This window comes from Salarias fasciatus, chromosome 13, assembly GCF_902148845.1.
Source record: "Salarias fasciatus chromosome 13, fSalaFa1.1, whole genome shotgun sequence".
NCBI classification, from domain to species: domain Eukaryota; kingdom Metazoa; phylum Chordata; class Actinopteri; order Blenniiformes; family Blenniidae; genus Salarias; species Salarias fasciatus.
In genome coordinates this window covers 24,462,507-24,583,531 of record NC_043757.1, presented here as the reverse complement: position 1 = coordinate 24,583,531, position 121,025 = coordinate 24,462,507, and the positions used below count along the sequence as shown (strand labels likewise).

Genomic DNA, 121,025 nt, shown 5'->3' with positions numbered 1-121,025 from the left:
AGCGGTGATGAGTGAAGGTGTAGTCTGCGAGGAAGAGTTTCTGCCTCCCATTAATGTTGTCTGTCAGTCATTCGCCACACCTCGGCCTCGTCTTGACAGGCGGAGCTGAGCAGCGTCTTGAACGGCGTATAAAGTTAATTATTTCAGCAGGTTTGGGAAGGATAACAAATCTGAGAAACTCTCCACCAAGAACTAATTTCCAGAGCCTGACCCTCGTTTACTCCTGACTCCTATCGTGAACACTTCTCTTCTTCTACAGTTAAAAGTCTCCAGGAGATCGCTCTAATATCTGAGGTGAGATGATGTGAGAAGATTCCACTGACAGTTTTTCGGCAGTGTGTGATTTCTGTATCATTTGTCTAAATATTGTCACATGACCAGTTTCCAGGTTTTCAAAAGTTTACATTCAGTTTGATTTTGGACATTTTCTTCATATTTAAGAGAGATTTGGATCACATTACCGTGTCTTGGCACGGCACAAACTGGGTCGAATTCCCTAAAGAATAAAGTGTCTTTTAACGTGTTTGGCATCATTTTCTCTCCAGAAAAATGGAATAATCTGCTTGGTCCCGTCCTCAGATGGGATTAGCTCCAGTTAACATGACATGGAGTCAGACAGACGGACGTGAAGCTGCCAGCTAACGTGTGGTCTAGTGTCAGTAACGTTTATTGAATGAACGATTGTTCCTGACATAAGAGCAGATGTTGTATCTTAAAAGAAAATGTGGTCTTTAGTACTCCCAGCTACAAACTTGCTTCTTGAATCCAGAGGCCGGGGGATTCAATCAGGACTCTGAGGCCAGCAGTGGCTCGACAGTGTCTCTGGAGTGGCTCCTGAGCAGGGACGCTGGTATAAACGGGCTAGCAGGGCTGAGCCCTCCCAGCACAAAAAGACAGCCAATACAAAAAAGATGAGAAAATTATTTTTTAAAATAACTTACAACAGATTGTTTTAAGTTTAGATAAAACCAAAGGCAGCAACAGCACCAATCAGCCAAAAGGAAAACAGATTATCTCTAAATGGGCTGATTTTTTTTACAGCCCCAGCAGATACATTCATTTCGTTCTTGTAAGTGATTGACAGGTGTCATGTCCCGCCCCCGTAAATGTGTGTGTGTGACAGAGAGAGAGAGAGAGAGAGAGAGAGAGAGAGAGAAAGAGAGAGAGAGAGAGAGAGAGAGTTGATGTAGAGCACTAAAAAGTACAGTGTACCTGTAATTAATGTAACTGTGTATCATAGCTGATGTTGCTTTTGCAGCTCTGTTAACTATTTAATCTGTATTATCCAAGCATTTGTTAGCCCCCACCCCCAACAAATTTCACCACCAGCCGCCACTCCTCCGAAGTACTTATTAAATACCAAAAATCCTAATTTATTCTTCATAAACAAACGATATGCGACTGTGGAACCAAGGCCGGAGCTCACTGTGTGCCGCCACACACTCCGGCTCGCTGTTAATGAGTGTATCAGTCAGACTTTATTAATGGTTAGCATGTAGCATGTAGCATGTAGCGTGTAGCGTGTAGCGTGGCTCAGAGTGAGCAGATAAACTCATGAGCGACATCGTCCTGACTCTGCTGGTCCACATGTCTGCTGATTCAGCTGCTGGTGTCGGACCAACCATCTCCCTCCTCCTCTTGACATTTTGTCAGAAAGTAATTTACAGTATCGTCTCTTGCTTTTTTCATCCTTATAGATTAATATTAATGAATTTAAACCCATGGACATCGCCTGTAGCTACAGGTGATGCTGCTGATGCACTACGTCACGTAATTCTGGGTCATATCACAAAATGAAAAAAAACAACCAAAATGTGTCAGAGAATTGACACTGCCATAATGACTATACTTTTTAAATAACTGAAACTGCCCAAAATGCTATTTTGCAAAAAAAAAAAAAAGATTTAAAAAAAAATACAAGTCAGCTTAAATGGCAAATATAAATAAAATGGCTTAAACAGTGAAAACATATAAAACATCTGAATGCACTCAAAATTGCAAAAAAGACTTAAAACTGCTGAAACAGCTGGAACTGAAATTTAATTGAAGTTATCTAACATCATAACGGCATTTATTGGATACATAGCAAAATTTCAAACTCCATATTTTTATATATAAACAGTAGATACTGCAGATTGATGGAAACTTCATACCTTCATTATAATAAATCCATTCATTGCTCCTCTAAAGTTTGTTTACTACAGAAAGGAGCACAGTGCCAATAAATACTTGCTTTTCACTTCTGTCCTTTGGAGTCTTCAGATTTATTTCTTAAAGTTTTTTAAACCCAGGCTCTTTGTGTGTGTTTAGTGTGGTGGCACAATTTGTGGCAGCAGAAACGTCTCCAAACAAAACATCCCTTCACTCTTTGTGCATATATAAAATATCCTTTATTGATTTTTTTTCCTCATTTTTTTTGCAAGCTTTTCAACTCAGGAGAATTTCTTAGTCGTTTTATGAGTCAAAGGGCCGTCAGGTATAAAACAAAAAACAAAAAAATCCAGGCCAACGTCTTTCTCTGATATAACACTAAAAATAGCTTCCAGCAGCAGTCATGGATCACGTCATACACATTTAGTACAGTCAGATATTAAAAAAAACAGAACATAAAAACCAAAGAGATGCAGCCTTTTCTACTCTAGAGGACAAACATCGATCACTGTAATAAATACAAAAACAGACAGGCGTGTAAATGTCTCATAAATACTATGCATGTCATTACAAACACAGGAGCAGGTTGTCAGGAGTGTCTGGGGTTAATATCTACATCGATTGTTACATTACTGATTGTATTTAATACAATAATACAATGTTACAACGGGCTTATTTTCAAACTCTAGAGAAAAGTTGTTGTTCATAAACAAAAGGACACGGTGGCACATTCGATGAAAAATGGCGACTTTTGAGCATCAGAACGTAGGATGGATGGCGCTTTAGTAGTTGTATACATTTATCTGTGGCCAACAAACATGCATGCCTTGTATAAAAACACAACAGACATCTACAGTGTATTTTACATTGTGTGAGTGTGTGAGTGTGTGTGTGTGTGTGTGTGTGTGTGTGTGTGTGTGTGTGTGGCGTCGGTCCCACCCTGCTGGCGTGCTTCTCAGTAGCGGTGCTCGCCCCGCGTTATGTGGGAGGAGAACTCGTAGCGGTCCTGGCTGCGGTAGCCGCACAGGTTGCACTCGAAGGGGTCCCTGAAGCCGTGGCAGCCCATGTGGATGGTGTACATGACGTGGTCCAGGAAGAGGATGCGGCAGTGCTCGCAGCGGTACGCCCTCACCTGCTCGCCGTCCGCCGCCACCACCTTGAAGCCCTCCGAGGCCATCTCCATGGCGCGGATGGCGTCGTACTGCCTCTGCTGCTCCTCCTTGACCAGCGGCAGCACGCCGTTCCGCACCCCGGACGTGATGTGGTTGGTCAGGTAGATGAGGCCCGGCACCGCCGCGCCGGACCGGTCCTCGTTGTTGCTCTCCGTGTCCGTGGAGTCCTGGCCGCTGTGGCTGGGCGAGCCGTCCTTCTCGCTGGAGGCCGACTTGGAGTTGGAGAGCAGCAGCAGGTTCTCGGCGGCGCTGTCTTTGGCCGACATGCCCGTCCCGGCGTGGCCGTCCGCCGCCGGCTTGTGCAGGGGGAACATGGAGCCCAGCGCCACGTCGGAGGAGGAGGCCGGGGACGTCTGCACCAGGGGCCGCAGCGACTCGGCCCCCAGGTAGCTGATGGCGCTGTTGATGGCCTGGTCCATGACGTGGGGCTGGATCATCTCGCCGGCGCCGCCGTCGTACGGGAGGTCAGACAGGCGTTTGTCTCCTGAGGGGCCAGACAGACACAGAGGGGCCGTGTGACGCTCGCTCGCAGCCTTCACCCACCGGGAGCTGGAGGCCACAATCAGCACTAGCAGACACTTCAAAAAACTTTTCAATCATGTCCTATTTTCTTCAGACGCACCCGTACATCCTGTCACTTTTACACACACACATGCACGCGCACACACACACACACACACACACACTCACACACACACTCACACAGTCCCTGCTCAGCATTGTGCAGAACCAGAACCTGATGAACACACCAGATTAATCACAGCTCCACCTGTGCAGCAGTCGTATGTGTAGCAGTCACACTCAAAAGCACACAAAGGAAGCAGATTTCAGCCCTTACCCACAAACTTCTGTGGCATAGTGCTCTTACGCTTAGCTACATTATTCGCTAGTCTGTCTAGCACCAAGGCTCTGTCAGATCCCGTCTGGCTTAAGTCTTCCCTCTGCTCATTCTGGTTGCTTTCTTCCTTTACTACTGGAAAGCAAGACAGAGAAGTAGAATTCAGAGTCAGGGTCACAGGGGAGTTTGTCCTCGTTCACACATGTTTGGTGGCAGCGAGCGCGCTTCTAGAAATACGGCACGTTCTCCACGCTCGCCGACGACAGGAGGGCGTGTTTCTCTGACAAATACACAATCTCACATGTGAGGACACGTGGAATGATCTACTGGTATTGCATCTAGATGTCAGTATGGCAGTAACTGAAGCGGGTTTCCACTGCTGTGTGTGCGTCTCCAGCCCTGCTCTCCAGGGTAAAGTAGGCCATCAGATTTGAGGCGGAAGCCAAGCGTGCGTCTGGTGAGGCACTGACCTGCGTAGATGCTGTTCTGCAGCCCCATGCACTGGAGGTAGTTGTGGCACCGCTCCTTGTGCTCCTCCAGAGAGCTGCGCTGCTTGTAGCTCCGCCCACAGTAAGCGCACTTGTGGGGTTTTCCAACTGCAAGAGACGCACGCAACACACGGCGGCGTGAAGCGAGCGGCGACATTTTGACATCCAGGAGAAGACGGTTCGGATGGCGGGCGTCTTCGCTGTCAGTAACAGTCCACACAGTCCTCGCATCAGAGTCACCCTGCACTACGCTGTCATTATATGTAGACGACACTGGATGTTACAGTAAAGAACACACATACTACATTTTCAATCAAGTGAACATTTAAATGTGTTTCTTGAAAACTTTAATGTCTTCATTTCCACAGTAGAACAGACCTAAAATGAGGCTCACAAAACAAATAAATGAGGCTTTATTTTCTGCCTGCACAGAGCATCGCGATAACCTGCTAACTGCAATCAGATTATCTGTTATATTTTTAACATCAGCAAAATATAGAAAAATTATTTATTTCCTGAAATCGTGTCAAAGTACAGAGTTCAAACTGTCGAATGAAAATAAAGAAAATGACAATTTCTCAGTGTAATTGTTACTAATTTTAAAAGCATTATCAAATATTTGGTCAGTTTAAGCAAAGTTTTTCAATTATTTTTTTTTTAATTCATGTTTAATTTACCAAATTAAATGAATTAAAGTAAAATAAAACAAATGTAAAATTAAACTCTAATATCTAAAATTATATTTGCTATATACTTTGTATATTTATATATAATGTTTTAATATTGGTGATTTCTATTGGTTTTGTGGTCAGAGTGAAGAGAAGCTCACAGGCCTGAGGGTCGACGTTCGTCTCACTTCTTAGAAGCCTGTCGACCCTGAAGACGTCATTTGGAGCCTTTTTTAGGAAGTTTACAGTAAAATTCTGATCATGGGGGCTGACTTTCTTTGAATTGTGCTCACTAACATTAAAAAAAGAAGAAAATTTAAGTTGTACAACACAGAAGGTTTGATCTTCCCTTCACCAGATTAAACATTAGATTAAAAATTAAACAGGTGAATTATATTTATTAGGTATTTAATATAAATATATGTACATAACACAAATTTATGAGTTTTTACAAAGAAAAAAAATTAAAGAAAGCATTTATTGAGGATTATCCTAAGATTAAATATGAAAAATGTGAATTTGATCCTTCTGATTACCACTAGTACTGAGAGACATGTTGAGACATGCTTGAGTTTTTTTGTTCAGTTTTTTTTTTTTTTTTTTTTCTGTGATCCTTCATTTAAAGGTAAAACTGGCCCTGAGGAGTCTTGCAGTTAATCCACTCGCTGTTCTGTTCTGCAACCGTCCTGTTTACACCCAGATTTCACTAACACAAACTTCTGCAAAGCCTTTGCAAAAAAAAAAAAAAAAAAAAAAGAAGAGAAAAAAAAACAAAACAAAACAAAAGTGACACCATATCTACACCCTGTCAACTTCCCCTCACATGGCCCTGAGGTCTGCCTCCGTGCACCGCGGCAGCCGGCTGTGCAGCGGCTTCCACGGCGCAGCGAGGAGGCCCCGTGCGCGGCCGGCGCTCACCCGAGTGCGTGCGGAGATGGCCGGTGAGGGCGTCCCTCCGCCGGCAGGCGTAGCTGCACAGGTGACATTTGAAGGGCTTCTCCCCCGAGTGCAGCTTGATGTGGCGCAGCAGGTTGCCCTTCTGGGTGAAGGAGGCGCCGCACTGGCTGCACTGGAACGGCCGCTCTCCTGAGAACACACACACAGAGGAGAGGCATCACTGCAACCGGTGCGTGCACACACACTTACATACACACACACGCACACACACACACGCAAAGAAGTGAGCATGTAGTAGCCGGTTTGTTATGCATCTGATCAGGAAGTTTGACATATCTTGAGGTTTTTCTTCACTTAAGCTGACTGCGTTTGGTCCCTGCACTGACAACAATCACACAGAGTGAGTGTGTGTGTGTGTGTGTGTGTGTGTGTGAGTGTGAGTGTGTGTGAGTGTGTGTGCACTCTGTGGAGGAGCGGGGTCACTGCACTACAAGCGCGCCGAGCGCCAATACAAGCCGGATGATGGAGCGTCTCCGGGGCAGAGAGCCATCCAGCAGGCGGTGGGAGGGTTTCACGGCAGAGTGACACTCCATCTCTCCACGCACCCCCACCCTCCACCCCCCCCCCCCCCCCACCGCCCCCCCACCGCTCCATCTCACCCCCCCTGCCCCACAGACTTCTGGCGCTCTGATCGAACAAGAGCCTTTCAGACTCAGCCTGCCAGTTCCGTAATGCACCATTGCCTAGGTCAATTTGATCTGAAAATCTCATTTTTTCCTCTTCTTCGTCTCTAAAATAAGAGCGGCACATCACAATGCAAATTCAGCCTCATTTGAATAAAGCGAAGGAAACACTTTGTGTTGAGAGCCAGTCTTCCTGATCAGCGCTTCTGGAATAAACCAATATCCAGCCTCTCCGAGTGTTGTGGCATTCTGTGAGAACGTTTTAATATGGCTTTTTTTTCTCTCTCTCTCTCTCTCTCCCTCTCTCTCTCTCTCTCTCTCTCTTTCTCAAAGGCCCCCCATAAAATAAGAGTCACCAGTGAAGCAGCAAAAATATATAAAAAGGGAAATTCATTAAAAATGCATTTCAGGAGCAAAGACTCACCACAGAGTATTTTCTATTTAAATAGGAGGCACTTCATTATATCTTTTATTGTACTTTCTCTTGCATTTACATTAGTGCAGTGTTCCTTTCTTCCATTTTGAGTTTCATTAGTTTCTAAAGCTCGACAGTTAAGTGCCTTTTTCACAAATGTTCCCCACCACTGGTTTGGCTCCATTACAATAGAATATCAATTTTGAATTTTGAAAAACTTTTAATGGCCAGATAATTGTTACTTGCCAGGAGATTCCATTTAATTGCAGCAGATGTCCTGTTTCTCAGCTAAAGCTGTGTTTTCTGTTTCCTCCTGTCTCACGTTTGTGTGTGGGTTTGTCTCCAACTGCTTTAACACCTCAGTCAGCTCCTGGGGGTCGTTCTGATGCACAGGGGTTTGGATAAACAATAAGGAATGTTAATTTTCACACACGGTTTTGGATCTGCACCTGATCGGCCTGCAAGAGTTCAGCTAATCAATAATTCAACGAGAATCTGAGTTTTTTTGCTTGTTTTCTCGGTGTATTGCAGCTCCTAACCTTCGCCCATCATCAGTGTGACGAAACATGCAAAGAAATACAAGAATCTGACAGGAGCGGAGCTGCAACAGCAGCAGAACCGTGTTACATGCTGATCTTTACAGAGAAACCAGCAGAATTGAGTAGAAGCGGTGCCTCGGCTTCTCGTGTGAGGGACCCCACCCCCCCAGTCTGTACACACACACACACACACACACACACACACACACACACGCACACACACACACAGCCAAGCGCAGGCCGGCCACCAACTGCAGACGTGAGACGTTTGTGTTATCACCAGTGCACAGAAGTACCTCTACTGCTTGTGTTCATGTAAATAAAAAAAAAAAAATTGGAACAGAGCTTAGCAAAATAAAAAAAAAAAAAAAAAAAAAAACAAGAGCAGGAGCCAGAGCAGACACCTATCTGTCCCTCGTCCGTCCTCTCATGCTGACAGTGAACATGGGTGCAGAAGGAAGGGCAAGAAGCACGGCAGACGTCTTACCGGTGTGGCTGCGCTTGTGCACCATCAGCACATTGGGGCCAATGCAAACTATCCCGCAGATATCGCACTTGAGCTTCCCGTTGGGCAGCCGGATACCGCCGGCCGAGGAGAAGGCCTTGGCTTCGGGGCTCGGCTGTGAGCCGTTCGCCTTGGCCCCCGAGGCATCGACCACGCGCAAGTCTTCCGCGCACTCCTCCTCCTCCTCCTCCTCCGCGCCATTCATGTCACAGGCCAGCCCATTGTCCTCATCACTGCGAGCCTCAACTTTAATGTTGCAGGCTGGAAAAGAGGGCAGGGAGGGTGTGGGGGGGCCACGGTTTAGAACACCAGCAGGCTTCTGTCATGATGGCAAAAGATGGGCAGCTGATAACATGAGAGCAGAGCAGAGCTGTCAGCGACCCGCCGCCGGCTTCACGCCGCTCCGACTGTTCAGTGCTGTAATTCAGACAGTTTACCCAGTGAATCCCGTCCCCTCGTCCCCCTGCTACACGCTGCACTTTTACACTTTTATAGGTTACATGCTAACCTGTGATTCCTGACAGTAACATAACACATGGAAATGTATGTTAGTATTCATCCGATCTTCGATCACAGCGCAGCGTGTTCTAGTTAAAAAAAAAAATAACTGTTGTGTAAAGATCACAAGTAAAAGCAGTCGTTAAAAAAGCAGCCCTGTTTAAAACTTTTTTTTCTCACTGTATTTTTACTTATATCTCAGGACACAACATCACTTCAGCTGCAAATTCCATGTAAGTCAAACATTTATCTGTTCTGCCTGTGATTTGATTCTACAGCAGTACATTTCATTTTCATCTGTTAGTACATGTAATTGTTTATTTCCAGGTGTTTTGATTAAAATAGACGCTGTGAGCAACAAATGTAAAAAATTACAAGTAATTATATCTGGAAAATACCTACAATTCTATGTTTATTCATAATTAAAGAAATAAAAAAAGAATTTTGAGGTAAACAAATTGAGAGAATTAAATTGTTGAAAATTATCAGAAGAGTTTTTTTCAAATAATTTTAGAGCAGATTTTAGTTGGATGTTATGAATATTTCAAATTTTTTAAATGTTCATTAAATGTCAGTGGTTTAAATCATGTTTTCCTCAACTGCATTAAAGCGTTTCTGTTTATGGTTGTTGCTGTTTTGTTTTGTTTTTTTCCTCTTTCTGTTCACCCAGACTCGAGTTTCTCCCTCGCAGGCTCACGAGGACGCGCAGGTGGAAGGGGCCTGCCTGCCTGCTGTTTTCTGAGGACGTCGGCCATGAGACGGAGGAACACACACATCATCTCACACCATCGCACGCCGGTGACACAAATGACGGCAAGACAAACAGGAAGCAGAGAGACAGGAAGCGGCGTGAAACTGGGGACGAGCGACAGAGAGCCACACACACACACACACACACACACACACACACACACACACACACACACACTCAATTGAATGCTCCCTTTTTACAGACTAATTAACTGATTATCGGCGTTTCCATCATTTTAAAGTGAGAAATTGCTGTTCAGCCGTGAACGAAGGTTATTCTTTAAGAGAGAAAAGCTAAACGCTGTCCTGACGCATTATTCCCGACCTGACCAGAAAAGAGAAGCGTCCCGCCGAGCGAGGCGGCCGCTCCTTCTTTTCCCACCAGAGAACTCGAGCGGCGTCGGTTTCGGAGAAGTGCCAGATACAGAAGTGTGGTTTGCATGTCACAGTGGCAGCTCGATTTCCCCATGCCTTTACCTCTGTTTGTACAGCCGAAGAGGAAGAAGTGGAAATCATGAAACATAGGAATCTATGGAAAAGGGGAAGCTCCGAGACACGGCCCGTCTAACTGAAATACCAAGAATTATGGAGAAGTGACAGAAAGGGAAGCACGGGAAAGGAATTGTAAAACAGCCCGTAACTGAAACTGTCTCCTTTTTTTTTTTTTAATTTTATTTTCAGCAGGAGTTTTCACTGAGGAAGCAAAACCTTTCTTAAAGCATGTTTCCCATCAAAAGCAGGACTGAGCTCCGATATCAGGCTCATCATCTATTACAATGAATTCACTTGCTTTGATCGTCCGTCTGCACACATTGTTTTATTTTTGTTTGGTCTAAAAAACAACACGTCCGGCCAACCGCTGGATTTTTTTTTGTTGAGATTTGGGATAAAGAAGAGAGAGAGAGAGAGAGAGAGTGAAGTGGTGCAGGCAAAGCTTTTCTGTTCAGTTTAACAAACGTCCACAAGCTCATTTTAGGCTCCAGAGGTCAACAGGTCATGTGCTTAGAGGCGATTCTCTGTGTGACGATGAATCTGGGAGTTTCGCAGCTTCAAAACACAGAGTTTTCATTATTATAGTGACATTTAATCAAAAAAATTACACTAAATCTCAACCATTTCTTCATCGCTTTTGTTTCAGATGTTCAGTTTACAAGTTTAACTCCTCATCCACCATCTGCAAGTAAAGTTATAACTAGTTTATTCTATTTACTGTTTAATTATGTGTTACTTCAGGGGAACTCTACCTCATTTACAGGCGCAGCAGACATTTGTTCTTTCTGTTCAGTCATCTGTTTCACATGCGGCGGATTAGGTTCGGTCTGCTCTCACTGAGGTTTGCTCGGATGAGTCACTGAAGGTTTTGATGGAGTCAAACTGTAAAGTCGGATTCGCACTGTTTTTGTATCAAACACAACGACAGAGGCCGATCAGAGCCAAGTTTACTGCAGATTAGTCACGAACACACAGACTGGGACGTACGTGTCAATGCAAATTCCAGGGAAGGGGTTTCTTCAGGGCCACTGATGAAGTGTTTTACGTTTGCATATCACAGAGCTCGAAAGTAAAACTCGAAAAGCGCCTGCTCCACTTTAATCCCGCTCATTTAACCCTTCATCAGCCAGAATTCAGCGGCTTCTGCACCGCTTCCTGAGGCTTTCACACTGATACCTGCAGACCGATGACCGTCTCATCGTCCTTTATTTAACTGTTATCATCATTTCTCTGCACACGGAAATGCAGAAACTGATCCAGAAGTGAAGTGAGTTGAAGATGGAGGCTGCAGAACGCGTTCAGGAAACCGAAAAGCCGTAAACGGAGCGGCTGTGGTCAGGTTAGCGCTCGAGCGGCGAGGCGCCGGGGGAGCAGTCAGAGGGGAACCATGCACGCTGCACTTCTCATGGATATGGGGAAGTTGTGACTAAATCGGGAGTAGGAAGAAGGCTTTTACTTTATCATGTTTGTCATGATCACACATCCTGATTTTTTTGGGAAGCAGGTGTCGCACAGAGCAGACAAACAACACGGCGCTCGGCCGAATTCAGACACGCGCTGCAGGCGGCGCGGCGGGCCGGAGCGAGGCTGCAGACGAGGAGGCCGCCGGCAGATAGGAAGCAGCAGACGCGTTAGCCGCTCGGCGTGGAGCCGCCAGGAGCCCGGCGGAGGTTCCTGTTACTGCCTCGCTCTGGCTGCTCTCACTGCCTGAAAATAACTCGGTGTTCAGGGTAGTGGAACCGCATGTGTTAAACCGCACCAGCGACGCGCCGAACGCCACTTGCAGGAACAACAGAATCAGCCTCGACTTTCCCCTCGCTAACAGCTTTTTTTTTTTTTTTTTTTTTTTTGTCGTCTCTAGAAACTTGCCTCCATGTTTTCGGGAACTGGCTACCTCCCTCTCATAGCAGACGCTCCTTCTGAATCACTGAAAGTGAAATGGAAATCGGGGGGCTGGGATGTCATGAAGGTCAACATGTGACTCCGATCTCACCTTCATGCTTCGCTTTCCTTTAAACCATCAAACAAACTGAAATTATGATTATTGTTTTTTTGGTGGAAAGCAGAGCTGACTTTGACACGCAGGCTCAGGATCAGGCTGTGGGAACACACTCGCACTGACAAACATCCTGTGTTTTGTGGTTCTGACAAACCAAACGTCCCACATTTAGTCCCCCTTATTTTTTTTCTAATTCTTTTTTTTTTTCTTTCTTTCTTTCACGAAAGAGAACTGAGCAGCACATGATCCTGCCTGATAATTATAACTCTTTCGGGCTGTTATCACTGAAGCAGCGATGCATAGATGTACCAGATACTTGCACTTCCCTTCTTTCTCTCTGTCCCTATATAGACACACACACACACACACACACACACACACACACACACACACACACACACACACACACACACACACACAGACACACACACACGAGAGATCATGCAAGAGGAATGAACCAGAAACTCACATGCAGTCCAGAAAGTCAGACATCCCCACTGCAACCGGCGCCCTATTTAAAGACTTCACCTACTGCCAGTCAGAGATAAACATCTGAATAATCAGCTTTTCTCGCTGCTTCTCTTTTACTTTTCTCTCTTTTCTCCTTACTGTCGTGTTCTCGGCGGCACGGCGCGCCGCTCTACGGGTGTTTTAATTGTTTCGCGTTCAGGAGGTCCCTGCATGTCAGGCTGGACACACACACACACACACACACACACACACACACACACACACACACACACACACACACACAGTCACACACAGACAGCCAGAAGCGGGGACGCATGTGTGTGTGTGTGTGTGTGTGTGCAGGTGTGTGACCTATGCGGTAGTGATGTGCCGATCTCTCGGAGCTTGACACGGTTCCTGAACTCTTTATCTCCAGGAGTGTTGAAACTGCCTGATGGCAAGTTCTTCTTAGGAAACTCTTACACATCCTATTTCTGTTTCCTCTCACATCTTATTTTTCAGCTGCGTGCTGCTGATCTTTGGCCTTATCTGATCTGAAGAAATGGAGAATCACCGGCAGGATTATCAAATTTGAGCCATCGAGCAGTTTTAGTTTTCTTCATTTTCTTTAGTCATGATAAAAAGATTTTTTTTTTTTAATTCTTAAACCCATTTTTAAGGAATTTCCCTCTGGGATCAATAAAGTAATTATACTTTTGTTTTTTCCACTCTAATTCCACCTTTTGTAATGTGTAATAGTGTGTTTAAACATTTAAAGACACGCATTAACAGTAATTACTCCACTTTTATCATTTAATAACTCTTTCTCGGTTGTTTCTGAATCAATACGTGTGAAAAAGCCGAAACTGCAGCCGTTTACCAATCCATCAGTTTCATTAAACAGATAAAAACTCCTCTTTTATGTTGGATGTGAGTGTTTTTTTTTTTTTTTAAGCTGTCATTAATCAACCTTTAAACACTCGCTGAGCTGAAAGTGTTAAAGAGCTGCGCTGTGGCTGACCTTTGAACTCCTGCTGTATGAGACCAGCCTCTCTCTCTCTCTCTCTCCCCCTCTCTCTCTCTCGCTCTCGGCTGCCCTGCGGCCCCCTCGGCGGCTCCATCCGTGTTTTTCACGGCGATATTCCCTGGCTCGATGTTCACAAACTCGAATCAAGGCCACATTAGCTATTCCTTAAGATTGGGCTTATTAATGACATGCCATGGATCAAAGGGATTCTTTCTAACCTTTCCTGCCAATGACCTACATGTGTCTCTGCGCAGCTTTAAACTCATTTTTCCAAGGGATTCGGATCGGCAAATGTCTCCCACTGGATGAGGACAGGATTCAGTTCTAGAAACGCTGTTTTCTGCGTGTGATCCTGACATGACTCTCGTTTAGTGGTCTGGGTCTGATCTGGACGCTCCGGGGGGGGACGCCGTCCTGTTTGGGGGGACACGTTCTGCTCGCTGCTTCACGGGACGGGGCGGTCGCACGCCGGCGCGTTAGCGTGTGCTTGTCGGCGGCTGCGGGCGCGCTCGGCGAGACGCGGCCTCGTACCTTTGTCCCCTCGGCTGTTCTGCTGGTGGGCGGAGCCGGCTGACAGGTCCTCGGGGACCGCCATGGGCTCCTCGGCCTCCTCGGATGCTTCGTTGGCGGGGGGGCTGTCCCTGCCTGCGGGGGTCACACACACACACACACACACACACCCGTCAGTCACCACCATGACTCGCTCAGCGGAGGCGTAATTACCTCCAGCCCGCTGGGGCCGACTATTGTATCTACTTTGTGAAGTGTGCGGCTCAATCACGCGCCGGCGAGCGTTTACCTGGCATCTGGGCCATTTCCTGGGCCTCCTCCGTCTCCATGCGGTGCAGGTACTCTAAGGGAGGGGGGGCAGATGGGAGACAGACAGTTGTGTTTGGGTTTAATCAAGTGCAGGCCGAGGAAACAACATTATCAAAACCCAGAGGAGCAGGGGGGGGGGGGGGGTAAATCTCAGCCGGACTCCTTCACCCCGGGGGGGCCGGGTCTCGGCGAGCCCCGCCGCTACAGGGACTCACAGACGTTTTCATTACGGGTCTGACAGAGGAGCCGAAGTTGGGGAGCGGCGAAGGCTCCAGCTGATGAGGCCCGGCGCGGCGGCGGCGGCGGCGGCGGGAGCGGGGCTTTCACACCACATTTGTTATTTATTGTTAATTTCCTGCCACGTAATCATCCAAAAATGCAAACTGACTGCCGCAAAATTAAGCAGAAAATTAACTGGCCCCAGGTCAGCGGGGATGCGGGCGCTCGTCGTGCCCAGCTGATCGGCGCTCGTGTTCTCTCTAATTTACTGAGCATGCATCGCTGAGCCCGCGGACCGGGCGCAGACACAATCAGAAACAAAGAGAGGGGGGAGAAGAAGAAGAAGAAGACGAGAGAGAAAGTGTGTGAGACTGGGAGGCTGAGAAGTCGATTGCCACAAGAGGGCAAGAAGTCAGAGGAGCGAATGCAACAGGAAGGGCTGAGAAAAAGAAAAGGAAGAGTAAAGCAGGCCGACGGACGCAGAACTTCTCTTTACTTATTTATTTATTTTAGGCAAGAGGCGGCGGCGGCGTCCAGAAGCGATCCTCCGGCCAGGGCTGAATATCTGAGGAGTCACCAATGCTCGTGGCCCCATTAATAATGGATGGCCCTCCAGCCTGCGGCAGATGGGCCCGGCAGCCTCGGCCCCGGCGCCGCCACTTCAAGGAGCCCCCGGCGGGGCGGCTGCCCAGTCCAAGCAGCCGCACGGGGAGAAGTGAAGCTCCCGAAAATAGCGAAACGAGCCCAAGGGAGAAGGGGAACCTAGGCCTTCCTGTTTCACTGACAGATGGCTCCACACACTTGGAACAAATAGTGGGAAGCGGCCGGGCCGCTCTGTCGCAACGCGCCGCGTTCTGCGGAGTCGAGTCAGGAGCTCGGCGGCGGCGGCAGACGCCCAGGACGCCACCGCGAGAGGAGGAAGAGGAGGAGGGGGGGGGGGGGCAAAGGTCACTGGTGCAGATGATTTGTTCAGCGCAACACAAGGGCGTAGCGTGTTTCTGCGACACAGGCCGTGTTCAGCATGTGGCGCTGGGCGGAGGGGGTGTTCTCATGGTGGGAGGGGGGAACACGGATGTTGTTGGCGGGGGGCTTCGGCACGAAACTAAAAAAAAAACAAAAAAAAAGACATAAAAGAAGAGTTCCTACGTTCAACCACAAGCCACTTGCGTAGGCATGTGGAAAGTGAGGTGCAGAGAGAATATTGAGGAAGTTCGCTTCACAAACTGCTGCTATTTGCATGCTTCTTTTTTTTTTTCCAGCACGTTACACACATCACTTTAATGTTTTTTTGTTTTCTGTTTGACTTATTTTCCTCAGGTAGTCTAAATACAGATATTAACTGCCAGATATCCTGCACTGGAAGTTTTCCGCCGCTAAACTCAGAGCAGGAAAATCACATTTCCAATCATTTTTGGACGACTCTCTTATAAATCCTTAAAAATGATGCTGAAGACTTGACTACAGTAATTCTACCTGTGAAGAGCATAATTTAAAATCCATTACAAGCACACAAACTTTCAGTTTTGTTTAAAGTTAGGAAGTTCCTTCAAATTGCAGACTGAAAGTGAGATTTTCAGTCCCACCTGCTGACCTGTGAGGGTGGAAAACAGTTTTTTGTCAAACACAATACAACCAGAAACTTTTTTCTTTCCCCTCGACGAGTCATCAGAACAATATATGCTAAAGATGTGATCAAACAGAGCAGGCTGGGGGTGTGTGTCGGTGGAGTGACTGTCTATGGGTATGAGTGCTCAGACTGTGGGCAGGTGTGATCTTTCAGCCAGTAAAATTGAAGCTGACTTCTGACACACGGCGTGCGAGAAGTGAGCGCCTGGAACGGCGCGTCGAGTGAGGAGAGGCAGGAAGAGGCTTTGTGGGTTGACAGAATTCACGGGCCTTCCTCCTGTTTGTGTGTGTGTGTGTGTGTGTGTGTGTGTGTGTGTGTGTGTGTGTGTGTGTGTGTGTGTGTGTGTGTGTGTGTGTGTGTGTGGGTGTTGCTGTTGGGGTGTGGGGAGTGTGTGAGGCGCCTAGTAGTAGCTTTTGGTGCAGAGTTACACCAGGGAGCAGGGTGGAGATGAGAAACCGTTAACAGATACTGAGGACCACACCAGCAAAGTCTGGATACCCAGGAGAGAGAGAGAGAGAGAGAGAGAGAGAGAGAGTGTGTGTGTGTGTGTAATGCACATTTAAGACTGGAAATATCCAAATATCTGACACAAATCTTAAGAGAATACTGAGAGAAAGGAAATTAAAACTGTTTTTTTCCATCAAACAAACAAATTCTAAACATTAAAATTTTAGATGAATCTTGCTATATCTATTATTGGCCAGTAAAACAATAAAAACCTACAGATCCCCTCACATGATACAGGTGTAAATCTCACTAATGCCGTCCTCTCTCTAATTTAAAGATCTTTTCTGCTCACACTCCGCCGCTGGAAGTTTGTGCAGCGGAGACACTTCATGGAAATATCCTAATTCTTCACTCCGGCCTGCTTGACAAGAAGCACTGAGGCTCTTCTCCCAACAATTAGGGCTGAAAAGGAGATTCCGGCGAGGTGCACGGTCACCTTTCTGTTGGCAGATCCTCATCAGTGATTCATGAAATGTAAGGGCGGCAGCGGGTCGGAGGTGTAAGCAGATGTGTTTCTGGGCGAGGGGGGGAGAGCAAAAGGTGCACCGAGGAGAAGTTTCCTTCATTTGCATCTGACACACTTCACTTCTCTGCTATTCAGACAGTACAATCATTTTAATAACTGTCTGTCTTTCTCCGCTCCCCTCCTCCTCCTCCTCCTCCTCCTCCTCCTTCATCCTCCTGTTTCTACTGACAAGAGAGATGAGGTATCTGCAGACAGATTTGCAGCATTTCTTTTACCAACTCAGCTATGAAAAAGTCCTATTTGAGCAGGCACCAGGGTTCATCTATAGAATTTACCGCCTGAAATCGAACTGATGTCTTCTGCTATTTTAAAGCCAGGTGTTGGATTTAGTGTGATCTGAGTGAATCTGCATTAATAATAAAGGTAACTGCCTTTACTTGAATGATTCAAGAAAACATTTTTAACTTAAAATGCATTTTTAAGCTTTAATTCAGATTTTTGTAACAAGAGATAGATGTCATTAAATGCATATGGTGTGTTAAAAAAAAAGATTTTGTGAAATAACAGAGTGGCATCTCATTCATTTTGCGGAAATTCAGGTTTTCAAGCAGGAACTTTGAGTTTTGTTCTGTGTTTAAACCAGAAGGAGAGAACGACACAAAAACACTTTGGTTAACCAATTTTACAATATGTTTTTCTTTCTTTTTAATCTGGGCGTTCCTGAAAAAACTTTCTGCTTCACAGTCAGCGGCGTAAAAAAAAAAAAAAAAAAAGTTTGATCGGTTTAGCCTTCAATGGACGACATCTGAGAAGGTTTCTAAACAGGTGGAACAAAACACTTAGGAGGGGAAAAAAATCTGATTCATCGATTATTGATTTATGTGAAGAAAAATAAAGAGTTGCGTCGCAGTGAAGTGCTGGTTTCCTGTTGAAGCTGCGGTAAAAACTGTTTCACAATTCACACCGAAAAAAAAAACTCCCCAGAATAAATTTATACCTCGTTGAAAAAGTTAGATTTCTGTCTTTAAAATCTTTATTTTACTCTTTTCTGAGAGTGCGCACAGCGAGGAGCGCGCATCTGTCGCAACAGGTGCTCCAGCTGCGTAAAAACCGTTAAACGGGCAGGAAAACCTGCAGCGCCCGATCACCGGGAAACGAGGAAAAACTCTGAATTCAGTGTCTGGAAAAATGAAATAAGTGGGAATAAATTTGTCAGGATGATCCCAAAAGAAACAAAAAGTGCTCATGGAAAATGGGGAAGAGTCTGACAACTTCCTTTAAATTACTGGCTGACAAAGTAGGAACCAAAAAAAAAAAAAAAAAAAAGCTGTAGGAAAAAAAAAAGTGTGTTTATTTCTGTTTTTATTTAATGCTAAAATAGTCCAAAGTGACTTTTCCTATTTGCAGAAGCAGAAAGTTGCGCCCGGGACGGGATCGGATGCTGCAGGCGCACCTGCACCGAAACCGTTTTCCCGTCAGGTGCAGCGCGTTCCCTAAAGAGAGAGAGAGAGCGACGCTCGCGCGCCGGACGGCTCTCGGACCCGGGCCCTCGTGCCTGTGCTCGGTCTGTAGAGTGCGGCGGAGCTGCGAAGCGCGCGGTGGGAGTCACTGTACCTGCTATTCCTTGAGTTTGCAGTATGAAGTTCTTCCAACTGTCCCCGGCTCCATGTGCAGAAGGTCGCAGCGCCGCGGCTGCAGCCCCATGGAGCTGCGCCCTCAGTCCCTCCCCTCTCCACTGCACTTCCTCGTTCCAGCCCAACATGACTATGCCTCTGAGCTCGGCTGAGGCATTTTGCTTGCTTTTATCCACGGCGCGCGGCGTGGGGAGTCGAGCCGCCGGAGCCCTGGCACTTGCTTTGTGCCGTGCCAATAAAAGCTGACACCCAGTAGACCATCACTGGCAGCCATGCATGAGATGGGATGAGGCGAGGGAGGAGAGTGGACCGTTCATTGTTTATTTATTTCATTCACACCGAGGTGGCTGCTGCCTGGTGCTGCTGGTGATGGAGGGGGGGTCCTCCTCACGTGCGCAGCGGACAGCTCCCCTTCTGTCACCTGTCCTGCAGCTCAAGCTCTCTGGAATTAACACCAGTGTCTTCCTTCTCGTACACTGTGTGTTTTAACCCCCCTTTTTTCATCTTTTCTCTCCCTTTTTTTCTTTTGTCTTCGTAATAAAACAGACCCCCTCCTCATCGTAAACATTTCTGTAACATCTGGTCTCCCCTTTATTTTGAAGATCCATCCCAGGAGCATCATGCAGATCAGAAATAAATTCATCAAACACGGTTTTGAGCACAAACCAGACTGAAGCTCTGTTATTTTAAGGTGGCTTTTCCTTTTCCTTCTCCTTTTACTGCACACAGCACTGGAGCAAAGCATCAACTATGTAAATCAAAAACAAATTATTTGAAATTGATGTACTATTTATTTAAGGGATATTATACTCAGTCTATGATCAGGGTTGTCAAACACATTTCAGTTCAGGGGTCACATTTTCATTACGAGTGGGCCGGACTGGTGAAAAAGTGCCGGAAAAACGTCTAAATTTAAACTTTAAAGTTTTAATTCAAACTTCAAAACAGAGTATAAAAGATAATAATGTAAATATCTTCAAAAAAATCAAACAATCAGTTTTGATTAAACCTTCTGGGGTAAAATGCAGTGAAATGTCCATAGAAACATCTGCTGCTGCTGCTGCTGCATTATGGTTTCAGTTTGACAGCAACGAGGGAGCCTTCATGGCAGAAACCCCCATAAGCCCCCCATATTCCAGCTCTGCGTCCACTATACTCTCAACAAATTTGTTCAAAACTTGTTTTTTTTTCACCAAAATATTCACAATTTGCTCAATGTAATTGGCTGGACCAGATTGGAGCCTCTTGCTGGCCAGCTTTGGTCCACAGGCCTCATGTTTGACACCCCCGATCTAAAACAATAGCATGCACTCAAGTGCAGCCATTTATCACTCACACATGAAGTGATAACTCCATTACAGTGTGTGTGTGTGTGTGTGTGTGTGTGTAAAATTCAATCTCTAGAGTGACTGTGTAGTTAAATCCAGAGTGATTCTCGCCCATATGTAGCCAGGATTTATTAAAACAGTTATAAATTGTGGATTAATATTGATGAGATGTGTAAATAAATGATGAGTTTTTCGCCCGGTTTTACTAAAACATCATTTTCACACACATTCCGTCATTACGATCTCATATGAATATCCAGCGGAGCCGCTTCTCTTCTGCTGCCGTTTCTTTAATTAACCGTGTTCAGCGTGGAGTTTTTGACACGCATTCACAGCTGATCGAACCGCAGGAGTCGTCAGATTAAAAGCAGCTGCTGTTTTCTCTGTTTGCGACGGTTTTTTTTTTCCAGGCATCCCGCTGTCCCCGGGCCCCGAGCCGCTGCTCTTATCTCAGGAGAGGCCGTCTGGGCCGGATCGCTGAGTCACCTTTGGCGGGAGGCTGCGCCCTTATCTCCCGAGAAGCACAGCGTTCAGGCAGTTGGTTGCAAAAGGAGGAACTCCGGCCAGGAGCGCCGCGGCCCGCCGCGTCCTCGCAGCAATAGTATGGATTGCAGCAACGCTCGGCCCAACTTCCTCAAAGCCCCGCGGGCCGCGAGCCGCTCCGCCGAGTGTCTTCTGATAGAGGAGCTCGGAGGCCGCACGGAGGGAATGCTGGGAGTGGAGCTGTGACTCAGCGTTACAGACTGGAGGGGGGGGTTCTTCTGTAACCCGGAGGTCTACCGTCCCATCCAGTGACACAGCAGCTTCAACTTCCACTCACTGTGGCAAAAAACACCATGAGGACCATGAGTCTGACAACTTTTAAAGAGAAGTGCTGCAGAAGTGGGGGGGGTGGGGGTGGGGTGGGGGGGTGGGGGGTCCCGAAACACCAACAAACGCCAACAAACGTAAAGGTTTTTAAGAGGTTATTATGATTCTGCACCATTTCAAACCACGGAGTCTCATCCTCAAACCACCAGCGGCCATGTTTCTGTAATTAATATCATTACCTTGCAAGTCTCAAAACATCATCAGGTAACGCAGCCGGCTGAGCGGCGAACAAAGCGCCACGGCTGGTTCTTATTTCATGGATCTTTAAGCAGTATTCACTGTTTCACATCTGGAAGCCCGAGCAGCATGTAACCCTTAATTGGTTTCAACACCTTAATAAGTCAAAGACGTTCAACACTGATAATCACATTAAATAGTCCAATTTATCTAAAAAGTCAATTGCAAACTGAAAAACTCCCTTTCTTTAGGAATGCATTATGCTGTGAGGATGTCAGAGTAAATTAAATTCCCCTCTGCACACTAAAGCATCAATTTCCTTATGGTAATTATCTGCTGGAATAGACGTGTCACTAGAAGGAGTCAGGCATGCTTGACATTTAGCCTTTTTATGGAGAGGCGATGAGTAAAAATTAAGATGAGGAAAAGGAAATTAATCTCCGGCCCAGGCAGGCATTGAGAGATCCAGGAGGATAGTGGCTGAATCAATCATGATGTTTGTGAGCCTGTTTTGAAAAGAAGCCGGTGATGAGATTCAGACCACAGGCTGGAAAATCCGAGGAGGAGGAGGAGGGGGGGGGGGGGGGCGCATTTTTAGCAAATAGAGTTATGATTGCTATGAGGAGGGTTACTGGGTTTGATTGGGCTTAAACACAGCAGCAAACACGGCACCTTGGGCTGCGTGCCGGGTTTCCTGCAGCGCTTATTCACAGCCAGATGACAAGACCGATTCCGCCCGCCAACCTCCTCACTAAACACGCTTCAACAGCCGAGAGATGTTCAGCATAACTTAGAATAAATACCTGAAACAGTGACCAGTTAGTTAATACTGCCGTCACCATTGTTCTTCTGGCTTTTGAGGGTTTTTTATTTATTTTATTTTTTTTTTTGGTGAACCTTTAGCTAAAAGGAGCCACGTGAAATCCTTTCTTCCTCCATATTAACATGATTTCGGTCCAGTTTGTGCAGAACAGTGATTGCTGGTTGCGAGACGTGAGCCATCAGCAGAGCTTCTACCCCGTCTCAAGCCAAAGACACTGAATTCACGGCGAGGAAGGGTTAAATGTGAGCCTGTCCGCTGTGCACACTGAGTATTGATGAAGCACATTAACGGCCGCGGTGCTGATGAGTGCAGCGATGTGATCAGTCTGAGCTAAACCAGGTTACAATCTGATATCCAGTAATTAAACTGCTGTTTCTAACGACGTAACAAACCGCTGTAATAAGTTCAGACGCATGTGAGCGCGGCATTAAGGGCGAGTGAGATGAAGATTAATAGTAAAACCTGATCCTGTTAAATCATGTATTTAGTCTCAGTCAGCAGTCGTATTGCTCACTAAAAGGGACTGCTGACGTCCGTCTTCATCCTCACCTGTTCACCTCACTGGCGTGTTTCTGGACCGAGGGAGAGAACATGCAAACTCCACACAGACCGCTAACCATCATGCACCTGGAGGCGGGGTTTACAGCAATTCAAGGCAGGAGCAACAGGACTTGAGAATGCTCGTCAGCAAGAGTGGAAGTTAGTTTTCCAGGCGGCCTCGAACGCCTCCTGAGATCCCTTCATCCCGGTGGGGTTTTGGGTCAGACTGCCGCAGCGAGGCTTCTCAGAGGCGGTGTTTCCAGAACACACAGCGACTCACTGGTTACAGAGCGGCGCTGTGTGTTTATTCTGTTCGGCAAATGTCTTGCAGAAAGCTGCTTCAATCCCGCCGTTCCACAGAGCAACTGTGTGCTCTAAATAATAAACCAGGAGGCAGTTCTGCAGAAAAAGAAACCTGAGCAAACCCAGCATTCCTCATAAAACACGCTCAGGATTATGGGTAAATGATGCTCTACCGGTCTGCGCTGACAAACCTCCTGTGTTTGTAGCAAATGTATATTTTATTGTTTTCCTAAAGGTCTGTTGTTTTCGTTAAGGTCTGATTTCCGCTGCTCATAAGGAGGAAACTTTCTTAAACTGCTCAGAATAAATGTTGGAGATGCTGCTGCTGTTCATGGACAGCAAGGAGAACTTTCTCCTCATGAGTCCCGGTGCAGATTCTCCTGGACTTGGCAGTTTTTTGGTTGAATTTCACCTATTTAAAGCAATCCAACCTGGTTGCCTGTCAACACAAATATCTCCGTGCATCTGCATTGTTAATGTTTGTAGCATATTGTTCTCTAAACACCCACAAATAACAAATAATCTCATTTGTTATTTTTAGGTGTAAAACTGAAGTATGGAAAAATTAAGACAGACCGACGCTTTGTGTGAAGCAGTGACTAGAAATAGCTTATTTGCGTGCGTGTGTGTGTGTGTGTGTGTGTGTGTGTGAGTGGACTTCACCGATGTGAGACTCTGGTTGCAGATGCTGGCAGTTGTGGTTACTGGTATATTTAGATTTACGTGGGACTGGTCCAACCGTTCTGCCGTTAAATCCAGCCGTCCTACGGTTCAATAGCACAAAATCTCCATATGAGACTTTCAGTGTTATAAGTTTTGATCTTTATCATTTTATTTAATTCAAATTAAGTCAACAACGCCAATGCAAAACATCATTCATATATGTAGGTATATGTGTGTGTGTGTGGACCTTTTAACCGTGCCTCTCAGAGAGGTATGAAGTCTGTATTGAAGAAGAAATCCTTTTGAAACATAACAACCAAATATAAATGAAGAGTAACAGGAAAACCAGCTCATCCCTATTTCCTGTCGAGGCGTGAAGCTGCACAAACCACAGCCGTGAAGCCAGAGCTGCCAGGCGCTTCACAATAATGTCGATTTGCATTACAGTCACATCAACGGGAACCGAGCACCTCCGAATGGACGGCGCTTCACACCAGAGGGCCGAACGTGTCCCTCTTTAGTTTTCAGCCTGTTAAAAAAGTAGCGCGGCAGAAAATCCAGACTTCCTTTACTATCTTTTCTCCTTTTGTCCCTTTCTTTCTGCCCTTCACGGCAGAAACAGAGTGTGGGCTGAAATACACCCTCACACAGCGAGCGAGCGAGTCGGGGAGAGAGAGCAAATGTTTAAGAGGACAATGCGAGAGCTCACTACCCGGAGTTAGAAAACCACTCATCTAAATCAGGGAAATTATGATAATGGGGCATCTCATTATCCTCCAGCTCGCCGTGAATCAGTCCCTGACATCACATCATTATAGACGTATTCACATAAACAGATTGGATGGCATAAATAGGGAACCTGACACCTCCGAAAACTTTCTCATCTGCCGACTCTCGCCGCTCTGCGGATGCCGGCGCGCGAGGCAGGCAGCGCCGGCCTGAGGAAGGGGTTGCAGGGGGTCGTGGGGGTCAGCAGGCGGGACAGCGGCGCCGCACGGCCGAAGACGCCGGATTCTCTCAGAGCTCTGCGAAAATATAACATTGTGGCATTAATATTTGAAATGGAAACTCAAGAAGCAGAATGCAGCCTTTAAAGTGAAACGCTGAGCTGCCAAGACTTCTGCAGCTTAATAAAGCAAAACTAAACTAAAAAAAATCCAAAATACCCAAAGGAACCTCTTGGTTATTGAGTGAGATTTTGGCGAGCGGAAAATCCCGGGGACGTCTGACCGTTACTGCAGACAGTTAATCAATCCAAGCGCTTGTCTTTTTCTCTGTTTTGGGGGGAAAAAATATGGGAGGCCAGCCTAATCAGCAGAGGAAACAGATCTCGGGGGGCGTCGGGCACCAGGAAAATGGATCTGGGTTGTGAAAAACCACCATTACCACGAGCTGCTCTGGATCCAGCCATCTGGAGATGCCTGCTCCAAAAGCCGGTAAAGTTCGCTCAACTGGGGGCCAACTAGGAAACAGGTTTCCACCTCCTCAACAGACAGCCAGCGACGCCTGAGCGACACCCCCGAGATATGATAAAGAACTCCTGCTCCTCTCGCTCTCAACCGACACTTTCACAGGTTCACTGGCTGCTCCCCTTTGTCCTGAAATGAGTCGTCTTATCTGTCTGCAGCTTTCCAATAGCTGGGTTTCCTGTCCTTCTATTTCCAGGAATGTTTCATTTCTTTCTCTTCTTCTAATTACTCTCACTGCAGCCTCTGCCAGCTGGTTATTATGCTGCATCTCACCAGTTCAGTCATAAAAGAAAAAGGTATTCTGAGCTACAAAGGCACTCGGATACACACAAGAACACAAAACTTTGGATCATTAACAGTTCTCACAACTAAATTAGATTTAAAAAACAGATGCTGAATTTATCTCTACCTTTATGTGACTTTTTTCTATTCAAATAAAGACCTTGATATTTTTTTTTTTTTTTTCAAGTAAACAGTTTAATTGACAGACCTCAGTAGTTTCAGTAAAGATTCAAAAATGGTTTCAGGCTCAAACCACAAATAAAATAATAATGATAATTAGCAGGATTATTATTCATTTTTCCTAATAAGTACAGACATATTAAAGGTGAGAAAAGAACATTTACCTCACCTCTACTTTAAAACTGAGTGCACTGGCTTTATTAATCCCCCTGAGCCTCACTTCATCCACAGAGGAGTCAGAGCAGCACAGCTGTGAGCTGGTGGAGTGCATTAGACTGCCCTCCAGTGGACACATGTGGGAACTGCTGTCAGGACACGTGCTGGTGGAGACATGATGCTCCAGGAGATGGAGCCTGTTAAAGACTTTCCTATGATGAATCTGATATTACTGGAAACTGATTTTAACTCACAGTGGCTTCACAGGGTGATTTATTATTATTATTACTGCATAAATAATAGAATAGAACAAAAATGTGCTATAAATGTAATCTTTACATTAAAACACTGATTTTATTTTTATTTTTATTTTAATTCACATTTATTTTTCAAGCTAGGCCAGTTGAGAAGCAGTTCTCATTTACAGTGACGACCTGGATAAAAGGCACAAAACACAGAAACAACATCCAGACACTAAAACAGCGTCACACCGTCTTTAAAGAAAGAAGCTAGTATTTACAGAGTTTACACTGACATACTTTAAGAAACAGGCTGATCAAAGCTAAAAGTGAGAGCAGTGATCCTTCATTAGTGGTTGTATGTTTGTGAGAGAGGAGGGTTTTCAGGTCTGCTGCAGATGATTAAAGTAATTTGCAGCAGAAATGAGGAGCGACCAAAGGAGGAACGACTGATGAATCTACAAGAGCGCAGACTCTGATCTGTGTCGTAAAGATTAGGAACGGACTGCAGGCATTGAGGAGTCCTCCTAAACGAGGCGAAGCCACTGAGTTTGTCTCTGTCCGGTTTATCAGGGAATCCAGGCAGCAGGGGTGGATTTGTCTCAAGCCACGTCCAGAGACACTGGTAGCTTTCGCTGTAATCCATCTCAGAGCGATCAAAGGAAGTTTTACAACCTGATCATATTCAGATTTGTTTGAAGTTAATTGGGAGTTTGAATATATAAGAATATATCAGAAATCTGTCTTCAACAGATGTGGTTTGATGTTAGAAATACTGTTTAATTTAAATGTAGTCCAGCTCAGAACAACCTCTAAAATAAACATGCAGCTTAAATCCTCCCTGATGATTTCAGTTTTCATTTACTGGCTGAATAAAAGTTATATATATGAACAAAACAACTGATGATGTTGAGGCTGTTGATGAGAGAAAATAAATATCATTATATTCTTCTTTTGTTGTGCTGTTTGGATCTTTCTTCTGTTTCTTTTTTCTTTTGTTTGGAAATTGTACATATTCTAGTTTCTTCATAGAACTTACAGGATTCAGTGTATGGCTGTATTTCGCTGGTGTTTCTGTTTCATATGAGTTGAACTATGACCATAATAAGCAAATAAATGAACAAACACACTTCCCAGGTTTGCAGTTGACTCACAGCAGTGAGGGTTCCGGCCGGGCGGCGGGCGGCGCAGCAGCAGCTCGGCGAGTCCCGGACGCTCTGCCTGTGTAGCCGGGGATGGCGGCTCGGCTGGGAGGGAGAGAGAAGAGGAGAGAATACGGTATATCAAAACCTGTCAGAGGTGGCTGAGGATCACCGTGTGAGGGGAATCTCAAAGATAACCTCGCTTTCAGGGTTTTTTTTTTTTTACTACCATGGGAGTAATAAAAATTATTTAAAGCCCAAAATAAATTCTGTGTTAATAAAAGAGCTGTGTGTGTGTGTGTGTGTGTGTGTGTGTGTGTGTGTGTGTGTGTGTGTGTGTGTGTGTGTCTCACTGGGCTGTCGGGGTGTACGGAGGAACGACGCTCCTCTTCAGGGTCAGAGGGTGAAAGTCCTCCTCCATGTTGTCGACGTTGTCCATGTTCTCCGAACCAATCGTCCCGCTGCAGGAGCAGCAGAGGTCAGAGGTCACACACGAAGGTGACCCCAGACCGACTCCGACAATTCAATTCAGGAGCTTCAGCGCGAACGGAAGGAATCTCTTCCACATTTCTATTTTCCTCCGCAGTCAGAGCTTTGTTGTCGTGCGCTGGAGGTTTCTCTCGCTCTGGTTTCCTCTCACAGTACAGAGACGTGTTTCTAATTCCCAGGAGTCTCTCTGTCCTGCCGCTGCCCGGCGGCCCTGCCTGCACCGCCGCCTGCGGAGCTCATGTCCATACCATTTCACCCTCATCTCCAGCTTCATCTCAGAACCGCTCAAGCCGAACTGCCGGTCTGATCGGCTCGTTTTAATTCCCGGGGTTTGCCGTCTGCAGCTCAGGCCGGTCTCCAGTCTGCTCATCACAGCAGGCCTCACTGCCGCCTTCTGAACAGTCCCCCATTCCTCCACCCCCTCCATCCTGCCTGCATCCTTCATGACGGACTGATTGATACCACTTCCAATCAGTTGTCAACAATTAAAAAGCCCATCTGAGAATTCCTGGGACGGCTCAGAAATGTTTGCACAGCGCTGGCCAGCCTCTCCAGCAGGACGTACTCACGTGTACAGAGGGATTTGTCCCACCCTTGGGGACCGACTGCAGCTGGAAATCACAAGGAAGTGAAGCTGCGTTAAACCTGAATATAAAAATGGCGCCTCGGTATCCGCCGACAGCCAGACTCTTACAATGAGACGGGCTTGGTGGCGTCGCTCCGCAGTCGAAGCTGCTGTCTGCTCCATTCTGCTCCGACGGACTAGAAGAGAGGACGATCAGGTCAGGTCAAACCTCGCTCCTGGATCACGTGTTACACACAGTGCTCGGTCTGCCCCGTGAGTGTGTGAGTTGGTTGTGTTTGCCCTGTGATGGAGCGTGGGAACTTCTACCACCGTCAACAAAAGACAAATGGATGCCAGAAGATGTTAAGACACATGATGTGCAGGACATGAACAGGAAAGTGAAACTGACTCAGAGTTAAGTTCGGTGGCGCAGTAGTGAAGAAGGTGTGACTGTCTGGTGTGTCTGGCCATCAGCGAGACTCTCTGGTACAGGAGGAGGAAGCCACGAGAGCGACCAGCAGGAAGTGTCTGCGTGGAACAAGCTCAATCGATGCAGGACCCGACGAACAGAGACAAACACGGCGTCCGCTGCAGCTGCTGGAGGGGCGCATCGGCTCGGCGAGGGACCGACCGTCCCGAATCTTCCAACGTCACTTTGAACAACCACCCTCTGAGCCGTGGGAAAATCCCGTCTGAGTTTAAAAAAAAAGACCACAACTCACTAGAATGAAAACTGCTATGAAGAGACATTTGCAGATGAGCTAAATGAAACAGTGCGATCAGCAGCAGTCAGAGAGCACATCAGATAGAGCCGAGTCCAGCCTCCAGCTGCAGCAGCAAGAACGAGGCCGCGAGGACAAAATCATGCAAATTCAGTTAACAGAGTAGAGTTATTCAGCTAATTTGGTTTGGGCTTTTTAATGGATGAGCTTTATCTTCCCCCGTTACTCTGTCGGCTGCATTGTGAACTGGGGCCAAAAAAACAAACTGAACACCGAATGTGAGGCACTGTTTCCAGGGAAAAGAGAATCTGGTGGAGGGGAACCAGGTTACAGCAGCCCGGCCTGCTTCTTTACAACACTGAGAGATGTATTTTCTGAGACAGTGAAACGGAGTCTTCAGGCTCCCTCACCACGGGGCAGAGCAGACTCCTGTGTGCGATATGAATACTGCAGCATCCTGTCTGGTCTTTACGTCTGAATCAGAAATGTAAAGAGCTGGGTACCACATCGACTTTACCACGACGTAACTTACATTAAATGAAATAGTTTACCTCCATTTGAACCGAACACACTGAGGATGAGTTAACACCGTGGAGATCTGGGTATTTTCATAAATCTGGCGTTCTGCTGTTAATCTGCACGCCTGCTGCTTATTTAAGAGCAGTCTGAATGGCTTGTTCCCATTCGTCGCTGCGTGTTTTTGACAGCACTGAAAGCTCATGAAACCTGGAGCAGCGTTGTCACAGCTATGCTTCTGATGTTGGGTTAAAGCTCTATTTCTATATCTGCATGTAAATGCTGCCAACAGTAAAAGGATTACTCCACTTTAATGAGCGCCTGCGTCTCTAAGAGGCTCTTTTTATTGCCACTCATGTTAGAGACCTGCTGCTAACCACAACAGTTGTTGGTAAGATCCTCCTCCCCTTGATTTTTGTTAGAAACCAGTTTTCTGTTCCTCGCAACATTTACAATTTGCTGCTATCAAAATGGAAAAGATGTAATATTTGTAAAATGTATTACTGTCAACACGTTGGAGCTCCTGCTGAGTAAAAATTTGTCAATGGCTCCAATATTACTAGATATGATGCACTTTATTGTGTTTTGTAAAAAAAATTACAATTTAGCTTTAAAACTGATACATTGCTGCTAACTCCTGGAAAGGACAGTTCTAAATGACATCAGCATATTATTTACATAACTGCCCATTTGCATATTTAAGTCAAATAAGATGATGATGTCATTTAAAATCGATACATTGTTGCAACTCCTTCGTCAGTAAAGTTCTAAATGACGTCATCATCTAGTCTGAATAGCTGCTCATTTGCATATCTACGTCCAATTGAGATTTGTCATAAAGACCATCAATGGGAGTAACTTTAAAGAAAACGGTGTTGCCAACAGTGTTACTATTTATAGTGACAAGTAATCTAACTAACTGCATTTTCCAACATTCCAACGTTACCGTTACTGACAATAATATGAGGCGCGGTTCCAATCAAATCACAGCTGCTATCAAATCACATTTGATTTGATTGGATTGATATTCTGAAGAAGTAACTAGTAACTATAACTAATTACTTTTTTTATATTTTCATTAACAGAACATAGACCTCATTCATAATACAAAAAAAAAGGGGGGGGGGGGGTAAAAAAAAAACAACAACACAGTTTTCGTAATCTTAATCTATGTTAAATGATATACAACATTGTTACAAAAATCCACTGGTTCAAAGCTGTCTGTTATCATTAAATGCCAACACTGAACCACGGGGATCACAAGCCTACCACAACCCCACCCTCTCCCACTAGATAAGATTAACGTATTTCTCCCTTTAGCATAATACAGGTCTGACCGATGTGCTATTCTGTTCGTCAACTCTTCATAAGCTGCCACTACACTTAAACTGAGGACAAGATTTAATGATTTCCACTCTCTAACAAGAAGCTTTTAGCCTCGCATCATACTGTGTTGATCCACCTCATCAGTGGCTTGGGGATGTCTTTTAATAAGGGAGAGGGGTCACACAATATATATAGGCTAGGTAAAAAGGGGATAATCTTACCAACATTCAAACCAGTGTTATCATGAATCTCTGACCACCATCTACATTATAACAAGACCAAAGGATAGTGTGTCCTGCAGCAGATCGTAAAACTTTGAAGCTTCCTTCCCAAAGATGCTCAGTGTTCCCACACTTTCCAATAGAAGGGTTTCTTAGCTGTCTGGAGTTTTGGATTAAGCCACAACCCTGCTGAGAGGGAAAGATGAGCATCCGATTTGTAGGCTGCAGACACTTTTTTTATGATTCTTGCAGTGAAAAATAATAGGCTGTGACTTAGCGTCATGAGGGAGCTGCGCAAAAATCAGCAATGCGGGAGGTAAAGTGTCAAGAGGTCTCGACTGAAAACCAGGGTGGTGCCCTCTCTGGAGGGAGTGGCCAGTGGGCCTGGTGCTGAAGGCTGGAAGCATAGAGGTATAGCAATAGGTCTGAGAAGCCCAAGCCCCCTCCGTCCGCTGGCCTTTGCAGCTTTTACAAATTTAATCAGGGTTATCCCATAAGATTTTTGTGCATAATTGATCAAATTGTTAAAATACTGTATGTCTGTGGAATATCTAATAGGAGCGGCTGTAGCAAATGCTGGAATTCAGGAATCCTGATCATTTTGATGACATTCACCTTCCCCCACAAAGACAGATAGAGGGGCGTCCATCTGTCAATATCTGCCTTAAACTGGCTCAGACAGGGTTCGAAGTTAGCTTTGACTAAGGAGCAGAGACCAGAAGGGAAGAGTAAGCCCAAATATGTAATACCTTTAATATACGACTGGAAGTTTCCAAGCTGGAAGACATTTTTAGGGCAGTGGGCTGTAAACTAATTACTTTTTAAAGAAGTCACTTTTCATAAAGAGAATATGCAATCTTCAGTGAAATATCTTGAGAGTTGGAGCTCTACAGTAATAATTATGCCTTTTTAATTGTAATTAGTCTTGGTAAGTCGTGGAAATGGGCCTCGGTCTCCATAACCTCACAGCTGGAGCTCAGACGCAGCCCAGCTCCTGGCAGCGTCTGTGTTTGCTTTGTTCTCCGTGGCTCACCTGCCACAGCTGCGGCCGGCTGTCGTAGCGCCTCGTCCAGGGACGCTCACACACCAGCTTCTCCAGCTTCTCCAGGGTTTTGTCTGCTGCGTTCAGGCGCCCCGGTAACTTTGTGTTCCACCAAACTTCCTCACAGCTCCTGCAAACGAAATCGCTGAAATTTTCTGGCTATTAAGCACAAGAACAAAGTGCCTTGAGTGCAATTGATTAGCTGGATTCCCCAAAGTTATTTGCTTTAATTCCAATCCTAAAACGTCCCTATTCATTGCACAAAGTACATTAGACAGCTTATTAACAGGGGAGCCGATTCCTCCCCGAAGGCTTTAAGCAAGGCCACAGTTCATCTGCATGATTTCAATGTGCAGCAATTAACAGGAGCAGAGCACAAACTGTTCCCTGGTGACGTCCCAGGAGCATAAATCAAACCCGTCCACTACCAACAGCCCTCCGGGCGGCCTGGCGTTCGGCCATCTTTATTGTTTTTGAAAGGGAACAGTGGCAGGAGACTGCACTCTGACCTCTGCGGTGCTGAAGTGGATCTGAAGCGCAGGACTGGTGGAGAGTCGTCCGTCCACAGCCTCACACCTGAGGCAGGAACGTCCTTAAAGAAAACAACACGCTTTCACTGATAAAAAAAGATGCTGAAAGTGTTTAATTTACATAGATTTCTCTCTTTTTCCTATCAAATATACAAACATACATACATCAGTGATACATGTTAAACAGAAACAAAACAGAATACGATCAAAAACAAAAAGCCACATATCATTTCTCACTTAAACCCTCAAACGGTTAAGTCCACCGCAGCAGTGATTAGTAGTCTAAACAGACTAATGCGTCTTGCACCGTCCTGATTATTGTACAAATTACCCCTGACACTGGCAGACCTGCGACGTCGCCACATCTGACACACATTCTCCTCACTTAAAATTCATAAAGCACATGTAAATGGATAATGAGGGAGACCGAGGGCGTGATCGCAGCTCTGTGAGACGGCGCTCTGGCGCACAAACGCTTTGAGAATGACAAATAAAGAGATCTGAGCAGATGGATGACAAATTAAAAGAAAAAAGCCTGATGTGTGCTTTATGCCCGCTGACGTGTTCTGGGCCTCTGAGGAGGAGGGTCACCATTGTCTGTCTGTGTGCTGCAGCCGCCGTTCATCCATTCATCTTTAGTTTCTAGCTGCTTTACCGTCGGGGAAGTCAGGACAGGACGCCACACACAGACACACAATCACGGGTCCTCACATCTTTACCGCTTCAGCGTGATCACGCACAAAGATTGTGGTTTCACTTCTTTTGGCGCTTTACCTAAAAATGACGCGAGCTCTGAAATAGGGCTTTCACCTGCATTCGAGGTGTTTACGCGGGAACGGTGCGCTGCAGGCGGACTGTTTCACTTCCTCCTTCACGGGCTTGTGGTCAGCAGCAGCGCGAAAACGGGAAGTTTGAGGTGTAGGTGGAGGAAGTGATTGTAAATATGAAAAGCAGAAAATGGAAAAAGAAAGAAAAGAAGGGGTTGGATATGAGAGATGATTGGTCAAAAAGTCAATTGTCAGCTTGTTCAACCCGTTGATCTTTAGTCAAGTTAAGTTTTTCTTGTTGACCTCCTTTCCTTCTATTTACGTCCATCGACCCCCTGAAGTGACCATAACTGAACCTACCTCAGTGCAGCACGGGGGATTGTTTCCAGCAGCCTCTTCAAATGTTTGTGATTTATTCTTCTCTTACAGCGGAAGAGTTCAACGATTCTTTGTAATGTAGCATCACACAGTCCCCCAGACAGCAAGAGGAGGTCAGAACAATGCCTGACCTCTTTAAATGAGTCTGTCTGGCGGCTCCAGTATGCTGTTGGGGATCTTTTGCCCGCATGTTTTTTGGGCCCTTTTTATTCCCTTTAATGGTGGCAGGTCACTGCAAATCAATACAAAAGTAGTTTTTTTCTGCGACGAAGCGCCTGATGGAAGCGATCTCTTCCTGGACGGCGCTGCCTGCCGAGGTCCGCCACAAAATACAATGGGAACGAGATGCTATGAGCTTTTGCAATCTAATGTGTGTGTTTGTGTGTGTGTGTTTGTTGTGACTGGCAAAGTGTGAATTGTGAAACCAGACTTAACACATAGTCATCTGGGATCATCTATCCAAACTTACACCAGACTGACAAAAACAGAATGGAGGAAGGACAAGCGGCTGTCGTCACACCAACACCCAGGAACCCAGAGCGGTTTCCAAGAATCATTCTGAAGGAACGTTTACCACCTGAGGACGGCCATGTACGGCCGAGTTTAACAACACGACATGAAGTTTACAGTGTGAAGATGAAACCATGAAAACTAAAGCTGAATCACACCCGACATGATTACTGAGGAATAAAACACCATGAGCGTGTTCCATCACCCGTTCACCAAAGAGAAACTAGTGAAACATGAATGGAGCCCTGGTCCTCCTGGTGTTTAGGTGTTTGGAGAAAAATCCCCAGAGCAGGAGAAGGAGAAGAATATGGTAAGAAAATGAAAGAGGGGACAACTTGAGTTGTCAATTTTTGGAAAAGAGCTTGAAGTAAGCAGCAGTGAGGCACTGCTCAATACGCCGTTTCATACTGCATTTCTATTGGTTATTGAGTCGACGTAGCAGCAGCTTGAACATCTGACACTGTCACAGTTTTATCTCAGGTTGTCTTCGGTCACGAGACCACGACAACGATTCAGTCTGACAGTCTGATTTACAGCCAGGACCAAAAATATCACCACCACTCTCCCACGACTGCTATCTTTCATCTGCAGAAGCCTTTTAGCATTAAACACCGGTATACACCATGGTACCAAAAGGTTCCGCTCACCTGCCTTCACACACAAATCAACTTCACTGATACCCTAATCTCATGGGGATTTTTGACCATTAGTGGGAGGAGAAGGCCTGGTTCTCAGGAGTCTGCGGCCTCCAGTGGCGGCCTGCAGGTGCTGCTTGGATGCAACTGTTGGCATATGGAAGATTTGGAGAGCTGAGCAAATACTTTTGGCAATAAAGTGTATTAGATAAATAGTGCGGAAGATCCTGAAAGTGAGGGCATGGTCGAAATCAGCTAAATTCATATTATGCTGTAATGCTGCCAATGAAAACTCAAGAGATCATCACAGTTCACAGTGACGAAGACAAGAGTGTCTGAAATATTGCAGCAACCCGTCCAGCCAGACTTCCAGCCAGCTCCGACAGCGCCGATGCGTCTCAAGTTAAAAATCGAAGGATTATGTCAGAGTGAGAAATGCAGGATGGGGACGGGGATGGAAATGCAGGTAGACGATCTTCTGCCGGTCGGAGAGTCAATCAAACAGCTGCCGTTTTTTGCACAATCAGCAGGCAGCGCCCCTCCCTCGCCTCCCACTGCCTACACACAGGCATCAATCAAGCCTCTGCTCCCACCAGCCGTCATCTTCCCATCAGCCATAATGCTCCATAACAAGGAAATAATGATGAACAATTAGCACGTCCAGAAACAGAACCGTAAAGTAAGATCATATCGCCAGTATGAACATCTGTCCACATGATCGTGGGCTGATCTGAGCCTTTAACGTGTGTTTATGCCCAAATAGAGCCGTGTGTGTGTGTGTGTGTGTGTGTGTCGATGCATTGTTATGACAGATTTAATACAGACTTGTATTATGGCTGGGAACGGATTAATTTGCCAGTGAGGTGATAAAAAGCAATAATAAGTACTTTGAGTGGAAACGGAGCCAGCAGCATTAGTTCTGCTGGCTGGAAGATTGAGTGTGTAAATCACCGCCTGTTTGTGCGCTCGGAGAATTAAGCAGGAAAAACGAATGAATTGTTAATGTGTGAAATGTTCAATTTCTCAGTCGGACAAAAGGAGCAAATTGGAGACAAGACGGCGCGCTTGATCGTCCTCCCGCCGCCGTCACCCACCTGCTGCAGCCGGGCGGGTTTCGCAGGTCGTCCACGGGGCGGCGGGGCGCCGCCGGGGGGGTTTTCAGCACCGCTCCTCCAACCTTTAACGTGACACAGAAAACACTAAAGTCTGTTTGGGGAACAGAGCATAACTATGCGCAGGAGTGTTCGCTATGAAGGTCAATTAATCTGCGCGGAGGCCGCGGGGCAGAAACACACTCCGGGCTCCGGCTGTGTGTTTCAGTCCTGCGGTGGTTGAGTAGCCATCAGGTACACAACACAAAGGGACTGCAAATTACAGCTCGATTATAAAACACTTTGTCCAGAGATGCAGATAATGACTCCTTCATGCTGGGGTTTTGATTAGCAGCTGCCCGGGGCGAGGTGGGTTTCAGATAAATTCATGAGGAAGACGTTTATGCAGCAGAATTGAGCTGAGAGTTATGGCTGCAGCGCTAGTGCTAATCTAACAATGTTCCATGGAGTTTCTCTCATATTTAGCATAGAAAAATGTTCCAAAAGTTAAAAGTTACATACAGAAGTCAAACTCAATAATAAAGAGGCATTTTGAGTATAAAAAAAACACTAAAAGAAAGAATTGTGAGCAGTAGTCTGACTCAAAATGAACAAACGGCACACCAAGTTAGCTATTAGCCAAACAGTTAGCATCATTAGCAGCTAACATGCTAAGAAACAGTTTAAGATGGGGAACAAATACCTTTTAATATCAGATATTTGATATGAATACTTTGATTTAACAATACAAATTACTATATTTGAGAATATATAATGATTCCAGTGGTGTCTGTTCCCTACATGCAAACAATCAAGACATTAAGGATTTCTTTATTTCAAAGTTAGAAATGTATTTTTAAAAATGAACTTGGTTAAAGAAGCAGATCTTTCATTCATGTAGAAACATGGAAAAATAAAACACTGATGTTATTCAGCAGCACTCAGTTTGTGGTTCAGCTTCGGCGTAGAAGACAAACAAATAAAAAAGCAATTCTAGATTTTATTTTCACTTCTGTCACAGGCCTGTAAATAACTTCCAAGAAGAAATAAGACGGGAGTGGGAAGGATGCTGCTATACTGGATGTCATTACCACAGAAGTTCCTGGTGTTTGTTTCTTTTTCAGTGCTTTTTTTTCTGTTTTGTTTTAACTTAACCTGTTTAGAAAGTGTGTGTAACTACCTGACCCACAGCCTGCAGCAGCCTCATCCTGATGTGACCACAAACGCCTCAGGATCTGATTGATCTGCTTCAATAATCACATCTGACAGTGACTCACAGACGATGCTGCTACAGTTTGATGATAAAGTGTTTCCACAATAATTAAAAATCTCTATTCTCCTGGTGGACTGTGAAGGTTGGGGGTCACATGATAGCATTTTCGCTAACCCCCAGGCAGGCGCTGTTCTCCCTCCTCTGCAGATCAATAGTAACTGCCTTTCTTTAGCCCAGGTTCTTCTTCCTTCGTCGTGAAGTGTTCGCGAGCTTTTATCTGTTTATTCTGCGTTCACTGACACGCAGCACATCTCCCACTATGGACTTAATTTATTCATCTGCTGATGACTTTCTTAAATAATCAATTAGCTGCTGTGTCAGTGGAGGAACAAAAGCAACACCATCTGAAGTCTGGGATGATTTACTCCTCTTGATTTAACCCTTCATATTTCAGGAGCTGGTGCGTTCGCTTGGAAAATAGTTAATTGATTATTGATTATTGAGTGAATCCGTGGATTCACTCAATAATTACTTGGTGATCGCTGTCGGGGAAACTCAGGCAGCAATCCAGCCGTGACAGTTCTAAGCTGCGTAAATTATTCCGCTGCGTTTTCCCGGGCTGCGCTGCATTAGGATGTAAATATAAAATGATATTTCCACCGCTGGAGCTCCGGGGCTTCTCCCCGCTCACGTCTCCACAGATCCCCGAGGGCCCGGCTCGTCTGAGGCCTCCGCCTCAGACCCGCAGGGACACACAGACCACAGGGAACACGATGGAGATCAATAAAACGCCATTGACCTTTGACCCCCAGGTGGGCCAGGGCTCCAGCGCTCAGCAGACCGCAGCAGGGGTCCAGCAGGGGGACGTCGTCTCGTGAGGGAGCCAGCGGAGGAGGAGGAGGAGGAGGAGGATGATGATGGCGAGGAGAGCCAGCACGCCCGGCGCTGCCGTCCCGCCGCAGACTGGAGTTCAGCCGCCTGATGACCTGCAGCTCCGCAGGGAACGGCCTGAGAGGATCCGCAGCCGCCGCCATGACTGCCTGAGCAGGAGCGTCGCACGGCGACGGTCTGTTTGCTCCTCGGATCAAATTCCACACAGGAGCTGCAGCACCGCGTATTATCTCTTTATCCAGGTCGCAGGGGGCAAAGACCGTAAGACATCCCCTCTTCCTGCTCCTGATTCACTGCATCAGTTCTGGAGTGTTTTCCCAACTTAGAGCTAATTCATCACATCGACCACAAACAAGCGTTGTTCCAGGCGTCAAGGTTTCTGGAAAATGACTCCGCAGAAACGTGTTTCGCTGGGAAATAATGAAGAGAATTCTGGACTCCGCCTCAGGGTTTCATGAACTGACCCTCCTCTGAGAGAGCAACATTAGTTATACTGTGAAGGGTTAGAAATTGTTTTCCACTTTGAAATCCTCTGAATCTCGGTGAAGTGGCCACTAGATGGCGAGACAGAGCCGGAGTCAGACTCCAGCCTGCTGTTTGATCCCTCAGGGATTCAAAGGACAGTCCAGCAAACCACATCAGGAAATAAGAAGTCCCAGTTGTGAGGTTGTGCATGTGTGAATACTATTATAGATCAACAAGGTGACCATAAACCCAGTCCTGTGCTACTGAGGTGTGAAAAGACAATAATAAAGTGATTTTTCTCTGTGCGTGCAGCTAAACAAGCTGTTTTCCCAGTGCCTGGAGTGCTGCTGGTCGCCAGAGAAACTTCAAATGTAAGCCGTGTTTTTAAAGTTGACAGTAAACTAAATGAAAATTATGTAAATCACAAGGAGGCAAAAAGTGTTTTTACAAAGGCTGTAATCTGGTGACTGTGCAGGCTTGAAAGAGCTGTCTTGTATTCACTGGAGCAAATAAAAAAAACACTGAAATGCTGCGTGCCTGGATGCTTATTAATTAGCCTGCTTGGATTGTTTGAAATGTATTGTGAAAATGCAAATAAAGCAGGAGAAAAGAACGTAAAGGCAGAGGCTGCAGACACGGGAAGGGGCCCGGCTCTTCCTTGGGAGGGGATTCATGTTGGTGTGGCGGCGGCGGCGGCGGCGGCGGTGATGCTGATGCTTGCTGATAGATGATTTCTACTCGGGCTGTCATTAGCAAACGTAAACACCCCAGAGCTGTTGAAAAGGATGTGTTAAAAATAGCCTAATTAGACTTATTCTGATAAGTGAGCGGCGAATGCGCCTGACTCTCACACAAGGGGAGAGCCGCAGATGACACTTGTGAGATCCGACGGGCTCCGGTTTGGAATCGCTCTGTGCCATTTGTTGCATCAGGCCGTATCTCATGCGGGCCGTAAATTCATACATTTCTAATGAGGAGACTTATTCGGATCCAGAGGTCCAAATGATTTATTTCACTCAGAGTCCATTAATTATTCTCATATCAGAAATTTCTCATACTTCACGTCTTATCCCCCCCTAATGCTTCCAATCCCAATTATTTCCATTTCTCCAGCGTTGCAGAAGTTTAAATACCAACCTCAGCTCCTCAGACTGTGCTTTATTGCAGGGAATCAGATATTTCTGGAGTGAGGAGTCATTACCATCAGAGCAGCCCTTGTTACTGAACCCTGTGTTATTAGTCAGCTTGTCTGCCATTCTCCAGACTCCTCCACAGTCTCAGAAATTATTTAAATCACACATCTTGCCCATGGTGCCGGGCCCGGCGTAGGAGCCACTAATTTGGGCTGCACTCATGTGAGAGAGGAGTGTTGGTGTGGATCAAGAGGCGATGCCCCGGTTTCAGTTCCTGCCGCCGCTGCAGCTGCTGCAGAGGGTCATCAAAGCAAAGTCACGGCTGTATTTCTGGCCGTCTGAAGACAATGCGGGCCGATGCCGCTCTGGGCAGGGCATTATTTCTGTTAATCAGACAGCAGGGGCTGAGGGTGACCCGAGCTGGCACCTTAGGATCAGGCAGGCGGGCTGTGTGTGTGTGTGTGTGTGTGTGTGTGCGTGGATCATCCTGGAGTGGAGAGGACGCTCCAGAATAGTAGACAGACAGCCTCCTTCATCACTGCGAGAACGAGCTGCCAGAAAATTAAACCGACAAATGGGAGCGGATGACTGACAGATATTAACGCTCGTATTATTTCTGCACACAGCTTTGAAGCGCTGCGCGCTGGGAGATACCTGCGGGGCCGTACGTCTCGTGAACGCCCCACCTTCATCTACGCCACGCGGCTTTTTGTATGCATGATATGCAGGGGAATTCACACCGTACACTGAGCCTCAGTGACGTCTGGCGCTGAGAGCGCCCACACCCTGGGAATTTGTCCGTATGTCTGGTAAACTGATGAAAATGCATGATGGGTATTTATAGCATCCGGCCCCTAAGTCATAGCTCACGGGTCAAATTCATCACACTGTAAAGGCAGTGAATTGATTACTGCCCGTTGACCATGCACGCATTAGATTAGAGGGCGGATCGGCCGGAGCCGGCGCCGCGCCCTCGCCCGTTTGGAAAAATCCAGAGCGTCAGGACGAAGCTCCCATGAGCAGCGGGGGTAGCCATGTCCTCAGAGAGAGGCCCCGGGCTCCATTGTGGCTCCGCTCGCCTGCCCTCAGTGGCTGCAGCCCTCCGCTTGTCACACTCGGTTAGCTCAGCGGAGTAATGAATACGCCGCTGTACATTTTTCATGAGGGCAGCGGGAGGGGGGAAATCTGCCCCTCATAATGCTTCTAATATGGAAGTTTTCACACACGCTCTTCCCCCGCAAAACACTCCTCGGGCGCTCATGATGCCGCATGAGCACGATGTTTAATGTTGGCGTCCCCCGGGGGAGAGTCAGCAGAATGCAATGTCACTTTCAGTGACGGCCGGCGCAGACGTACAGGCAGCCGGGAAACCGGGAGGAACTCGGGATCGCAGCGTTGACAGGAAGTGCGCCGCGCTCGGCAGGAAAGGACGGAAGAAAAAAAACAAAAAACAAAAACAAACTCATTCAGTCACTTCTTACAGTAATGAATAAGGTTATCAGGAAGCACACCCAGGAGGCCGATTCGGTGTGGAAGAGAAACAACGCAACGATCCCAGAGACGAATGAACACACAGAATCATCAAGGACTGAATCATTAGCCATGATTCATATCTGGAGCATTTATTTATGTGTTTATTTATTTTTGGTCGATCATTTAACATGCACAAGGATAAAGAAAAACATTGAAGAGTCAATCCCAGCTCACTTTGCAGACATAATGAAGTTAGAGATCTAATCTAACGCAGAAAGAACCCGGGGAGGGTCCACTGATGCTCAGGGAGAACATGCAAACCAACAGACCGTCCCTGAATGAGTCTCACAGAGAAAAATAATTTAAATTGTTGTGTTAAGAGTAAAATCGAGGTTAAGTTCAAACGGTTGGGATAGAAATCTCAAGAACTTACATTTTTTTTCTCAGAATCTCCTCTGCATTCTTCATCATTTCATCTTTTCTTCTGAACACAGCTATTTGTCACCTGTGGAGCCCAGGATGGACGTCTGAAACAAAACTTCAAAATTGGAGCTGAAATTATTATTTCATGACAGCAAATTTCTGTTTAATGACCACAAAGGACTATTTTGCGGTCACAAATTTGTATTTTATGGCCTCAAAATAACATTTCGTGGCTACAAATTACTATTTTGTGGCCTCAGATTACTGTTTCATGGTCTCAAATGACTTTGGGTGGGCAAAAATCTGTATTTCATGGCCATGAAAAGTATTCCAAGGCCACAAATTACTAATTTGTGGCCTCAAATTATTATTTCATGGCCTGAAATTACTATTTTGTGAGCACATTTCAGTATTTCATGACTATATTCGTGTGCTGAAATGACCTTTTTTACCAAAAATTACTAATTTGTGGCAACAATTTAACATTTTCCTTCAGCTGTCATGTCTCAGGCTGGACTGTCTCAAACTCTGGACTTCACTCAGAAAGTTTCTGAATGATTCTAAGATTTTAAGGATGAATATTTTGAACTTGTTTCGAAGGTGAAAATAGCGAAAAAACTTCCTCGCCTTCATTTGATTTATGTCCTGACTGCTAACACCATCTTAGATAATAGTAAAAAATAACTGGATGTCATAAATCAATCGCCACAGTCTTTGTCTCGCAGCGTTCTCCCGTCCAGAGGTCAGAGGAGCCGCTCGCCCGTTTCATCTGCACTAGGTAAATCAGAAATTCAACAGCTTCCTCTGCTTCGATTTAATATAAACGCTTCTGCCTTCGAATTCCTGTGATTGTCAGAGTTTGGCTTCACTGTGACTGTTTGTCAAATCAAAACTCAAAGAAAGGGTTGATCGTTTGGTCTGGACCTTTGGAGGTGGATGTGAAAGAACCGTCTCATTTGATAATATCCACTTTGTTTCACTGACAGTGAAATATTGACGGGACAGTTGGCGCAGAAGAAAAGTATTTTGGGTTTTCTGAGGGTCTGCTGCCAGGCAGAAGCTTGTTTCATGCGTTCTCTGCTTTCAGGGGCATTTCCTGCTCGGCTTCAAGGTGTCTGAAGGAGGCACACAGGACACCACTCCACATCCCTGCTTTTGATCTGAGCCGTAATAACACATCTCCCATTTTCAATTACAAGGGAAGACGCCGCATTAGGCAAAGACACACCGCAGGTAATGGACTTCCTCTGTTACTCCGAAAGATGGACTCGTCCCCGGAGAGCCGACTTTCCATTATTAAACCTTGAGCACGGCCACCCTGGCTGCCTGCGTTTCCTCGGACCAAGGTGAAACGATCAGATTTTGAAAGTTAAGACGGTTTGAGCCCGGCTCCCCTCGCCGTTCGCTCCGGCTCTTTGTGTTCTTTAGGAAGGGTTGCACTGTGTGGCTGTACACCAGTTTCCATATACAAAAACATCCCAGGGGGATGCGGGAGCGGCGTGCGAGCCGGCGCCTCATAACGCTGGCCGGGCACTTTGGCGGTACGTATCAACACCCACATGATGAATTACCGCGCCACGTCCACAGAAAATAGGAGAGAACACCCGAGGACGAATGCTGCGCTGCAAATACAAACACTTAGTATTCCGCAGGGCCGAGACAAAAAGCTGCTTCCTTTATGATAACCTAACCGTCCACAATACTATCTCCCGTCTGACAGCAACTTATGCAGATGTGTGCGTCTCGGCGCCGCTCCGCCGGATTGAACCCCCCCCCCCCCCACCCCCGCCTCTCTGGGAAGGCGCTCAGCAGGCAGGTCACATTGGCTGCCTGCTGTGGATGAAATGCTGAAACACCTTCGTCTTCCCGGACGCTCAACCCCGGCCCGTAACAGCCTGTGACTGATGGCGCCCGATCGAGCCGCCGCCGCCGGCCGCCGCGCCACTCGTGTCGTTCCTAGAAAATGAGAGATTTGCTCGCTCCCACATTAAGATTACTTCTTAACTCTAAAACAAATCCGCGGCGGGCTTCGGCGTGGCGTGAAATGTTTTTACAAGGCCCGACCGTGGTTAATGCGAACGTGCCTGTCGGCGAGCGGGGAAGACCGTTCGGCGCCGCGATGAGTGTCACTCTCATCTGGAGGCGGAGAGGTGAGGCTGAAAGAGTGACGATCCGGCTAATGGCAGAGGAGGAGAGCGGCAGATATAATACCGAATCCATAAAGGACAATTTGGGGCCTCAGACTCTGGAGACTCGGGCGCTCAATCATGAAATGATTCACTCAGATTGATCAAGGAGCGTCGTAATCACATGGGAACGTTCCACGTGGCTGCGAGGAGGACTCGCCGAGGTGTCAAGAGATTCAAAGCTGGATTTAATGGATTTGAGGTGATGTGCTTGGAAATCGTTTCGGGAGGTGGAAATAGAATCATCAAAGCATTTCGCCAGCATTTAGCAGCTGTCCAGAGAAATTAATGTTGGGGACAGTGGAATCCGGAGGAGGAAATTCACCATCTGAGAAACAGAGGGCTGGAATTTACTGGGTATTCTCACAGCAGAGATTCAAAGCGCCCGGCTCGCTTCCGAAAGAAGAATCAGGAATCTGCTAATGAAGCCCGCAGTTGATAACAGCCCCATATTAAGCGGAAAGCCTAAATGCACTTGCAGATAACAAGCCTTCTTTTATTTAAAGTGATTCCGGTTAAAAGCTCAGCGCTCCCTCTGAAATTGAAATAAATGCCGCAAATGTGACATTAAATATTCATAACCTTCAGCTGTCATCCAGCTCTTCCTGTTTCAAGACGAATGCGCGACCAAAAAAAAATCCTGCGTCCTGCGCAATTATTCTCCTCTAACCAGCGAGAAGCTGGTGAAGGCGGATCACAGCGGCGTTAAGAGCGAGAGAAGCCTCCGTGTCGCTGATATCCAGACCGGCGACGACTGCTCTCTGCTGATATTACTTATCAAACTCCACAGCACCGCCTTATAAAGATGCAGGCAGGAAACCCGAATATCCCCTTATTTTTCTGTCTTATGGGCTCATAGAACAATTTCACCTCTCTCAAGTCATTGTCGCGCAAAATACAGCGAGTGATAAGACGGCAGACGGATAGGGCCGCTGACTCCGACCTGCACTCGTGTAAAAGAAATCGTGAAAGCAAACCCCGTCGCCATCAAAACTTTAGATTGAATCGGTCGCTGGAGTGGTTTGATCTCAAGCTTCAATCATCAGCGTCTGTGTTCTGTAATTTTAAAAAGCGCGGATCCACAAAACAGTCTTGTTTCAGAGAGCTGGTTATTATCGCCTCACTCTGTCTGGATCAGTTCTCACATTTTTAAATGCTTCATTACTTCTCTTTGGATCTTCACACCGACCTCCCGGTTCAACCTCAGTCCCGAATATTTAACCTTTAACACCACTCCCACTCAAGAAGTTCCATGACCGACAGACAGCATGAACTGCATGTAATTTGACACCAGCCTCTCTGATGAATCTGTGATAGAATCAAGTCATTTTGTAAAAACCTGTTGCCATTTTATAGTAGTTTGAGCAAAATAAACATATAATTTGTGGAATAATTTGACAGAATGATGAAGCCTTATAAATGTAACAGGAATAAAGAGAAAAAGAAGAAGAATTTTCTACAGTGTGGCGACAAGACACACGTTTACTCCTCAAGCTGCAGCCCAAAGCAGCAAACATGATTCAGCTCTACATATTAATTGAAGTAAAAGAGGGTGCAGTTTGAATCCTCTTCCACTCCCCTTCATCCTGTCCAGGCCCGTCCAGCTGGAGCCAATCAGGGACGATTCTGGACGGGACAACCACACAGAGACGGATAACCACGCAAACTTACACTTACAGGCAAATCAGGGGCATAAATTAACCTCTCATGCATGTTTTTGGACAGTGGGAGGAAATCCAGGCACAGACAGGGAGAACATGCAAACTCCACACACGGAGGCCCAGTCGGCATTTCAGTTTGTAGAAACAAAATTATTCTACATTTTATTCTCAAATACCAAAAAAAAAAAAAAAAAGTAAAGCTTCACTTCAGTCACTCCAGTCTTGTAAATGTGGGTCGAAGCCATAAAATCACTCCAGTTTGCTATTCTGCGTTTTCTCTCTGTTTTGTCTCAATAAGCAAACTTTGTGACTCTCCTTCTACAAAGAGAAAAGAGCGCTGTTAAAGGTGCTGTAGGCAGAATTCAGCGTCTCCGCCATCTTGCTTAGGTTTACCTAAGTAAGATGGCGATTTGACCCATCTAAGATGGCCATTTGAAACCCAGCACAGCCAATCCTGTCCTGTTTTCTCTGACATCACGCCCTTACGCAAGTTAAGCCCCTCCCACAAGAACGTGTGACGAACGCCCCTCGACCAATCACGGTTAGAGCCTCAGGGACTCTTCTGATTGGTCAAAGATACCTGGAGCTGTTGAGATTCCTTTTCAGTTCAGAACAGAGACAGATGGAAACGCTTCGCCCTCGCGGTAGTGCAATTATGCTGCACTCCTAAAGGATTATCAATGAATACTCTAACATTTAATCCAAAGAAAACACAGAAAAATTAGCATTGACTAGTAAAATCCTGCCTACAGCACCTTTAACTCACATTAACAGACGTTATCGCCACCTACTGTCTGGAGTGTGGTCAAACAACGACACATTGATTTTTATCTCAATCCCCCTCCAGGCAAACACCATCGAACCTCTGAAAACACGCCGCCCCGGCAGTTCAGCCGCGTTTAAGTATTTATATGTTGATCTAATCACGCTGTGTTTTTCAGCTTTGCCTTGCAATATGATTAAAAAAATAATAATAATCCAATGAAACAATAAGAGGCTTCTGTTCAATGCAGAAATGACTAAAAGGCTTTCCAGAGCACACTCAGCAGATTAGGGGGTTGCAGCAATCAGCTTTAGAATAACTTTGAAATATTCATTTCGCTGCCTCCCACAAGTGAATGTGGTAAACTAATTACATGGTTTTCAATTAATGATTGGCTGAGAAATATATCATTGAAATCCAAGAGGGAGGAGTGTGACAGAAATCCAATATGCTATAAGATGATAAAATTAGTCACAGAAAAAAGAAAAAAAAAAAGAAAAAAGAAGTCACTCATCATCTCAGTTACTCAGCTCTTGTTCTTTTATGGATGCGGTGAGTCCTAAATCCTTAAATGCATCATCGTTTAACAAACACAGACCCACTCCAGCTGAATTATAAGGAGTTTAGAAGCCTTTAACAGAGCAGTCTTCGCAATAAGCAACATTTTTGCTGTTGTTTAGGAGCTTACACGTCCCTGATATAAATTATTCAGCGCAGCGACAAATAAACAGGAAGTGGCACTGAGTTATAGGAAAATCTCTACAAGTGTCCTCTGCTTTCCTGTTTTTAAATCACCCGACTGGCTCAAAACCACATGCAAATACACGTCCACGTTTCGGGACATGTTGACAGAAGCTGTTTCTTCCTCACATCAGTCTGATTTAGAACACAGGAAACACAATATAAAGGTATAAAACAAGCCTGATATTCATACAAAAGGAGTTTGGATCCCGGCGTTTGCAGGAAAACGTTGAAGTTAAACTGGTTTAAAGGATCCTGTTTGGACTGCATGTGGGTAATTTTTCCCCTCCTCTATTATAATCTCAGCTGCAACCCACTATTTTATGAAGAACTCGCAGCTCCTCCTGTAAATTGCTTCCAGTCCGCAGCGACAATCTTACATTTCAGAAAGAGATGCTTTAGGTTATTTCCATTGGACACAGACCCCTTTTTTTTTTTTTTTTTTTAACTCAAATCAGCTCAGTGTGAAATTTGTTTGGGAAAAGAGAAAGTTAAAAATGTTTATTTAAGTGACTGACAGAGAACTGTGCTTCCTGCACCACCAGAGCCAGAGCAGCCCGGTGGGGATTCATCCTTCCACCAGGAGCAGATAGTATTGATATTTTAACACACAAATAATAAAGAAATGATGTGATTTATTGCATTCCAGTGTCTAGGAATGAAAGTTGTCATTGTGCTTTTCAGCAAATCATAACCGTGATTATCTACTGACTGCTCCTACTTAATTTCCTGGAGGGAGACCGCAGTAATTATGGCGAGAATAGAAACGGCCGACGGAACCAGGAGGTTTTCTGCACGTTGCCCGTGGATGGTTTGATGCAGACATGTAACGTCGGATCAATATTTAGAAGAGTGTTGTTTGCATTTCAAGCAGGCAGCCTCATGGAATGTTCTGACACGCTGCACCTGTTTTAGCCCCTGACCGGCGTCCCTTCCTGAACCCCATCCAGACTCACGTTTGGAGATCAGGTCTGTGCGGCTCAGTGTTCCACTGAGAGGAGGGTTTTCCTAACAGACGCTGATGCACCAGGGCTCCTGCCCTCAGCGATCAGACCTCGTTCCCCGGCCCCTCGTCAGGAGCCGATCACCTGCTCCGGTGGACGGCTGATCTTCAGCCTTACTTGTGTGCACTGCTGCGGCGCTTGGTGTAACTCTGACCCAGCTTCTTTACTGTCTTTTGTTGACCAGAATTTCCTGTTTCTCTGGGAAAAAAAAAAAAGTCTGACACCTTAATTTCCAATGACGGGCGCCGTCCGATTGCCATGAATGAATAATGAATTTCATCACCTCCTGTTATGCGAGCTCATTTTATCTGGCTGCAGCGGTGCACATTGTCCAGAGCAGGGCAGAGGCCTAATTACATGCTCACAGCTTTGGGGAGAGCAGACTTAATCTCCTATGGGTTCTTTCAACAGATGTGTCCAATTAATGGCCTGTTTTTAGTTTGGATGCGTACTTCTCTGGGAATTTCATTTCAAAGTGAAGACGCTGGCCTCCTTTCTGATGAGGAGACTCCGTATCCAGTCTTAATCACAGCCTTCTTCTGGCCTATCATAGACAAATCCTGTCTTGAATAACCGCAGGAATATGAAGGGATGTGAGGCCGGCGGTGAATGTTAATGGCCTGGGCAGAGCAGACAGACAGCACCCCCGGTAGGAGCCATCACTTCACGGGCTGAAACACAGCAGGTGAGCTGCCGGGGAAAACCAGACATTAAGGGAGCATTATCTCACAAAACGAAGGAATATATAGAGATGACGAGGCAGCAGTTCTTCCAAATGGAGGAAAAGAGTGTGTGTGGATGTGTTTAAAAGGATCAGAGGATCGGAGAGAGAAATCCCTCGATCATTTACCACTTCTATGCATGAGCACAAGTCCGCACTGTCTCCAGTGAGTGAGTTTGTCTTGAGAGCGTCCTCGCAGTCACGGGAACAGAGGCGTCCAGGCCGCTCCCCCGCCGCCCCGACAGGAGCCCGTCACGTAGCATGTACATGCATTTAGGCTGATTTACCTCGATCCTGCTGGCCGTCCGAGAGGCACGTCTCACCGCTGGAGATGCAGCATCGTTGTCTGGCAACCTCCAGTGTTGTTTTTTTTTTTTTTTTTTTTTTTTTTACAGGGCGGCCGTGCACTCGTGCAGGGTGACGCTGCTGATGGAGACACACAACCAGAGGCACAACATCTGGAGCATTTATCGCAGCCTGCTCATGAACCGCACATGGCGCCGTCCTCCTCTCAAACTGAAAACATGGGCAAGAAAAGCAACAAGCAGCAGGTCAGATCACCTTTCAGTCTCTACATCGCTCCGTCACTGAGCCTGGACGGTCCAGTCTGGCTTCCAGACCCATGAGGACGTCTCTCTTCTTCCCTTCAGATTCTCTCGTTGATTCCGAGATGCTGGAAATGAAAGCGCTGCATTGCTAAGTGAGCTAATATCCCCTTGACAACTTATTAAATATTAACCCGCAGCTTTCGCAGAAGCTGATAACATCCAAGAAGTTGAAAACTTGAAAAATGTTTATCTCCAGAGTGGATTTGCGGCGGTCCGTCACACTCAAAGGTTACCGGTGGTTATCTGAAATGCCAGATCGTTTATCCTGAAGTCCGGGTCTTTCGCTTCATCTCAGGATCATTTGATGATTCAATTGAAACTTCCAACATTTTTATTCATTTGTGAGTCTGTCAATGCAGAAGAAAGGAAAAAAAAACCATCACTGACACGGTTTACAGCTAAAAAAGGAACTATTTGGGCATTTACAGAGCACAGGTTGGCATTTATTTGAAACATGAACGCACAGTACCAAGAGAAATACAAAAAAGCACTTTCAAATCAAAGCACATCTGAACATCCAAAAGAGATAAAAGGAATCAGGAAACAGTCGAGTCCTCTTGAATATCCGTCTGCCTTCCCACTGCCGTTTTCAGCTCGCCGCCCGGCGGTCCGACGCGGCGGATCTCCGGGAGGAGGATCGCAACGTGGCTTGCTCTGCACTTGGGTGGTGGTTGGAGGGACGGGCGCCGCGATTCCTGGGACGACACCACTTCTCACGGAGACGCTGAGGTTTGCACCTTCAAAGTGTGTGTGTGTGTGTGTGTGTTCTATACATTCTGTTGTTTAGTTGACCTCTGGTCCAATACATTGCTTAATAAAATACAGAGGCTATAAAAAATATTTTTTTTTTTCCTAGTTCAGCATCATCGACCTCTATATTTTCTTTTTATATATATATTCATAAATAATTAAATACATAGATAAATAGATAATCTGTGTGTGGATTATAAACTTTCATAAAAGCCTTTTTTTTTTTTTGTTGTTGTTGTTGTTTTTCTTTTCCAGTAATACAGGAGTGACTACAGTATAAATGCTGAAATGCCGGAGGGCTGCAGTCCGACCCTGACGTCCGGTGGACTGGGTGAAAGGCTGACAGCGTACATGTGGACCGGCGCTGGTGTTGCGTGCCGACGTCTCCCCGCCTCGCCTCGCCTCGCCTCGCCTCGCCAGCAGTCTCTAGCTCCGCTGGCACTCGTTCTTACTGCAGGTGGCCTGACGCTCGATCTGCCATGTGCCTTCCTCGTACGTGCAGTAGCAGATCGTGCACTCGTCAATCTTCACCTCGCGGCCGGCCGGGATCACTGCCGTGTCCGCGTAGCAATTCGGCCCTGCGGGTGGGACAGGAAAAAACACAGATGCTAGTGCAATCCACACGGAACGCAGTGGAATCTCAAATCGGCCGTATGCATTTTTAATACGTTTCTTTTGTGTTTGTGGCGCAGCGTCACGTTATCAAGGTCAGGCTGGAGCTGTGGACTGGCCTGGTCTGTTCTCGCTCCTGCGCTCTGACTGGCTCTGGGTTCTGAGCTCTGACCACACTCGCTCCTCATGACGGGTCCGTTATTGTTCCGCCGCTAACATGCACGTAGGGAAACCAGAAAAACATCCGTGTGCGGCGTCACTTCTAAGCAAAAGCAGACAAGAAGAAGATAAAAAAAGGCAGAAAAAAAAAAAAAAAACCCTGTGCGATGGAGGTCACACCACGGCTGTGTTTTCTGCACCTGGACAACCAAGGATACCGAGAGCGGAAAGAAATACGGTTTAAGGACTGAACGCACGGTTCAAAGTCACTTTGCTTTGTGCTGCCCGAAGGATCCAGATCACTTTGAAATTCCACAAATTCACCCTTGTCGGTCTGGATGAAGCTGAATTATGAAACGCAACCTGTAAATTCTGCCGCCAGTGGAAGGAGAATCTCTCCGTTATCCCTCCCGTCTCATCTGCTGAGTGACATTTAATATCAGATGAAGCAGCCTTTGAATAACCAATCTGGAAACAATCCGAGCGGTTCCAGGTAGAGATAACGCCCGAAGACAGACAGCCACTCACATTTACAACTGTTAGGAATAAAAACCGCAAACCTGGAACTCAGCACAGTCTTACAGGACCAGTCTGTAAAGTACAGCAGCGTCTACTCGCACAAACGAGATGAAGTATTTAAATTGTACTGTCTTCAGTGTAAAACCGCCCAAAACTGCATCACAGAGCGGTTTCTTCAGCCACTACAGAGACAGTGGCTGCTCCGCTATGCAGCTCACTAAGCTGCCTCATCATGTTTCTGCAGAAGCCCTGAATGTGAAAACCAAACAGCGGCTCTGCAGAAGATTTCAGCGCCACAGTCACTTCTCTGCTGGTTGCAATCTGCAGCCGGAATACTCCGGACTCCGGACACTGCACTGTGTGCTGCAGCTGCTCGTTAACATGGGAACAGCTTGGTGAAACCTTTTTTTAGCGATTCACTTTAAAATACATGCATTAGATTAATTAAGAAACCGCATTTCTTATTAAAGAGTCCAATTTCCAATACAATTATTGACTAGCGTGCCCATGAAGTGCTGTGAAATGCCATCTAAAAAAAGTTAAAAAGTCTTATTTTAAAACATGTTCAGCATGAACCTCTCAGACGATCCTGACCTGCTATCAGTGACAGCATCGATCTGGATTCACAGCATTCTGCTTGACAAGTTACACGACTGTGACGTGATGCATTAATGCAATCTTTCATTTCTGCAGTATGAAAACATAAGTTTTAAAAACAATTTAGAATCAATACTTTGCTGGAAGTGCCACTGCCTTTAATGATTTAAGATTTTCTTATCTCAACTGGTTTATGAGTTAGTTAGCTGTATTTTAAAGCATGGTGATCTCTAAATCACTCTAAATCCACTCTGTCTCATCTGATGGTTTCTTATAGGCTAAAAGAAGCTAAAGTGAATCAGATGGAGGTTAATGCTATAAGTGAAGTTCAAATTTGCACAGGCTCTGCAGATACTCACACGGATAAATGAGCAGATAGCAGATACATGTCCTCACATGCATCACAACGTATTTCAGCTTTTCACAGAGACTGACGGCAGGAAACCGTCTATGGAAAAAAATACACATTGTGGGGGAAAAAAAAAGAAAGAAGAAGCCAAAGGGACACGAGCTAGTTGGAAAGTAGGACATATCTTTTTGTTTTCATGCTACTTTTAGATTCCACATCTGTTGCAATGACCAGATTTTCATGCGGAGTTGGGCGCCGTTCGCAGCTCATCTTGTTCCTTCAAGAGACTCTCATGACATCCCAGTGAACTCCAACGCAGGCAGTCAGGGAAGAAAATGAGCGCAGGAGACCGAATGTGCTGCCCTTCATTTCATTTCTCTCAGTGGAAAATGGGCTCTTATATCGGGTCTTTCATTGATTGTTTCCCAAAATAGTGCTCTGGTTTATGGGAACACAAGAGCTAAAGAAGAAAGCGACGCACAGCTTGTCGGCGGGCCTTCGCTGACAGGAGTGTCTTTGGATCATAAAGCCTTGCTGATTATCTTTCACAGGGTAAATTTAAGGTTTCACGTGGAGGAAGCTGTAATCGAAATGTGCGTGAGTTCAGTGGTGCAGGAGGCGACCGACCACTTCAACGGGCCGGACTTGGAACGCGCTGCAATCCGTCACCTAGCGACAAGCGAGCGTATCCCATGGATCCCAGCAGGCGCGGGGCCGACGTCACGTCTTAAACGCTGTTTTGCGGCGTCCTCCGTGCGGCCGCGCGCCCCACTGGGAGCGTTTAGTCCTCCTGACCGAGCTGACTCACTGGTTCACTCACTTCCTCTTGGTCTTTTCTGCTTCTACTACGGCGTGGTCATATTTCATTCAGATCTACACAGAATTATTTGTAAACGCAATTACGCTTGACTCATTACAATCAGGGTGAAACAGGTCAGCTAATACATTTAGATCGAGATTCACTGATAATACAGCACCGTCCGTGGTTTGGAGATTCGGTTTTATATTCTAATGTTCAGGAAGAGAACCATCATGTGTATTAAAACCACTTTAAATTCCTCGCAATGAGAATGCACTGCGAAGCAGAGCTTTCATGCGTGCCTGTACTACAGCAACCTGAGGAAGTGACACAGAATCTCTGTCATTCCAATGAAATAAATACCGTATTCAAGGTCAAACACTTAAACACACCTATTGCTCCGCAAAACACAAGCGCTGCTTCCATCCTTCACTCACCAGATAAACCACAGAATTACCTCGGTATGAGAAACTGAACTGGAAAATTCCATTCAAAACACTTTTAGTTCATGATTACTACTGAATATACACTCACCGGCCACTTTATTAGGTCGGTACGCCTTGCTAGTACCGGGTAGGAAACCCTTTTGCCTTCAGAACGGCTTTAATCCTTTATGCTGTAGCGGAGCCAGAGTGGGGTCAAGGGGGCGGTCGCCCCAGGGCCCACAAGGTCATAGGGCCCCGTTTCATGTGATGTGTTCACATTTACTCGTAAATAAATTCTTATAATAAAATGTGCAGTGTGTGCGAGAAGGTATACACATATGATTGTGGGCTCAAATTTGCCAATTCTTACATTACGACTGTCCATGAATGCATCAGAGCTGTAAGCCAGCGCTGATTGGCTGTGCGGCATGAACCAGTTTTTTCTTTTGCACTTGATCTGAACTCTTTGGAGGGAAGTTAAACAGTATGCTAAACACTATGCTAGCCGCTAGTGGTACTACCCGAAACCTAACATCGGAGCCACTGGTGAGTCAGTGAAACCTTCAAAAATATCATCTTTATCAGAATGCTGTGGTCTTAAACACCTGCCTATTTGAATGTGCCTTGTGTTGCTCTCAACTATAAGAGACCACCGAGTCTATTTTTTTCTAATATACGTGAATTCCAAAATATATAGATCGCTGTGTCTATATCTATCTGAATAGATTGTGTAATTTTAGACCAGCTGTGTTCATTTTATATTTAAGCTGTATCAAAGATGGTACAGATTTAGCCCGTGACTTTTTATGAGCTTTCAGCACCATGGACAGCGGACGCTCTGAGCGACAGCTGTCAGGCTGCAGTTGTGTGCGTGTGCGTGCATATGTGTATTTGTTCTTCAGAATAACTTTGTGAACTAGTTTGTGACTTTATTCTGCTTTCTGAGGCATGTAGGTTTGCTTGGCTCAATGAAAGTGAGCATTAGTGTGTTTTTTGATGGTAGCATGAGGGATTGTTTGAATGGTAAAATTACTATCATAAGGGCCCGTCGAGAATGCTCCGCCCCCTCTGTACTGAGACCCACGCTCCGCCTCTGCCTTTATGGCATAGATTCAACAAGGTACTGGAAACATTCTTCAGAGAGTCCATATTGACATGATGGCATCATGCACACACTTTAAAATGCATGTAATTGCGCTTTAAAATGCATGTATTTACGCTCTAATGCGCATTTAACTGCACTCTAAAATACATAATTAAACTGTAACGCGCATGTAATTACACTTTAAAACGCATGTCGTTACGCTGTAACATGCATAAAATTACACTTAAATTACACATAAAATTACACAAAGCATAATTACATGCATTTTAAAGCGTAATGACATGCGTGTTACAGCGTAATGACATGCATTTTTAATTGTAATTACATGCGTGTTACAGTGTAACTGCATGCGCGTTACAGTGCAGTTATATGCGTTAGTGTGATTATATAGGTGTTACAGCGTAATTACATGCGCGTTACAGCGTAACTACATACATATTACGCTTTGTGTGAAAGTGTAATTACATGCACATTACAGCGTAATTACATGCGCGTTACAGTGCAGTTATGTGTGTTAGTGTAATTATATAGGTGTTACAGTGTAATTACATGCATGTTGCAGCGTAACTATATACGTTTTACAGTGTGATTACATGCGCGTTACAGTTTATGTTTTAAAGTGTAATTACATGCGCATTACAGCGTAATTACATTTGTGGTACAGTTTCATTACATGCGTGTTACAGAGTAAATTTTATGCATGTTACAACGTAATGACTCCACTTTAAAACTCAATAAAATTGTAAAAAGTCGAACAAATCTGTTATGATTTTTTACTGTTCAATAAATATTTATTTTAAAGGGACTTAAGGCAAGATTTGTGAAAAACTACACACGCATTTCCAGTTTATTCAATGCTAATGGGTCATGAAGCATTAAAAACCTAAAATAACAGGCCAATCCGCGTATCTGTCTGCTGCCTTATACAGGCTGTGTGCCAAATAATTTCTTGCAGTTCAGGGTCCGAATTTCCCGCGCAGTCGTGGGGATGTGACGTAAATTGACGCTGTGTGCGCGTTGCCAACAGGAAGAACATGGTCGCCATGGACAAGGACTCAAACACTGCATCCCCGGTTCACACAGGCCGCGCCGCGTGCGGAAGCAGTGGCGCCACGCACCGAGTTTCGGATCGGCGCCCCTGTTAACCTGTCTGACGGTTCATACAGGAGGCGCGGGGCGGCGCCGCACGCAGAGCGGCTCGCTGCTCCGCTCCGCTCTATTTTCTCCGCGAGCCCCGAGCGCCATTTGTCAAGCTGGATCAAGCAGATCGCGCCGGACAGGAAGTCGGGAACGGAAAATACGAGAGAATCCGGTCAATTTTCAAATTAGAATAAAGTAAAATAACATAAATTATGTTGCTTTTCGGTTTTCCTTTTCAGATAAACACACACAGGGAGAGGGGGCAAGAGGGCGAGAGAGAGAGAGGGAGGGGGGGGGTAGAGATTCAGGTGATGGTGGGCACTGTCCAGGCGCAGTTCACCAACAAAATGACGGAAAACACTGTGCTGCTCCCTTCTTTTATTGATTGGATGAACCCACAAGAGAGCCAGGACTCTCCTCCCCACGGGCGTCGATGTCTCCGGCGCGCAGGGCGCAGCAGAAAAGGCTTCCTGTATGAACAGCCAAGCGCCTGCCGCCTAGCGCTGCGGCACGCGGCGCCTCGACGTCCCGTGTGAACCAGGCGTCAGTATGCTTCCCCGTCGCATCGACGCCGTTCCTACGCCGTGTACGCAGATAGGGCTTGACGCGCACCGGAAGTGTTTGTGCGCGCTCCCGTGCCGCCTTGGCCGGTGGCTGCAGTTCCCCACAGCGCCTGTCGCGGCAGCACTGAGGTACATTTTGTAAAGTTGCCTTAAATCCCTTTAAGCTTGAGACCTGATATAATAATCGTGTCATTTTTTTATGTACATTGAGGAAGCAAAAGCAGTATCGGCCCCAAATATCGGCTCAAGAAAATCGGCAGTCCATAATCGGCCATCGGCTAAGGGTGATGGGAAAAAAATCGGTATCGGCATCGGCCCTAAAAAATCCGTATCGGCCTATCTCTACTTGGGATCCTCCCAGAAGAGCTGGAGGAGCTTAGACTGCTTCCCCCGTGACCCGATCCCGGATCAGCGGTGGAAGATGGATGGATGAATGGATTGGTGCTTTTAGAAATGTATTTGTCCTTAACTTTCTATAATGTGACCGACGCTGTACAAACACTGACTGAAGCTCCGTTTCACAACTTTTTAAGTGAAAACACAACATTTTTGTGCATCCATTTCTGCAAATGTGCAACTAGATGGACAAAAAAACAGTGTTTTCCCCCCAGAGCGTCACTACTCCCAGTCCAGTTTCTGCTGGTCTTGGTAGATTTTGTAGTTGACAGCTATCTGGAGTAACAACCCAACCTGGTTTTCAGTCCATACGAACGTCTGTGTTCTCCCATTGTTCACGTTTATAGCGCACTGTTCTCTGCTATGTCTGTGGTTTCATTACAAAAACAAACAGCACCAATATCGTGTGAATGGGGCCTTATTTCCTTTGTTTCAGTTGTACACAAAATAAAATTGCAATATATTGCTCTTCTTAAGGCACTAAAATAAGATACTGAGCATAAGGTTTAAGCATATCTGAAAGAAATGCGTGGAGCACCAAAGAAGAGCGAATCTGAACTGTTCCAGTTTTACCCTGCAGCGGAGTACAAAAGTCCCAATCAAGAGTCAAAACGTACTGTCTGAGGGTAAAAGGTGAATTACTGGGCCCGGAGGATAATGACACAGCCCATCAAATATATAGAGGAGTCCGTCAAAGTGAAAGCTGTTTTAAAAATCCTCCAACAGATCTCCTCCAAAAACTGTCTTCACAGTTCACCTGGAAGAACTGGCACTGCACGGGACGGTCACAGCAGACGCCGCTCCATCGTCTGTCCGTTCACTTTGCTTTGTGCTTAAGCGATGGAAAATGAACACTTCTATTTCTGAGAGCATCTCCTCTACCTTAATCTTTTGCTACCACTTGAAGATGCAGAACAAAATAAGTCATTGGCTGGGTTTAATCAAGTAGAACTGTTTGGAGAGTTGCGGATAAGATCCCTCTAAATAATTCAGCTTGTGCTCGCCCCTGTGGCCCCGAGGATGAAGCACTGGTCTCCGACAACAAGGGCTGTGGGTCCAAGACTGATTTAAAGGTGTAAAACCTTTAATCCAGACCTGAATCCTGTAGAAAGATCCAGAATCAGACTGAAGACAGTCTGTGTGTATCTGAATGGATCAAAAGCAAACGTCCTTGAGAGGCTTTTTTTTTTTTTTTTAACAGTCTGGCTCAGTAGGTATTAAATACACACAGCTATAAATTATCTGAAAGTATTTTAATGATTGTTTAATTGCTGCCACAAGACAAACAGGTCGTTCCATTCGGCTGCTTTCACATTGCACTTTTTTTCCGTTCATCTGTCCAACGTAGTGTATATTTCTAAAACATATTCAACCACGTGGAGTTAAAAATATTCCTTTAATGACTTAAAAATGTGCACACATGCAATGCTGTGTTAGTCAAAAATGGGATTTTCTTGGTTTTTTTCACACCTACGTCCAATCTGCCATGACTCATCCACCGCTTTTGCATCTCAGGATAGATTTTCCGCCGGCCGTCATTACCACGCTCTCCGGGCTGCTGAGTGACACTCACCGTCTGCGCAGCCCGGCGTTTTCAATCAGAGAGTCCTGAGCAGGCGTCGGGACGGACACCCTTCCTGGGATTACAGTGATTACGCCGACTTGTTAAGGCTCACGCAATTATCTCTTCCACTGTTTCATTCGGGGATTCGTTTTAACTCCAGTGTGTTTGTTTTTTTTATCCGGTCTCAACATGCAGCTCGACTTCGGTCGACACGTGAGAGGTATTCAATTACATTTTCTTTTTCCAGGAACGCATACGTCTGGCTGAGGGCTGCGTTTCTCCTCGTGCAACTTCAAGGTTGGACTGTGAAGTGTGCATAAAAAAAAACAAATTAAGCACTGTTGTGCAGCGCTTTAATATAGTTTTGAAGTGCACCCCAAGGGACTGTGTTTTCGTCTCCATTTGTCAGGAAATTGGCTCTGGCTAATGGAAATGTTGCTGTTGGGTTGGCGGTGGCTGCTGAGACGCGAGCCCCGGATGTGGCCAAGAAACACGAGGCGCCGCGGGGGTCCGGCGGCTCCGGCCCCGGCTCCGGCCCCGGCCCCGGCTCCGGCTCCGGCTCCGGCTCCGGCTCCGGCTCCGGCTCCGGCTCGGCACCGCCTCTCCGCACCATCAGAAATACCCACCTGCCGGGCCCACAACGCCGGGACGTTTAACGTCTTCCTGGTGACATGACAGCGCCGGCTCCTCCGGCGTCTCTGCCCTGACAATGTGCCTCCGTCCTCCACCAATATAAAAAAAGGTTCTCATAAATCATCCATTATCTCCGGAGCCGCGCGGCAAAATATAAACACTGCGGGAATTGCTTCCACAACATCAGGTATAGCATAACAATGGCTATTTCCCTTAGACTAACAAGGTCTTGAGCCACTCTGTTGTATAATTAAGATGCTGATAAATGGGGAGTCTTTCAGCTGGAGCCACTGCGTTTCATTGGACGGCGGCGCCCAGAAGGAGCGCGCCGGCACATCAATCAATGTGAACAGTTTGCCGAGGCCTGTCAAAATGTCAACCCGAACACATTTATAAGTCCTCCGATGAACACGCGCACACCCTATCTGAATAACAACTCATCCTGTGGCCCGGGCTCCTGTCGCTACTGATTCATCATCATTAGCGGCATTTAGAACACGGAGTCTCCCGTAAAAGACGCTTCTGTTGAGGAGACGCGAGCAGGAGGGGGAAGCGAAATATAATCTCGCGCTCCGCAACATAAATCAAAAAGCGCTCCGGTCTGAAGGCGGGATTAAACCTGTCACCCAGTCATTCACCGTTGCGCGGCGCTCATTTGTGTTAATTAATGCATGGATTCTGCGCCGCTGTGCTTACTCATTCCCATCGCCCGATTACTCTGCCATTCATATCACACCCACCTCTTTGTCATTGCTTCATTAATATAATATATCCCCATCTCTGGATTTCTCCCTGTCTCTCCGCTTCTCTGAGGCAGGGAAAAAAGGTTGGATTTTTTTTTTATTTTCAGCACATCAGGCTTCACAAGAGCCTTTCAGCAGCGCCGGCGAGGCAGAAACAAATGGACTGTGCATGTGCGCGAACAGTTGGACCCAAACTGTCACTACAGCATGTTGGAAGTTGGCACGGGCGGCGCGTGAAAGAGATAGCCATTAGCACCTGTGGCTTTTGGCTCGGTGGCAGCGCCGGATAATGGACGAGGAAACGAGGACACGTCCCGATCATCACACCCCTTCAATTCTGAAATGTTAAAAACCTGCAGAGACGCATTATAAAGGTAATGGAAAGAGAAGAATAGCAGAAATCACTCATCTTAATGCACTTCTTGAGTAGATTTGCATTATAAATGCGTAATAAAAAGACCTTGCTTTTTATAGGCAGGAAGTGGGAGAACTTTGCTGGGAGAGACTATAATTTAACAGCAAAATGAATGAATTTCTTCCAGGGACGCTCGGCAGGACCGCTTCCCCGCTCTTAAATATGCAGCGGCTCACATCAAGGCCGCGGAGAGTGAGGCTTCACGGAAGCGCCGCCTCACGTCAACGTTGGTCCGCACATGCTTCAAGCTTCCCAGCCGCAGAGCCGCAGACCCTCGCCACGCGGCGTCCAGGCGACTTCGTTAACCCGAACCTCAAAAACAAACCCTGGTGAACGTCTCTGTGTGGCTAGCTCTGCTCCCGTCTGTCTGCTCGCAGGACATAATATATGCTGAAATCACATTCATGTCGGAAATGAGGGAAAATAACAGCGAGCAAGGAGACCAACGCCAAAGAGGCTTTTGGCGACCCGGCGGCGCCGCAGTTGTTCAGGTATAATCTGACCAACTATTATCTTCATTACTGGAACCTATCTGTATTGTAATCCTGACCCTGCGGTCCAGTAATGGAAAACGGTCTTTAGATAATGACAAGGAGATGAAAAATGTAACAAAAAAAACAAAACATCTGGAGAGATTAAGTGACTTTATGTGATCCAGAAAACACAGTAAGCACAGAGTTCATTATTTATTCCTGATTACTTCAAGGTTTACAAGAAGTTACATAACAAAACAAAAGGACTTGTGTCTACATCTTGTATTTTTAATGGCTTTTCAGCCCATTTTATTAAGGATTGAAACATAAGTTTGAGGTGATTTTTGAGAGAAATTTGAAAGCGTCTGTCCGTACTGTTGCTGTTTTATTTGTCCAGCAGGATTACGTATCGAATGATGGCGTCTGTGTCATTTAACAGTATCAGACTATATAAAAGGACATACAGGATATTTAAAATAGGAAATTGTAAAACTCACATGAGAAGAGTAATGATCACGAACACTCTTATCTTACACTGTGACAGATCAGGAAATGAGCCGATCCAAACGTGGACTCCGTCTGCAGCAGGAAGTGAATCCAGCATAAAGACTAATCAGATCTACAGAGCAGCGGCTGCAATGACTCGCCTCAGTGACCCTGATGAAACACGATGGCAACAAACCCACACACTAAGTTGTGTTTTCACCTGTTCACATGCCGAGTCAGAGCACCTTCAAAAAGTCCCGCCTTATTAGCCATTTTCAAAAAGTTGCGTTTTCACTTCGACTATCAAACTTCGCACTTTCACAGCTTGCAGACGCTGCAGTGTGAACAGGGTCAAATCACATCCCAGGGAGGGGGCAGTGACTGCGGTGCTCATATGAAAACCGTTCATTTGTCACAGTTAAAGCTGTCTTCTGGGTTAGTTGTTCCAACTCGAACCCCTCCATTACCGGAGTTCGAGTTACTTTCCTGACATTTCAGTGTTGCACCTTACGGCCATGTTCACTGTTTGTCTGTCGGCTAGCAAGAGTCACATGGCTGTGTGTCAACACACTGCGCAGCGGCGAGCCGACAGAGCGGTGCCTCCCGCTGTGCTAACAAGCTAAACTAATTATTAAATAGTTAACAGTCAGCCTCACACATAACACCCGTCTGTTCGCCACACAACGTTACCTGCTCCGCCTTGCTTTCTCCTTCCTCTTCTTTCTTTTCTCGCTCCTGACAAGTGGCGGCTCTTCATTTTGCATTGTGTTACAGTTAAATTAATGCAAATCAGAAATATGCGAAGTCGCTGAGCCGATACCTGATACTGGTATCAGAGCATCTCACAACGTATTGTAAAAATATGCTTTTGGGCTCATGAAAGATATAGAACGAATTTCAGCCAGTTCCTCATATGGTTCATTAGAGTTTGGATCCCAGTCGACACTCCCAGACTGGAAGAGTGAAATGTCTGAAGAGCGACCGCTGGACAAGTGTCTGAGCAAAGATTTACTCCCTGCAGAACACAGGAAGTGTCGGACCTTTATTAACTCCTCTATCGGATAAACCACATCATCTTTGCTCTGCCATCCTGTGGTTAAATATGAACCATCAGCACCGGCATGCATGCAGAGGCAGGACGGTTCAGGGTTCTTTAAACATACATTAACATCACATTGCAGGAAAATTTGGCAAAATGTAATAATTTCAATCAGTTATATAATCTGCACATATCTGCATAGCCTGGATGCATAATATAAAATAATATAATATAATATAATATAATATCATATAATATAATATAATATAATATAATATAATATAATATAATTTGTTTTCTTCACTATATTTGGTTCATGTTCCTGAGTATACAATTAGTCTTTTGTGTGTTCAATCAGGATTTGCATAATCCTGATTTAATCCTTATTGTATAAGCATTGTGTGTGATACTGTGTGTTTTGGCCAATTCACTTTACTCGTAGCGTACTACCTGAGTTGAGCTGGTATTGTTCACTCTGAAAGCATAAAATAAAAGTCATTATTGATTTTCATGGGCGAATATGTGTAAAAACTTTCTGGTTGGTTCCTAAATGATGAAACATTTTAGTTTTAATTCTTGTGCTTTGCATTGAAAACGTGTTATTACATAATGAGGCGATACTGTATTACAATAGGTTGAAGTGGCGTTACATAAACCTTTACGGCGGAGTTATCTATCGGTTACCCAGTGTACACATGGCAGCCGCGGGGATGTTCTTGATGTACAGTACAGTGCTTTTGGCAGCGTTTTGACATCCCCTCTTGTCGATTGCCTCCCGCTCAAAGTGAGATGAAATATGTGCCCTTTCTTCAGATGTGAAGGATCTGCCTTTAGCTCTATCACGGTGTGGGATAACGGCGTACATTAAAAAGGAATCGGGGAGCGCTCCGGCGTGGGAGCCGCCGTGTGAAGCCGGAATAATGATAGTAGCTCGGCGTTGCCCTCCGCCTGGTTGGAGGGAGCCGGCGCTGCAGCGGCGGCAGCTGCAGCCAGACGAGTGTTAGATCAGGTGAAGCTTCCTAAACTCCTCAGGCATTCCCCAGACTACAACCCCCGTCTTCCCGGAACAAACAAAATCCTTCAGCTCGTGAGATATTTATCACAAATCCTTTCAACGCTAAAACTGTGGTGCTTTGAATGACAGATGAAGTTTGAATTCCACATCCTACAGACTGCCGTGATGCACACCAGCTCACATTTTGTTATTATTTACCTTGAGTCACGCCGAGCTTTTGATCAAATGTGTGTGTGTGACAGTTCAAATCAATTATTCAAAAATGACTGGAACTGCATTTGCACGGCATAAGACCTGCTTTACAGGCACAACCAGAGTAACTAATGGTGTTTACAGGGAGCAGTCGGTAATGGAGGAGCATCAGCGTTACACGCAGTGATCGACTCCGTCCTTTCTCGCGTCGCTTTTCCTTGGCAGTGAGACGGAGGAGGCTTTAAATGGACAAACCACATCATTTTACATCCACATAAACAATTTTCTTTTGACCCATGTGTATTTTTTTTTTCCTTTTTCCTTTTTTTTTTTTTTTTTTTTGATGTGTTCTTTTAAATAAAATAACCTGCCACGTCTTAAAAGGCCCCCTATGAATCATGCCTCTCGTAATTCAAATGAGTCTCCATCCCTCTTGGCAACCGGGCTGGCATGTCTCGTGCTGCTCTATTTGAAGTGATTTTGGCTCCAGTTCAGACTGTTTATCACATCCCCCCCAGATTAGTGTTGACCCTAATGTCTGAGTCTTGAAGAGCACCACTTGTTTCCTCATGCGTTACCAAGGCGATACCCTGCAAGAGCAAAGGACAAGAGGGAGGAGGCCGAGAGAGAGAGGGGGAGAGAGAGAGAGAGAGAGGGAGAGAGAGAGAGGGAGAGAGAGAGAGGGAGAGAGAGAGAGGATTCTTCTCCTGTTCTCCTGCATCGATTTTTTTTCTCCCTCTTTCTTTTCCAGAAGCATTCTTCAAAAGCAGATGCAGGCAGAGAAAACTTGTCTGAGAATTTACAACAAACACTTCGATGTCTTTACCTGCACGCATGAAAGAGAAAGAAAACGGCACTTCAAATGTACAAACAACAGGAGGGAGAGAAAAAAAACAACAACAACAACAACGACGGAAAACAAACCACCTGCATGCGGTGAAAACGTTTTCTCTCTTGGACGTGCATTGACCGGGTGATCAATATTAGTTAATTAGACTGTACGGCGGCGGGCACGACGACGGTCCCCAACTTTACGGGCCACGAAGCCGTTTAATTTGCGGCGTGTTCCGGTGCTTTAGGACGACGGGCGGAGGAAAAAAAAGATGAGAACCTGTCTCCATTCACAGCTGGTCTTTGATATTCATGAACAACTGTCTGCGGTGGATGTTAGCGATACCTCTCACTTTCATCTCCGTCCCCCGGCTCTCCCCCGAGTGTCTCCTCGCACACAGGGCTGAATAGCACATCTGAGGCAGGGTGCTCTGCCATAAGCATTGATTCTGCATGCCTGAAAAGGCCAAGATAATGCCTGTGCATAATTGATGAACTTATCAAACAGTGAAATACTTTGCTGTGATTTATATCAATAGTGAGTTTAAAAAGAAAAAAAAAAAAATGAGGAGAGGAGACAGACTGAGCGCCGGGGAAACGGCAGCAGAAGGGATGACTTGTTGAATTTTTCCTTCCTCGCACATCTCAATTTCTTGTGTTTCACCTCATTTTTGCTTCCGCCGCTCGGTTTCTGCGCCCATTAGACTTCCCTCAAACTCTGCCGCACCGTTCGGCCTCCTTTTATGGCGGCATTACGCATCTGGGCGAGCGGTGGGAGTTCTTCTTTTTTCACCCCGCCGCCATTAATGAGCTGAGCTTTGAAGTGACACTCCGGATGCATCGGAGACCCGGGGAGGTCTGAACATCTGCCCGAGCCTCAAACAACATCTGCAGAGTAAGACAAACAACAGCGCCAGAGGAGGAACTCTCCTACAACCTGCAGCGACTGTACTTCACATCACACGGCGCCTCAGACCGAGCGCCGCCTGATCGGCGGTGGCAATCAATGATCTTCATCATTTAAATCACCGTGTCGGCAAAACCTGGCAAAGAGGGATCATGAATAAAGGACAACGTGGAATGGAGGTATTGATAAGGGCTGAAGGAGGATTAGTGGCGTCATTTAGACTGACGTCTCATTTACTTGTGTTTATATCCAGTTAATATATCCTCCAATTATTTAATAAGTTATGCCCAACGACGGCAATTTTTTTTTAACAGGATCTTTATTAGGTTTACTTTATGGTGTCAAGTCTTGTGTGAAATGAACTGCAAATGCAAATGCAATCACGGGGCAATTAAGTCTTTAAAGAAGCGTGTTTTTGATTATACCCTGACAGAGACCTCGGCGTTTCTCCCGCCGGCAGAAGGTGACGGCGTTCATTCGAAGGCGCCGGGTGACTGCGGCGTGCTTACGCCTCGTGTTTACACGACACCAGCCGACGCCAGGCCAAGTTCGCGAGATCACAGCCAGGAAATCTTCCCCGTCCAACGCGGGGCTGTTAAACACGCAGCGACGCGGAGAGTCTCAGCTCCGCTTAATTAACGGCTCGAGCTCTGAGATTCGCAGCGTTCCCGACAGGAGGCTCAGCAACGAGAGGAAACCGTCCAAACGACTGGCGCAGCCCTGAAAATAAAAAAAATAAGAAAATGAAAAATTCACCTGCAGATTGAGAAAATGAAACAAACAAACAAACCCGAATGCTGCTAAAAAAAGAAGTTTAAATAATGATGCCAGAGGCTATTCCCACGTCTTCATGAATGCCAGCCTGCACCTGCAGATTAGGCTGAAACAGCGTGAGAACAGAGGCTGCGTGACAATGTAGGAACGGGCTTCTAATTTTAGCCAACCGTCACACAGCTGTGACGTGAGAACAGGTATAATTCGACCTGGATAAATGGATCGCACTTGTATTTTAGTACTTCGCTTGACAAAAAAAAAAAAAAAAAAAATGAAGCCGGAAAATGATGGAAGTACAGACTAATGCACAAGACACTCAAAATCTCCACAATGCCACTCAGCAGCCATTTCCAATGAGTCACAAAGTGAAAGGAAAACTATTTTCATCGCTCCCGTTGTCACAAATAATAATAATAATAATAAAAAAAAAAAGAGTACCGGTTGGTTTTTGTACGGTGTTAAGCGGCTGTCGGTTGACACGGGCGGTCGTGGCAGGACACGGCTGAATCATCATCAGGAGGAATCAGAAACAACCTGATGCGCACAAAAACAGCACATTAAAGGAAGTGCAAGAGAGGCCTCCTGCCAATGAGGAGAAACACATTCAGCTGTGAATGTAAGGATAAAATGATTAATGACGCCTCATTTCAAAGATGACTTTGAGTTGGATTCTTTCCCAGATTTATTCTAATTTCGAGGCTTCCGTGAGCGACGAAAAACAAAGGTGAAACAGGGCTGAAGGAAAAGGGCGCAAGGCTTCAGGATTCATGAGGACTTATCTCCCAATCTGCTGTCGTTCTGACGTGAAAACCTACAGTCAAACGTCCATGTTTCGCTCAGCTCAAAGGAAATCACTTCACCTGTCGAGCACCAGTCATTTCTCTCAGAGAAGCAGGAACCCAAAATACACAAAATACACAAAAATGTGGAAATCAACACTATATTATGAATTTAAGACTAATATTCATGTAAACTGCCTCAAGCCAGTAATTTATAGTTTTAAAAGAATAAGAAAATAAAGTTAAATGTGACATTTCATGATTTAATTCATTATAAACCGTTTCTGTCTCATAAAGATGTCAGTGTTGTCACACAGGAGGAAAAAAATGTGTCACAGTTTATCACATTCGATTAGTTTGGTTTGATGGAACGACATTAGCTGGTGTGAGGAGACGCTACCGTCGTTTTCAGAGTCTGTCATTTAGTGTGCCACATTTTGGAAAAGCGCAAAGCCTCAAAAAGACCTCAGAGTTTAGTGGATCAACACTTACAACACTTAATTTCTGTAAAATGGTTTTTTAGAACAAATATTTTCATGAAAACACGAGAGATTAAGATGAAAACACATCCGGTAAGCAGCTGTTTCTCAGCATTATTTAATAATTCCAGCAGGAACACTCAGTGTTGTGTGATTCTGGAGATGCAGTGTGTTTCCTCAGCCTGCTCCTCACACACACACACACACACACACACACACACACACACACATCTCCTGCCTGGCTCATTTCGCTCCAGCTGCCGTGGCTTTCACGCCGCGGTTCCGCCTGCTCTTCACGTGGCGCTTCCTCCCCGCCGCCATCCAAAGCGTTAAAAGATGCAGCATTTTTAAACCCCGTTGACGACGACACGCCTCACCCGTGGCCGCGAGCGCTCGCCTCTCCGATATGGCCGGCGCGTCACCGCCATCCAGCCAGGTTTGAGCTACGTGCTGATTGCGGTGAAACCATAACAACTGTGCAACTATGTGAGTTTCTGTAGAAAGTCAACAAATAGTCAACATAGCAGAAAAGGCTCAACCTGCAGAATAATGCAGTTCAACCGAGGATAAAGAGCACAATGGAGGCTTTCTGCTGAGGTCAGTGACGGCGCGTGGGCGGAGCCACCCTCAATTTTCCTCTGCTCTTTAGATTGAAGGCTGCCTTCATATCACCTGTCATTGCTGGCTGCAAAATTTTCTCCGTAACAGCATCAGCTGGCGGCTGGGCGTCGGGGTGGAGACCGTCTGTCTCACCTCCGTCAGCCTCTCTCTGCTTCAGCTCCTTCATGAATGCTGCTGCAGATTCCACAGGAAGAGTACTTCTGGTTTCCTCTGCACTTCTAACCCCTCACTTATGAACCGAACAGCCCCATGTTGCTTGAGTTCCATTTTTTGTGTGTATTTCAGTGATATAGTAGGTTGTAAATGCTCAGGAAAGGAAAAGTAGTTACATTTATTAGCCAGAGATAGCATACAAAGTTTTTTTCTTTCTGAAATATAAAGGCCAAAGCGAGCTCAACTTCGAGAGCCACCAGCTCGGAAACTCCTTTCGAAGCTGCAAAAAATTGCTGCACAAATGTCTTTGCTGCTCAGCGTTCACATGTAAAGTCAGAGAAGTTCCCAGAGGCCCAAAGTATTATCCAATGTCTGCGGCTCCCGGGGTGACTGCGTTCGGTAACCTGGCACTTTCATCATGGCAAGCTGTGTTTATTGAATGGTAATGTGTGGTAATCTTATGGTAATAGGGCCTGATGCCATCTTAAAACTGGAAATCCTTATCGGATGAGCAGGCCCGTGGATTTGTTGGGACTTCTGAATACAGATGCGAGCCCTCCTCCGCCGGCCACGTCCCTGCAACGCGCTGCAGCTGCATCCGTCTGGCAGACTGCTGCGCCTACCAACACGGCAACGCAAATCCACCGGGCATTCCACAGGGGGGGAAATATGGAGCGCTGCCCAAAGTCCATACAAAGCAATTTCAGCATGATCAATATGTGCATATGTAAAAAAAAACAGAAAAAAAAGAAAAAATGGACAGACAGCAAAAAATGGGAACAAAAGACCAAAATGTATTCCCCGAGATTACAGCAGGCAAATATTAATAGAGCCCGAAACGCGACGTGAATACCAATGGTTTTAACTTTTTATCTCCAGAGGTTGTAAGATAGGATTCTAATTTAATGAGGGAACGTCTTTGATTGATAGCTCATCATAAGCATCCATCACATGCTAATGCTAACACATGTCCTCTTTAATGAGTCTAAAAGGAGATTCAAGCAATAATTCATTCGGGTGAGTCGACGCTCGTCTAGTTGTGTGACGGTAGAGAAGGAACTTTTCCTAGTTTAATGATCATCTTGGTGTATTTCCACAGATCTCTGCGGAAGATTAAACTCAGCTGAGCTTCCTCCTAATTCTTTTCAGGCCATATTTATTGCAAGAAACAGCATGAGAAGCAAAATGTTTGGCTTGCACGGAGATAAAAGTCAACTGTAATCTAGTGCGCGGCTCACGCAGACGAAACGCTCAACGTAAACACTTTTTTTCTTCCTCTTTTGTTTACACCAGGCAGCACATGCTTCTTTAAGATCCCCAGTCAGAGATACATATCGCCAGTCATCACTCTTTCTGCTGAAGGAAGCAATGTTGCTGACGTTGCCACGTTGCATTAGAGTCACACCAAGAAAACAAGGGGACATAATCTAGGACATGCTGTCTGGAACCATCTGAAACAACTTCAGATAATCGACTCTGAGAAGCACAATCCCTCCTTCTCAGACAGGCCGGAGCGCTCAAGCCAAGAGGATCATAAGCCTCCCCACGCCCCCCCCCCCTGGCAGAGCACCATGTGGAAACACTAAAACTCTCTCAACCAGAGGTGGCGATGGATTTGGAATCTGCACCGTCTGTCAAATGGACTGAATGACACTCCGTCGAATGATTAACATCAACCGGGTCACAGCTCGCGACTCATTAAGACTCCATTTGGCATGCTTTCATTTACAGGGATGTGATCTGATGTGGCAGGACGCTGCCCGCACCGCAGCACGGCATGCCACAAAGTTTTGCATCAGCACAAAAAAAAAAAAAAAAACCATGCTACCTTCCTCTCATAACTCCTGTTGAGGTACCCTTAAGCATAAACACAGTGAGTTGTAGTGCAGCTAGTCGGCAGCCGCGGCTATGAGGCGGGTCGTCCTGGAACAAAGTGCAGCGCCGTCAGGTGGGAGAGAAGCGGCCTCCACTCACCGCTCTTGCAGATGGGGCAGCACTGGTCCGGCTCGTACTCTGGATCCACGCACTCCGTCTGCGGGCAGGCCGACACCGAGCACAGCACCTCGCCGCTGGGCTCGCACCGGCATTTCTCACACGGAGACACCTGCGCCGCACGGGAGAAATAGCAATTAGCAGCACCACAAGCAGCTCATGCACGCCCAGACCACGAACAGCCCTGGCCTCCTAATTAATTCCTCTGTTATCTGTGTCAGTGGCTCTCTGTTTGTGTTTGGTGGCTGTTCGGGCCGTTGCTCTGTCTGTCTGCGGCTGTCTCCGTCCCTCCCGTGCACACGCACGCCGCCGCTGCCTGTCCGGCTGGCTTCGGAGCGTGTGCGGTGAATGTCACAGTGCGGCATCTATATGGAAGTCCCATCTCTCGCAGCCTCATTGCCAATGAATGCCTCATTTTATAGAGAGCTGAGTCGAGAATTGAACTTCACTATCCAATCAGGGCTTATGGAGAAATCAATAGGAATGGGAAACAAAAAAAAAAAAAAAAAGATGCTTCCAATTTTCTCATTGCGTGAACAGAGTTAGAAATGACTTTGGCCTTCTGAGCACTCCTCTAAATTCTCGATATGGAACAACAGCGCAACGAGGTTTGGCGCTGAGATGATGTAGTTCGAATCAAACATGTATAACCGCGATGAAAGGTTTCATTTAACCGCGGCTCGCGCGGAGTCACATACCTTCATTCTTAACAAGGGAGCAAAGGTTAATTCTGCCAGCGTTCCTGCAGATTGCAAAGGCCTTCGCCTCCGCATGGCACTCAACTGTGGAAAATGCGGTGAGGTAGCACTTAGCACAATACGACAGAATGTAGCAATCAGGCATAAAAACCCGCCTGTTGCTTAGTTTCAAAGTGCCTCCACCCCCTTCTGTGCCCAGAACAACGGGCTGACGTATGCCGCTTGGAGAGCCTTCTGTAGATTTCCCTCCGTCGAGCTCTGACAAAGAGCTCTCAGCGACAACGTAGGTGAGGAGAACAAATCCCCCATTAGCCTCAGTCACCTGGCGAGAACCTCAGCAGTACAAAGAGCATTAGAATCAGCTGGTGAATGTATCGCCCCATAAGAGCCCCAGACTGCGGCGCAATCATGAGCCAAGCCTTTCAAAGAAGTGTCAGAAGTGACGACATTAAAGACGCCTGGATCTGTGTGTCTTCCTCGCCAAACAGCCGCCATGCAGCAGAGCTACTACGACTGTACCTCCATCATGTGTATCAACAGACTGAATATGGAAACGCCGCTGAAGCTGCTCTGCTAAATCCAGCCTCCGGTGAAATTCCAGTGTTGCGAGAGGAAAAAAAAAAAAAAAAAAAGACAAGTGCTGACCTTTGCCATTATAAATCTGCCTGCCTGCTTGCTCGCATGCTGCAAGGCGAGGTAACTACTTTCTGTCCGTGTAGCTCCTGTGATAAACTCCATTGATGGCGCGTAGCGTTCTGTCAGCACTCCTTTCAAGTGGGAGCATGTCAAAAATGAGTGAGTGCAGTTTAATGGACTCACCTTAAACTCCTCGAGCGAGGCGTAGATCTTGCCCCTGAACTCGCAGTAGTTCTTTTTCTCCTTGCACTGCGGGCAGCATTGGCTCGTGTCCACCTTGATGCAGCGGGGGTGAACCTTGGGACATTCCGGCTTGGCGCACAGAGGGCCCTCGTCTGTGCAGAGGCAGGGACAGGTGGAGGGGCCCGGCGTGAACTGCTCGCCGATGGCGAACACGAAGCCGCTCTCGTCCATGCAGCCCTTGCCCCGGTAGTCCGGGTACGCGTACTCGTCGATGGCGTCCAGGGAGAGGGTGACGTCGCTGGTGGGGCCCTCGTCGATCTGTTTCACGCTGTCCCGCTCCGTCCACAGCTCCTGCGACTTCCCGCCTTTAGATCCCCGCGGCTGGGAGCCGCCGCCGGGCCTGCCGCGGCCCGCCCCCGTCCCGTTGGAGCCGAGGGCGCCGACGTCCTCCGGCCGCCGCTGGGCCGCGTAACCCGGCGGCTCGTCCACGCTCTGCCCGTCCTGATGCTTGTCCTCCCTGGCCTGGGTCAGCACCCTTTCCAGGCGCTCGCGGCTGGCCGGCAAGGTCGCTATGGGATTACTCTGAGCGCTGCTCATCAGGAACCCGAGAACAAAGAGAACTTCTGCTGTCATGGCAACGGAGTGCAGCATCTCTCCCCACCACCAGCGAGGTGGGAAAACACCTTGGCTCACATAACACACTTCACATCTCAGGTGTGAGCCAGTCCATCTGGAAAGAGAAAATTAAACTGGGGTTATGTGCCCGGTATTTTGTCACTTTTTCATCCCAGGTGTGGAGTTTGTCTCATTTAGCCTCTAGAACAGTGCGGGAAATTCGGGCGACTTCCGAGCAGTGCTTCATCATGTCAAGCAAAGATCCCGCTGAGTGTCGTGCGAGGCTGTAGGATCAGTGAATTGGATCATCAGGAGAGAGGAGTGCTCAAAGGGCGCTGTGAGGAAATCGATACCGCCTCGTACTGTAACACTTCCCTGCATCAATCGGTCTCAGCCCTGAGTAAAAGGAAAACGGGCAAAGAAAAAGAGGAACCTGACTCTAACACTTCTAAGCTCCTGCTCCTCTTACGGAGCGAAGGATCGGGATCAATGTCTGCTTTTTATCAATGAATCACAGTCAGGCGTACAAAAGAAATTGATCTGAAAATAGAAGATAATGCCAGTCTGCAGAGATGAATTCACTAAAGCTGATAGAAGAAGCCATATCAATTTCAAAAACTTTGCTCCGGTTTTTTGCTGAGAGGTGTACGTGCGTTCAAACTTTTTCTTTTCCCGTAAGAAGCTCCCTAAATGTCTCATTATTTAATCAGAGGTGCATCACTGTCGCTGTAGTCCTCAGCACTTTGAGGGGTGGATCTGTCACAGCTCAGGTGGAGTCAAATCGAGCGCCGGGCGCAGACGGTGCAAAGCTTGCACATTTCTGAGGAGCGGTTCTGTTTTTCTTTCCTGCTTAAACTTGATGTACTGCAGCCTCCTGAAATGCAAACGCCTGTTATGATGCTTCGCTGTGTTCGATGGCCTACTTCCATCCCCATTCCCTCTCGCCAAATGTTCGGTATCATGGCTCAGCTCCTCTAAAGGGGCTTCAGTCGCCTCGACATTGGCATATTATTCTGGAGAAAAAAGTTAGACTTTTTTTGGAATCGAATGGCTGTAGAGACTATTAACGTTAAGACCTCCGCGCCTGTTTGAGAATACTTCACCATATCGGCATCAGTGAACAAAGTTAATTTCCAATAGAGTGACTTAAGAGCACTAAACGGTAGTTGAGGAGCGACTAAGCATTAAGTAAAGCAAATACGATTAAGTCTGTGGTAATCCATAGAGCAGGGGAAGTGGCAGGATAACAAGTCACATTAATTCTATTTGGCTGTAAGGGAACCGAAGTCTCTCCATATGTTTAAAGTCATGCATTTTGATATTCATGAATTCTGCTCCGTTCTGTTGGAAGAAGGCTGAAATTGACTGCTGGCACACCAGCGGTATTTGAGTAGTGTTTTAGCTGAATTGCTACGTTTGAGGCAGAATCCTTGGAGCTGCTGTGGAACTGAGAGGAAGCGGAACGAGGTGCATACCGATAACGCTGCTGCAGCTGAGAGAGAGCGAGAGACGGAGAGACAGACAGAGAGAGAGAGAGAGCGAGAGAGAGAGAGAGAGAGACAGAGAAGGCCCAAGCCTCATTAGTAAAAGGACCTCATTTGGCTTCACTCATTCTCACCTCTCCACCTAAACAGCTGTTACGAGCTGTCACACTAATACCGCCGCTGATGCTGCTGCTGTGCTCTCCATCAGTGCCCAGCGCTGGGTGGGCTGCTGGCGACTGGGGGCAAACGTACCACAGCAACACAGTATGGTAATGAAGGGAGCGGCTGATTGATCTCTGTCAATAACACAGAAACAAAAGCCAACAACAGATTGCTTTTCAAATTTAAAATTAGACCGAACAGCACGGGATTGAACTTCCTATACCCTGAGTAAAGCTGTCACTATCATAATAGCTCAGGAATAACCATTATAGACATAATCATGACAAACGACCTAATTCTTTATGCCACTGTAACATTAAAGAACGCCACAAATCTGACATACAGTCCCCTAAAAGGCATCAGGCTCTCCTTTCTTCTTCTGGCTTTAAACTGCAGGACCGTGGCGTCTGGACTCCGCCACTAAATCCATGATGGCAACGTCGATAGATGCTCTTTGAAATGTGGAGTCAAATATTAGATGCTAAGTGCCTCAAGATAAACAAACAGACACCATTAATCCCCACTGGTGTGTACTGAGAAGCTACCACAGCAGGCAACATGAAGAAGTGACATCATTAAAATATATATATTTATATTATTTGTGTGTGTGTGTGTGTGTGTGTGTGTGTGTGTGTGTGTGTGTGTGTGTGTGTGTGTGTGTGTGTGTGTGTGTGTGTGTGTGTGCGTGTGTGTGCGGTGCTTCAGATGGTGAACAGTGACGTGATGAGAATCTCCAAGTTTCCACATCCCTCTCTTTAAAGTCGGTGGGTTTTTTAAATGAGTTTTTGGTTCAATACCTGACACAAGATCCATTTCTAACACAGCCTCGGTACATTTTGTACATTTTGTACCATAACATGAAATGAATCACTAAATACCCCACTTCTGGTTTTTTTTTATGTCCTAAGTAAGGCAGCCGCCAGTCCGCCAGTGAGGGATATTATGACCATGTTGTCGGCCTTGTCGATGATTCAAACACAAAATGTTCAGCTTGTACATTTATCAGTACATAGCATTTTCAAGGGCAGACTTTTGTCGAGGTGAGGACACTGAAACTCTCAGCATTGGGAATCTGACTCCCAACTCATGCTCTCATAACACATTTATCTGTGCGGTTTTTAGGTTAATGCTGATCTCCCTGCTTTATACAGCTGAAGAAAGTCTCAACTGTCATTGTGAATTCAGATAAAGGAGGTTCGACAGTAGGGCTGGGCGATAATACGGTAATAATAAGGTTCCTCGCGGTTTCTATAAATAGCAATTTATCAGTTTCATTAAAAATAGCAATATGTATTATTTACTGTGTCATACGGTGAAACGTCTCACCTTCAAATAACGTGATGACTTATATTGTTATAGTGAGAGACTTATGTGTGAAGGAGGAAATGGTGTGAACATCGTCGTGGACACTGAATGATCACCTGAAGCAGGGGTCTGCAACCCGCGGCTCTGGAGCCACATGTGGCCCTTTAGTCACTCTGTAGCGGCTCCATCAAGCTTCCACAACATGAAGCGTGAATAAACATCTGAGTACTTCTACAAAAGATTTGTCACTCTTGGTTCAAAAGGGATTCAAAAAAGGGGCATGTGAAATTTGGAAAAATAGGTAAAAATGCTTAAAGGGATACTTCAACATTTTGGCAAATTGGCCCATTTAGCGCAATTAATTAGTCATTTCGAACAGCATACTTACTTTTTTTGTGAGGGCGAGCTGTTGTTTATCCAGAGGTGAGTCGGGGAAGGTTTTCGGGACGGACACAATGGAGGTGAACGGTATTTTTGGTTCCCCTCGTCAAACTCACCAAATACACAATCCAACAACCCCAAAACACTCTGGTGGACAAGTTATAATCCGCACATTCACTACGCTGTGAAATATTAATGCAAAATTACGAGATTGAGTTGCTTATGCGAAGACTGCTAAGACGGAACTACTCACTAAACATGGCGTCTGGGCGTAGTGATTTCAAAAGAAAAAGTAGTTCCCAGTATTTGCTTCAGTGTCGTAACGCTACAATATTATTTGTTGGTGTTCCACAGCGTAGTGAATGTGCAGTTTATAATTATATGTATAATATAATCGGGCTCTAACAGGGACTGTTAGAGCCCGAAAGAAAAAGGTCCATAAAGTCCACAAAAAACATGCCTATTTTCCTTCATACTGCTCGTCCGCTGTAATCCAAGTGTCCTGAGCGCGTAACGTCCATAATTAATTCTTAATGAGGTCATTTAGTACATTTTAAGAGCCTAAACAGTGCTCTCTCATACTTCCCCAGTGCACGTCTGCGCACGCACCCTGAGCTACGGAAGCCGCGGCAGAACAAGCCAGACGCTTGCGCGCTTTCAGCGACTACTTTTCTAAATTGCAAGCAAAGAAGAAGTTCCGCTGTTTATGTTCTGCTGAGTGACCGAGCTGTGGACAATCACAAAAGTGATTGGCTACTGTTTTAAAGCTTTGACTTCGGTGTCCTGCTGAAAGCGTGCAAGCGTCTGGTTTGGTCTGCCGCGGCTTCCATAGTTCAGGGTGCGCGCGCAGACGTGCACTGGAGAAGTACGAGAGCGCACTGTTTAGGCTCTTAAAGTGTACTAAATGACCTCGTTCAGAATTAATTATGGACGTGACCCGCTCAGGACACTTGGATTACAGCGGACGAGCAGTATGAAGGAAAATAGGCACGTTTTGTGGACTTTATGGACCTTTTTCTTTCGGGCTCTATCGGTCCCTGTTATATGGAAGTTTGTTGACAACAAAAATCCCCCCGGACCTCCGGCTGCATTTGAGGCATCAAAAAGATGCTCCAGAGTGTTGCTCAGCATGAGGGTGAGTAGAAAATGAGGCCAAATCGTTTTTTGATTGAAGTATTCCTTTAAAATCAGGTACAAAAATAGTTCAAAATGTCAGGAAATTTTCACTATCATGAACTGCAGTTAAAACCTTAAATACATCATAAGATATAGTATTTTTATGTGCATCAAAAACTATTATGTAACTTCATAAGCTGCATCGGCCTCGTTTTATATAGGTTGAATGTGCTCTGCGGCTCCAGATCAACTTGATTTGGCCGGAAAGTCATAAAGGTTGAAGACTCCTGATGCTGTTATGCAACACGCCACTCACAGAGCAACTCTAACACTTGAATCTGGAAGGTTTAACGTTAGCAAAACGTGGCTATACTGCCCAAATCTATTCAACAACTTGATCTGTACCAACTGGAAGCTTTTAGTTTGAGAGGGCTGGACACGCAGCGTCACTTCCATTATCATCTCTTGTTCTAAATTGATTGAAAATGTTAAGTTCCAAAACAATATGTTTAATTACAAGTGAACATGAATTCATTTCATTCAGAGTTAACTTGCACACACCCTAAATTAGTGTTTCTTTGCCAGCTGATTCTTCATGAATAATGAACAAGCAGTCTTTAAACACGCACTTGACTGTAATCCGGGAGCTAATGAATACTGTGTGTGTGTGTATATGTGTGTGTGTGTGTGTGTGTGTGTGTGTGTGTGTGGTCAACAACAAATTGTGAGACCAAGCTGAAGTGTAACATGCCAGCACTACTAAATCAGAGTACATGAACAAAGCTTAGCAGCATGACGAGTTTGTTTTTTCAGCCCAACGCCAACATTCCACTGTGTATTATGTATTTAATATTAGAAAATCTATCAAACAACTACCCGAATCACCAAAATCTCTCAGAGTCTGTCATTATCCAGAAACTCGGGGGACTTTATAAATGATAAACAAACATCTGTCATATCTGTGGTGCTTTATTTATATGTTAAGTAGAGTTTCTCTTTGTTCCTGGTGAAATACAGGTCCTCCACTCGCGCTCACTATCTTGCCCCATTTCCAGCAGCATCCGGCTTTAATCACATATCTGGGAGGAAGTAATTCAGTTGTCTTTTCCATATTTTCAGTTAGTTTTAGTCAGTGTGATGTGGTGTTTATGGAATAATAGTAACAGAACACAGTACCTGACCCTCAGCGTTGGAGCTGTAGTGTCTCACAGGTCCTCTCTTTCTTTCTAGCAATGTCACAGCTGTGGGTGTTTGTGAAACTTTGTTAACAACGAGGTAGGTGGTTTAGCTCGCCGCTTCGCGCAGAGGCAGAAAATTCATAGCAAGATGTCCGTGAGTCAGTTTGCTGCTGTTGGGAATTACCGACATGCAACCACCAACCTGACAATTAAGACTCCAGCTTTTCAGACACCAAACTACAGAAAGCATGAAAGCCTGGGCGCCCGTGGTGGACACGGGTAAGATCTGAATGCACAGGAGAACAAAGACTGGGTCTGTGGCGGTTTGTTCCAGGTAAACATCACGGAAGCACAGGGTCCGGCACGCTGGAAGTCAGTCCAGCAGGCCGAGGCACAGACAGAGGTGATCTGAAAGGCTGGTACAAACATGATGAATGTAAAAGGCTTAAGACGGTCCAGCATCTGACACACACACACACACACACACACACACACACACACACACACACACACACACACACACACACACACACACACACACACAGTGAAGGTGAAGAGCGACACAGATGATAGCGCTGAGGGAGTATAATCACAGAAGAGGGCAGAGTCACACACCTGGAGAGAGAGAGGAGAGCTTCTGGGCAGAACAGCTCGCCATAACATGAAACTCAATGACCTCACATGAAGCAGGAACCATAAACTGCAAGACAACACGATGAAACCACTAAAGATGCACCGATACCGAGTCCTGCTACCCAGAAAAATATCCTCATTCCAACCCGGCGGGTCTGACGTGACGCCATCCGTCAGCAACTTCATGTAATGTGTAAGGTTAGTACTCGTACGGTGCACCCCTAAAACCCACAGACAAAACCACTCATGAAGGCTAAAAACACAGAACACAGCACCAGAACCACGAGAATACCCGCCCACAACTCAGTGACAACATCACCAACTGCACACTTTTTCACTTTAAACCAGACCAAATAGCTAAAAAATAATCCCAAGTAAACTTCTGGAAGCAACGCCACTGAGCTGTTTCATAAAAATAGAAGCCTGGACTGGACAGATAACACGGACAGCATCTAGAGGGGAGGACAGAGTCGTCCGCACTCCCTGAGTCCTTTAACATCTGGAATAAGCTGCCACTGATGCTTTAGCAGTCTGGTCTTGTTGTGATGCTGTGGTCCGCCGGGGAGGGACTGGCCTGGTGAGGACAGCCGGTCTGGTTTCAGACCCTGGAGGAGATTCTCTCCACCCTGCCTCCTCTGCTCAGGACTGAGATCAGTGTGTTCAGCTCCAGGTTGCTGCCGTCAGACTGTACACTCATCAGAGCGGTGGGGGGTGGGGGGGGGGGGGGGGGGGGGTCGCAGCCATGATCACATTGGGACTGATACGAGGTGATGGTGGACTGTCTGTGAAGTGAATGAGGTTCTCTACAGTCTGTCTCTCCGGCGCCTACTGTCTTCAAACGCTTTAACAAGTAAATACAGAATAATGACTTTTAACACATTCAGTCATCATCTGTAATTATTTTTTGAAGAATTAAAATAGCAGGGAGAGTCGGCGGCCTCACCTGACACAGGAGAGAAATCACACTGTTCAAACAAACGAATGGGTTATATCAGTTTGGGTCTCTCTGCGGCATTTGTATCCTTTTAACATTTACTGTTTAGACTCAGCCTCTAAAACTACTGCAAATTACATAGTTTGCCACACTGGTGACACCCGAATGTCATTGTGCCATTTTAATAGAGATGCTGTCTTTTCCAAATGTCTAATTAATTCTCCGTCACGCAACATAATGTGCTCCAAATGTCATGAGTTCATAGAGATTCGATGAAAACACAGATGCGTTCTAGAATTTTTTCCTTTTTTTCCACTGTGTTGTGCAACACTTTTCTTTTTTTTTTTTTTTTTGGTCGTCACTCTTCAGGTTCGAGTGACGGCGAAACTTTCCTGTATTGATAGCGTTGCATAGAAGACATTTGGTGAAAGGTCAGAGATTTATCTTTGCCCTGCAGCTTTGCAAAGAAATATTTTTTTCTTGCTTCACTGCTCTATCTTCAGTGGCTGCAAAGACATTGTGGCAGTGAGGAAGAAAAAAAAAAGTCAACAATGAAGTGGCGAAGACACCAAACAGGGTCTCTGCAGAGCTGCTGGCGTTGTGGACAACTGCACACGAAACGCACACTCGAGGTATTAATTTGGGTGCGATGAACACATGAAGTGATGCGCTGCAATCACGTTTCTGTGCTCTCATTTAGAAGTCAGAGCGGCTCGGTTATTAGCGGCGCAGTGAGGGGAAGGCTGGTGCGGCAGGCAGTCAGTCACCGGCTCCTCAAAGATTCAGTCAAGACGCCGCACGCTAATGACTGGTTGCAGGCGTCAGTCTGCGGCAACGCCAGACTTTACATAAGCTAACATCACTGAGTTCATTCACACATTTGAACACCCACTACAGAGCATAAATAAATGAAGTAATGGAAAAACAAACTCTCTAATTAACACTCGACAGCTCCAAATAATTATCTCTGGAAAACAAACACTTATTAATGTGGGTGAATTAGCGGTATAGAACAAATATTCCATTTACTAAAGGTTGAAAAATACTAGTAAACACGGTCTCAGATGATCAGATGATCAAAAAGTATCAGGCCGGTCCCGCAAGAAATATATCATGATATCTCTAAAATGGGGCCAGTATGGTTCCAGTTTTAGAAAGCAGGCGGCACGCTAACGCTGCGCCCCCATTTGTCTCTGCTGCCGTTATTTTCTTTTTTTTTTTTTTTGTCAAATTGATTTTTCATTAATAAATAACGATACAAGCACAGTTTGTGTAAACTAACTTCGCCCAGCATGCGGCGGCGCGCTCCAGCGCCTCAGATGCTCGTGTTGCTAACGCCTCTCTGATTAGATCGTGAAAGTTTAATGAGCGAATCGCATGAGATTTAAAGGAGTTGTGTGGGTACGGCCAGCTCAGGGCCGGCGGGCGCACCGGGGCCGGGGATGAGGAGGCTTTCAGCACAGACCTCGGACCTGACATGTGGAACGGCGGGGGGGGGGGCCTCCGTAGGAAACCCAACAGCAGGGGAGGGACATTTCCTTTAAATGCAACGTCTGAGTAGAACAAACAGGCTTTCAGTGCGGAACCCAGAGTCAGAATCACAAACGAGCCCGCCCTCCATTACATATGTACATATCAACTTGTTTTCGGGGTCTCCGGGTCTCTAACTGCCTCTGAAACGTACATTTTTAACTTCTGTTTTTTAATGGAGTCCATTTAAAAACCTGATTTTGAACTGCTGACATGTTTCCGGCGCCCCCCACAGAGAACGGGGCTTTCATACCGTTCGAGGTCTTCGAGATCAGGTTGTTAAAACAAAAACATAAAATCTAGAAATGGGACTTCAGTTTGACAGCGTTTTTCTTATTTCTTATACCACACTAAGCCTTCATAATCTAACATAAGAGTGGCTGGATTTCTGTTGCTGGATAATATAAGTTGATTTAAAGAGGCTTTTGTAACAAATGAAACCTCTGAGACTCTTTTAAAGGATCCTTATTCTTGAAACGGCTTCAGACACATTATGAACTCAAACTCCTGCCGCAAAAGTCTTGTCTGAATCCAGGAGCTCATTTTCTGCTTGAATGTTGGAGTTATATGACATTTTCAACATTAGAAAATATGATTATTAACTGAGTTTCATGAGCAATAACTAGCATAACTCTTAGATGCTTTAATTAAATCAGTTAAGTCTTGAAATGTGGATTGTCAGAACCGTTTAGCTTAATATATAAATAAAATGTGTCATGATTACACCTACAACTAATGGAGCTTTAAAAAGGTGTGTTTCAATGCAATAATTAATATTTTTTTTCTCTTTGAAATCATGATTTTCTCTCAAATATTAAACAGAAAGTGTCATTGGGATAAAGCTTCCCCCCGACCCCCTGAATCTGTGAGGCTGTTCCACACTTAGATTAACACACTGCAGAGAAACACCTCGTCTTTCTTTATCCGCAAAACACTATGAGGCAGGCGCCGCGTGATTTTTTTTTTTTTTTTTTGTGTCCGGATTGCCCTTAAAGCGTATTAATAATTCAGAAGTTATTTAATGTTTTCTTATTTGGAGTATCAACACTGTGAGGACATTTCTGCCGTTTGTCACTTTCATTAAACGCTCATAGCTCATTTGTAGCAACGGTTTCCACCTTGGTGAGGCTTTTTTAATAGGTTCATTAAAAATATTCAAAAGGAGAGAAAAAAGAAGGCCAATTTACAACCAAGCGAGGAGGACAAGCAGCCAATGTCAAGGAAAACACATGGTTCAGTACTGCAAATGTTATTACAAGCAGTCCCTGAGTGTTGCACTCTCCCAGTACACAACCACATAAACACTCAGCGAAACCAGCAATTAAAGTACACCTTGGCTTTTTTTCCCACCTATTATTTTTACTCTATGCTCCCCGAGCCACGCACGCTCTTTATTCTGTATGCTGATTAATTCACGTGGGGGGGGGGGAACACTAAATAATCTGAATATCTCTGGATAAATGAATTTGCGTTTACAGATACTTAATGTCAGCCCCGAACCATTCCCAGGCCGAGAAAGGTGAGAACACACTCCTCAGAGCTGCACTTCAAAAATATCCTGCATCACCTGCTCTGGCTCCGATTCTTAATCCCCTGCACACAATTAACACACACTTTGACACACACAGCCAGTGTGACGGTGGATTCGAGGCGACGCAGCTGCAGGATGTCGTCTCTCTCCCTCTAATAAAGTTGCATTTTGTGATTCAGTAACAAGGTTAACATTGCACTTTTAAATGCTTCCAGCCGCTGCTGCGCCCGCTTAAGAGGACTGACGGTGTCTGGGCTTTCCGCTGACATTTAAATGCTGCAGTAAAGTGAGTGAACTGGACATTAGCCTGGGCGCTTGGCAGCCGGAGCCGCTCGGTCATTACCGTCACTATGGTTAGAAATCCCTCTGTCAAAGGCCGAAGTTGTGTTTACATCCCAGGATGCTCGGCGCGGCCAGACCGGCCTCCCAGGCGCACCAGCAAGGATTAATCAGGCGGGAATTCAACCTGGCCGTTAGTTGACGCGTCCATGATGCTCACCGTCGCATCGATTTCTCACTCATAAATTATTATGGTTTTCATTACGCGGCAGAGGGAATAAGTCCTGACACAACAGCCCGGGATGTGGTTTCAGTTCTGGCTCCAGCTTCACTGAAACGGCGCTATTTTTCTTATGGATTGGATTGGCGAGGCTTCAGTAGCACAACCGCTGTCGGCTGACCTGCGGACGTCTCGATGCCTGGCTTGACGTCGCTCAGAAAGGCTTCTTCCGGGGGGGGGGGGGGTTGATCGCTGTTTCACTCGCACAACAAAGGCTATAAATAGGGCCCAATGTGCCGAGGCAGTGCTCTCATCTCCAGGAATTCTCCACACCCAAGCTGAGGTCTTCCTGCGTGTTTATTCCCACAGTAATCACCCTTTAGCTTTAATTAAATAAAAGTAGTGCTTAAGACAGAATAAGTAGGCCAAATTGCACATTTGATCCGACTGGAAACTTGACGGTGACAGAAAATAACAGCGGCACAGAAGGTGCTACAGTACCAGGCTCCCTGCTTCCAGTGTCTCTTTAAGACTGGGCTGGTATTTGTACAATGTGTCGGCCTGACAAAGATCCTGCAGAACAAGCAAACATCATATTTCCCATTGTCTTGGAGAAAGGCGTCCTGGCCACTGTCCCTCTGTACCATCCAAGTGGATGTCATTGAGAGGAAAACCATCTCCTCAGGGCTGGAATTAACTCAGACAGACAATATGCCCTCGCCACTGTGTGCACTTCATTTGTTGCACATCACAGATTCTCATACTCACACTGTTCCAGCAACCCCAACACGCCATCGAAGGCACACGGGGAAATGCAACAATTTACTTTGAGGTCTACTTCAATTTATGACAAAGCAGATCACAGGGACGAGACGTGAAATGTTTAGACAGTGGTGGCTAGTGGGCTTTGGATGTGACAGGGCTGGGGAAGCATTGAATTAATGATGCCACATTTTTTGAAACTCATTTTTACACAGATAAACAGTGTGAAATGATGAAATCCAATTAGAGCAATAAGGGACACTAAGGCAGCATCCAAGAGTATTAAGCCATCTGCCAGTGAGTAAAGATTGCTGCAGGGCTGTCTAATTGAATTTTATCCTCTGACTGTAAATCTTAGGAGTGACCCAAATCAAAAGAAAGTTTGCATAAACACGCAATGCAAAACCAACAGCCCTTGCAAAACTGTCATATAATCTTAAGATTATGTGCGGTGGAACAAGGTGAGCGTATTGCTCGTGCACCAAGCCCGCCAGGAAAAGTCTGAAGCAGACAAGGAGAGTAAATCAGCAGGATCCCTGTTTTCTCCTCTATGAAAGGACAAGCGGGGAGGAGGAGGATCATGATGTGACAGTAATGGGAAACAGCTGATCTGATTTGCAATGAAAATCTGAATTAATGCAATAAAAAAAAAACACACACCCGTAAAAAAAAATTAAATAAAAATAATTAAAAAATATTTTGTTTTTTTTCCCTTACAGACGTCCCAGCACACTCTATAGGGCATTGTGAATGTATTAAACGGGGAATGCATGGTGTTGTGGGCTGCCTGTCCTGCTGTTAAAGGCTTTGTGTTGCATCCAGAAGTGTGTGTGTGTGTGTGTGTGTGTGTGTGTCTGTGTGTGTGTGTGTGCAGAGTGTCTGTACGGCCACTGAAACCTCTATTAAAGAAGAAATAAAAGCCAAAATCCTCTTCCCGTCACAATGAAACGCGCACTCCACGCACACTGAGACCCGTGCAGCCTCCACAGGTGCACCAGCGGTTTTTGAGGAGCTCCTCAACAACCTGCAGTAGTTTTCTTCCCTTGTCGGGCTCATCTGCGCGAGACGTGGTGGAGGATGCAGTTTGGAGCGCGGCTCGCTTTCCTCTCCCGGAACCAGCCGAACACCGCTGAAGTTCCCCCGAACCCCGGCCGCACGCCCGCCACATCAGAGAAAAGAAGAGTAACGCCGATATAATTCACCTGTGATCCTCGGAGCGCGTCCGCGTCCGTCCGCCAGTCCGTCCGTCCGTCCGTCCGTGCGTGCGTGCGTGCGTGCGTCAGTCCGTGCGCGCGGGTGGAACGCAGCCCTCGGACTGCCGGACCGCGTTCGGAGCGAGAGGCAGCAACAAATGATGTGCGGTGAGGAGATGGGAGCTGACGCTCGTTAAGCCAGTCAAATGCACAGTTTCCCCCCGGAGGACGCTCGCGGGTCACCCGCGCGCGTGTCGCGCTCAACTTTAAACCGCCGCCGCGCGCGCGGAGTGAGCGCGCTCCCTGCGTGCCCCGCGCTTTTGAACGAGCTCCTGGTGTCTCCCCCCCCCCCCCCGCACTTTAGTTCTCACGGTGGCAGAAAAGAAGAGAAGAAAAATAATAATTTAATAAATGAAGAGACGGGGGAGAGAGAGAGAGAGAGAGAGACGCGCGCGCGACGTCACGTGGAGCCGCGCGGCCGCTAGATGGCGCAGTTCAATGAGCAAGCCCGACCACAGGCAGTCAATTAAGGAGCCCAATGGATGGCTCACCGGTCGGTTCAGGAGGTTCAGCACACCGCTGTGATTAACGACTTAACCTAATTATCTGGAATTAGGGAGTCTCTTCCCCGGTCACTGTGTGATGTGGCGACTGGAGGAGGGAAATGAAAATGGAGATTAATGTAGGACGGAGAGTTGCACGAGAGACTCCCCTCTATGCAACACTTTCACCTCTGAGGCCTCCGCTTCTTTTCTCCCTTTTCTTTTCTGATTTCTTTGAACGCTGCAGCAGGTGTGTTTCTCTGAAGCACTCAGCGATTTGGACCAAATACCGTCAAACGATCACCTTTTCACACAAACCTGACCTTTTACCAAACCAAAGTTTGTGTGGAGAAACCGTCATTTCAAGCCAGCGCGGAGGTCTGTGCGCGTCTGTCCTGCATCCTCGGGCCAATATCCCTCACAAAGAGGTACGAGAGTGTTGGATTTTTAAAGCGTTTAATTCAATTCAGTTCGGTTTTATTTCACATAGTGCCAAAAACAAGACAGTCATTTCAAGGCAGTTTTACCCAACGATTCAACGCGAGCGAGCAGATGAGACGGTGAAGAGGAAAAACTCCCTTTTAAGGCAAAGCAAGGTAATTATATTGCTATAGCAGCATTCAGACACAACAATTGTCAGTGCTTTGCAATTAGTGGAAGAAATACATTAAAACAAAGGGCCTCAGTCTGAAGGACTACGGTTCAGCTGCAGTATTTTTGGGACTCTTAGCTACTCCAAATTTACAGGACTCAAACAGGAAGACCTCAAAACCAGACTCAGAGGAGGACACTTTCTGCCGGTCCAGCCGGGGATAGAGGACAGTCGGAGAGAAGAGGATGGGACGGGGAGGGATTCAAACCCTGGTTCGGGTCGGGGGGTGAGGGCTGTCCATTCGGTTCAGCAGACAGAGATCCGTTCGCTCCGGACGGCTCGGACCACAAACTTCCAGTTCTGCTGTCAGAGATCCTGCAGGTCAAAGCATTTCGGAATCAGTTTTATCAACACATTCTTCCAAAAAACACTTTTCTTAATTCAGTGCAGTATAATTCATAAACGTGGACATTCCAGACTGACCACGCAGCGATTTTTTAAAGCAGATACTGCACACTGCCAGTCTGCAGCTGATCGCACTGATATTTGGATCGTTTTATTAGACTCGATTTATCACCCTGAGATTGATAGCTGGATGTAAACATCTTCCACATCATTGCTCTTTGTGTTACTCGGCCACCGCCGGTACAACTTCACTGAGAAATCCATTCCTGGCATGTCGCCCCCACATTTATCCAGCAGGTCATAACCTGCCCTTCCTACACAGACAGCTTGGTTAATCTTTCAAATCTTAATCCGGTGAGGTTGAAAAATCCCCGAAGGCTCCTTTTAATGTTCTTTATAATCTTTAACAAATGACCAAATCATTGCTCTGCTCTTACTGTCGGTCATTGTGTTTCTCTGGATAACGTGTTTCTCAACGAGATTACCGATATAAAAGTCATATGACAGTAGAAATAAAGAGTCCAGTTTAAATTAACTTGAATCATTTAAAGGTTTTAATGTGAAATATATGCAGTCAAGGGACATAAGGAGTCAAAAAATCTTTTGTAGCAACTTGCTTAGCCAGCTATAATGTGTTATTAGTGAAAATCAATGGGTGGGGGTTTGAGGGGTTGAACATTTTCTTGCCTCAAAAATATGCAAGTCAGCAATTGATTCCATTTTAAATCCAGTACTCCGTTTCAGCATTTACATTAAAAGTGTAAGCAGCACGCAAAAAAAAAAAAGGAAAAAGAAAAATGACAGCGCTTGAGGCTAAAGATAAAGACGAATGGGTCAAAAAGAAAAGGAGGGGGGCCGAGAGTTTTATGGGAGATGGCTTTATAGAGGCAGCTGACATAAAGCAGAGCTGAAAGCAACAACTGGCAAATGAAAGTCTGAAACTGCAGCTGAAGCGGCTCCAGTCCACCAAACACCTGGAGACGGAGTGTAAACCCAAATAATCTCTCCTCGGAGAAAAGGAACTAAATACTGTCTTTCATTTAAGGTGTGTTACGAGGTTCCTCCTCTTTTATTTTAATTGCGCAGGATGCGGCGGAGACGGGGTCGCCTGAGTTTACCATGGTAAAATTTGGGAAGCGCTGACTTATGGGTGAGACGGCTGCTCCTCTTAGTAAACAGAGTCACCGCACTCCACTGTTTCTGCACAAGGTCGCTGATCGATTTGAGGGCCGAAGCTTCTCACCCGGGGCCCCCCTGGAGCTCTGCCCCTGGGTTGGTTTATCGGCTCTCGTCCCAACCTTCTCCATCAATTATAGATGGTAACAGTAATGCTTTTCCATGAAATAGTAAACGTAATTATCATGGCTATTAACCTGAACTCTTCAGAATATTCATTCTGGTAAAACTCAAATTATTTACGGATCAATTATCCACTGCATATCGTGAAAATGAGCGTTCTCTTTCTGTACATTACGTTTGGCTGCATTGTTCCTCACAGCAGTTTTTGTTTTCTGTTCATTGCGTCTCCCAAACAGTGGGGTAGAATATTTGGTGTTTGGCTCTAGGCTATGCTGTGCGGCGGTGTGCCTGCTTTTTATTCCTTCAACCATTTGTAGAATTTAGACTTGACCTCCGTGTGGTCAGTTTTTTCCATTTGCATTAACAACCTGCAACCTGCTGCCTGCCTTAGAAGATCACTGATAATGGGGTTGAAACAAGTTTGGAATAAAGAAAAGGGAGGAAAAAAAAACATTTTTAGATATCGATGTCTTCCCTCATAACAGATGAAAATTGTGTTTTATTTACTGCATGTAGTCAGAAGAATAAGGTTATTATAGTTTAAGGCTTTCAGATAGAAGACTAGTCCACAGGCACAAAACTTTTAATGCAAGTAAATAAATATATATAGAAATAATTACTGCAAGCCTGCAAGAGTATTGCAGTGGTTTTTCATCAGGGACTGAGTGACAGACTTTCTTACCAATTACACAAACTTCTGGTTATGTACCTCACAGGGAAAGAAAAAAAATATCTATTTACTGATTTGTCCCCAAATAGCTTTTTTTTTAAACTGCGCGATGGCAGCAGGTTCCAAAAATGGCCCCCTCACTCCTGCCCGTGTCAGGTTGAGAAAGGAAATCATTAATATAGCATTAGAAGCTGGCTGTGAACCCATAACCGCCCTGGGCTCACGTCAGCACGCACGCGGCACCATTCGCCACCGCTACACCTTCCCCGAGGTTGAAATGTCATCCTTCACTGTCATTACATTTCTGCCCCCATTAACTATTGATTATTTCCACTTCGGCATTTTGAGCCCTTGTGTGGAAATGGCCCGCACGGCTCACTACCCATACTCCACGGATCAGGCGGAACAAAAGTGCCCACCTCCTGCTTTTTTCTTTTTTTTTTTTTAACCCACTGAAACGGGAAGTGAAGTCAGATTCCCTGCAGGGTAACGGGGGGGTAAGGAGGGATAGGTCAGTGGGTACATTAAAAAAAAAACAAAACAAAAAAAAAACAAATAGCAACTGGCCTGAACCCCCACCTGCCCATTAGCGGTATGCTTGAGCGAACAACTGGAGGTTGAGTTGTTCTTTTCCGGGGCCCGTGAGAGTTCGGCCACAGCATGTGTTGCATATTTACTGTGAGGTTAGATCGGGTTCGGCTGCGCGTGTTTCCAGCAGAGTGCAGGTGGAAAAGTTTGTTCGGGCGAGCGGCTCTGTGCCCTTCGCCATCAACAAACTGCGTCCATAACGCCACAGATGAGTCTTTGTGCACCTGCCAGAGCCTCCATATATCGCCTCCTGCTAATGGCCGCCGTTACTGCGCTCGGCTGTTTCCTATATTTCAGTATCACTGCTGTTTAATGTTTTTTGCGTATATGCAGCCTGTGGAGGCACATCGGGCTGTTTGGAGGATAAACTCGGGGGTACAAGCGCGTGCCTGCTAGTCTGGCACTTTGCACAATGTCTGGCCTTTTGGTTTTTATAGATGACAGGGGGGAAAAAAAAGCAGCCTTAAAAAATGTCAGTTTGTTGATTTGCATCAGCAGAATGTGGAAATGGGACAGGCATCACACAATAACCTCAAACCATTTACCCTCTGCATATATAGGGAGTGTTTTCCGACCGATGCTCATGCTATTTCCCTTTTCTTTGAAGCACTGCAGCTTAAACATTGGAAGATATTGCCCATAGGTTCAGTCGCGCGGAAACGAATGGAGTTTACAATTAGAGCTTAAAACTAAGAGCAAACAAGGGGATGGACCCTCAGCCGGTGTCAGAAAAATCTGCAAAAATATACGAGACGGTCTCCAAAAATAAATAAATAAATAAAATGACACAACAAAACAGCGCAACGTGCATTCATAAAAAGTCTCATTTATTTCAAAGTCATTCATCAACAAATATTACAGATCTGCATCGTTCAGGGCGGGGGTGGGGGCGGGGGTCGACCCGCACCAAAAACACATGAATAAAACATTTATTAAAATAATTGATCAGCGCTCGTTTCAGATGCTGGCATTCGAAGCCTTCCTCTTGGAGAATAAACAAAAATCCAAGCTCGTGTGAACAGAACCAGTAAATGAGTTAGTTTGGCCAGTCCCACTCTACAGGATTACCGTGTAGAGCGAAATCCACTAGAATCCAATGTGGCTTTAAGATAATCCCATCAGAACTGCAACAGTGCAACGCTACTACAAAACACCCAGGCCTGTTAGCACTGATGAGAGCCTACAGTGAAAGAAAAAGGGGGAAATATGACAGAAGAGTGGAGCAATCCTCGTTAAAAGAGAAGAAGAAGAAACAAAAAAAAAAAAAATAACTCAACACACTGACTTCTATGGTACAAAACATTTTAACAGCCTGCTGCCAACGGAGCACCACGTCTCATGATGCTAGTTTGCATTTTCTAATAAAAAAAACAAAAAAAACTAGCTATACAGGTAGAAAACTAAGTCAGCATTGCATCATAGTAAACACATCTCCTTGAGTAAGTCTTCATATAAAGCTCTGGAACATGAATCCATTCAAAAAATATCCTTCCATTGGACACAAATTCAAGCCTGAGTTACCACATTAATTGTTATTCATGTCCATAAGATAATACTGAGTTAATATGCGCCTCCGCCGCCTCCTAATTAACGAGGACATGTTTCCGTACTCCTCTCCGTCTGCGTCTAATGTCCCTCTGATTTATAGAAAACTAGTGTCACGGAGGTGGAAGCTATTTTTAAGCCTATGGGTTCGATATCAGATCGCTCTCCGCTGTGCTGCGGTCGCTTTCACTGGCAAAGTGACGGGGAGGCGTCAGTAAGGAGCGAACTTCTGCCGCTCTGATTTCTTGACGCCGGAGGAAGAGGGTATTTTCGCGGTGTACGGGGATAAACCCTGCGCTAGCCCGGAGGCGGCGGCCGGGTGGACGGCCAGCACGGGGAGGGTTTTCATGCCAAGCAGGCTGGAAACGGGGACGGCGTAGTGTGGGTTTTGGATGGCTGGTAGCGTGGAGGGAGAGTGGACGTTAATGGTGTTGGGAGCTGGGGTGGCGGCCGCCAGGACGGCCATAGAGGTAGCGGCTGTGGAGGGGGTGGGAGCGGACTGAGAGAAGCTCATGTTGAGGTCAACTGGGGTCGCGGAGGAAGCGGCCTGCATGGTGTATTTAGCCATCTCTAAGCTGCAGGTCGTGGCGGAGGTGGTGGTGGGGGGGGTTTGGAGTGGAGAGTTAAAGAGGAGACAGTGAGGAATGAAAAAACGGGGGAGGGGGGAGGAGGAGGAGGAGGATGGGTGAAATGAGGAAGAGGGGAGGTGAGAGAGAGGAAAAAACATAAGAATCAAAGAAGGAATGTGTTAAAAAGCAGAGACAATAAAGGATTTTAATGCAGTCACAGAACGGAGCGGTGGGTTGGAACACATCCAGCCTCACCCTGAGCACGGTAACTCTGCCCTCGTAAGGAAAAGCAAAGCCTGACGGCCGGCCGTTTCACCGTCAGGGCGCGCCGTGGAGCTCCTGCTGGACGTGGACGAGCCGGTGAAGTCTTACCTGGCGTTGATGAGGTACTGGGCCACGCTGATGCTGGCCGGCGAGCCCGTGATCGTGACTTGGCGCATGGCTGAGCCATCAGTGGCGCTGGCAATTTTGATGTGTGCTCCAGAGACCTGGCGGATCTCATTGATCTTGCTGCCTTGTCGTCCAATTATGCAGCCAATAAACTGGGGGAGGGAGGGGTGGGGGGGGGGGGGGGGGTGGGGGGGAATGGAGAACATGTAAATGCCGGCAGAGCTCATGTTTCTGTGCCTTTTTTTTTTCCATTGCTGACAGAATCACCAAAAATATCCTGCAGAGCCACATTTTCACCTGTAAATACTGCAGCAGGCCAATGAAACACGGCCGATTCTCAAAAAACACAATATTTCCCACTGTAGGAGGAAAATTATACTTACATATATTTAAAATCTGTTAACTGAAATATTAGAAAAATCAAGAATACAGTATCTTGCAATAATAGAATAGTTTATTTCATTTTTCCCTCCCTTCTAACGGTTGCAGTCAATCCCAGCTGGTTATTTAAAGTCACCCTTTAACCTCAAACGCATGTTTTTTTTTGTTGCGGGAGGAACTCGCACAGTAAGAACATGCAAACTCCACTGCACACAAACTGCAAATACACAATCCTGCTTTATTAAGCGCTTAAAAGCACCATGTTTCAGATATGAGCATTGCAATGACTGATTAAATCCATTCACTTTTCGATGGTATTAAGATGTATCCAAACTAGATCATCATCTTTAACTTCATGAAACACTTTGTGTAACAGTTGGAGAGGAGATGGATGCCACTGGGAGCAACAAAAACCTTCATAGTAAACAAAATCCATGTACCACTGTCTTCAAAACTCACTAATTAGCGTGTATTTATTCCTTTTGCATATTATAAAGCTGCGTAATTGTGGTTTTGAAATGGATTGCATGCTCGACTATTTCTCGGCCTCACAGAGACTTCCGAGAGTCTCCGCCGGTTGCTTAGTAACAGCCAGACTCCAGGAAGACACCGCTCTGACCTGAGAAACAGTCGAAGGCACAACAACCCCACAAAAATGTCAGAACCTGTGATTTTCCTGCGATCGCGCTCAAAAGATTTCAGAATGTTAAAAAGTGTCAAAGCTGACTCTGGTGAGATTTCCCAGCCAGAATGAGAATAACTGTATCCCTCAAAAAAAAAAAAAAAATCCTCTTAATATTAATGGGAAAAAGGTTAGCTTGTATTTTGTGTAAGTCTCTTGAAATATATGAGTCTTTCTCCAGGAAATCTGCTGTAGCTCCATGTAAGTCTGCCCTGATTCAGTACAGATAAAACTTGTATCGCCTGAAGCAGAATAGCTAATAGACTGCTGCAGCGGCTTTGAAAACAGCCTTTCGATTGGTGGTCCGGCCACATTTCTGTTCCTTTTATGCAGTATTCAATAATACTGCCAACACTGGCATTATACTAATGTGTGCATGTGTGAATATGTGCAATCAACTATGTCAGCAGAAAAAGAAGAAGAAGACGAAGAAGAAGCACAAATTACTTTCTGCAGAGAAAAAGGTGAAACATTTATGCAACCCCCCCACCACCCAACCCACCCAAAACACAGAAATCCTCATTACTGCTGTCCTCTTGGAAAGTTTTAATGAAGTCAGAAGCTGAAGAATTATCTGTGCAGGTTTTCCGCGCCGGGAGAACACAAACAATGTGGCACTTACATCATTAGGTATTGCCAGCTCTTGTGAACTTGTGGGGGCAGATGCATCCAATCCTGCAAAGTAGGACAAGGAGCGCTAGTAACAGTATGGCGCTAATGGCTTCCACTTTCATGGCACGACAAGTTGCCCTACTTTGTCTAGGTTATCGCTGCTCCGCTGCTAAAGTGTGAACATAAAAATAGTATACAGCCAAAAAATAATACAAAAAAAAAAACTTATACTGTGTATTCTTATTCAGGACAAAGTCTATGCACACAGTTTATGCTGCTATGATCTGAGAAGCCTCTTCATGACTATCGCTGTCACATCAATCCTGCCTGTGGAATACAACGGTCCTCAAAGTGTGGGAGGTTGACCCCCCCCAAGGAGAGTTTGTTGCCCCTCCAGCTGCAAGTTTGTCTCCCGAGCAATTTATGGTTTAATGCCAGACTCCCTGATCGTTTTCTCATTATAAGGCATTACTGTTAACAGCTGCAGGGATCCATAGGTGAATTTAAAAAAAGAAAAAAAAGAAAAATCCTGCAAGCGAGAAGCTTTCCGTGTGAAACCCGGCCTGTCGCTACGTACAGTGTGCTGTTGGAGCTGCTCCACTTTAGATTTCTTGGCATTTACAGTTCTAATTAGTCTATCACACATCGTGCTGCGCGCTTTAACACCATAAAAATGACTTTTAATCCCTCACAGAAAAAAATAAATAAATGGTGATGAATCACACTGGGAAAAGGCATCCCCCAGACCCCATGTTTCCCCTGCTGGCGCTCTCCGGCGCCCCCAGGGGGAGACCTCCGACACTCTGAGGACCGCTGACAGCCTTGAACCGAGGCGGTGTGCTGTTGCCTTCAGTTAGTTGTGGCGGATTACATGAGGTGGAGGGGTGGTGGAGGTCAGGAGCGGTCCGGCCCAGACCGTGTTAGACTCGGAGGAGAAATGTCGTGGAGGTGAAGGATGGGGTCGAGAGATTAGGAATCGTTTTGTGGAGGGGGAAATCGGGCAAATGGAGCTGAATATTTCTTAGGAGGGTGTGAGGAATGGTGAGAAATGGTTGAATATTTACTAAAGTGTAAATATTTCTGTCATTTTTCACATTTCCCTCTCAGAGAAAGCCGCTGTCTGTTTCTCTTTAGCATTTCATGGTGCCTGCTTCAGTCTGTCACGCATTCTTTCGGATTATAAATATTTCAGGGAATAACTTTGAAGATTGTTGGTAATAATAAAAAAAAAAGTGCGGTGGCTTAACCTCAAAACTTCACTGTCCTTTTCACGATTCATTTGTTTTTAATGTTATTTTTCTGGCACACATAGACACAAATTCAGAACAGAATATTTCTTTCTTTCTTTCTTATTTTTTGTTATATACGGATCTCTGGCAAGCCACCTTCCACTAAAAATAAAAAAAAAAACCTGTGAGAGTCTGAAAACTCTGAGAATGAAGACATCCTTGATCCGCACTGAAGTGACAGGGGTGTTTGATGGTGTGATTCGAAGAGGAGTGAAGACGGAGGGATAGATGGACTTCCCCGGGGAGCCGTGGGTACGTACCAGGGAAGGTAGGGTTGCTCTGCCCAAGGGAAGGGAGGGGGATATGCTGCATAGCCAACTGGTGAAGCTTGGTCAACTGCAGGGTAGGAAGGAAGTTAGAGCTAACCAATCAAACTGGATTATTTCAGAGGAGCTGACAGCTACAATACAGAGCCAATCTGAAGTTCACAAACATCACAGACGGTGTCAGTGTGCAGAGATTCGTTTTCCTCTCCGGGAAGCATGCCGGCTTCTCGCAGCAGTCGTCAGAAAGCGGAGTCACGTCCTCGGCTACAGAGCTACAACTGATCATCAAGTCTTTAGATCTCAATCTCCGTTTCGGTCTAAGCATGCCGCTACTGTGGGTTAGTGTTAGTAATGTCAACAGATCGGGGTTACTGGAGCTTCATCTTCGCTGAGTACAGGGTGCACAGAGGGCGTTTTGGTGGCTTGTAGGGAGCGGGCAGGAGTAGGTCATTAGGACGGATGCCAGTCACTCAAATGAGTCAAATACTTACGTCCTGATGCGCAAAAGCATACTGCCCTGGAATTGCAAAGGCCTGGAAGAAGGAGAGACGAGCTGCGGTTATATAACCGGGCGGCGCAGACGTGCTGTTGCATGTCACTCGGAATATGAATTCGTCACATAGTATGAGGAGCGAACGCAGAGCGGTGAAAATCCAATCCTGTCCTCGTTTCGATAGCGCTAATGCATATAGATCTTACTGAGCTCCATCTAAATGTCATCTGCTCTTTAGTTGTTGTTGGGTTGGGTTTTTTTTTTTTTTTTTTTTTTTTTTACCCTTCTTTGACCATGACTAAAAAAATCCAATAACATAAACAGATGTCTGATAGGTCAAAGCAGACTGTGCCAAATGCAGAGCGGCAGCTCGTCGGCTCGCCGAGGAAAACACAAGCCTCAGTCACGACATCTCCCAGGTATCACACTGCAGGGGCATTATTAATGTAAATGCAGCGTATTCTCATCTCTGACACATTAAAATGTGCCTGAATGCGTCTTAAAATGAGCACCGTCTCATATTTTTGGGTTTCAACATTACAATGTGAGGAGCTTATTGCTATAATTACACAGATGTTTCCCTCTAGTGGTGGAATTCTGCTTAATGATCAGTGAGAGCTCACAAAATAACAAGTCTGTTCAGTTCTTATGCTTTTTTTAATCCATAAAAAAAATCTGAATTTCACTCATCTGGGCACTTACCTGTGCTGAGTGCTGCGGTGCTAATACAGCGTGAGCTCCAACGGGCAGGATCTTGGGCCGGTAGGGAATAGTTGCTCCTTTTGGTGGAGACTACAGATCATAAAAGAGAGAGAAACATTGGTGGGGGAAAAAAAAAAAAACCTCACACAAGCAGTGATGTATTTTATCTCCTTTTTTACGGTAAGCACTTAGATTTTTTTTATATTGCATTCATGGGCTGAGAAAGTACAGTGAACCTTGGAGCAAAGGAAACCATGTTAAAATGAGAGCAGGGCTGAAAATATGGAACCGGCGAGTTTTTGATCAGGATAAAAAAGAGGTCAAGAGGATGCTAAAACTCAAATGCAAACACATATCTCCGCTAGAGGCAGCTTGAATATGTTATCGCCGTGAACCGCTGCAATTCGAAATGTATAAAGAAATAGTTAGAAGGCAAACGCACTTAAATATATCTAAGTGAAAGCTATAAATAGCATTTCTAAATAACTGCTTGTTAAATCAAGGCAAGCCTCACTGAAGTAGCATAAAAAGGCCAGTGTGACTGCGCCGCTGTGCAAAGATCTTCAGCATGTCGAAAAGAAATACTACAGTTTCATCATGCAAGGAAAAGATGTCTGAAATCTGGTTCACTCTGCAGGAAAGCAGGATAATCTCCATACAGTGAATATCATTAGGAACTGTTCTGGGTTGTAAAGACAAATTTGGATTCCTAGATATAACAGTAAGACACGATCAGATGCCTGATCTCAACATCATAGAGAATTACTTGAAGAGTAATAGTTTGAGAAAGAAGAATTCTGAAAGGTTTTTCATGCGATTCTCAAAAACTCTGAAAATGTGTCTGAAAGAGGTGAAGATTATCTGGATGCAAAACTGTACAGATTTCTCTCTACGTGGCATCAAGTGGAGGGAAACTGGAGCTGGAGTTATCAGGCGATGCCTCCACTGAGCACCCAGTCAATCGACTAGTCATGCTGGATTCTAACAGCTCTATAGAAATGGAGAAATAGACCAAGAGTGCCTGTTGAAGCCAGACGAGCGGGCTTACACTGACCTCTAGTGGCCGCAGGAATAATGACAGAAGCACAATGGAGAGGTTTTGAGATGAAGCGGGAGTTTTTGAAACAAAAAATGCATTTCAGACTGTTCTTTAAAAAAAAGTCATTATCTCATACCAGTGATTGTTAATCCTGAAGTAGTGTTTTTTAAAGACGTGCATAATAGTGATAACTGCACATTTACTATTGTATCGTGGCAACAAGGAAATAGCATAGGCACATTAAGTAAAGCTCTTTCCTTTTATTAATCCTAGCTGAGATATGTTGGTTCCATTGCCAATCCCAACATGCAATGCAGTGATAAGATATGTGCTGCTTCATTTAAAGATGAATCGGTTTGTATGCACGTCTTGGATCAGGATTTCTCTGAGCCTGTGATGCTGATCCCTCTCAATCCCGACAGTACTGAAAAAGAACTGAGTAGAAATGTGAAACTGACTGATGCCATTCAACATTTAACACGAGTTCAGAAGAACAAATGAAACCTCAGTGGCGAAGAAGCCGCACATATAAATCATGATTGTGTCGTTAGGAAAGGTCGCTGCGACGTGGCTGCAGAGGTTCAGACTCGACTGCGGCTGAATGAATATGACATTCTTGATGGTTAAATAGAGCTGTTGAACATGAAAATCATCTGTGGCTGACGGTGCTTACCTCCAGCATAACAGAGCAGATGTGTCTTACGCACTGAGTGATGGCCTGTGGAGTGCCAGAGATGGTGACAGCCCTCTCGGTGGAGTCCGGCAGCATGTCTCCTGCCACCTGAACCTGAGCGCCTGTGGTCTTTACATCAACCAGACAACAGAGGAAACAAAGCCTATTTATTGCTGGGGGAATAAAAAAAAAAAAAAACCTACACCATCATCCGAACTGAAATGCCGCTTTAAGGACCCACAAATTACCCCGAACACATTTTGACATGCAGGGAGCAGCTGCAAGCCAAATAGCAATGTGTGCTCCAATATTTGAACAGGCACACACAAATATTGTCCATTCAGGATGAGTGTGCAGCCTCCGCTGATCTTTACCCGCATAATCAGAGGGATTTTTATGAGCAGCCACCAAAAAAATCCCAAAATAAAAACCCATGCTTTTTTCGTCTTCTGCTTCTTCTTTTTTTTTTTTTTTTCAGAGAAAAACAAGAAAAGTTTGACTTCAGGATTTGATACTCAAGGTGTCAGAGCAGCAGGGACAGAGTTTCCTGTCCCTGTTTGGGTGCTGAAAAACAAGTTTGTGCTGGGAAAAAAAAAAAAAAAAAAAGTCAAAGACTCGCACCTCTCTGATCTCCTTGATCTTGGAGCCTCCTTTGCCAATCAGTGAGCCGCACTGACTCCCCGGGAAAACCAGCCGAAGCGTCACTGGTGGCTTGCTTGTCACGTTGCTGTTTGTCATGGCTGCTGTAATATCCTGAGGGAGGATTCAAAAATATGTTGTTCCGACTGTATGAATGCAACACCAACTTCATTTGGAAAGTATTGTAGTGCTGGAAAGAATGGGTGCATTCAGTCGCTTCCAGACAAATTCTTCAATTTTGTGCATTAAAATAAAATTATGTGAAAGTGACATTTTTTTTTTCACCTCTTCAAACTTCTCTGCAATCATGGAGAAAGCTCTGAAGATGCCTTCGGTGGGACCCGTGATGGTGACTATTCTCTCCGGAGACGATCCCTCCGATATGTTGATGCGCGCGCCACTCTACAAACACAAACGCCACAATTACGCGATGCTCAGTCTGGTTGATGCATGACGCACATTTTCCCGACGACAGCACACTGAAAGGCAAACACTCACCTCCTCTCTCATTTTCTTCACTGTTTCGCCTTTCTGAAAACAATTAGGAGAGAAGTCGGTTTGATTGGGTTTATCAAGACAATCAGGGAGGCTCAATGAATGCTGATGATTCATAAAATAAGTTTACCTTCCCAATTATGCTGCCAACTTCCTGTGAATGAAAAGATAACAGCGTTGGAGTAAATGGCAACACATGGATTTCCACAACTGCCGCAGGATGCAATCATTTTAACTGCAATCAGACGCCACCACCAGAGGCATTACGGCAGCCAGCTATTACTGCAAACCCACCTTTCCATGCATCAGCAGCCGGAGCGTCAGAGTAACGTTCAGACTGCCGTCCGTAGCCATTTCTTCCTTGTCAGACATCTCTGTGTATTTCCGGGGGTTCAAAGTAAACACTCTGCAAAAGGAAAGAAATAGCCGGAGTGTGACAAATGTTTCCGTACTTCAGATGATTCAGGAAATGATTTATGAAATTGAAGAAGAAGCCCAGAACAAGCAAGCGGCTGTTACAAGTTCTGGTGGTGTTAAGGCACTTTGGCCTGAGCTTCCAGGCTCTTCACTCTCTTTTGATCTTGCTTTTTGGTTGGAAACTGAGCAGAGACTGGCTCCACCGGGTAAATGGAGCATATCTGATTATCAGGGAGACTACACCACTGTGCTCCAGCCAGAATCTTCCTCGTCTGTGTGAACTATTCCTCCCGGTGCTTCTTCTTAGTGATTCAATACACCACCTGGTGGTGAAAACTCGTATCGCAAGACTAAGTTCACCTAAATGTGTAACTTGTTGACTTTCGTTGGTATCATAAAGGAAAATATACAAATGAGCAACGATATTTCAAAGCAGTGAATGAGACGAGATTTTAGATAGCGCCCCTCTCCAGTCGTGATTTACACAAGCTTACCAAAAATAACTACATATAGGCTATATTTACAATAACATAACTGAAATAACTTCACATAAGCTATACAAAACACCAAGATACAGCTGTATGCAAAACTATGAATGAAAAAGGATTTTATTAGAACAAGTAGTTTAAAAAATCCAGTTCTTCAGTCCTTCACTATTCGGTTTATAATCTTGTTTTGAAAACATTTTGCAGCAGAAGTTGTGTGAACTATTACCCTTTGTACAGTACACGAGGCAGCGTCTCCTGATTTTCCCCCCCATTGACTAAGAATCTGGTAAAATATTCATGTTGACATCTTCGTCCCGATTCTTTGTGCAGACCTCTTTGCTATTATCATTTGTAGTAATATTAATCTACATTAAATTATATTGGAATCTTCGCGAGCTTTTCTATTTTTAGAGTTTATAGTAATAACTAGTTTTGTCATAAATATATCAAAAGTGGTTTTCTTGTCCCTATTTTGTCGCCCCCTGGAGGAGATGGTGCCTTCGCATCTGTCTATCTTCCCTATTGTTGTTGCTACAGAACCCTTGAACATCACCCAACAATTTTGCAAAACAATTGAGATTTTCTGACCATAAAAAACAAGCGTGTCTCTTTCCAGGCCCAGCATTCATTTCGTCAGCAGACTTCCAGACAAACGGAGCCTCAGCCTACATGAAGACCAGGCTGACATGCCGAGTGGTCGTTCCTGACAGTTCCCCATCGGTGTGAACTAAACTGAGACAGCTTTGAGACATCCGCAGTAGCTATGAGACCACGTTACAAAAACAGAAACAGTGGGCAGATTTGTTTTTCAAAAAATATGAACTCGTCAAAAAATTTCAGCTTCAACAGGAGTTGGAAACGGGGCTGGATTATTAATTATGACTGAATTTATATTTTGACAATTCGCCAGATATTCTGAAACTTTGCTACTTCTCGGGCTTCACTGTCCTGTTCTGCTGTGTGCGTTCCGGTCAAATGAGTGCAGCTGCAGCAAATATGAACAGCATTACTTCCTGCAGTCGGCAAGGATTTCCTTGTACGGCGTTACCACACAAAGCAAACGTGAAAGCTTTGCTGAAGTGGGTCTGAAACTGCATCCCCATTGTTAAAATCCATCTGCAGTGAGGATGAAATTCATCTCTATCAGAGAATGATACGGATCGTTACTTTAACGGGCTTGGATGGAGACGAAGGGAAGAATTCTTCCAAGTTTCAACAGCCACTTTTATGAAAGAGCTCCATTCCCCCTTTTTCTACAAACAAAAAAAAAAAAAAAAAAGAAAGAAGAAGAAGAAGTATCATCAGGGAGCTGATGGTCTCTGAAGAGACTATTGTTGTTTGTCTTCTGATCGTGTTGTTGTGCAGGGGGAAGATAAGCCTATCACTAGGTGCAATCTTCACATGGGACCGTGTCTTTAGTTCCAGCTGAATACAACTTGTGTGACTCTCAAGAAAAAGATAAGATATATATATATAAAGGAAGCCACTCGTGCTGCAGAGGCCTCAGGAGCAAGTGGTGTATTTGTGTGTCTGTGCGTTTGTGTGTTTCGCTGCCCTTGCAGGGTGCAGTTTCTTGTCAGGTTGGATCTACCACGTGGAGACCACAACGCTCGATTTCACACAGCTGAATCTGCTGTTGAGGGCGGCGATGTGGATCAGAAAGGACCCATTGTACAATCAAATTAGTCTTATTTTAAAGCAGCTTTCATTTTGATCATTAAAGTCTGGCTTTGAGGAGAGAATATACATTATATTAAAGTCTGCGTTTGTCCAAGACAGAGAGAGACAGAGAGAGAGAGCCGTCTCCTAATATCACACCGACATAACACAATGTCGGCTCTGTTGCAGCCGCGTTTCCAATTCTTTATATTTGCAGAACAAATAAAGAATGTCTCGATGCAGTGAAGGACGAGCAGCTTATTGCTCCATAACAGACAGACGGAGGAATTTAAGTCTATAAGGAACGAAGGTCACGGTGTTTATTAGATCATCATGGTGCCGAGCGGTGATTTTTCCATTTATCTTTAACGGCGAGTCTGATAAGATGGAAAATCTGGCACTAACAAACAGAATAATCTAAATGGAGAAAAAGGTAATTTGAAAAACAGGCCGCTTCAATTTTGGGACAAACGTGAAACTTCACCTTACACCTTAATGCAGATGACAGATTCACGATGGCATTTCATTTCAACGTTTAACAACATGCACTTCAGATGCCCATAATGCAATTCCAGTGTGGCAGGGGAAAATACTCTTATCAGATATTCACAGCATACTTTCTGACTAAGACAAGCAGCAAGACTTTATGACACTTCGTGACAGATATTTGCAGCCTTATGATGAGCCGCAAATCCACTTACAGATATCTTCCACTCTGCCCACTCATTGATAGCGGAGCCATAACAACCTCTGCACACATAAAGAGCAAAAGCATCATCTTTGTGCAAGAAAAAAATGATGCTGTCAGTCTTTAAAATGCTCTTTTTAGCTTAGAGGGTGTAAAGTACGCATATCCACCATCGAGCAGCGGTTGGAACTAAGTGAACATGTCTGTGCTTTCCGTTACCCAGCCCGGTCACCTAAATGCCTCCTTTTCACAGAGGAGATAACGTGCGTAGATTCCACGCTTTTGGTAAATACAGATGGGCCGTTCACTGCTAATCCAGGGTTTATTTCAAAACTCCTCCAGGGTTTCAACAATATGCCAAATGGCTTTTTTTTTTTTTTAAGAAATAGTTTGACTTTTCCTGCTTTCTTATGGATAATTTGATGAAAACATTGTTGAGGCCTTCATGTGTTTTCAAAGCAGTAGCTAGTTAGCTTAGCGTTCCAGACAGACTTGACACAGAAGCAGCTATAGTCTTATTTATCCCACACAAAGAGAAGTCGGGGGGGGGGAAAAAAATAAAAACACTTTGAGTGTCTCCCTCGGCTGCGAGCTGCTAGGTAGCACGCAGACGCTCCGGGGGTTGTTTCTCCCGGCTCAGGATTCGTGACCTTTGAACGGAGCCATGCTAGCTGCTTCCCACTGTTCCCAGTCTTTGTGCAAAGCTAAGCTAAGATAACAAGCTGCGGCTCTTTCACACTGTGCTGCAACAAAGGCGATATTTCCCAAACCATTTCTTTAATCCGTGATCTCTGACCTTCCCACGAACCCCAGCTTGGATACTCACACAAGCCAACAAATACTGAATTCTCTGTCGCCATCCCACACCTAAAAAACAAAGACCAGACATGAATGTACGAGTGATTCAAGCGTGCAGCCAGTGATGAGAAGAGGCACTAATTTAGATGATGGCAAGCAACTCAAACGGGGCTTTCTAGCAGCTGAGACAAGTGAATAATGTGTTTTTGTTACCGCATATCCCAGTGTTGATAATACCACATCCAGCTGAAGGACTTAATCCAAACAATATCATCATATAATAAGTGGAGGGTGTCTTTCCGCTAACGAGAGACTCAGCTATTCTCCCCACTGTGTATCATCATAAAGTTACAGTGAATACATCAAATAAACAGCAACATCTCTGACTAATCCTATAGGCTGGGATTTGTTTGGTTAATGCTAAGACCCTTTTGACCTATTTCTGTCACCTCCAGCACGTCAGCGCCCACTCAAGACTTCCCAACAAAATGCTAGTGAAAAGCAGCACCCACAGAGTGTTCACGATAAAACAAATAATCTACAGGAACTCAGCTCCCACAATACTGACAGGCACAAGTGTGTTTCAGATAATAATAATCATTCAGAAAAAAAAGGAGGGAAAAAAACAGGATATTAATCCTTGAGGGAAATAGCAAACAATGTCTAAGTAGATTACTTGAAGGATTTCAAGTGTGTTCAAAATCTGAGGCCAAAACAAAGGACATGCACACATGAAAAATGCAGAAATTATGACATTTTATAGGATTATTAAATACAATTGTGCTAAAGTATTAAAAAATTCTTGTAAATGTACAATGATTTCCGTACTTTTTCATGGACTTTAAACACATGTCAAATGAAATATTTTCATCACAGTGAGAGGTTTTCAATGATCCAGTAGAGATCACTGCCTAAATAAGTCTATTTTTAGCCGTTTGTGAGCCATCGCATATCGCCTGATATGCGTGAGGCCTGACGGCATGGCATTCCTCCCTCAACACAAAGGTTACATTATTGGAGATTCATCACATGTCTGGTTTAATATGTTAATTAATTCCAGCCCAGTCTGTGTCTGAAGAGAACAGCACAACAAAATACATTTACAGCACAGCAGAGCGCAGAAAAACAAGCAGCTGAAATGATCTCAGCTTAATGGGAGTCAGGAGTGATGCATTAAAACCAAGCCTCACATTATTTAGCTTCCATTAAAAGTGTAACATCCAACAACTTCAACTTTCTTTCTGGCGTAATTCTCACTTCGAGTGTCGACCACAACAACTGAACTCAGTGACGGGACACGGCGTAGCCCTGCACTCACAGCCCTGCTACAGACCTGCAATGTCAGAATGATCAGTGATAATACTGACCTGATACACAGAACACTCGCTCCTCTTTCTTCTTTATTTCCGATATCTTCGAATGGAACGGCCTTTTAGTTTGGTGTCCGTGTTCAGTGTTTGCCCCCTTTGTTGTCAGTTATCCACAGAGTGGACAGATGGCTCCCTGTGCCCTCAGACCGGCTGGAGCGGAGGCTGGCTTTGCTATTAGTCCCTCAGCTTAGCCCAAGATAAGCCCCTACGCAGGGCAAGTGAACCCGCATCTCTTGCCTAATTCTCCCTGTCACAGCCACCAAAGAGGCGTTCCTCCGCACGGAGATCCACGAGGCGAAGAGGCCCGAGGGCAGAGCGGAGAGCCTCTTCGGCTGGATGCCGGCCAGCACGGATGCAGCCGGCCGCAGATACAGCACCCACAACCAAAAAGAGAAGAAGAAGAAAAAAAAAAACCCCGCCAAGGTGTTGCCTTGTGCAGCCTTCGGGACCACAGAGAGACCGTGAAGAGGAGCTTTGTGCCGCGATGTGGCTTTGTGACTAACAACTCTGCATGACTGCTGTGTTCTTCATTAGATTTTCAGGGAGCTTCCTGCCTGCACAGGGCCGGATTTTCTCTAAAAATAAATCTCCCCGTATGAAATCATCGCTTTGTACGAGGAACCCGACTAATTGAGGCTTGGGAAGGACAATGTGGCGTTTGAGGTATTTAGTGATGTTAAACACAATGTCTTCATGGGGTGCTTCTCCCCACTCACGGCCTCTGCCCTCCCCCCTCCACGCCGAGCCCCTCTGCCCCTGTAATGAGGCCATACTGGATACAATACCGCCCTTCTGCACAGAAAAATGTATTCAGCTGAGCTCCAGAATCGCGAAGGAAATGAATCAGTGAAGCATAAGTGGCATATTTAATTACTATTCAGTGCGTTGCACGGAGACAATGATGACTGCTGTGAGCCTCATGGCTGTCGATCAGATATCTGAATGCAGCGTGTTCGCCATTCACTCCTCACCTGGGGTTGAAGAACAGCTTCCAAGTTGTATTTCTTTCATAGAAACGATCACATGAGACCAGGAGGATGAAGATGATCATCTAAAGACACGGGCGTTATGACCGGCTGGACGCTTTTCCAGGGAATTCTGTGTTTAAAGATGAGTCCAGGTCAGAGCATGTGGAGGAAGGGTCAAGCAGAGTTCAGAACTGTGCACCGTTCCTGTGTCTGTTCATGTGCAACCAGAGGCACAACTGCACCACGGTGGTAAAAACTGGCCAGAACGGGGCCATGTGACACTGCGTGGCAGTTTTTACCATCCTTTTGGGGACCGTAGGACGATCTGGCATTTTATTCAAATCACTCGTGACTAATTTCCTCTCGTCTCTGTACCTCGTGTGCCGATGAGATTAAGGACTGGATGTAATTGGATTACAGTGAAGTGATTGCAAGGACTTGTAATCAGTTATAGTTACTGCTATCAGAGTAGATTTCAAGCATCCTTAAAACCTGGCTGAAAAATAATTTCAAAAACTGGCTGAAAAGACACCCATAGGTCTTTCATTATTTGTAATGGTGCTATAATTGCTGTTTTGAGGGCTGCTGGAGCAAAAGAAAAATCATTAGACAAGATTAGTGTGAACTAATCAATATTCTTTTTAACATACTGAGGGCAGGTCAGCTGTGGTCACTGCTCTCCTCGGCGCTCTTCACTCATCAGTGAAGAAAAGAGACAGATTGTGTGTAACGAGGTCAGTGACGTGATTACTCAGCGCTGGAAGAGTGATCAGTTACACTTAAAGCTGCACACTGAACTCCAACGTCTCGTCACGGACATGCCCAGATGACGACTTCAGTCCGGTCGGTTTATTCTTAAAGTCACACGGACTGACAACAAATGAAGCTGTTCAGGTTGGGTTGTGCCAGTGAAGGAGGTTTCAGCTTCAGAACCTCATTCTGTTAATGGGGTTTCAGGAATCAGCCGTGTCGATCTGCGAACACAGAACAATGCAGTGTGCTCATTTTATGCTTGAGGGCGGTCACGCATTTTCATGTGATTCCCTGAAGCAGGCCTGTCAAACTCACTTACTTCAGGGGTCACAGAGAGCTCAATCTGACCTCCACTGGGGAAATGACAGCTCCGCTACATGTAAATACAAACAACTGCGAACCTTTCCTTCATTAATGTGAGGAGAAAATGCATCTTGTGTCTCTCAGAAGACTCAACTTCACCAGCCTTCACCATGCATACTGCACATATTCAACTAATGCACCATGAAGGCACTTTAAGTTCCCTTATATCACTGTAACCACTGTTTACATCTAATGTTTAGGTTTGTTTTCTAAGTTGTATGACATTCATTCATCTATTTTGTACTATATATCATTTGTGGAACTTCAAAGTTTATTGTAGTTTACAGTGGGCAATTGCAACACTACATCCGTGTTAGCAAAACAACCACAGCAGTTATTTTCATTGAAAGCTACATTTATGGCCTTCTTTGTCATTTTCCCATTCTGTAAAGTCATCCTGTCGGTCTGATTGCGCCCTATTTATGGCTGCTTTTCTCCCCGACGCCCGTTTGATAACCCTGCCATGAATCAAAGGCTGTCGCTTCCGTGTTGGCACAGGGACAGATTGAGAATATGACCTTTAAAGTTGTTGTTTCCAGTGAAGTTGTGCTTGTAGGTTTAGATCTGATGTTGATTCAGTGCATTGTAAATGTATTGGGTAGTGACTGACAGTCCTCCTGACTTTCAAAGAACTGAATCAGATATAATATTAATGATAATAATGATGATAATGATGATGATATTGAGGTTGATGATGATGGTGAGGATGATAATAATAACAGTAAGAAGCGGTAGAAGAACTGCGAGAGAGAGCGAGAGAGAGAGAGAGAGAGAGAGAGTAACTTTCAAAAACATATTACATGACATTTTAATGGATTAACTTTTTTTCAATTCTTTCCCAAACAAATGGAAATACCCTGCTATCTGAAAAAGGCCTTCATCACACTGGTAAAGACTACTTTATAAAACATTTATATTTCACAATAACTCAAATAATTTGAGCTGTGATGTGCCATACTGCGCATATTTAACAATACACCATGTCATAATTCAAATGAACCCACTTTAATATTATTATTAATATTTGGAATGAATGCATCTTTTCTTCATGCCTTCAGCCACAACTTGAACACAAACCACAAAGAAAAAACTAAACCTTACTGTTCTTCACCCTCATGTGTTGATGTTGCCTTTTCTTATTTCCCCCCAAAAGAAAATCCATGAATGAAGCCATCTGGAAGGAACAAGTGAGAAAAAAACTGAAGTGGGTGGAGTCTCAAGGTGTCACGTGATGTCTGAACAGTCACATGACAGTCATGACAGCGTATAAGAGCAGATTTTTTTTTTTTTACATAAATACAAACTTTTTAATGTAGTTTCCTGAAACTTCTCAGTTCATAATCCATAAACATGAACTGTGTTGTTTAGAGCTTAGTGTGTGCGTGTGTATGTGCGTGTGTATGTGCGTGTGTGTGTGCGCGTGTGTTGACACTGACAGGAAACACCGTGTCAGCTGAGCTGACGGACTTTCACCTTTCCGTCTCAGAACGCGTGAAAAGACGCGGCGCGCGCGCTCTCCCCCTCGCAGCGAGCAGGTCGATGGATTTCCACCAACTTTGCACTTTTGAAACTTTCCAGCAGCTCTGGAGTCACTACGGCTATGGAGGGAACTTCCGAGACGTGATCGAGCAGGAGTTCGCCCGGATTAAAGGTAACGATCGCGGCGGGCTCGCCCCCCCTCCACCCCCCCACCCCCCCGGCCGGCTGGCTGTCTTTTATTCCTTCCTCTCGTCTCCTCTGCTGCAAACAGGAACAACATATCTGGATCATGCCGCGGCCACTCTGTACCCCGAGTCCCTGGTCCGGGACTACTGCCGGGACATTACCGGGAATGTTTACGGTCAGACAAGACACATAAAAAAAAAAAAAAAACCCGTGAAGAGTTTCTCTTTTTTTTTTAAAGTCTTCCTATAAAAATCCAAAGCGTTAAAGTGTTGGTTCCTCGCCCCCTCCTGCAGGAAACCCTCACAGCCACAGCCCCAGCAGCTCGCTGACACATGACACCATGGAGAGGGTGAGATACAGGTGAAGCCCTCCACAGTAAAAGCCTCTTAATGAGTCCTTTCAAGATGACACTGCTGCATTTAATGATTCAATAACTGCACATTTTCTTACAGGGTATTGCAGCATTTTAACACCACCCCCGAGGAGTACTCTGTGGTTTTCACGTCTGGCTCTACAGCCGCGCTCAAATTAGTGGCTGAGAGCTTTCCCTGGAGGCGGCGGGCGGAGGGCGGGGCGGCGAGCCTCTTCTGCTACCTCACCGACAGCCACACCTCGGTGGTGGGCATGAGAGGGCTGGCGTCCCCCCGGGGGGCGGTCGCGCTGCCCGTCCTGCCACAGGAGCTGCGATGCGGGGCCGAGGGGGGCGCTCAGGGCGGGGACGACGCCGCCTGCCAGACGCCCCACCTCTTCTGCTACCCGGCGCAGAGCAACTTCTCCGGGAGGAAGTACCCGCTGGGCCAGGTGCGAGGCATCCAGGCCAGGCGCCTGTACCCGGCGTGCGAGCGCCCGGGCCGCTGGTTCGTGCTGCTGGACGCAGCCTCCTATGTCAGTTGCTCCCCTCTTAACCTCCGAGACTGCCCCGCCGATTTCATCCCCATCTCCTTCTACAAGATGTTTGGGTTCCCCACAGGTCTGGGGGCCCTTCTGGTCCGCAATGACGCAGCCAGCGTACTGAGGAAGTCTTATTTTGGCGGAGGCACGGCGGCGGCCTACCTCTCGGGGGAAGATTACTACGTGCCGGCTGCGAACGTCGCTGACAGGTAGAGTAATGCACGGGGCAGCCGGATCCGAGATGTTCCCGGAGAAACTCACAGCGGCTTTATTGCCCCTGCGTAACGCTTCCTCTCCGCCCGATCAAGGTTTGAGGATGGCACCGTCTCTTTCCTGGACATCATCGCCATAAATCACGGGTTTGAATCGCTGCGCCGGATCACAGGTGCGGTGACAGAGTGTCTTGATTCACACAAGGCCGTTAAAATCCCTCGGTTCAACAGCGGGATGTAATCCATATGCATGGCGTTCATAACGGTAACCTGCTTGAGGGTAACACCATCTTTATCCCCTTTTCTTTTCTTTTTTCTTTTTTCACCTTCAGGGAGCATGCACAACATCCAGCAGCACACATTCGGCCTGGCGCGCTACACTTACATGCTCCTGTCAAGTCTTTGCCATGGCAACGGGAAACCGGTGGCTCGCGTCTACACCGAGGGGCAGTTTGAGAGTTCAGTCACACAGGGCGCCATCCTGAACTTCAACCTCGTGGACTCTCACGGGCAGATCATTGGGTATTCGCAGGTGCGTGTGATAGTTATGATGGAGATCAGAGTCGTAGCGGTTTAACTGGGGCGCGTTCGTGTTCAGACGCTCTGCCGTCCCTCAGGTGGACAGGATGGCCAGTCTGTACGACATCCACGTGCGGACCGGCTGCTTCTGCAACACCGGCGCCTGTCAGTTCTTCCTGGGGATCAGCGGTCAGCAGATGAGGAAGAATCTGCAGGTGAGAGCGGGGAGATGAGGGAAAAACAGCCGGTCTCTGACAGCGTGTGCGGTAGGGGGGGGGAGCATCACGTCGTCCTCCTCTCTCTTTCAGGCCGGCCACGTCTGCGGAGACAGCATGGACTTGGTGGACGGCCAGCCGACCGGATCTGTTCGGGTGTCCTTTGGCTACATGTCAACGTTTGAAGACTGTCAAAAGTTCCTGAAGTTTGTGGCCGAGTGCTTCGTGGAGAAGCCGGTCACGGTGGACCACGCCAGGCTGCAGAGGCTAAAAACAGCCACGGCGCCGTCCGAGGACTCCGGCGAGTATCCGTCAATAAAACAGACTAATGGAGGGGTGTATGAAGCAGACGAGCAGCAGCCCGCGGAGGCGCCACTGACGGGATTTGGATTCAGAGACGCACACAGCCGTGGGGGGGCTTACACCCTGACCGGCATCTACATTTATCCCATCAAATCCTGTGGAGCGTGTGAGGTTTGAGCACAGCCCAAAGTCCTCCTTTTCTCTCTCTCTCTCTCTCCTCTTTCTTCCCTCCTTTCTCGCTCCACCTGTTCTGATGCGACTTCGATCCTCTGCTCTCTCCATGCAGGTGCACGACTGGCCGCTGGGACCGCAGGGTCTACTGTACGACCGGGGCTGGATGGTGGTGAATGGGAACGGCGTGTGTCTGAGTCAGAAGAGGGAGCCCCGCCTGTGCCTCGTACGCCCACAAGTCCGCCTCTCCTCAAACCGGTTGCTCCTGCAGGCCTCAGGTCAGGCAGCCGGCGCGTGGCGGGGGGGGAAAAAAAAAAGAAGAAGAAATAAATCAAGTCGGACTTTCAGCCACAAATTTGTCAGAGAATTTCTGACTTTAGTCTTTGTCCGTTGCCCCCGCAGGGATGAATACCATTTCGGTTCCGCTGAAAGACGACGCTCAATTGCACACGGACGAGCGAGTGTGTCAGAGCAAAGTTTGTGGTGACAGGTGAGCCGGCTGTGTGAACACATCTGAGAGCGGCAGGAAGCGCCGTGACACACTTCTTCTGTTCCACATCTCCCTCTCCAATCGGCGCCGCTTTCATGCCGTCTTCCCTTAGCGGTCGGTATTATAAGCTCTCCCTCCCTCGGTTTCTTAAGACATTCTGCCTGCTTCCCTTCTTTTTTTTCTTTTTTTTTTATGGAACACAAACAAACAATGAGCAGGAGATGATATTAATCTGGTCTGACAGATCCCCGCACGGCGAGTCACCAGTTAAAAAAAGCTATTCATCCCCAGATTCTTGGATTTAGATGTCATAACAAATAGTAAGCAGCATCTGAATTCGGTAGATTTCCCCGGGGACCTCCTGGATGTAACCCCCCCCTACCCTCCTCCTCCCCTCCGACCCCCCCAGGGTGGAGACGGTGGACTGTGGAGACGAAGCGGCGTCCTGGCTCTCAGACTTCCTCGGACAGCCGTGCCGCCTGATAAGACAACGGCCCGATTTCACCCGGGAGATGAGGAAGAAGCCGGTCGGAGGTATATCTATTCATACATTCCACCTGCTCCGCGGGGCTATTCTGGGATTTCTCTGGGTGGTCTTGGCTTATTGTCAGACGGAACGGGGAAATCTGAAAACCCTGATCTGCTCCTCGAATGAATTATTTTGGCTTCTCTGGAGATTAAACCTCTTCTGGATCTCTCAGCCATTAAAACCACTTCACCAGACGAAACACATCAGGTAAATTAACTAAAGCAGAGCTGAATATTCACACACAAAAAGAGAAAAAGATCCTATTATCCCAAAGCCCTACGTGCTTACACTTTAGGTTTCATGTTAAATAGAACCTTTTGGTTGATATTAGACTGAATTTCATATGAAAAAGAAACTGCAGCAATATGTGTCAACCAATAATGCAACAAAATGGGGAAAGAAATTAGTCATAATTAAGATAGATTGCTGAATAATATTCATATGTGAATTACTATGGTGACTTTACAGTCTGTTATAAATGCAAACAAACAAAATAATTTCCAAGGAATATCACCTTATTAATGTATTATTACATTTTTAAACTTTTAAAGCTACTTCAGTATTGTATTGACGAACAAAATACTGTATTACGTTATTGGCAAGCCATTACGTTATTGACTTTAAAACCTTTAAAAAGATTCTCATTGGCATGTGTTACATTATTGATAGGAAAAGTTTTAACCTCTGACCCCCAGTCATCCTTCTGTCACACCGCAGTTCACTACAGCTCTGGGTCAGAACGTGCGGCCCTGTTTTGAAGGATGAATAATTTACCATGTGCCCGCCACGTGCGCGCATGTGAGGGAGGAGCGCTCGTGACGTGCAGCACTGATGCTCACTCTACTGCTTATGTTAGCATAGGAAGTGCAAAGATACTCAGTTTTAGATTGAAATAAAATATACAATACGCAATATTTTTACGAAGCTGAATCCACAAAATGTTTTCATTGCAAATATTGAGGTATTTTATTTTGAAAATGCATGTAAATACCTCTGGTATGCCAAAATGCAATCACTCAAACCACAAAAAAAAACTCCATGACCTGTAATTCTAAGGCATTGTACACAGAACGCACCTCACCGCCCACAAACCCTACGCTGTGTTTACTTCCCCACGTCTGCGGATAATCATTTACAAGCATTTCAGCTTTACAAACACACCTAAACTTTTATGTCAGAGGTCAGGAGCAGGCTCGCTGAGGTGCTCCTCCTCGGCGTTTGATTCTGCACAACAGTTGCTTCGCAAGGTGATACCTGAACAATGCGGCTGCTTTATCGTTTGAAACCTTTTTTGTATTTCGAGTGTGGAACGCAAACAAGACTCTTGAACTCTTGAAAAGCGGAGATATCCACAACTCTTGCTTACTGATCATCCAAACCTTGAAAAACTAACAACATTCTCAAACCACAGCTCTGAATTCTATGAAGAAAAAAAAAAAACCTTGTTGTCATTTCCACAGTGCCCACAACGCTAAACCCTCTTGACATCCACAGAGCTCTGCCAGCCGGCTCGCCCTGCTGTCTGCCTCAGACTGCTGGAGTCTGTTCTGGTACATCATGAATAAAGACCTCTGGTTCTCTGAGATCTTATAAAAATGGAATTTCTGATCCACATTTGTTCAGCAAACACATTACTTTGTGTGATCTGTCCGCACTTCATGGGATAAATGTGCTTCAGATGTTTCATACTTTGATTTTTGAAACATTTCCTTTGTTCTCGAGTGTTTTTAAACGACTTGTGAAAACATCTCTGCAGCTCGTTGCACCGTAATAACCTTCCTATTAGCTTACCTGTCAGATCCGAGTGCTGCTCCTCACCATAACAGAAACACACAATGAGAGGATTTTAAGCTTTTAAGTGATATTCAGTCGTTTAGCTTTCAGAAATTGCATTCCTCTGGAGATCTTGCAGAGGTTTGCTATCATCATTGTGATTGCAAGATTGCAGTTTTCTGTAAAGTCTGAATAAATATTCTAAAATCTATAAATACTCATATAGATACTGCACCTCTGAAGTCTAACTGCAAGAAGGATCAAGTTTTTAGACCGTATGACGTCAAAAATGATCCTCATAGGCATGTGTCAAACTGAGAAACCGGCTGCTAGTTAAGAATAAAAGTCCATCTTTTTGCATAGTAAAGTTCCAATAATTAATTCAAACGCTGCTTTGCAAAACAAAACCATGTTAGATACGACCATGTCTCCCAAAAGGAAACATTATGTGGATAAAAATGTGTTTCATTCAACCCTCAAACGACGCCGAGACGGGAGAAAATGTGTCTTTGAATTTATTGTGTCCTTCATAAAACTGGATGCTGCAGCAGGAATATTGACCCTCGCTGTGAGGCCTGTTCGTGTGGTGATGTGCAGTCAATAGGAAATAACCTTTATCATGTCGTCTGTCACCACAATACCCACAGTCAGTCTGCATTTCCATCCATGGATTAGCAACAGACATCAAGGGCGCGTTTTAAGTTGACGAATTCAGAACAAGCATCACTCATACACACAGATGCAAACGTCATTTTCAGTCTTCCTATTTCTTTCCACTGATCAACCTAAAAATCCAATTTCTTGTTCTGTAAATTGAAATTTCTCTAAAAACCATACTCAAATTTGGACTTACTTGAAAAAGTCTTCACATTTGGAAAAACTAGAGGGACTGGATTCATAAAAATTACCTGAAGTAATCAATGAATGCTTGGAATTTAGAAGTTGTTTCATTAAAGGTGCCTTAAGGAGTTTGCACGTTTTATGTGAAACAGCGCCCCCTGCAGGCCTTGGGCGTAACGCAGCTTAGTGAAAAACTCGTGCCTGTGGCTTGTGTGCACGGAAGAGGGGAACTCCTTCCTCACTCTTTTAGTAGCGCTCGAGTAAAATGTAAGTTTCTTTTACCTGGTGGAGTCTGTGCTGGAGCTGTGGCAGTGCTAGAAGCCAGTCTGTTCTTACTTTCTGGAAGATCCTGCTCAGTTGTTGCTCACTAAGCATCTGGCGGAGTAATGGCGGATAAAGCGAAACTTAAAAGGACGTCAGGTCAGTGGGAGCGCGCATTATGTCACATCATCTCAAATTCTCAGCAAATAAATGCTGGTGCCGGACCGGCACTGCAACTTTCAAGTGACAATGTAGCGCTGTTAGAGGTACTTGTAATGAATATGTCAGGGCACATTGTACACATCGTTAAAAATGTGTAACATATTTATGGTGGAAAATAAGTATTTTTAAAGTTGAAAAACTCCTTAATGCACCTTTAAAGTATGAGAAACACCTGAATAATTATAGAAGAGGCATCAGTTTTAATCATGGGGTTTAGTTTTAGCGTTGTGATTTGTTCTGTTAGTTCAGTAAAAGCGGGATTATCTCAGCTTGAGCAACAGATATTTGACTAAAAAAACTGGTTGTTTAAACGTCTCGGAGACGCTGGAATTTCACAGCCAGGGAGGATCACAGGAAGAGATACAAGAATATGAAGTTTATTATAGGAGGTGCAGTGTGTGAATCTCGATTTGTCAGATTGTGCAGAATCTGACCATTTCTTAAATAATGAATCGTGCTTTTTTTCCCCCCCCCCGTTTCTAAATGATCCAGGCAGCTTCGGGGTCACAGTGTGGGTTAAGCTCCAAAACCCTTACATTCCCTCCACCCTTTAGTTCCCATACTGCAATAGATACACCTCCTCCTGTAATCCTGCCAGACTGGGGAACGCCTCTCCACGGCTTTCATCGTGTTCAATCCAGGTTTCCTGTTGAACCATCGTCTCCAAAATTCAGCGTGAGATCCCCTCCGCCGGTATCACCGGGATATATCCTCCGAGGGTTCCCGACGCTCCCCGCGGAGCCGCAGGAAACTTTTAGGCAAATGCTTTCACCGGCTGAGTGCCTCTGCTTGCAACAGCCGGAGCAACCCTCAGGAGTCCCGCCTCTAATACCTGGAGCTGTGTCGGGCCTCTGTCGGCAGCGCTGCACATAAATAAGCAGGACGGCTGTGTGCCTTTATAAAATTCACAGCAACCCTGCCTCCTCTCAGTGGGGAGCAGTGAAGTTAGTTTTTTTTTTTTTTTTCAATTTCCAAACGAAATGTGTTAAGAAATAAGAAATGTGTCAATTGAATAGCCAGTGTTGTCATTTATGTGTGGACGTTGCTCTGCTTGATTCCTGCAGCTTATTTTCAATCACTCACCTGCAAAGAATTAATTCTATTAAAGGAGCTGGCTCACAATTCCTCTAATAATGACCTGTATTCCATTAAAAGCCCGTCTCCTTTAATGACCAGGCGCATCTTTGAAGAAAGCTCTTTTTGTTTTCAGTCTTTTCTTTTTCTCTGTGAAGTGCTACAGCGCTGTACTGAGAGTAGTCTGTGCAACAGCGCCAGTCCTCCTGGTATGGCGACTGTGTGTGTTACATGTGTCCGCTAACAATGGCGGAGGGACAAAAAACATTAAAGGGGCTGTATCATGCTTTTTTAGCTAGTCAAAACCCTAGCTTTGGCATTAACATGGTAATAATTTATTTTTGGCGCTAAGGAAAAGTCATTTTGTGTGAAATAAAAGATTTTCTGGTGGCTAATTCTGAAACCCGGAAGAGAAAACGCTCCGTTTCACTGAAAATCCCGCCTCTCCCCCTGTGGACTTTGACTGACAGCGTACTTCAATCAATCAGAGCTACGTTAGCGTCTCTAAGGGTTAGCTTTAGCTCTTTAGCTTTAGCTTCTCTACACGCAAAGACACGCGAAAACATCTTTTCCTGTTACAAACTCACCAAGCGCAGACCCTTCAGACTCTTGCTCTTGCTTGATTGTTGCTTTCAGACGATGGTTAAAGTTTATCTCCGTAATCGGAGTTACAAAAAGCGGCAACGCTGATTGCCGAGGGCCTGCGGGAGGGGGGCTCAGGGGAGCCATCTTCACCGTGTGACGTGAACGTCACCTCTCTGAGCAGCAGAAACACGAGGAAAGCTGAAACACACAGGCACGAAGGAAAAAAACACTTTGGGGTTTTTGGTGAGTACATAACTATATAACAAGGTTAAAACATACAAAAGGTGAATTTTGCATGATACAGCCCCTTTAAACTCGATGTTGAGATTTTATTTTTTTCTCATCGATTGAAAAAATAAAATCGAATTATTCAAATTAATTCGATGTATCCCTCAGCTCTAAACTGCACTACTGTTTTTTACTGTTTTAGTACCGTTTGATACTTGTTTTCAATAAATTAGCTCAGCACATTTCAAACTGACACAAAAGATCTTTCTGCTCTTTTTGAAAATTTTAGAATACAAGCCTCTCTCCTACACATGCCTCCTTCCATTAAAAGCCCGGTGCCAGTTAAACTTGAGACAAACAAAAGCCCCGGCTACTATAAGAGGATTTACGGCAAGCAAAATGCTTACATGCAGATATTTAATGTTAAAAATAAAAGTAACACAAACAAAAGCATGCTGCATGTTGTTTAGTCTGGGTATTAGAGAACACCATCCTGCCATAAAGCCTTTTGTTTGTCTTCACATCAGTCGGCCAATCAATCACACTTTATTGACTTTGCTCTCCCTTACACCGGTACCTTCACACTGGACAAATGCAAACCCCTGCTCAAGTAAAATGTCTTTTTTGTCTATTTTCCCACATATACAAGTTGTAGGTGTTTTTAGCATCTTCCAGTGACGCCAGGGTGAATGCAGCATATTTATGGAGTTATTCTTTAGTAACTGAATGTAAATCGCCGATGCAGGCGGCGTCATTTAATATCTGGCTGGAGGCGCGGCGCGGGGCCGGCCCCGCCGCTGCAAACGGAAAATAGCAGTAGTAAAAAGGATTAGGCAGCCCTCCTGGGTCCCGCCATCAAAATATTTCGAGCAAACGGTTCCATTTGACTCTATTAAATGCTTTATCAACATTCATAGAGACGAGGCGCTCTCGCTCAGCGCGCTGGGAAGAGTACAAGATGTCGAACATTTATTGAATGTCATAAAACGAATGGCGTCCTTTTATGAACCCCGTCTGATCAGGTGATATAATGGAGGGAAGAATACCTTCCAATCTGTGAGCGAGGACTTGAACATGAGCCTCACATCTGTGTTCAGTAATGAAATGGGTCTGTTAGAGCACAATCTGATGGCTCTTTATCGTTTTTCCTGTAACAAGGAGATGAAAGCTCGGCCGAATGAGGGAGGGAGTCAAAGCACGGAGTAAATACCGAGCCAGCTCCGCTTACCTTTCTCTGTTTCTTTAAAACAGAATCAGCTGGGAAACAATGATTAAAAGAAACCTAACAGTTAAATGTATATGCTTGTATTTATCTGATGGAGCCAGTCATCAAGTGACGGTTTGTTCTATTCTCGCAGCTTTTCAAGGAGTCATTAGGAGAAGGATTTGAAGGATTTCCTCCCCCGAGGCTCATAATGATCAAACTGTTTCTGCACACTGTGATAACTCTTCACACACTTCACTCTCCGTGTTCCCGTACAGCCTTAAATTATCTTTTTTTTTTTTTCCTTCTTCTCAGGTTGCCGTCTGCTCAAACTGCAAATCAAAATGTTTTTTTGCTGATTTGGAACAAATCAGCGGGGTAATGATACAGTCTTTCCTCCCTAGCTGCCGCCTCCACGTCCCTGTCCCTGGTGAACGAGGCGCAGTATCTCATGATCAACTCCGCCAGCGTGGAGCTCATTCGGGAGCTAATGAGCTGCAGGTTTGAGCACGCGACGCGTTATTCAGAATGCGCCCGAAATGATCGGGCCGCTTCCACGCGCGTGCATTCACATCACAGCGAGCCATTTACGCCGCGCTGCAAAATAACGTGCAATTTCCCACATTCGCCTTTCTCAGGCAGGACAATTCGGAGGGTGATCAGCTCCTTGACACACAGAGCGTCATTAGCCGCTTCCGAGCCAATTTAGTCATCGCTGGAGAAGAACCATTCGAGGAGGATAATTGGTCGCACTTGATTATTGGCAGCACCCGATTCGTGGTGAGCGAACGCTTCCAGATAAACGGCGAAACCCATAAAATGTGTTGGAAGGGCTTTTTTTTTTTCTTTTTTTTTTTTTTATATAACTGACTCGATCGCTCTCTGTGGGATCAATCCCAAGGTGGCGGGTCAGTGCGGACGCTGCCACATGGTCGGGGTGGACCAGGAGACGGGGGCCAAAACCAAAGAGCCGCTGCTGTCCCTGACTGCCCACCGCAAGGGGAAGGTCAGTGTGTGTGTGTGTGTGTCTGTGTGTGTGTGTGAAAAGCGTAATTCCACGTGTCATTTTCAGGTGACCTTCGGCGTGTACCTGACCCACGAGCGGCCTGAAGGCTCTCCTCCTGCGTCCGGCCTCCTGTCCGTCGGCTCGGCCGTCCGGCCGGAGCCGCACAGCACCTGAGGAACATCCTCTATATTTACTCCGCCGTCATCGTCAGTCCCTAAGTGACCGTTTCTACGCCGCGTTGCCACTACCCCGTTATGCTCTTTAAATACATCCAATGAGGCGGCGTGAGCGAGCCGTTATTCGATTAGAAATGTCTAGCTTTTTGACGCGGTTGGATATTCCCACAGAAGGTCATGTGCAGAAACCTAAAACACACAAATCATATCTCTGCAGCAGAATAACTGACTGGGTGCTCAGTGCCTTGAAAATCAGAGCTTAGACTCGAAAGAATGATAACTGGTTGTCAAGATGAGGGAAAACGTGTGCGGCCTGAAAGATATTGGGGTCAGAAGACGTGACAGAGTAACAGAACACACAAGAATTGGGACAAAAATAGCCAAATGGTATCGCTGCATTTATTTGATTTTTGTGTTTTATCCCCATCAGTTTGTCTGACATTATTGAAAAAAAAAGAAAACATAAATATTGTGGATGTCAATCACATCAGTGAAAATAAAGTTTTATGTTCAAGCAGACTCTCTCAGGTCGGCATGTCTGATGGAATAACCCCCGAAAAAACCACCGTTTAAAAATTATGTTTGTATAATATTATAGAATATTCACGCTAAGGCACGATTCACTTGTAATTCCTGTAAATTCTTTTTTAATGAAATGTAAAGACTTGGACCGGATTTGGAAGATTTTCTTCTCCAAGGCAATTATGTGGATTTTATTCTGTGGATTAAAGTTTTACCACTGACAAACTGACACTGTGCGGCTTTGTTTAAGTGTTCAAGTGTGGCTCACGGTGAGCGTGCAGCAGGCTGGAGTGCGCTTTGGGGGCATTTCTGTGAGGAGTTTGCGGATTCCTCCAGAGAGTCCTGACTCCCAGTCACAACCCAACTTCGTTCTGTCGATTGTTGATGTTCTCTGCGGAGATCCGTTCCCACCACGTCCCTGACCTTTCTGATGAGTTTGTTGGAGTCGGCCCCCCTCAGCCTGCTGTCCCAGCATGCAACAGCACAGAGGGTAGCCCCCACCACCGCAGACTGATAGAAGACCTTCAGCATAGTGCGATAGGTGGAGGACTTTGGTCCATGTTGTAAAAGGCTTCATTAACCTAGATTCTTGTCTGTGTTTCCCCGCTGGTATTTGGCCATGTAAACATGTCAGCTTTTGGTTTTCCATTGACCTGAACACGTGGAAAAAGCACATGGACGACCATTCAATCCCTGAGATTTTAAGTTCCTGTTTTTCTTTGGACGTCCATCTACAAATTATAAAATTTGTAGATGGTAGTCATAAGAAGTGTTAAGTCATAAGTAGTCATAAGACTACACTTAAATTTCTGATCTCTGCAGATTTTAAATATTGAAAAATGTCTGACAAAATGCACACTATCCAGACCAGATTGTAAACTTGTGAGTGCAAATATGTTAAGTGCATCCCTTATCCACTCTTTTATTTAAACAGGGGTGTTGTAACAGCAGTAAAGAGGTCTTCGGCTCCACAGGCTTATCTTCCACCACTCGACTGTGTCCAGCCTAGAGGTGTGTGTAACCAGAGGGTCACGAGGTGCAACACCAGAAGGTTACACTGTTTTCATTGTTAGGTGTGATTTTGCCCACTCACTGAGTTGTATCCATCTCAGCATTGCAAAGAAACTTAATAATTTAAGAAGCACCTCCACACACACACACACACACACACACACACACACACACACACACACCTGTATGCTCACAGACAGGCACATAAGGTGAAGTTGTCTGCTTTCACACTGATGAATGAAATCACCTGTGTTGAGGGTGGAACATCTCAGCTGGTGGTCTCACACACACACACACCACACACACACACACACACACACACACGCTAACCCTAACCCTAACCCTTTTCTATCATGCTAAATTCAAAGTGTATCTTATTGGGATTTTGTGTGATCAACAAGCACAACCTGCTGCACAATTGTGAAGTGGACGTGAAATTATACATTGTTTTCTTTCTTTTATTCTTTAAAAGAAAAAACAGAAAAGTGCAACATGCAAAAGTAATTATCCCCCCTGAGTCAACACTCTGTAAAGCCTCCTTTCGCGGCGTCGCAGCTGAAAAGTCTTTTGGGGTCAGTCTCTACCGGATTTGCATCTCTTCAGGCTGAATGTTTTATAAAATAGCTCAGGTTCATTCAGAGTGGATGGAAAGTGTGAACATTAGTTTTCAAGCCATCGTATCTCTGGCTGCATGTCTTTGGTCATTGTCCTGTTGGGAGGTTAGACCTCCACCCCACCCTCCACACGTTTCCTGTGTCTCCAGCTCCGTTCGAACTTGGCTGAGTTGAAACTACAACTTTCCTCTTGCCACTCTTTCACATCGGCCTGATCCTTGACGTGCAGGCTGAGTGATAAAATTTGGACAGATTGTCTCACCTGTGTTGTGGATCTGCAGCTCCTTCAGAGTTCCCATGAGGCTTTGTGCTGCTCCTCCGATCAATGCTCTTCTTGCCCGGCCTGTCAGTTTAGGTGGACGGCCATGTCTTGGTAGGATTGCAGTTGTGCCGCATTCTTTCCATCTTTAGAAGATGGATTGCGAGATGCTCCGTGAGACTCTGAAAGGTTGGGATTTTCTTTTTTTCTTTCTTTTTTTTTAATAACTAAATCCTGCTTTGAACTCTACAGTTTTCTCCCTGACCTGTCTGGTGTGTTCTTTGGTCTTTATGATGTTTGTTCACAAATGTAATGAACATCTCAGACCTTCACAGAGCAGCTGGATTTATTGTGATATTAGATTGCACACAGCTGGACTCTATTTCCTAATCAAGTTACTTCTGAAGGGACTAAATTCACCTGGATTTTATTCAGGGGAT

At 45.6% G+C, this 121,025-nt stretch overlaps 5 protein-coding genes across 13 annotated transcripts; 1 reads left to right on the top strand and 4 right to left on the bottom strand.

Moving 5' to 3' along the window:
* Window positions 1-2,940: 2,940 nt before the first annotated feature.
* On the bottom strand, window positions 2,941-18,981 carry ikzf1 (IKAROS family zinc finger 1 (Ikaros)). Of its 6 annotated transcripts, none has more exons than XM_030106110.1 (8): window positions 18,825-18,981; window positions 14,372-14,425; window positions 14,104-14,217; window positions 8,339-8,617; window positions 6,236-6,403; window positions 4,632-4,757; window positions 4,162-4,296; window positions 2,941-3,807 (listed from the first exon to the last, which is right to left on the bottom strand). In XM_030106110.1, exons 1-8 carry the CDS (start codon window positions 18,970-18,972, stop codon window positions 3,107-3,109), a joined length of 1,725 nt encoding a protein of 574 aa, XP_029961970.1. In that variant the 5' UTR covers window positions 18,973-18,981; the 3' UTR covers window positions 2,941-3,106. The 6 variants fall into 6 exon arrangements, with proteins under 6 accessions (XP_029961970.1, XP_029961968.1, XP_029961969.1 ...); XM_030106108.1 differs by having other exon boundaries at window positions 4,162-4,293; window positions 18,825-18,970; XM_030106109.1 differs by lacking the exon at window positions 4,162-4,296 and having other exon boundaries at window positions 18,825-18,970.
* Window positions 18,982-27,024: 8,043 nt separating this feature from the next.
* On the bottom strand, window positions 27,025-38,055 carry spmip7 (sperm microtubule inner protein 7). The gene is made up of 7 exons (XM_030106692.1): window positions 37,713-38,055; window positions 32,407-32,473; window positions 31,889-32,027; window positions 28,200-28,267; window positions 28,075-28,116; window positions 27,370-27,477; window positions 27,025-27,121 (listed from the first exon to the last, which is right to left on the bottom strand). The coding sequence occupies exons 1-7, from the start codon at window positions 38,053-38,055 to the stop codon at window positions 27,025-27,027; spliced, it is 864 nt and encodes a 287-aa protein (XP_029962552.1).
* A 12,027-nt stretch (window positions 38,056-50,082) lies between these two features.
* Window positions 50,083-84,504, bottom strand: vwc2 (von Willebrand factor C domain containing 2). 2 transcript variants are annotated; one of them, XM_030107215.1, is made up of 4 exons: window positions 84,450-84,504; window positions 71,118-71,847; window positions 69,583-69,712; window positions 50,083-50,418 (listed from the first exon to the last, which is right to left on the bottom strand). In XM_030107215.1, exons 2-4 carry the CDS (start codon window positions 71,766-71,768, stop codon window positions 50,267-50,269), a joined length of 933 nt encoding a protein of 310 aa, XP_029963075.1. In that variant the 5' UTR covers window positions 71,769-71,847; window positions 84,450-84,504; the 3' UTR covers window positions 50,083-50,266. The 2 variants fall into 2 exon arrangements, with proteins under 2 accessions (XP_029963075.1, XP_029963076.1); XM_030107216.1 differs by lacking the exon at window positions 84,450-84,504 and adding an exon at window positions 73,351-73,411.
* Window positions 84,505-90,270: 5,766 nt separating this feature from the next.
* On the bottom strand, window positions 90,271-104,062 carry LOC115399578 (poly(rC)-binding protein 3). 2 transcript variants are annotated; one of them, XM_030107019.1, is made up of 14 exons: window positions 103,729-104,062; window positions 102,390-102,430; window positions 98,606-98,717; window positions 98,442-98,465; window positions 98,315-98,347; window positions 98,102-98,218; window positions 97,799-97,930; window positions 97,178-97,306; window positions 95,466-95,555; window positions 94,762-94,803; window positions 94,265-94,340; window positions 92,726-92,778; window positions 91,023-91,192; window positions 90,271-90,656 (listed from the first exon to the last, which is right to left on the bottom strand). In XM_030107019.1, exons 3-14 carry the CDS (start codon window positions 98,681-98,683, stop codon window positions 90,293-90,295), a joined length of 1,308 nt encoding a protein of 435 aa, XP_029962879.1. In that variant the 5' UTR covers window positions 98,684-98,717; window positions 102,390-102,430; window positions 103,729-104,062; the 3' UTR covers window positions 90,271-90,292. The 2 variants fall into 2 exon arrangements, with proteins under 2 accessions (XP_029962879.1, XP_029962880.1); XM_030107020.1 differs by lacking the exon at window positions 102,390-102,430.
* A 3,128-nt stretch (window positions 104,063-107,190) lies between these two features.
* Window positions 107,191-118,950, top strand: mocos (molybdenum cofactor sulfurase). 2 transcript variants are annotated; one of them, XM_030107185.1, is made up of 15 exons: window positions 107,191-107,466; window positions 107,566-107,655; window positions 107,774-107,840; window positions 107,933-108,580; window positions 108,680-108,756; window positions 108,916-109,115; window positions 109,201-109,317; window positions 109,411-109,791; window positions 109,907-110,069; window positions 110,194-110,281; window positions 110,691-110,815; window positions 117,402-117,498; window positions 117,636-117,777; window positions 117,899-118,003; window positions 118,070-118,950. In XM_030107185.1, exons 1-15 carry the CDS (start codon window positions 107,355-107,357, stop codon window positions 118,175-118,177), a joined length of 2,520 nt encoding a protein of 839 aa, XP_029963045.1. In that variant the 5' UTR covers window positions 107,191-107,354; the 3' UTR covers window positions 118,178-118,950. The 2 variants fall into 2 exon arrangements, with proteins under 2 accessions (XP_029963045.1, XP_029963044.1); XM_030107184.1 differs by having other exon boundaries at window positions 117,899-118,950.
* Window positions 118,951-121,025: the final 2,075 nt, after the last annotated feature.

Excerpts from the sequence above, each read along its gene's own strand:
- ikzf1 (XM_030106110.1), bottom strand. The coding sequence starts at position 18,972 with ATGTTGGGCTGGAACGAGGAAGTGCAGTGGAGAGGGGAGGGACTGAGG. Across the intron at positions 6,404-8,338 it reads GCACAAGCGCAGCCACACCG|GAGAGCGGCCGTTCCAGTGC; the intron begins GTAAGACGTCTG and ends GTGTGTTCTCAG. Across the intron at positions 4,758-6,235 it reads CCATCTCCGCACGCACTCGG|TTGGAAAACCCCACAAGTGC; the intron begins GTGAGCGCCGGC and ends CGTCTCTTGCAG.
- spmip7 (XM_030106692.1), bottom strand. The coding sequence starts at position 38,055 with ATGGCGGCGGCTGCGGATCCTCTCAGGCCGTTCCCTGCGGAGCTGCAG. Across the intron at positions 28,268-31,888 it reads GCCGGCCGCAGCTGTGGCAG|TCCGTCGGAGCAGAATGGAG; the intron begins GTGAGCCACGGA and ends CCTCTCTTCTAG. Across the intron at positions 28,117-28,199 it reads GCCACCAAGCCCGTCTCATT|CTGCAGTCGGTCCCCAAGGG; the intron begins GTAAGAGTCTGG and ends TGTGATTTCCAG.
- vwc2 (XM_030107215.1), bottom strand. The coding sequence starts at position 71,768 with ATGCTGCACTCCGTTGCCATGACAGCAGAAGTTCTCTTTGTTCTCGGG. Across the intron at positions 69,713-71,117 it reads CCTCGCTCGAGGAGTTTAAG|GTGTCTCCGTGTGAGAAATG; the intron begins GTGAGTCCATTA and ends CGTGCGGCGCAG. Across the intron at positions 50,419-69,582 it reads CTGCCCCATCTGCAAGAGCG|GGCCGAATTGCTACGCGGAC; the intron begins GTGAGTGGAGGC and ends TCCCACCCGCAG.
- mocos (XM_030107184.1), top strand. The coding sequence starts at position 107,355 with ATGGATTTCCACCAACTTTGCACTTTTGAAACTTTCCAGCAGCTCTGG. Across the intron at positions 107,656-107,773 it reads CATTACCGGGAATGTTTACG|GAAACCCTCACAGCCACAGC; the intron begins GTCAGACAAGAC and ends CCCCTCCTGCAG. Across the intron at positions 109,116-109,200 it reads AGATCATTGGGTATTCGCAG|GTGGACAGGATGGCCAGTCT; the intron begins GTGCGTGTGATA and ends GCCGTCCCTCAG.
- LOC115399578 (XM_030107019.1), bottom strand. The coding sequence starts at position 98,683 with ATGTCTGACAAGGAAGAAATGGCTACGGACGGCAGTCTGAACGTTACT. Across the intron at positions 97,931-98,101 it reads TTGCAGAGAAGTTTGAAGAG|GATATTACAGCAGCCATGAC; the intron begins GTGAAAAAAAAA and ends ATCCTCCCTCAG. Across the intron at positions 90,657-91,022 it reads CAGTACCTCATCAACGCCAG|CTTAGAGATGGCTAAATACA; the intron begins GTAAGACTTCAC and ends CACGACCTGCAG.